We start from the raw sequence: 144,179 nt of genomic DNA, 5'->3' as shown, positions 1-144,179 counted from the left end.
GAGACCCATGCCACGAGAGGAATTCCACCCCTAACACTGCCTGAAGTGAGGGCCAGGACCCAGAGGCTGGATAGGATAGACCCAAACATGACTGGCAAAAAAAAAAAGTTAGTGTAAGTAAGTAGTATACTCATAGATCGGTGTCTAGTCCAATTATCATCAGAGAGGCTTCATCCAGCAACTAATGGAAACAGATGCACCCACAGCCAAACATTAAGCTGAACTAGAGGAATCCTGTGGAAAAGAGGGAGAAAGGATTGTAGGAGCCAGAGGGGACAAGGACACCACAAAAAAACCCACAGAATCAACTAACTTGGGCCCATAGGGGCTCACAGAAGCTGAACTGACAACCAGGGAGCCTGCATGGGACTGACCTAGGCATTCTGCATAGATGTTACAGTTGTGCAGCTTGGTCCTCTTGTGGGAGTCCTATCAGTGGGACCAGGAGCTGACTCTGACTCTTTTGCTGGCTTTTGGGACCCTATTCCTCCTACTGGGTTGCCTTGTCTAGCCTTAATACAAGGGGAGGTGCCTAGTTTTACTACAACTTGATAGGCCATGTTTGGTTGATATCCATGAGATACCTGCTCTTTCTGAATAGAAAGAGAGGAGAAGTGGATGGGAGAAGGCAGAGGAGAGGTGAGAGGAAGGACTGGGAGGAGAGGAGGGAAGGGGAACTGTGACCAGGATGTTAAAATAATAATAATTATTATAAAATAAAGTAGATATGCACATATCTCTTTTGTATGCTAACTATACTTCCCTCACTATTTGTACAGAAGTTGTTATCTAGATCATATGTTAGTTCTATTTTTAGTTTTCTGAGGAATATCTTTTTTGTAGTTTCTGTGCCACATTCCTACCAATGACCTGTAAGCACTCCCTCCCCACATCCTACCAGTGACCCCTAAGCACTCCCTCCCCACATCCTACCAGTGACCCCTAAGCACTCCCTCTCCACATCCTACCAGTGACCTGTAAGCACTCCCTCTCCACATCCTACCAGTGACCTGTAAGCACTCCCTCTCCACATCCTACCAGTGACCTGTCAGCATTCCCTCTCCACATCCCACCAGTGACCTGTCAGCACTCCCTCCCCACAAACTACCAGTGACCTGTAAGCACTCCCTCTCCACATCCTTACCATCACTTGTTCTTAGATAGTTTTTAATAACAGCCATTTTAAATGGGATAAAAACAGAACCTCGGTGTGCCTTGATTCTTATTTCTCTAAGGCTAAGAATATTGAGCATGTGCTATCTATTTATTATAAGCCCTTTGTATTTCTTCTTTGAACATTTGTTCAGAACATTGGCCCATATTTTGGTTGGATTATTTTTTTCTTGTCTTTTTTTTTAATTTTTATTGATTCTTTGTGGATTTCACATCATGCATTCCTATCCCACTTATCTCCCTGTCCCCTCGCATCCACCCTTTGCCCTTGTAATCTCCCCCCCTCCACCCCCACCGCAAAAACAAAACCAAATTTAAAAGTAAAACTAAAAACCAAACAAAACAAGAAGACAAAACAAAACAAAAAGGAGAAGAATCTTGTCCTGGAAGCTGTAGTGTGGCCTGTTGAGACACACAGTTTACCCTTTAGTCCATTCCTCTTTACTTGCAGTGTTTATTACCGGGGGTCATTGGTCTGGCTCAAGGCTTCTAGTTTCTGCTATACCACTGATGATAATGGGCTCTCTCTGGGCCTCCTCTTGGATATCCTGTTGTTATCCTGTGTCATGAAGATCCTGCTGTTTGGGATATGTGGGTCTATCCCCTTCACATGCTCCAACAGTTCACAGATTTGGTGGATGTTGGGGTGGGTCAACTCATAGCCCTGGTCCTGGCTCTGGATGGCAGCTGGGTTGGTCAGTTCGCCAGCTTTCCCTCATCATCACTGCCTGAATAAGCTCTCCAGCACTGCCATGGCTAACTCACCCAATGCAGCCTGCCCCAAGAAGCGGGGCCAGTTCTCCTGATCTTAGGCCCTCAGATCCAGGTTCCCCTTTATTCATATCATGAGGGCCAGCTCTACTGTTTTGCCCAGGCAAGGTGCAGGGCCCTCTTTCTCTATTGCTGTAGGGGGATGGGGGTGGGGTCAGCTCTCCTGCTCTCATGCCCTCAGAGCTGGCTCCTCTGTGATCCCAGCAACAGGGTCAGCTCTAATGTGCTGCCCAGGCAGGATGCAAGTCCTGTGTGCTGTAGCTGGTGTAGGGCAGGGCTAGTTCTCTCACTCTTGTGACCCCAGAGCCAGATCTCTCCCCTGCCACAGGTAGCAAAGGGGGGAGGGCATCTTTCCCTCACCCATGCCACCACATGGCAGATGGGGGGCGGTCAACTCTATTGCTCCCACATCCTTAGGGCTGACTCATCTGTGTCCCTGACAACAGGGTCAGCTCCGGTGTGCTGCCCAGATGGGAAGCAGAGGTTACTTTCTCATGTGCTGCAGCCGGTGAGAGTCAGGGCTAGCTCTCCCACTCTTGTGACTCCAGGGCCAGCTCTACCTGACAGGTGATAATGGATGAAGGGAACAGGGATTCTTTTTCCCTCACCCATGCCACCACATGGTAGATGAGAGAGGTGGGGTCAGCTCTCCTGCTCTCATGCCCTCAGGGTCAGCTCACCTGGGCCCCAACCACAGGGTCAGCTCTAGTGTGCTTCCCAGATGAGGTGCATGCCTGTGGTGAGGGGTGGGGCCGTCTTTCCTCAGTGCTAGGGTGAGCTCTCCCCTGCGAGGTAGGGCCAGCTGGCTTGCTACAATATCCCGTGAGGCGCAGAATCAGCCACCCCAGGGCCAGTGAAGGGTGGGGCCGGCTCAGCACAGAATGGTTTCAATGACCCTGGCCATGGATATCACCTAAGACCCCAACTGCAGCAGGACCACAGACCCCTTGGCAGCAGTTTGTGCCCGGATGCCACCACAACCCTGGTGGCAGAATAGGCAACCTCAAATCAGCACGGCTCTGGCAGCAGCATGGCCCCCAGGCATCAACATGGTCCCAGGTGGCTAACTAGACCCCAGCATCCACAGAGCCCTTGATGGCAACTGGAGCCATGGACACTACCGCAGACCCCAGCCTCTGCAGGACCATGGATCCAGACAGAACCCTAGGTGGCAACCCGTGCCCAGACGTCTCCATGGCTCCAGGTGGCAGCACTGACCACCCAGATCAGCATGGCCCTGGGCACTGACATGGTCCAAAGTGACCACTCAACCCTGGTCATCCACATGGCCCTCAGTGATAACAGGATCCCCGGACATCAACTCAGACCCTGGCTGTTATAGGGCCACAAACCCAGGCACGGCCCTCAGCAGCAGCCCTGGTCTGGATGATGCCATGGCCCCAAGTGACAGCACAGGTCACTCAGCATCAGCACAGTCTTCGATGGTCTCAGAAGCCACAGACATCAACACAGACCCTGGATGCAGCAGGACCACAGACCAAGACATGGCCCTCTTCCACAGCCCTGGTCCACATGATACCATGGCCCCATTGAAATCCCTGGCCACCCAAATCAGCCTGGCACCGGCTGTGGCACAGTCCTTGGACACCAACATGGTCACAGGCTGTGGCCCAGACCCCAGGCATCCATGTGGGCCCTGGCGGCAGCATGGGCATCCAACATGGGCCAGGGGTGTCAACACAGATCCCAGTCATGGCAGGACCACAGACCCAGACATGATCCTCGGCAGCAACCCAGGCCGTGCTATCACCATGGCTCCAGGTGGCTGTGCAGGCCATCCAGATTGGCATGACCTCTGTGGCAACACAGCCCTCAGACACCAGCAAGGCCTGGACACCCAAGGAATCTAGACCACAGGTCCCTGCACGGCCCCCAATGATGCCAGGAGCGACAGACATCAACACAGGCCCCCTCGGCTGTTCCAAGGCCCCGGATCAAGACACGGCCCTTGGTCATAGCCCAGGCCCAGACATCTGGGCCCCCCAAAAGTCTGGGGGGTGCCAGATTATTTGTTTTCTTGTTGTTATGTTTTGGGGCTATTTTTATTACGAATACTAATCCTCTGTTACATAAATAGCTGGAAAACATTTTCTTCCATTCTGCATGATGTCAGTTTGATCTATTGATTAATTGTTTCCTTTGCTGTGCAACAGCTTCTTAATTTGATGTAATCTGAATTTTTGGTTTTTGCGGGTTTTTTTTTTTTTTTCTTGAGCTACCCAGGAAATCAATGTATGTACCAATTCCTATGTTGAGGTATTTTCTCTATATTGTCTTCTGGTGGTTTTGAGATTACAGATCTCACATTAAAGTCTTTGATTTGTGTGAGTTCGTGTTTGTACAGGTAGGAGTCAGTTTTATTAATAAAACTTGATTTCAAAAAATATTACGAAGGCTATTGTGTGTGTGTGTCTGTGTGTGTGTGCGTGTGTGTCTGTGTGTGTGTGTAGTACATATGGGGGCGCATGCATACATGTATATGTCCATGCAGATCTGTGTGTTTAGTGTGTGTGTGTGTGTGTGTGTGTGTGTGTGTGTGTGTGTGTGTGTGTGTAGTACATATAGGGGGTGCATACATGCATGTATGTGACCATGCAGGTTTATGTGTTTAGTGTGTGTGTGTGTGTGTGTGTGTGTGTGTGTGTGTGTGTGTGTGTGGTGTGAAAATACCCTATTTTCCCAGCAGCACTTGTTGAAGAGGCTGGTTTTTTCTCAAATGTATGCTTAGGTGCCTGTTGTTGCTTGAATGTGAAATGTTCCCCCACAGGCTCACTCATGTGTTAGAGCACTTGGTCCCCAGACAGTTAGGAAGGCTGTGGAGCCTTTGGGAAGTAGAGTCTCACTGGAGAAAACTGGTCACTGGCGGAGGGGAGGGATTACAGAAACCTGTTGTTAATACAGTGTGACAAATGCTTCCCACTCTTAGCAGCATGGCGTCCCCACCAAAATGGACTAACTCTAGCTGTAAAGAAAAATAAAGCCTTCATCAGTTAAGTGGCTTATGTGGGGCTATTTTGTCCTAGCAATGAGGAAATCAGTACAATGTCTTTGTCAATAATCAGATAGCTGGAAACACATGACTCTATGTTCTGGATACCCCATTCTGTTCCATGGGTCTGTGTGTCTGTATTTATACCAATGCCATATTGTTTTGTGATTATAGCATTGATAATATGTTGTTTTCCAACCTGTAGAAGAGTTTATTTGGGTTTGTGGTTCTAGAGGATTGGAGTGAAGGTGTGTTATCAGGAAGAGGAAGCTGAGGACTCATGTCTCAAACTGCAAGCACAGAGTAGAAAGCATGAACTAGCAACAGCTTGAGCCTTTAAATTCTCTTGAAGACTACCTCCAGTGGCACACTTATTCAAACAAGGCCATACCTCCTAAACCTCCCCCAAACAGCACCATCAACTGGGGACCAAGTCTTCAAAAGACCAAGACTATGGGGAACACATCATTTAAATTTGAAGTCAAGTATTATAATGTTTCCAACATCACTCTCTTAGTTAAGAATAGCTTTGGAGTCCTTTGTTCTTGCATATGATGTGGGTTGTATGTTTCTTCTAGTGGAAGAAATGGTGGAAATGGCAATATATCTATAGACCCATTTGGATTGTAGACATTTCAACAAATCAATTTCCAATCCATGAACATGGGCTATCTTCCACATCCTGATACCTTCTTTCTTCAGTGATTTGAAACCCTCTTATTGGGATTATTTCTAGCTATTTTACTTTCTTATTGCTCTTACATAAGAGGTTGTTTTCCGGATTTCTTTCTCAGTGAGTTCTTTATTGGCACATAAAAACTTCTTATCTCTGTATGTTGATTTTAAATCCTAACAATTGACTGGATTTCTCAGTTTCTATACACAAAATGAAAATTAAAAAGTTGGACCATCTTTCACAACATAGATAAACCAGAATTTCAAATGCTTATGGGTTTTTTAGTCTTTTGAAAATAGCAGTATTAGAAGACATTTTACAGACTATAGATATGTGGACATAGATTATATGTAAACAGAAGAGAAGTAACTCTGAGTAAATGGGGTTTTCTTTAAAAAACATAAGAACAAGCCCAGAAAAAACTAATAATTCTAATTTTTATATAGTTAAAAAAATAAAGAGGGGCTATAAAGGTGTCTCAGCAGTAAACATGCTTGCTACTCTTCTAGAATACTATAGTTGAGTTCCCAGCACACCTTCATCAAGTGACTCACAACCACATTATGACCACCTCCATAAGCACCTCTCTTATGGCCTCCATAAGCACCTACATACATGGCATGTGCATGCACATACTTACACACACACACACACACACACACACACACACACACACACACACCACACATACCACACACACACACACACACACACACACACACACACACACCACACACACACACATACACACACATGCACACATATATGAAAAGATATCATTGAATCAAGAGCCAATTTATAGACTTGTAAAATTATCTGGCATACATCAAATACAATAGACAAAAATTGGCTTGAAAAAGGATCCCTAGAAACTATTCATAAATAGTTTAACAATGTGGTAGGAAGATGTGTGAAGTGCTTGAAAAAGTTCCTCATACTGTAAATGATTGACATGCTCAGTCCTCTGAAATGGAGAACACACAAATAAAGCAATAATTAGACTTATTTCTATAACCTATACTATTGGGGAAATCTTTAGTTTCAAAATATCAACTGAGAAACACTGAATTTGATAGAATACATACCTGTTTGGTGGAAATGTCAAATTTTTACATTATTTGTGAATGACAAGCAAAAATTAGTAAACTCTAGCAACTCCATGTCAAGTATTTGTCATTAAGAAATATAGATGTGGGGCTAGAGAGATAACTCAGTGGTTAAGAGCACACACTGCTTTTGCAAAGGACTGAGTTCAGTTCCCAACACCCACGTCAGGTGACTCACAACCATCTGTTACTCCAGCTCCAGGGAACCTGATGCCCTCTTTTGGCCTCCACAGGCAATTGCGCTCACATGCACATACCCACACAACCCATACATGCACAAAATTTAAAACAAATTTTTAAGAATGGAAATATAGATAAATATGGCACATGAAGGAGGTAAAGAGACTTGGGAGGATACAAAGAGGAATCTGGGTATCAGGAAGTGAGAGGGGTGAGTAGAAAGGAGAATTAGTAAACACTTTGTTCAAAAGACCACTATAATATCCAATACCTTGTATGCTAATTACAATCATTAAAAAAGAAACAGAGAAATATAAATAAAGACTAGATGAAGTGCTACACATACATAATCTAAGTGCTTGAGAACTGTAAGCAAAATGATTGTGAGTTCTAGCCCAACTTGAGCCACATATTGAGACTCTGTTTCCATAGAAAGAAAGGAAGAAAGAGAAAGAAAGAAAGAAAGAAAGAAAGAAAGAAAGAAAGAAAGAAAGAAAGAAAGAAAGAAAGAAAGAAAGAAAGAAAGCCAATGAGAGAGGGTAGGGAGAGAGGAGAGGAGAGGAGAGGAGAGGAGAGGGGAGGGCCGAGGGGAGGGGAGGGGAGGGGAGGGGAGGGGAGAGGAGAAAAAGGGATAAAAAAATAAATATATATTTGCATATGAAGAGATAGACAAGCAGGAGATGAACCTCAGTTGGTAAAGTGCTTGCCTCTCAAGCACAAAGCACTAGATTTGACCCACAGAACCACATAAACCAGGCACTCCAGAGCCATGAAGGTATAAGCAGGAGTATCAAAAGTTTAAAATCATCTTCAGCTAATTGAAGCCAGTCTAACATGCATAAGACCAGAGAGAGAAAGAAGAGAGAGGGAAGTGGGAGGGAGGGAGATTTAACACTACATTTGGCCTCCAAACCTAAAAGTTTCACATTCATGGATTAAACCAACCAAAGACTGAAATTACTGTTACTCACTTTGGTCAGTGTTTATTTGCTATGAAAAGACACAATAGCCATGGCAACTCTTATAAAGGAAAGCATTTAATTGGGGATGGCTTACAGTTTAGAGGTTGACTCCATTATCATCATGGAGGGAAGCATGACAGCACATGGGCAGACACAGGCACACAGGCTGGAGAAAGGGCTGAGAGTTCTACATCTTAGCATGCATCAGGAAAAGAGAGCAAGCCACTAGGCCTAGCTTGAGCTTCAGAAACCTCAAAGCCCTCCCCCAGTGACCCACTTCCACCAACAAGGCCACACATACTCCAACAAAGTCACACATCCTAATCCTTTCAAATAGTGCCACTCCCTGTGAGTCTATGGGCGCCATTTTTGTTCAAGCCACCATTCTTGTGTCTGTCATTAATCCCTGTACAATGCAGTATATCAGCTCTGTATATACCAATTACGTTTTATTGCATTTCATGACTGATTTAGAGATGTTTTTAAACAAATGGGAAGATGCACATAGGTTGCATGCAAATACACCAATTTGTGTAAAGGATTTGAACATTTGTTGATCTGACTGTCTGTAGGATGGCCCTGGAATTCATTAATCTCCTACATACCCAAAGGAACAACTGCGTGCCACAAGCAATAGTAACACATACATTAACTATATTCAAAGGTACCTGAAAGACCAAGAGTGACAAGTTGGAATAGCTGGAGTGGAAAGTGGGCATGACAGACTGTTTAAGATCCCACAGTATCATTCCCAGTGAATGAACCTTACAAAATCTCTGTTAATAGAAAAATCCTGGTCTGGGAGAGAAGCTTGTAGAAGGTAAATACATGAAAAGGGCAGTCAAAGGGCTCTTGTGAGACAGGCTGGCTGGTGCCCGGAAACACAACGATGACTATGGGAGCAGTAACACGGGTGTGACGGACTTCATAGAAGAAAATAAACCTGGCAAAGGAAATAAATAACCCATAAATTCAGACAAGAGAGCTATGAACCAGGAAAGTGGCTGTGGCCATGAAAAAAGACGGTTGCTTTAGGGAGCAAATCAAGAAAAGGGAGTCTGGAATGAGGAAAACACTAAGAAGCCACAAGAAGGCAGAGGTAAAGATAAATAATGAATGTGACCACCCATCAGTCGGCTGGGGCCACCAGTACAAAGGAATCAGATGAGGGGGCTGGAGTGGAACTTCCTTTCTTCCCTGTCCTGGAGGTTGGAAGTCTGAGATCTTGTCAACAGGGTCCCAGGGTTCTGTCCCTGACCTCTAGAAGGCCCTTTTGTGTGTCTTCCCTCTGCATGGGCATGCTCCTGGAGCTGCTTCCATGGAGTTACATTGCATTAGTGTCCACTCACGTGACTTCATTGACTGTCATTATTTCCTAAAATGTCCTGTTAATGTCATACACTAAGGTGGTTGAGAGTAATATATAAAATGTAAATTTGGGGCATAGAGACCCAATTTAGCCTATGGAAACCTCCTTATGGTTCCAGATCTTCTTCCATCTGCCTCTTCCCACTATACTTCTAATGACACTCTTCTAATCTGACAGGACTCAATTTAGCTCAGATTTCCATAAGGATATCTTTCCTAACCTACATAACCTCCGTCGAAATGGGATTCTCTGTTTTAGTTTTTCATATTACCTGTGGTTTCTAAAACTTGTCTATTATCTCCTTTTAAAGATATTTATATTTTTACTTACTGATTTTGTGTGTATGCACATGTGTTAACACAGTGCACATGTGAATGTGCATAAGTTTATACGTGTCTGCTGTGTGATAGTTTGTATATATTCATGTCTGTGGTAGTTGATGTTTGTGTGTTCTTATGTCTGTGTGTGAGAGAGTGTGTGCATGCACATGAGGTGGAATGTGGATATGTGCATGTTTTATATGTATGTACACACATGTGTGAGAATGTATGTGCACTATACAAGCTTGTAAGTGTGAGCATGTGTAGGAGTGTATTATGTATGTACTTGTATAACTGTATATAGGTGTGTGCCTATATGTGCATAATTGTGTGAATGAGTTTGGGACTATAAATAAATGTCTGTGTGTACATGTATGTACATATGTATGACTTGTGAGTATGTAGGTGTGTATCGGAGTATGTGTGTGTGGATACATAGTGCACATGTGAGTGTTTCTGTGTAAGTATAGAGGTATGTTTATACATATGTGTGAGCATGTGTATGTTTGTGCCTATGGCTGTATGTGTCAGTATGCATGTGCATGTGGTCATTTTGAGTGAGGGTGCATGGCTGTGTATATGTGTGAATATGAGTGTGTGTGTATATAAGTGTGCATGTGCATGAATACACATGTGAGTATGTTCATGTATGAGTGCTCTTTTGTGAGTGTGAGAATATACGCATGAGATAGCATGAATGTGTTTGTATGATTCTGTATGCATGTGAGGATGTGATGGTGGGGGTGTGACTATATGAGTGAGAGTGTATGTATGTGCTTTCATATGTCAGTGTATATGACTGTATATATTTGCAAGTGTGTTAGTGCTCACATTCGTGAGTGCACCTACATGATGTGTAGGCAGGCAAGTGTGCATGTGTGAGTGTGTGAGTATGGATGCCTGTGAGCACCTACATGCATGGGTAAGTATGTATGTGAGTGTGTTTTGTGATTGTGTGCATGTGTGAATGTATGAGTGTGTGACTTTGTATGAGTGTGCATGAGTGTACATATGCAAATGTGAGTGTGTATGTTTGTGTGTAAGGGTGAGTCTGTGGTGATATATTGTGTACCCTAATAAAATTTACCTGAAGAGCCGGGCGGTGGTGGCTCACGCCTTTAATCCCAGCACTCGGGAGGCAGAGCCAGGCAGATCTCTGTGAGTTCGAGGCCAGCCTGGTCTACAGAGTGAGTTCCAGGAAAGGCTCCAAAGCTACACAGAGAAACCGTTTCAAAAAACCAAATAAAAAAAAAAATTACCTGAAGATCAGAGAACAGAACAAGCCACTAGATTAACCATAGAGGCCAAGCAGTGGTGGCACAAACCTTTAGTCCCAGCACTTGGGAGGAAGAAGCAGGAAGATCAGGAGTTCAAGGCCACCCTGGGCAACATGAGATTGATCCAGTTTAAAAGAGAAACAGAGCCAGGTGATTAAAAACTCACACCTTTAATCCCAGGAAGTGATGACTGGGCAAAGAAAGGTATATAAGGCATGAGGAGACAGGAACTAGAAGCCCTTTTCGGCTGAGGCTTTTAGGCTGAGGAGTTGACGAGGTGAGGTTGGCTGTGGCTTGTTCTGCTTCTTTGATCTTTCAGCTTTTACTCCAATATCAGGCTTTTTATTATAAGACCCTTTAGCAATTTGTGTTACATGTGTACATTCATTATGTGATGAGTGTCCATGGATATTTTTTTGTATAGGCATTTGTGAATATTTGTGTTTGCACATGTGTATGTGCACATGTGTGCATGTATATACATGTGTGAGTATGAGCATCTGTGTGTTTGCTATAAATACATTCATATATTAAAATATTTTATAACAAGTCTATATATAAGAGGCTGGAGAGATGACTCGGCTGTTAAAAACACTGACTGCTCTTCCAGAAGACCCAGATTCCATTCCCAGCATCCATATGGCAGCTAATAACCATCTGTTAACTCAAGTTCCAAAGGATCTGATGCCTCTCCTGGCCTCTGCAGCCACTAGGCACACACATGATGAACAGACGTACATGCAGGTAAAACATACATAAACATAAAATAAAAACAAACAAATACATTTCAAAAAATGTAAAGAAGTCTCTGTATGCTTAAATTTTAACTGTTTTAATGGTGGTTAAATTAGTTTACTGTGTTTATAGCAAAAAAAAATTAAATATACTATCAAAACAATTTTCAAGGTGGTAGGTTCTAGTCTCCACCATCATCCTGTGATTTTGCAATAACAAAAAGAGGTGAGAACCACTGAGATGTTTCAAATTTTTATTTAATCCCTATTTTGTAAAAAAAAAAAAAAAAAGCCAATTGCAAGTATGGGCTGGAGCGGTGGCTCCATCAGGTAAGTGGCGGCCTCACAGCAAGAGAGCTTTACCTCAGACCCCAGCAGCCACATGAAAAGTCGGGCGTACATAAAAGACAAACACAAAGCTCAGGACACAATAGCACTTGTCCACAAGGAAATGATGATATTAGTAGGAGTGACTGGGGTTTAATGAAAGGCTATGGCATGCTCGAGCAGCACAGTTTCACATTTCACTCATTAAAAGAGATACTGGAAACGTAAACCTCGGTGATTGGTATGCAACATTACAAAACACACAGGCTGAACAATAACTTAGACACAGTCACAAAATCAAGCAGTGAGCTCTAATATCAGCCTTGAAAATTTACTCAGAAAAGAAAAGCTGGAAGCGCAGAAGTAAAGGTGGGAATAATGGTGTAGAAGTTTGACATCCATCCACAACGCCCATGACAAAGAAGAAAGCAGTGTCACCCAAAGAGCTTAGACTCCAGGAAAAACTGGCAGATGGTATTATAGTCTTCAATTGCAGTAAAAAGATAAAATGAGGTTGTCTCTAACAAGTGGGTCCCATGGTGACACCAGTACCATCAAACCCTGCCACCTGACCACAGATGACTATATTGGAGGGGACACAAGCCCCAAGTTGCAATGTTAAAAATTTTTCTTCCCAAGGATCTACAACTGTCCTACTGATCTGGATCCCGGAGAATGAGATTTCTGCCACCCTGGGAGTCCCAGAAAGCAAATACACAGACTATAAGAACAGTCACATTGCCACCTGTCTTAGTTACTGTTTTATTATGGTGAAGACACTATAATTTGTAGTAGAAACTTATAAAAGAAATCATTTAATTGGAGACTGCCATACAGTTTCAGAGGGTTGTCCATGACCATCATGGTGGGGAGCATGGCAGTGGGCGGGCATGGCACTGGAGAAGTAGCTGAGAGCTTACATCTGATCCACAAGCAGGGTGCAAATAGAGAGAGAGGGATAGAGAGGAGAGAGGGGGAGGGCAAGAGAGGGGGAGACAGAGAGACTCTACTACGTGCTTTTGAAACTTCAAAGTCCATCCCCCAATGACACACCTTCTCCAGCAAGGCCATACCTCTTAATCCTTCCTAAACAGTCCACCAACTGGGACACAAACATGAAATATATGAGCCTATGGGAGCCATTCTGATTCAAACCACACCACCCTTCCTCACTTTAATCAGTCACTTAATCTTCATTCTCTGAGATACTACTCCAGTATCAAAAATTCCTTTGTAGTTAAGACCATTTGCATTTTAGATGGATTCCCTTAGTGAGACTTCTGAGTTTTGTTTTTTACTGTTATAACACCAACTGGTACAATGGCAAAAATCCAACCAAACCCTCAAGTGAACATAACAATTCTAAATTGACCTGGAAACCAAAATGCCCAAGAATTCCTGAAAAAAAAATGTGAGAAAGAGGAAATGGTACAAAATTGAAAAGTCCAGCTTCAAAACATAAAATAACAACACTGTGATCATGTCATGGGTACAAGAGCATGCCAAGGAAAGTAAAAGGCCAAATGCACTGGTACATGAATTTGGTGTGTGTTTGTTTGGGAATGTCTTTCTTTCATCTTCACACTTAAAAGATAGTTTTGATGCACATACATGTTTAGTTTGGCAGGTGTTATTTTTTTCTTTCTTTCACTGTCTTCTGTCCTCTAGGATACTTTGTTAAGAAGCTAGCTGTCAATTAATTATATCATTTCCACTTTTCTCTTCCAGTTTTCAGCCTTTTCACCTTCTTTTCGCTTTTTAACAAATTCACTAGAGTGAATCCGCGTGTCGATTTCCTTGTAGCTTTCCTACCTGGAGTCTGTTGGCCTTCTTGGGTCACTGGATTAATTTTTTTCATAAGGACATTTTTCAGACATTTTTTTCTTGAAAGTGGTTGCTGCCTAATTCTTCCAATAATTTCTGTTCATCTCGCTTCCTCTGTGTGTTGCCAAGCCTGCTATGGTCACATAGATATCAGACTAGCATTCCTTTCAACATTATTCCCTGCTACACAGATTTCTCTAACTTAAAATTCATTCATTCATTCCTTCTTCTTCTTCTTCTTCTTCTTCTTCTTCTTCTTCTTCTTCTTCTTCCTCCTCCTCCTCCTCCTCCTCCTCCTCCTCCTCCTCCTCCTCCTCCTCCTCCTCTTCCTCTTCTTCCTCCTCCTCCTCCTCCTCCTCCTCTTCCTCTTCTTCCTCTTCTTCCTCCTCCTCCTCTTCCTCCTCCCCTTCCTCCTCCCCCTCTTCCTCCTCCTCTTCTTCCTTCTCCTCCTGCTCTTTCTCCTCCTCCTCCTTCTTTTTTGCCATTACAAATCTACTATGGAGACATGAAGAAAAACATGTTTTTGTTCATAAACCTTTTCAAACCCGTTAATACAACTTTTGTTCATTACTAAGTCATCTGTATCTCTTTTCTGAAATTCTTTATTCTCTGTGTCATCTATTTTATTTGCTATGCATATGTGTGTATGTTACTTAGCTTGTGTGCACTATATGGGTGCAGATGCCCTTGGAGGCTAGAAGAGGCTTTGAGAGCCCCTGGACCTGGAGCTATGCTGCCCAATGTGAGCACTGGGAACCAAATGTAGACACGCTGAAGGAGCACCAAGAACTCTTAACCTCTAAAGTATCTTTACAGCCCCTCGTTTTGTTATCTTATTATACTTTTTTAGTTCTTTAAAGATGTTTTCTTTTATACTTGATCATTTTTATAGTGTTGCTATAAAAATGTTCCTTATAGTAGTGTGTGTGTATAAATTATGCATGCGAAGTGTGTGCGGAATGTGTATGTGTGTGTGCATAAAATATGCATGTGAAGCATGTGTGTGTGTGTGTGTGTGTGTGTGTGTGTGTGTGTGTGTGTAATGTGTATGCATGTGTGGAGTGTGTGTGTATGTTATGTTTAAGTACATATGGTGTGTATGGAGTGCGTTCATTTGTGGGTATGTGTGTATGTATGTGATGTATGTGTGTATGGTGTGTTGTATATGCGTGGTGTATGTGTGCGTGTGTGTATACACATGTGGGGTGTGTGTGTGTGTGTGTGTGTGTGTGTGTGTGTGTGTGTGTCCAGTGGGTTCCCCAAGTGGGACTTTGGAGTGGCCCCAGGGCCTTGTACAAGCTAGGTAAGTATTCTACCACGGAGCTACATTCTCAGCCCTGAGAGTAACTATTTTGACCTATTTTGCTACTGAATCCAATTTCTAGTAAAAGTTAGAATCTATTAAATACCTTTTTCCCTGAATATGAGCCACACTTTTATGGGTTTTGTGTAATATCTTGTTGAATACTTGACATTTTAACTAATATATTGAAGCAATTCTGGATTCTGACTCTTTTCCCCTAAGGGCTGCTACTGTTTGGTAGCTTGTCTGAGATAAGTCTGTGCAGTTTGCCTACCCAGGAATGTGTACTTGTTTCTATAGTTGCATACACTTTCATCCTTTTTCTTATGTCTACCCCTGGACTCCTAGGATTCAGGCAAATATTGTCCAAGGGGTAGTTTTAAATATTTTGACTAAAGCTTGCTGATGGAAATGTGTGTGGGCTTCAGAGTACATATAAACAGTAAACTGTTTTCAAGGTTCACTGACTTTTATTTTCTACCAGGCTCTTTCACATCTCCTGAGTATGACTGCCCACCCTACAGGCCAAAGATATCTGGGATATCTAGGCCTATACCACTGACACCTGCATGAGCACACAAACTTCATCTAACCCAAGATGAATGAAGAATTCTTCAAATCTTTTATGGTAGTCTCATTTCCCAGAATTCTTCTTCAGATTCCTGTATGGTCTCCTGATCCGTAGGTTGCTTCAAATAGGAAAATAGCTTCAGGCTGGTAGGGGCATTGGCCCTCCCTGTTAGCTTACCACTGGGATCAACCATTTAAAAGGACAATGTTCCTAATCTAATGAGAATCTTCTGGCTTCTGCAGAGAAGTCTTTGGCTTTGTGTCTTGCCCACAGAATGTCAAGAGACATTCTTGCCCTCTAAGCATTCCTCACTTGCCTTGCCTGTAGTTCTTTGTGCAGAGCTGAAGCCTTGTGGGCTTTTCTCCACCTACCTAGGCATGTCTGTTGGTGTCACCCTTGTTTAGTTCATGGTTGGTCAGTCATGTTAGTGAGATTTTATGGGTGGAGCTTCTGACATCAGTAGGAGACACAATCTCACAGCAAACTCCCTGATCTTCTGGTTCTTCTAATCTTTCTGCCCCCCTCTTCTGCAATATTCCCTGAGCCTCAAGTGTGGCAGTGTTTTGTACATGTATCCATTGGGACTGGGCTCCACAGCTCTGCATTTTGATTGGTTGTAATGTCCTACAGTGGGCTCCATTTGTTGCAAAAAGAAGCATCTTTGGTGAGGGGCAAGGACTACACTCATCAGGGGTATAAGGACAAATATTTAAAGTGTAGTTAGGGATTATGCTGTTTAGTGAAGTGGTGGTTGCAGGTTCTCCTCCACCATCCATGACGTCACTGGCCCTGAGTGGTTGCCTAGGTTTCTAGTACCAGGCTTGGTTTCCCTCTTTGAGGTATGTTTTTTTTTTTTTTTACTAAATTTTCAGGGCTGTAGCTAATGTTTTTGAGAGTTTTACCAAGCTCCATGGTTGCTCTTTAGGAAAAGGAGCTCTTAGCTGCCTGCCTCCATTATGATGAAGAAAGTATTGTCTGAAATTTATTTTAAACCAAATGTTTTCATCTTAAGTATTATTAAATATTAATATAACACTCGGGATCAAAACACCAGTATAGTTATAGTGTATGGAATTCATAAAGAGTGAAAAACACTAGCTAATTTGCTTAATTATTTCAGGCCTTATTAAATAAGTATTTGTTAAAATATATGTTAATATATGAGTAGTCATCTGATGAATAGACTAAGATACTTAACTCCTATGTCATTAAAAGGTATTTACAAAAATGTCAATCAAAAAATGAGAGAAGAGAAGGAAATTATACAGATTTCTGAATAGAAAACCTAGGAACAGGTCCAAATCCATCAATCATCACATTAAATGTGATTAAGTAAATACATCTATTAGAAATTGGCAGTGTTCTGATTGGGTTAATTAAATGAAACTATCAACAATGTTTATAAGAAACACTAAAAATGGCACAATCAAAGAAATAATAACAAAATAGGAAAAAGAAGTGTCAGATGAATAAAATAGAACAATGTTGAAATAGGAAAAAATGGATTCCAATGCCAAATGCTTTTTAAGAAATGGGAATACTTGATATTAACAATGGAAGCAATATTAATGAGGGAACATATGTATTTATACTGAGAATAACAATGTTTCAAATAATAAGTATCAATGACAAAGAATATAACAAACAGCCTGGCTTAGTGACAAGAAGCCACAATAAGAAATTGCCAAATATTTACTCCCATTACTAAGATAAAGTTCTCTACAAGCAGATCAAGGAGGCGTGGTGGTTCATACCTTTAATCCTTATACTGGGGAGGCAGAGAGAGACAGAGCTCTGTGAGTTACCAGCCAGCTGGGGATACATAGTGAGATCTTTCTCAAAAAATAAAAATGAGAAAAGATTAAATGTATTTGTAGCAGTTTGAATGTATTTGCCCCCCCCTAAGCTCATAGGGAGTGGCACTATTAGGAAGTGTGGCCTTGTTGGAGGAGGTGTGGTCTTGTTCAAGAAGGTTGGATGACACTGGCCTTTAATCCAGACCTTGAGATTGGAGGGCACACCTTTAATCTGGGCCACACCTTCTGTTGGAAGTGTGTCACTATGGGGTGGGCTTTGAGGTCTTTCTCTCAAGCTTCACTCAGTGTAACAGTCAGTCAACTTCCTGTTGCCTGCAAGATGTAGGACACTCTGTAGATGTAATTCAGTGTAGATGTAGCCAACGGTTTTATCAAACAAGAAACACAGAGCCGATTCAGAGAAGAAAGCCAAGAGGTCAGAGCCAAGAGCCTCACCCTTCCTGATTCAGGGATCCTCCTCAGCCAAGAGAGCTCTCCGAAAGAGAGCCCTACTTCCTGTGTGTCTGTCTCTATAGTCTCCTTGTTCTGGCTTCTCATTGGTTGTAAACCCAATCATGTGACTGCCTCGTCACTGCCTGTATGTACCGCCCTCCAGGTCCTTAAAGGCGTATGCCACCACTGCCACGCACTTGCTATGGCTCTAATAGCTCTGACCCCAGGCAACTTTATTTATACCACCACAACACTCGGCTATTTCTCCAGCACCATGCCTACCTGCATGCCACCACACTCCCTGCCTTAATGGACTGAACCTCTGAACTGTAACTGAGCCACCACAGTTAAATGTTCCTTTTATAAGAGTTGCCGTGGTCATGGTGTCTCTTCAGAGCAATAGTAACCCAAACTAAGACAGTGCTTTAAGATACTCTTTTAAAAAATAATAAAACATAGAAGAGTATAAACAATAATGCTAATCTCATGCATAGGACATATGCATGTTCATATGTTGTATAGACACTGTAAACATATGACTATTCATAGGAAACAGATATATTTGATCACATATTGGCTTCAAAGCCAATTTCAACATGGTCCAGGAAGCAGGTGTCCCAAGTGGTATAATCAGTAACTAAAATACAGGTAAACTCGGAATAAAATCTGACAAACAACACCCCCACCCACCCACTGGAAACTAAAATTCCTCTAGCTTTCAAGTACACAATGTATTGTTGCTAACTATAGTGACCATTGTTGAGCTTATCCCTATGCCATTGTAACTCTTTTACTTGAATATTGTTAACAGAATAAACTTTAAGTGTCCTAACTACACAAACACTTAAATATACAGAGTAGTGCATGTGTTAATTAGCTAGATTTAACCATTCCAAAACTTTCCAAACAAGCATACTCCAAAACACACTATACGCCATAAATATATTCAATTTTTTTATTTTACAATTTGATTTAATTTTACATATCAGTCATGGATTCCCCTGTCCTCCCTCCTCCTGGCCCCCCCACCCTCCCCCCAGGCCACCCCCCATTCCCATCTCCTGCAGGGCAAGGACTCCCAATTTTAATTATCAATCAAAAATAGATTTAAAGCAAACTTGAAGGTGAAAATGGTTATTTAAACACTTAAAATGAGTTAAAGTGGCATGTGAATATAAACATTTAAGAATATCATTTAAAATTATTAAAATCTAAAACAAGGGATGGAGCTGGAGAGATGGCTTAATGGTTAACAGAGCTTGCTGCTCTTTCAGAGGACCCAAGTTCCCAGCACACACATCAGGAGGCTCCCAACCACCTCTATCTCCAGTTTTAAGGATCCAATGCCCTCTTCTGGCCATGGGTGACACCATCAAATGCATGGTCTCACACACACACACACACACACACACACACACACACACACACACACACACACACTTTAAAAATAAAATAAAGGGCTAGAGAAATAGCTCATTCTATAAACTATTTGCCATGTAAGCATGAGACCTGAGTTCGGGTCCCCAGCACCACATGCAAAGTTGAGCATAGCAGCATTGGACTGTAATCCCAACACTAGGGAGGCAGAGATACAGAGATTCCTGGAACCCACTGGCCAGCCATTCTAGCCAAATTGGTGAGCGTGAGGCTCAGTGTAAGACCCTGTCTCAAAAAATTAAGGTGGAGAGTGTTTGAAGAAGGCATCTGACATCAACCTCTGGCCTCCACATACATACACCCTGAACACACATGCATATGCCCTTAGAAACACATGCCTATACCACACACACAAAAGAGATTCAAAATACAATGTACTTTTAATTCAAAGAACTAAAAATAATTTGAAATAAATGTCATAAAAATAAAGATAAAGCAAATATTATTAAAATATAAATGACAAATATTAACAGACTCAAACATTAAAAGACGAAGCCAGTTACTAGAAAAGACTGATAAAATAGATGGTATTTTTGATCAGTGAAGGAAAGTATAAGGAATAACAAAAATTATCAAGACAAAATTACAGAGAGAATGCTGTGTACGTTCTATAGAACAAGGTGAAACCTAAATGAATTGGACAGTGTTTGCTAAGAGTAGAATTTGCAAAATTTGAGAAAAATAGGCACAAATGTTTACAAACCTGAACCACAGGAGAAATTGTTTGGAAAGAATCATTCCTTATTCAGACATAGGTCTACCAGGTAGATCATAGTAAGTCCTGACGTACTAGGGAACTACATGTTCCCAGCATATACCAACTGTTTCAAAATACAAAATAGAGACAAAAAGCCAAAACAGCTACCTTTTTATCGCTAATCTAAAAGTCACAAGTTCTAGACCAGAGAAGCAGAAGGAAACTATACATCATTCTTACTTACATAAAAGTTATAACAATAGAAACAAATCAAACCACTCAGAGTATCTGATGAAGGTAGATATCCATAGTAACCAGGCAGCATCCATCCTGGGAATGCAGCAGTGTCATAGAAGACCACAATTGAGATACTCTATCTCATTAACTGAGCAAAACCGAAAACCATCAAGTAGGTACAGAAATAGAAGGTAAGAAAATTTGAATCCATTTTTAAATTAGTAAATTTAAAATAGAGGGGAAAAAATCTCAATTTAACGTGGTTAAAATGCTGAAATATCGCAAGCATCGCAAGTCAGGAAACAAAGCAGATGCCTTCTGTCACGCCCACCATTCGAATCAGCCAGAAGTCTTAGCAGTAGGCAACAATGCTATTCTTAAAAGCATAAATATTGGGAAGGAAGATTTACAACTACCAGGCTTGGAAACAATGCCATCACTTATCTAGAAAACCCAACACAACCAACTGAAAATTAGAAGTAATGAGAAAGCCACCACGTGTTTGATCAGTGTCTCAGTTCGCTTTTAGTTGCTCCGATAAAATACTGACCAAAAGCAACCGGGGGGGGGGGGGGGGGGAGTTTATTTGGCTTACAGCTTATACTCTGTCGTCAAGGGAAATCCACACAGGAACTGAAGCCAACACCATAAAGGGACACTACTTCTTGGCCTGCTCCTCATGGCTTGCTCAGCTTACTTTCTTGTACAGTGCAGGCCCACCTGCCCAGGGATGGTACCTTCCACAATGGGATGTGCCCTCACAGATCAATTAGCAATCAAAAAAAAGTCCCATAGACATGCCTATAGACCAATCAAATGAAGGCAATAGCTCAGTTGGGTTTTTTTCTTCCTAGATATGTCTAGGAATGAGCCGAGTTGACAGAAATTATAGTAATCATTAAATAAAAAACAAAAGCATTCTGCACAAAAGCAATAAATCATTAAGGTATTATAATAAAACCAATTTTAGTAGCAAAAAGAAACAAACAAAAGCAATTAAATACAACAAAATCAAAATTGGAAAGGTGGAAAATCATTCTTGAAGGCATCAAATCACATTATAAAGTGTGTCATCTGAAATAGCCTATTACCGGGGCTATAATGGAACACAATGGAGAGTCAAGGGCAATCCAATATAAGATGAACAATGCAGTGACATTTTAGAGAAGGAGAACATCATCCTGTTCAATAAGAAGTATTGGCCGAATCAGCTGTCGATTTAGAAGCAAAATAAAAAGTTACTGCTCAACCTTAAAGGCTTTCTCAATTATTCATATAAAAAACAGAAGAAATACACATAACATAATTTTTGAATTGGACATAAAAGACTAAGGCCTTTTAAACAAAAATATAAATGACAAAAAAAAGTTATTGATATGTTTGATTACATCAAAATCTTAACTTCTACAAGGCCAAAGGTATTAAAACCTTGCAAGATGAGAAGCAGATGACGAAGAGCTTTGCAAGGTGTAAAACTGACAGTACATTAGTATCTAAATTAAATGCACTTCTTAAAATCCAGAACCAAAATGCAAATAGGTCAAAAGAAAAAAGTGAAGAAAAATTTTTCATGTGTACATCAAAAACCAGGTAAAGAGACATGCAGAAATTCTGTGAAACTGGAATCCAGAAAAGTGTTGGAAGGGAAGAAAACTGTTTAGAAAGCAAATTTCTAAGTAAATTAACATTTCTGTTACAGAATATAATTTTAATGAGATCTCAATATTTATGAGAGGTCTGCAAAATTGTTGAGTTTTTTAAAGTTGCTAAGAAATACCTGTATTTTTATGTTTATCAAGAGGAAGATGAATAAAGAGTTTTTTTATCTTGTTTGATTTTATCTTCATCTAAACTAGAGTCTAAATTTGTGTGTGTGTGTGTGTGTGTGTGTGTGTGTGTGTGTGTGTGTGTGTGTTGGGACCTATGCACTGAGCTACATTCACCAGTCTTTATTATTTTTGTTGGATTTATTCATTTTATTTATGTGTTATATGTGCACCACATGCACACTGGTACCCACACAGGTCATAAGAGGGCATCAGATCTCCTGGAACTGGAGTTTTAGATGGTTGTGAATGACCACATGGTTGCTGGGAATAAAATCCAGGTTCCCTGAAAAAGCAGCATATGTTGGTAAGGACTGAGTCATCTCTCCAGCCCCACCACGTCCACCACTATTAAGTCTGAATTATTCACCCTAAGAACTAAATATCCAAAGAAGTCTTGCTCTGGAGGCATGTGTTTATAATCCCAGAAATCAACAGCTGAGGTTGGGAGATAGTGAGTTCTAGGCCAGAAGCCCCACATCCTCATATGCCCCAACCCCATAGCAAGCAACAGAGCTAAGACACAGCAGAGGCACCCCACTTGTCCTTGCCCTACATGTCCTTCTCGTTCTTGTTCTTGCAGGTTAGTACAAGAAGTCTATGCTTGTGGGCTAAAACTGCAACAAGCCCAAAGAGACACTCTAGGGAGGCAACCCCTGTGTTCTGTACCTTGGTAAACTGAAGATAAGAAACTGGGACCTGCCAGGAGACCCATAATCCCTTCAAAGAGTTTCCAGAAGCAATTGAGGCTTCAGAAAGGCCACCATTTATGCTAGGGCAAAAATCACTTGAAGGTCCTTTTAATTTTCTGATGTCTTTTAAGCTAGTCCATTGAACTTGGAAAGGATTGAAATATAAAAGGTTTCAGCTGAGCAGGTTGCATTCTGTTAAGTGATATAAATTGCATGTGCCATTTAACATATCTTTATCTCTGCAGATTGTATTCTAATAGGTAAATTTATCTTCTCTGTATGAGACTTCCTTGCTGATTCCTGGAAGGTCGGTGTGTTATTATTCAAGCCTTTGCTCGCCAAAAGAGACTGAAGAGATTCTATAAAAGATGTTTGGGCCCAGTATTTCATCACCGGGGAGGAGACAGACTGTTACCCTGATAGACTATTGCTGCCCCATATGTGATGCTGTTTAAGGCAAAACAGTACAAATGATGTGAGAGTTACTTAAGTCCCTCGGCCACATTCTGCTGCCCTCTGAAAGCTGTGGGTAAGACCTCTGTTCCTTGAACAGACATTAGTATCCCATAGGAAATGAGCAGTCATGCTGCAATCCTAGGAAACGAGCAGACCTACACAAAGAGCAAAATGTAGGCTTCATGGAAGCAGAATGGAAAATTGTCCCACATCCCTGTGTCTCTAAAAGCCAGAGTCTGGCATTTAAAAGACTGACCAGGTGATGGGATGGCCAAACACCCTAATTGTCATGCTAGAAACCCCATCCAACTGCTGAGGGATCTGGATGCAGAGATCCATGGCTAGGCCCCAGGTGGATCTCTGGGAGTCCAATTAGCGAGAATGAGGAGGGTTTATATGAGCGAGAATTGTTGAGACCAAGGTTGGATAAAGCACAGGGACAAATAGCCAAACGAATGGAAACACATGAACTATGAACCAATGGCTAAGGGGTCACCAACTGGATCAGGCCCTCTGAATGGGTGAGACAGTTGATTGGCTTGATCTGTTTGGGAGGCATCCAGGCAGTGGGACCAGGTCCTGTGCTTATTGCATGAGTTGGCTGTTTGAAACCTGGGGCCTATGCAGGATCGCTTGGCTCAGCCTGGGAGGAGGGGACTGGACCTACCTGGACTGAGTCTACCAGGTTGATCTCAGTCCGCAGGGGAGGCTTTGCCCTAGAGGAGGTGGGAATGGGGGGTGGGCTGGGGGGAAGGTGAGGGGAGACGGAGCGGGGAGAACAAGGGAATCCGTGGCTGATATGTAGAACTGAATTGTATTGCAAAATAGAAATAAAAAATTAAAAAAAAAAAAAGACTGACCAGGTTCCAAGGGACTCTTGTGGAGGTGGAGAATAAGGGGGATCTTTTCATGTGAATGTGGGGAAGGCCGCTATAAAGATGGGAGCAAAGACGGGGTAGCAGGGTACCCACATCCAGCAGTATGTGCCCAGACTCCAAAACTGCATTTATCTGGATGGATTTGCCTTCCCTACGCATTCGTTAGTTAATTATCTTAGTCTCAAAGGTTTAGAAGTCAAAAGTAGCTGTTTACGAACAATAAAACTTAGGCAGTGGCCATGCCTTGTTTCCTTCTTGGCTTTGTCTCTGTTTATTGTCTAAAGCCTGGAAGAACTGAGAAAATGTATGTATGTGCCTTTCTCATCCACTTTTAATTCCGTCAATTAAAATGTCTCATCACAGCATAAGTAATTATATAGTTTTTGACACACAATAAGTTTTGACATCTTAAAAAATATATTACATCGTATATGCCAAAGAATATTAAGATTTCATATATTTCATTCGTTTGAAAATGCACAAGCAAACTTCCCAGTCAAAAGTTTACATTATTCCTTTTTTTTCTTGAACCATATTTCCAGTCCATTTCCCCCACAGAACTTTATCATAATGTAAATTGTAATGCTTCAAACTATGTTATTGACCACTATATTATAATGCCCTGAAACAACAATAAATAAATGAATGAATTAAAATGCCTTTTTCCTTAATCTCCAGTAGCCAAAAAAATCTAAACTGTAAAAAACCTTCTCTGGATAAAGTAGTCCTTTCCGTTTTTATTTGTATGTAGTTTTGATAGATAATTTTAAACATAAAAACATGTTTAGGCAGGAAATATGCTTCTTAATAAGATAAATGAGCCTTTTTTAGAAAGTTAATTTATATATACATGGATGAACATTCTTCATTACTATGGTAAGACAGGATTTGTCATCAATTTCATTCTCTTTTTAATGTAAACATGAAAACACCTGCTCCTATAGACAACTAGATGCCAGTGCAGGAAGCTTTATTATAGCAATGTCCTTCATTAGCTTTTAATTCTTTTCAAATTATGTGCAAAACAAAAGTCACCTCTCCACTGACAACCTGGTGAAGTCTTCCTTCAAAGTTACTGAAAGCAAAGAGGTGAAACACCTAAGCTGCAAACGGGGTTGTTGCTAATAACTACAGTCATTTTTTTCAGCACCAGCACAGGCACTTTGAGTGGTCCCCTTTCCTGGCCTCTGGATACTTTTTCTATTTCTCCTTGAAACGCTTTCATGCACCTCCAGGGAAGTGCTCACCCAGGACGCAAGCAGTTGAGAGCCATGAGAGCAGCTGCACAGGAAGGGATGCTGGTCTTTACAGAGACAAACACAGTCTACAAAATGCATGGGAAGTTAGCTTGGTAGCGGGTGACTGCCTGAGATGACGAACGTTTATGCAAGCTTATGCTATTCCATGGAAATGTCAAGAAATTTTCAGAGACAAAAACTAGATTTCATGGGGCGAGGGTGAAAGCTCAGTTGTAGGTAAAGTACTCGCCTTTCACGTATGAGGGGCTGACTCTGTCCTCCAGAACCCCTTCTCTGTGACCCCAGTGTTTGAGAACAGTCAGGAAGCTCCCTGGGCTTAACAGCCAGTGGCATAGTCAAATCTGCAAGTTCAAAGTTGAATCAGAGACCCTGATTCAAAGAGAAAGGTAGACAGCACCTGAGAAGCAACACTCACGATGTCTTCGGGCCTCTGTGTGCACAGGCACAACACACACATTCGCACGCATGCACGCACATACACATACTCACACACACACACACACACACACACACACACACACACACACACACGCACACCAAAATGGATTTCCTGTACTCAATTGATAGGACCTTTTGCTGTGGATATCGCTCTGCATAAATAAAATGCTGATTGGCCAGTAGCCAGGCAGGAAGTATAGGTGGGGCAAACAGAAGGTGAATTCTGGGAAGTGGAAGGCTGAGGCAGAGAGATGCTGCCAGCCGCCATGAGGAGAAGCATGATGTAAGATACTGGTAAGCCACGAGCCACGATTATAGAAATGGGTTAATTTAAGATATAAGAACTAGATAACAATAAGCCTGCTGCAGCCATACAGTTTGTAAACAATATAAGTCTCTGTGTGTTTACTCGGTTGGGTCTGAGCGGCTGCAGGACTGGCGGGTGAGAGAGATTTGTCCTTGTCGTGGGCCAGGCAGGACTGGAGAAAACTTCAGCTACAACCTCTAGTGTTTTTAATGTGAGAAAAAAAAGGAAGAAGAGAGCATTTGACTTTTAAATGTCAAAGAAAATACAGCTGTTCTCCCTTATTCTCTTGAATCAACCAAAACAACAGAAGAACCTAAAGGCAAGTTCATTTTCAATAAAGCTAAGGGATGTTACCATTCTGAATCTCACATATAAAGAGGGGTAGTAGTACATTTAGGGACAGAGAACATACCAAGTCAAGATGTGGCTGCTGATGGGGGGGAAAAACGACAGAGCACATACTCATAAGAAAGTTGTTGCGAAGTAAACAAAAGAATTTAAAAATATATTGGAAGACAGAGTATATTCTCAAATAGAAAAACTCAATGAGGTAATAATGTCATCTCTCCTGAAGTTAACCTATATTGTCATGAGATCTTATAAGCAAACGGCTCAAGATAAGATTCTAAAAAATGGGGTATAAGAAGGACTTCAAGCCGGGCGGTGGTGGCGCACGCCTTTAATCCCAGCACTCGGGAGGCAGAGCCAGGCGGATCTCTGTGAGTTCGAGGCCAACCTGGGCTACCAAGTGAGTTCCAGGAAAAGGCGCAAAGCTACACAGAGAAAAAAAAAAAAAAGAAGGACTTCAAATACATTCTAGCCAGAGTAATTAAAATAATGTGCTAATACATGAATAGACATGTCAATGAATAAGAAGCTCCAAAATAGACCTAAAAGTGCAACAATTACAATGAAAATTAATTTTAAAATCATAGGTGGGAATGTGGATTGTTTAATGAAAGTGTTGGGATGGATGGATAACAAGGCAAGAAAAAAAAACAGATTTAGATTAATAACACGCCAGAAAAATTCCAAGTTTATCATGTATCTAGATCTTAAAATCAGACCAATAACAGTAAAGGAAAAAATAGAACAAATGTTTAGGATCTCGAAATTGGAATTTTTTTATATATATCCTGAAGTCACAAAAGAAAATACTGATAAATTCGACTCTGCTAAAATGCAAACTATACATAACAAATTCACCATGATACAGAAAGTAGATTACAAACCGGGGCGTGGGGGGGGGGAGTTGTGCTGGCCGTATTATTACATATTTAAATAATTCTTTTACTGGTGAGAAACAAAAGCAGTAACTCGAAGGAAAGTGAGTGGAACAGAGGACATCCAGAGATGGCTTACAGAAAGGATCCTCAAACTATCCCAGATTAAGTTGTGTTCCACCTCAGCCTTACTAAGAAAATTAGTAAGCAATGCTACAAAAAAAAAAAGCAAGCTCAGAGCATGCTCAGGGTTTACCTGAGCCCAGGAGTTCAGGGCCAACCAAAACAATGTAGGAAGATCCCATATAAAAATAAAATTAAATAAGCACATAAATAAATAAAAATTGTAAACCTCTGACAGGCTGTGGCTTTCCATCTATTACATTATCAAAAAGCAATTCATTGAGATGTCTTATAGTTTTTTGTTTGTTTGTTTGTTTGTTTTGGCTGTTGTTGTTTTGGTTTTTTTGTTTGCTTGTTGTTTTTTGGTTTTAGTGACTATGTCCTGATTCCAGCCCTACCTTTCTAAATAAACTAACAGAGGTACCAGTGTAGGGATCCCACCACACCTTGGTTCTGCCCCACAGGAGTTACAGAGTGGAAAGCTGCCAGAGAAAGAATAAATTCTCTCCCCTGTCTGTTTTCTGTTCCTGCCAACAACACACCAGTCCGGTTTTCACCCACGGGCTCATTGTCCAGTTACTGCAGCCTCAGAGTCCAGTTTACAAGGCTTCCATACTTGATCTTTCATCCTTCAGGGTCCCCATCTCCAACCTAGTTGACCCTCCAGGGAGTTTGGTCTCAGCCCTAGAGGGTCCCTCCTCCAGCTTCACAGTACCAGATAAACCATTCCCGATCCACAGAGGTCTGAGTCTCGGTGTTACAAGGCTCTTCATCGAGCTTCTGAATTAATCATTTCAACATCTTTGCTTGTTCCTGAGCTCTAGAGATGGAAACTGTTTCCTGTAATCAATCACTAACCACACACACACACACACACACACACACACACACACATACATTCCCAGTGTCTTCTTGTCTTAGTTCTCTTCTTTACAACCTTTGGACCTCTTGAGAAGTCTGTGTATGAAACTAAGCTGAAACAATGAGAATGACTTCTGACTGGATCTTTTTTTTTTTTTTTTTTTTTTTTTTTTTTTTTTTTTTTTGGTTTTATCGAGACAGGGTTTCTCTGTGTAGCTTTGTGCCTTTTCCTGGAACTCACTTGGTAGCCCAGGCTGGCCTCGAACTCACAAAGATCCGCCTGGCTCTGCTCTGCCTCCCGAGTGCTGGGATTAAAGGCGTGCGCCACCACCGCCCGGCCTGGATCTTAACCATACGCTGCAAAAGGTATAGAGACACATTCTCTGACGTTGTTGGAGGGAGGATTGATACTCCCCGTGATGGTTTAGGTGTGAAATGCCCCCATGTTTGTTTGAACACTTGGTCCACCACCTTCATGGCATTGTATTGAAAGAGAACCTTTGGGAGATGGGGCCTGGGTGGAGAGGATCATGCTGGGACATGAGTCTTGAGGCTCTAATTAGATTTGGTTTCCTGACTGCCAAGGCTAAGAACCCAGGAGCCCCCGTTCCCACCTTCATGGAGCCATCCACCCTTTGCCTTCCTTGAAGTGAGAGACTGTATCTATTGAATCATGAGTTTTCTGTTCTTGTTAGCTATGATGTCCCAGCCACAAGAAAGGTAACACTCCAAGAAAGCTAGCAACTAACTGTGATTTCATTTCTAGGAATTTGTCTGACAGATATACCCATACATACGTGAAATACTATGCAAAAAAAAATGAAAACTGTTGTGTTTTTACAAAAGTAAATGATTAGAGGGGAAATTAAGAGATCACCAATAAAGAAGTGCTTCTCTTTAATTTTTTTTAGAACATCGTCCTGCCTAATCTTATGGCAACTTGACACAAGCTATAGTCATCAGAGAGGAGGGAGCCTCCATTGAGAAAATGCCTCCATGAGATCCACCAAGCCTGTGGGGCATTTTCTTGAGTAATGATTGATGCGGGAGGGCTCAGGCCATTGTGGGTGATACAATCCCTGGCTGGTGGCCCTAGGTTCTATAAGATAGCAGACTGAGCAAGCCATGAAGAGCAAGCCAGAAAGTACTTCCCCTCCATGGTCTCTGAATCAGCTCCTGCCTCCAGGTTCCTGCCCTGTTTGATTTCCTGTCCTGACTTCTTCCAATGATGAACAATGATATGGAAATGTAAGCAAAATAAACCCTTTCCTTCCCAAATTGCTTTGGTCATAGTGTTCTATTGCAGCAATAGAGACACTAACTAAGATGCTCATATACAATGAAATGCGATCGTATCCACCATGCCCGAACCCCAAATCCCCTGGGAGGGGACAATGCTTTTTTTAAGTATTCATTCATGAAACATTATGAAGAAATAAAAATAATCCTTAAAAAGCAGTATAAAGCCTGAGATAATGGTGAGTATGAAGGGAAAATCCAATTGAGTGTGTTTGTAGCCTCTGCTTGAATTTTTTAATTACAAAAATATTGTATGTTTGCATTGAATATGTCTGGGAGGATGTGTAAGAAACTGGGTACCTAGAGAACAAGAGAGAGAAAAAGATTTAAATTTTACTGTCAACCCTTTTGGACTTCATGAATTTTACAGGATGTACATATATTACATCTACAAAAGAAATTTAATTCAAAAAATTTAAAATATCCAGTGGGAGGGAATGAAGGATTCTCTAACTCAAATCTGCAAAGTGTGCAAAAATGTTTATCTGTTCTCTCTCCCAAGGCAACATTAACAAGATGTTAAAAGAATAAAAATGATATAAACTCGCCGCAATGAAAAGAATAGGAGAGGAGCTATTAGCAAGTGAAATATCTCTAAACATTTCTGCAAGAGGAAAAGTGGATAAAACATTCCGAAGCTGGGCGAGGGAAACTGTAGTCTAGAATATATGACCACAATGGGAGGGCTGCAGGCAAGCAGGGAGAAAATCTCCCCAGGAGAGCCTAGAAATCGCCATCCTGCCCCCAAGACCCAGAGCCGCAGACAGTAGATGTTAGACCCTGAAGGTTATTAACGGTGCCGATTCCACCGTCCTCCCTTAATCCTTGAATCACACTGGCTGGAAAAATAAGTGTTTTACTTCCATGCCAAAAACAAATGCTTAAACAAAGGGTACTTTTCTAAGGAAAATTAGCAAAATAAAGCAAAGAAATGGAGATAGTGATGTTTGGGGGCTCTCAAAGGGTTAGGGAGCCCTTTAAATTGCATAATTAAAGAATGTCCAACCTGAAAGCAGCCTCACCACACACTCATCCAGAAAACATACACGCATTGGATTTTTTCCCTGAGTCTTAAATATGATGGATGACCAAAGTCCATTACGCGCTTGTACTTGAGGTGAATGCGACTTAGAAGGAAAATACTGAGATAAGGTAGGAGAAAATTAACTCTGGAGGTGGTGCGGGCTACTCGGGGGACAGGAGAAAATTTTGAAATAAAACTCTATGCCAGGTGTGATGGATGGCACAGACTTGCAATCCCAGCACCCAAGAGGCTACGGCAGGAGAATCCTGAGTGCCAAGCTGGCATTACATAGAACAATACCAGAGAAGATGAGTGGGGAGAATCTAAAAATTCACAGGTTATAACTTCACATACAAGCTCCCATTAATAGGTAAGAAACTATTATTTTAAAAATCAACAAAATAATAAATTAGACACTCAAAAGTGAAAACATGTGATTGACAAATTAAACATTATGAACAAAGAATTAATTTACACAATGAGAAAAAATCTGAAAATTGAACCAAGAAATTCCAATATCCAAGTAGCATAAATTCCAGAAAGAGAAAAACTTCAATTGGATAATAATAAAAGAAAAAAGAATGCCCCAAATTTGACAACCAATTTCCAAACAAACATTGTCTACCAAGTACCCAAAACAACCAAAATATTCACACCTGGTCCCAAGTTCTGGAAATGTCAGGGTATCAAAGGGCTGGAGAGATGGCTCAGCAGTTCAGAGCACTGGATGTACTTCCAGGATGCCAAGATTCAGTTCCCAGCACCCACATCAGGTGGCTCACAACCACCTGTAAACTCCAGCTCCAGGGAATCTGAGATTCTTGGAGCCTCTGCAGATACTTGCTCACACCTCTGCACATATAAATAAATATAAATGTTTAAAAAAAAGAATATAGGGAAAATCCTAAAATTTTATTCAGCAGAAAAAGAATCCATTAAATTATGAGAAACAGCCGGGCGGTGGTGGCGCACGCCTTTAATCCCAGCACTCAGGAGGCAGAGCCAGGTGGATCTCTGTGAGTTCGAGGCCAGCCTGGGCTACCAAGCGAGTCCCAGGAAAGGCGCAAAGCTACACAGAGAAACCCTGTCTCGAAAAACGAAAAAAAAAAAAAATTATGAGAAACAAGTTGGTATCAAATTTGGAAAATGAATATAAATTTTAATGGAGAAGATTCCTCACAATCATATGCAAGGGGAGAAAAAGGTTTGGGGGCCTGGAACAATAGCTCAGTGGGTAAAAGCACTTGCTGAACAAGCATGGAGACCAGAGTACAAATGCACAACACCCATGCCGAAGACTGGGTGTAACCATTTGCACCTAAATACCACTGTTGTTGAAAGTGGAGAGGGCAGGATGGCTGGAGCTTGCTGGCCAGGAGCCTCATTCCAGGCTTAGCAAGGGACCCTGTCTCAAATGATTAAGCAAACAGGTGATAGAACAGGACACTCAAAGTCCTCCTATGGCCTCTACACTTACACAGGAGCACATACTACACACACACACACACACACACACACACACACACACACACACACACACATGGAGAGAGTATTTTCAACTTAGAATTTGACGGCCATTTTGATATTAATCTGAAAGAGCAGAAGAAAGGCATTGCCAGGTATGTAAGAACCTTCCCAACCTTCTGTGGAAAATTACTTCAAGACACGTTCTAGAAAAGCTAAGAGGTGAGCCAAAAAGAGAAAGAGATGAGATCAAAGAAACTGGAACCACAGCACAGAGAGTAATGAAAAGAAGACTTGAAATGACATCTCTTAGGCCAACCTAAGTAACAATCAGCCCAGGCTAGGAAGAACGAGCAGCTTAGTCCAAAAATAAGGCATTGATAGGTAAGGGGATGGTAGGAAAAACTAATGCCTTTGATTTGGTCATATCCTTACTGCTGCAAAGACAGGATATACAAGAGAAAAAAAAAAGATTGGAAACTCTAAAGAACAGCAAAACAAAGGGAAGAAAAAGATAATTATATCACTTGGCTCTGCAGTAGACAATATTCACAAAATCATAATCACATAAACACTCCCAAGCTTCGGTTTTTAAAATCCATCTGTAGACAAAGCACATAATTCTTACTCTGTTAAGAACAGACTGCACACTCCACAGGTGATCTGAAAATATAAGCTGTATGAGGAGAGAAGGGCAAAGGGGTGGAGAGAAATCACAGAAAGTACTACATTAGACTTCCGTCCTCGAAAATGCAAGATGAGAAGACAGACATATTAGCATGTGCCTCTGCTGTCTGGAATCAAACTAAGATTACAAAGCGGCTGATGCAATATACTGAGGTGACAGACGTGGTCAATCAGAGAAGCGGTCAAGATGCATCACTATTTTCTGTGCTGATAAAAGGTCTGTCGATACTGTTAAAACACATGACCAGACGTAGTGCTTCAGACCAGTTGTCGTTGCTTTGGAAACGTGGTGGCTAGCTCCATAGAAACATGCATTTTAGAAGTTCAAAGTGGAGTAGAACTTGGGATATTAATGAGGCAAGAGGCCATCACTTTTGTAAAAAAAACAGTTCTACATTATTCTTCATCTTTTGGGGGTTTATTTTTTGATTTGTGGGTGTTTTATTCCATTGTAGTTCTCTGTTTGTGACACAGAGGATCAAACAAAGCCAGAACCTTGAACATACTAAGCAAACAATCTACCACTGAGCTCCATCCCCAGCCCTCATCTCTTTATAATGGGCATCTATGTGTTGGGTAAAATATAAATACATGCATAAAATGTTAAAGATATTTTGTAGTATGAAACATCAAAGTTCCAAATGTGAGAAATGTGAACAAGGCCAATAAATATCTTATGAGATCTTGTCAACTTGCCCTCAGTTCAATCCCCAGTGCAAAAAAAAGATATAGTATATGAGATTATATAAACTTAATTATCCTCCAAATATCCATTTTCTTTGAGGTACTCAATGAAAATAATGGAAAATTTTAAAACTATATGAAATTTCCTAGAAACTTAAAATAAAGCCATTCCCTCAAATCCCAAAGTGTTAGAGAGTTAAGAAAGGGTAAAAATGGGACTAGCAAGATGACTCAGTGGATAAGGATGCCTGAAGTCAAACTTAATGACCTGAGTTCAATCACGAAGACCATATGGTGGAAGAAGACAAGTGACTCCCACACATGTGCTCTGTCCTCCAGATACTTGCTATGGCACTCACATGCATGTGCATACACAATCAATAAATATATAAATAATAGATAGATAGATTAGATAGATAGATAGATAGATAGATAGATAGATAGATAGATAGATAGATAGTAGATAGATAGTAGATAGACAGACAGACAGATGTAAATTTTTAAGAAAAAGATAAAACACACACACACACACACACACACACACACACACACACACACACACACACACAAATCACTCTGTTTAGGAGATGAGGAGACCTGAGTCAAATGTCCCACATCTGAATCCAACCCACCCTATGACTTTTAGAGAAGTAGTCTTCCTCCCTAAAGCTCAGTGATTGTTCATGGAAAGTGAGAGGGTTGTCCTATGGCAGTAGGTACACTGCCCACTAACTCTTGGGCAGTAACACCACCCTCCCACAGCCCATGGTGAACATTTGTGGGGTGCTTTGGATTGTCATAAAGAAAAGGGTAAACTCCTAAAGTTCAGGAAGTACCTCCAATGGTCTGAATGTTGGGGTTTTTTTTCTATTCATCCTGTACAGAGGTCAGAGAGAGGGGACATAAATGTCCTAGGTTCCTAGTGGCACCTCCTCAGCATTAGCTGTACCAAGTGAGATAAATATCCTCAGTCACTATGGCCACTGAAGCATAACACTAAGTAGCTGTTATTAAGCACCCAACCCATGCCTTATCTGGTTTCAGAACTTCTACATAAAAGTTAATTCTAAAGGTCCTTTGCTGGGAAAAATTCGACTTCATTTTTAAAGTCTAAAATCCCACTGCTCCTGCAAAGACTTCCTTGACAGTTCATCTCTTGCTGTCCTTCCTATTTTCCAGAGAGAATAAATGGCCCTTTCCATTATCCGTTCACACATTTGCATCATGGAAGCATAACTGTGCATCTATGGGGTTCCTCTCCTAGTCTGAGAACTCCCTTGAGACAAGGACTGTCTCAGTCATGTCTTTCTCGTGGGGTTAGACCAAGAAAAAGGGTTTGGGATAGTACACATTTGCTCAGTGGGGAGCCAGCTGTTAAGAATTAAAAGATGTCTTAGAAAGAGAAGCATCCTGGCTTTCCTTGCTCTCACTCTTCATATTTCCTCATGGACACATATGTCCTTTACTATCTGTAACTTGCAAAGGCCATTTTGTACAAGCTGTAGGACTACAGAACTAGGTCTCAGGACACATTGCAGTAGGGACTCTCATCGCTGTAATCTCTTCTAAGCAGCTGCTTATCTCCCCTGCACTACAAGTGTCGGAGAAAGCCATCCATTGTTGGTATCCTCTCCCGTCTTGTTTGGAACTTGTCAGGAACTGCTCTCCTTTCTTTTGTCCTCCTTTGAGTGTCTCGGTGCCTTTAATAATAGATGGAGCATAAAGGGCACTAAACATCATCCACTGTGGTATTTATCCTCATCACTTTGACTTTCTGTCTCTTGTGTTCTTTTTCTGTCCCTTCTCTCACTCTCCTGTTGCTTCCTACAGATAGACCCTAGTTTAGGTACTGACGTTCTCAGAGGCTTCCCTGCTCTGCTTTCACCCACCGCTAGGGGGAAAAAAAGCATAGAAAGGGGATGCTCCCACTACCTTTCCATCTCCTCCAGGAACTCCTCTTGCTGCTTCAGCCTGGATCATTCTTATTAACCTCAGAACCTCCTCTTGAGCTTGATCTCACCTATGCTCTCAAGACATCCCCCAGTCTTGGTCACCACACACCCCTCCCTTCTGAGTGAAGGCCATGTTCACCAATCTGTGAGAGAAACCACATGCTTCTTAAAGATATTGAACCTTAGCCTTGCATTGAATATGAAGCATCCTCCCAATGCTGGGCTTTCTCCTGGATCAGGCATCAATTCTCTATCTATCTCAGATCCTTAAAATAAAACCCACCCTGGGCATAATTTTGAACTGGCAATACATCAAATGCCACAGTCAACATGGTGCTTCTGACTGCCTTCAGGACTCGGGCCTCACAATCTAGACAGGAAGGGCCCTGCTGTACACTTCTATTTCCTGCACAGCAACATGAGCAAAAAGCACATGCTGGGCTTGCTGGGTTGTTTTTTTTTTTTTAACTAAACAGCAAGTATGGATGAGCTCACTGTTATTCAAGAGACAGAATGAACAATGCAGGGGGAAAATGAGAAAAAATACTATTTTTAGTATACCACTCCTGCATATAAACTCAAAGAACTCTAAGTCAACGTGCCACAGAGGTACCTCCACATCCATGCTTATTGTTGTTCTGTCCATAATAGCAAGAAGTGGAGCTGGTCTAGATGTCCATCAACAGATGAATGGATAAAGAATATGTGGTACAAATACACCATGGAGTTTTATTCAGCCATAAGGGGAAAATGAAATGACATTTTCAGGGAAACGGATGGAACTGGAGTTCATTATGTTATTTGAAATCAGACAAACTTAAACACCTTATAAGTGGAGCCAGGATATGTGTGTGTGTGTGTGTGTGTGTGTGTGTGTGTGTGTGTGTGTGTGTGAGAGAGAGAGAGAGAGAGAGAGAGAGAGAGAGAGAGAGAGAGAGAGAAAATGAAACAAGAAAAGAGAAAGAACTGACAATAGGTAGGGATACATGTGACATAAATGTAGAAGGGAATCTGTTAGTGGAGTGAAAGGGAGCAGCAAGAGGGGAACAGGGGTCAGGAGAGGTCAGTGGGAGGCCAACATAGTATGAAGATGCCATAATGAAAAACATCACTCTGTAAGCTAACTTAAAATGGTAACAAGAAATATTGCCCAGTCAAACGAATAAAAACATAATCCACAGATCTCCAGAATGCCTTAAACAATTTGTTAACAACTCATTTGCCATCTGGTAGAAAAAGGAAAACTGGGCCAGGCAGCTTGGTGGAATTTTTAGACCTTCCTAGATTTGTTCTTCTTTTATCCCAGTGATAGCCTTCCCTCATTATATGGTTCTATTGAGAAGCTCCTCTCCTGTAACCTGCTCTCATCTTCCATTAACTAAAAGGAAACAAGTGAAATTGCTAAGGAACAGTACCCACCTGTGCATAGTGGTAACCACATAGGACAGAGCAGATACAGAATGATTCCACCTTCACCAGAAATCCCGCTGCTCAGGGATAGCTAGGAGGAAGTCCCATTCCAATCTGGGCTGACAAAAAGTCACTCTGTAATGGTGGTGTAGAAAGGTAACGTTGCCACAGAGGATTTATAAAATGCAGAGGCAAAATGTCTTGCCCTTTTAAATGTGGCGGGAACTCGTCAAGTTACAGAGCAAAATGCAAGCTTCCCAGACATAAAACAGAGGAGCTCTGACTGAGGTAAAGATGTTTATGGACAATGACAAGGTGGAAAAGGTAGCATTATAGATAAAATAATTGAACGAAAATTACGACCCATGAGGTGAACAGGGGGAATCCTTAGGGCAGAGTCCACAGGTAACACAATCTGGTTATATTATGGGTGTCATGAGTATCCATCCTAAATTTCCTGAGCCAGCTTCTTTGAGATAATCCCTGGAGTCAGCTACAAAAGGGTAGTGAGCAGGGATGAGGGGCTAGAGTGCCTGGAGTAGAAGTTTAGCTATGAGAATGGTAGGGCTACTAACATGCCCACATCCACAAACTCTGACATAGAGTCACTCTTTCCACTCCTGCATCAACAAGCTAACCCTGCAAGTTTTCAGAATTTTTGTTCTTAAGGTCTCAACTATATCTTCTTGTAAAACAGATTTATAAACTAAATAGTGGTCTCGTCCTAACACCTGAAACCTGTGTTTATTCTACCTTATATACAAAAGGGATTTTCCAGGTATAATCAGGACCCAGAGATAACAAGACGATCTGGGAATGTACAGATGAGTTTAATGTAATTACAAGGATCTTTACAAAAATATAAGCAAGAGATCAGAGGAAAGGGGAAAATGTTACGCTCTTACTCTGGTGGTGGAAGAACAGGGCCACAAGCCACAAAACGTGAGCATGCTCTAGCTGCTACATAAAGGAATAAAACAGATTCTCCTCTCCCCCCAGATCTTCCAGTAGGAATGGAACCCCGTGACCTTATTCAGAGCCTACCAACTGATAAGCATTTATGTTATAGCTTTAAGGTATTTCCAGAGCTCCAAATCCCTACAGTTGGGTTGGAAACCCTGGGAAAACTCATTCCATCCAACATTTTAAAGAAATCATTCCAAATATTGAAAAGGTGGTATTTTAGCCCAGTATTGTTTAAATGGATAAAAAATTAAAATATATTAAATATTCTTTCTATCTGATGATTTAAACCAAAAACTTCTCAGCAGCTTCATCTCCCTTACTTCCAATTAACTCCACCCACCCCTACCATCTTATAGACACTTCTCAAATCTAACACTACTACTGCTTTGGACCTATTTACCTCCATTCTGGACTTCTAACACACCTCTGATTGGTGTCCTCACAGTCATTCTGTCCCCTTCCATACTAGTTTTCACAAGGCAGCAGGAGCAATCATTCTAAAAGAAAACTATCAGCCCTCACACTTGAAACACTCCAATGGTTCCCATGTCATCACTGGCTTCCACCCTCATGAAACCCACTCAAAGTGACTTAAGCCAAACACATGTTGATTCACCCCATTCCATCAGCGGTCCGCGTAGAGGGAGCTCAACCTGGGTCCAATGACTTCAGTAAGCCATCCCTGAACAAGATGGCTGTCTTTCATCTCTGCTGTCCCTGATGATGACTTCCCATCATTGGAACCAGCAGGCAGTGGACAGAGGAAAGAAGCAGCAGCAACCACAGAAGTCTCCTCACCTCACTATTCAGAGCCCAGAACTCTTCCTCAAGATTCCTTCCAACTACAGTGGAGGACAGAAAACTAAGTATTTTAACTTTCCAGTTACTGCAGGGCGAACAAGTAAGGCAGGAATAAAGAGGCGATCAGATGAGAAGTGGAGAGGTCAACCCTGTTAACTCTAAGGACCTTGGGATGCGTTACAAGCTCCTAGGCAACCAGCGCCTTGTTTACTCCTTTGCTTCATTTCTCCACCTTGAACCTGAGTTTCATCATCTGTTCATTTTTCAGTTCCTAAAGCATGGCAGGATTTAGCTAACTCCAAATGCTTGTGCATGCTACTCACTGTGGCTCAGGCAACTTGGTTTTTTTTTTTTTTTCTAATTTCAATTTGTGTGAAAGAGTCTCTGGGACTGTTTCCTTCATCCCTCCACTCTAGGTTAAATGCTCCCAAAAAAATTATCTACTATGTTGTCATTGCCAATTGTATATACATATTGTCCACTATGACAAAGTCCTTGAGGGTGGTGATCGGATCCTACCATGTTTGTTATTTTGTTTTCAGTGCCTGGCATAAATTACATATCACATAGTGAGTAGTCATCACCACCTGTTGAGTAAGTGTGACTCCTAAGTAAAAGTGGGGTGATGATTACCAGCTAAATTAGCATATATAGTTCTGTTTCTCTAAAATATGTTGGAGTACACCCTATTCCAGGCACACAGGTTCAATTTCTTCATCTTGAGTGTGCAACGGCAGACACTGAAGCTTTAGGGATAATTCTCTATTAATTATTTGTCCTCCAAACTTCTGAGCTCTTGCAGAAATTGTGCTAGAAGCTGATAAGGGCCAGAAACACAGAGGCATTCAGAAGGAATGAAAAGAACACCAAGCAGGGAGAAGAACAGGGTCTGGCAGAACTAGTGGGTGTTAGGAATCCTGGTTCTGCTCTCTGCCAGCCCTGGGAGATACAAGCAGAGTCCCTGAGAGAATGGTCCTAAGGTGTATGTAATCCGTACACCTTAGGTCTCACAACCTGGACCCAAACACCTGTGACCCACTTGGTTGAAGTAACACAGATACAGTTTCCCATATAGGCTTAGACAGTGGTCACATCAGGACCTCCCTGCCATTAGAGTATCAATGTAAGACTCCAGGACTTTTTTCCATGATGGAGACACTGGGTGGGAAACCCCAGTGGTGACTAAATTTGAATTTTCAGCAACCCTGTAGGACAAAAGCCCAGAGAGTTATTTAATTTGATTTAAAGCAAATAGAGATGTGACATTTCTTGCTCACCTGAGTTTATTGAATAAGATTTATATTCACTACATAACTGGATGGCTTAGTGATTTATGCTATATCCATGTGATGGATGAAATAATAAGCAGTCATTCAAACTAACAGTGACATACCCAGAGAGAAATAAGCCTCACAATGACAAAGCTCCATAAATAGTGCTTATTACCTGCATTTATTCTCTCTGGACACTCTCATTTTAACCTAAAAACCTGGGTCTATTCAGTCAGGGTCTCTCAATACAAAAATGCCTCAAAGATCTTTATAAAAAATTGTTCAGAAAAATAGCAAATGGATCCATTGAGAGTAAAAATACTCACATTCTATGATGAGAACAATGTGTTTACTATATGGTGCAGCCATAATTATTTGGCCTCTATGGGTAGGGACTACATGTGATGATTTGCCTCTTCTGTTCCAACCTATGGAGGAAGAATTTTCCATGCATGCAAAATAAATGAACCAGTGTCCCTTCTGATCTAGATGCTGCTTCCTGGGCCCCCAGTATTGCACAATCTGACACAGTTTGATCAATGTTGCTTCGATGACTTGATGGTCAAGTCATAGCACATGCTTGTTCATCTACTCAGAACAAAGCTTTGGAGTCCTCAGTCTGTCTTAGCCCTACTTAAATGCAGCTATGATAGATTACCACAAAGTGAGTAATTTGTTTTTTAGAAAAAGAAAGTTCCTCACATTTCAGGAGGTTAGAAAGTCATAGGTCAAGAGGCCTGAATCTAACAAGAAAACAAACGCACTCTTAAATTGACAGCATTCATCCATTTGGGGGTAGGAACCCTCATGACTGAATATATGGAAGACCCCACCTCTCAACAATGCTACAGTGGGAGTTGAGTTTTTAAAATATGAACTTTGAAGGACACATTCCAATCATACATAACCTTTGAATCGTAGGCATCCTAATTGGCTTGTGGACAGTATCTGACTTTTTCCAGACCTCATCAATCTGGAAAAAAAAAGGTTTTACATTAAGAGAAAATCATGATCCTTCTCCTAGCTTCAGAGTTATTTCAGCTATTTCTGAGAATCCCTACACATGATTATGTAAGTTCTGTCTCCTCTTGGACTTCCGTTATCATCCACTTTTCTGTAGTTCATGAAACCTCACTCAGGTGGTATCTCACTCTATCACACTGGCCTCTGAGAAAAGTTCATCCCCCCACCAATGTTATTCCTGGAACTTTCAAAGCTGCCTTCACCTGTGGGTGCCAAAGTGGGTGCTGTCCCTCAATCAAGGCAGTGAAGATGACTCATACTACCTTTCCCCAAGAGGAAAAACCCATCTCTTCCCTATCCAATGGGACAAAAGAATCTGAATTGTTTGTTCCTCCTAGATGGTTGAGTCCTTCAAAAGGTCAGTTTATTTGGCTTGTGGAGCCCCAACCCTCTAAATGTTCAACTAAAAATGGACAAGGCCAACCTAAGATACACGCTTAGCTGTCATCCCATCTCAGATTTTTCCCAAAGAGCCCAGACAACTGGCATCTCTTTTCTTTAGGCCAAAAAATCCTGGGGCAAACCCCACATGGTTCTGGCTCTATTTTGTCCCTTGCCTTTGTCATATTCTGTGGTGTCTACTGCACACACAAAGCTATAATTGAGCTTATTTTATAGTAGAATGTTTGTTTTTAATTTCCCTGGCCTCACCTATCTGTCTCTGTCTATTTCTAAACCACAGACAAAAGAGTAAGACATCTTCTCTGACAGCTGGAATCCTTTGAGATTTACACAGAATTTAAGATTTGCAGAATGTCTGTGACTTTCTCTCCTCTGTCCTTCCTACAGAAAGTTCTGACTCTATAGCTGATTACCTGAGTGTTTTGCCTGGGTCATCCTCTATGCATAATTGAACCCTGTGGGATGATCTAAACATTACATCTTCAATGCCAAGATTCTCAGCATAAGCTGATCACACAATATTGAGTCATTTAAGAAGTCATGTCCAGCTAATCATAATTTTTTCTCAAATATTCTCCAACCAGAAAAAAATGTATTCTCCTACTACATTCAACTCTGAATAATTTGTTAACCCTTCCCTCATGTCAAAGGTAAAATAACATTATTATGGAGTGGTGGTTTAATATTCATTGGCCCGTAATAACACGTATCTCATTGGAATGCGTTTGTGCATGTTTTCCCCACCTGTGAGCTACAAGAACTGAGGCTGCACTACCTTCATTGATTCATTAATTCATTTATTCAATAGGCATCTTCATTTTACTATGTGCCAGACACTATCCTAATCCCCATTTATCAACTCTGTCTCAAGAGACATTAAATTACTGAGTTTTGTCTGAGCAAAGGAGAATAAAAAGAATTAAGAAATAAGTAATTACCCTGATCCCTTCCCCTAAAAAAGCAAGCTTTCATTCTTCATCTACTTCTTCCCAGGACTTCTTCCATGGTGCACAGGGTGTCCTGCCAGACATATTGCTTCTTATCTCTCCAAACCCATCCAAGTAAAGGGTTTCTTAAAACATCTCTTCACAAAGAAGGAGAAAGTGAATTTGGTATCCCTAGCCCTGGTTCCCCGAGGCGGATAGTCCATCTGCACTACCTGATGGCCTTGGGGATTCTTCTCTCCTCTTTTTGATTGAGCACCCAAAATGGATATAAACTTTTCTCTCAAGTCTCCATATTTCTTCATACTATTAAATGTAGGAAAAAGTTACTACCAATAAAAAAAAATCCAAAGAGGGAGCTAGATCTGGTTTACGATTAAGCATGCTCTTGAAGCTCACAGGTCCTGGCTTAACCTCCTTAAATCATCCCAACCTATCCCTCTTCTAACATGTCCATTATGTTAGAGTCTCAAAAGCCAGGCTCCTCTAAGCAAAGACCTAAGGTGGTGATGAGCTCCCTTCCTCCTGCTCAGTTCCTCACATCTGTCAGACCATCTTCTTTCCAGAAGCTTTAGAATTCTCTAAATCTTTTGTGTGAAAATCAAAGTCCCACCTTTGCATGCAGCCATACTCATTTTTTTTGTTTGTGCACCCAAACTCAAAGTATAATAACTCAGCCTCAGAACCAGAGATCTGCATACAGTTATATGGGTATATTTTCCTTTCCAGTCAACTCCTGTGCCCCACTTCTCCTTCCCAGGAACATCAGTTATATGATTTCCCATGAACTTCACTTCCCATTAGGTACCTTACCCTTGACTATCAACTTGCCTGATACATGCTTTCAGCTTTGACTTTGGAACACCCAACTCAGAGCATATACACACACATACATGACACACACACACACACACACACACACACACACACACACACACACACACAAACACATACACACACTTGAAAATAAATGAGTGGGAGTACATCCCTCTGTAGAGCATGAATTACACCATTGGGCAAACTTGTCACAAATATGAAAAGTCTTCACAGTTTTATGTTTTATTATAAAAGGAATGCATATTTTATGTCTTAATTTTAATATATTGATATTTTATAAATTATTTAGGTTTAAAATTACTCAAAATCATTTTCCATATTTCTCAACACCTGCAGGCAAGTCCCTGAGGGTGGTGTAGAAAGCATGTCACTTAGCAAACCTGGACTGAACTGGGCTCAGCTGACAGTTGACAAATCAGATTCAACATCTAAGCAATTGCTCTTATCTCTCTTGGTATCATAATGTTTCAAGAGTCTAGGCTTATTCGTGCAGATAGAAATAGAATTTTGGGGTAATAGTCTTATGTTTTAGACACAGAGGCTGTTTGCTTACTTGCTTGCTTTTATATTTTATTTTCACATCAGAGTGACCACCTAGATGAGGAGCCTACCTGCCAGTGACTGACAGTGAGAGTTTAATGACTGCCTGGTGGAACTATGATCAGCATATTTTCATATTGGAAAGTCAAGACACTTCTGTCATTTGTAGGCTAAAATGTTTCTGATCCACTGGTCAGTTTATTATACTGTTAGGAGGAAATACCACTGAAAGAATTTTCAGCAAAGATAGTAATGATGTTGTTCTCCACACCACCAAAGTTATCATTTTCATCACATCCACATGATTAAAGAATTTCAAATGACTCATGGTCTCCGCAATCAACTTTCTTTAATCAATTCTGAAACACCATCTTCATTCCAGTATGTTTGTTGTGAGCCATGAAAACTTTAATAGCTTTGCCTTACAGCTATTTATTGAGAATACTGAGGCTCTTACAGGTTCCTAAGTAAGTCAAATGTGTGTGTGTGTGTGTGTGTCCCCCCTCAATTATTAAGATAAGAATTTAATCAATTCATCTCATGTGGATATTGATGTTTTCTGAAGGCTTTTTTCCTCATCAGTTAAAGAATAAATCAATCTTTAATTTGTAAACTTTGACTAACACCTCCACCCAATTCAGTATAAATGTATTTGATGGTAGGAAGAAAAAACAATTTTCAAAACCACTTCACTGTTCAAAATAAGTTTCTCTTAGGAAATAACTTGTTTAAAAACTGAAGACATTTTTTAAGTTGGTTTAATTACTTTGGGAGAAAGTTTCACTCTTTTGAAAATTTCCCAAGTATGAAAAGTGATTATAGGGGCTAGAATGATAGCTTGGTGGTTAGGAGCACTGGTTGCTTCCAAGAGGACCCAGGGTCAATTCCCAGCACCTACATGGCAGCTCACAGCATCTATGACTCCAGTTCCCAGGGATCTGTCACCCTCTTCTGGTCCCCACAGGCACTAGACATGGACATACACGCAGACAAAACACCCATGCACGTAATATAGAAATAAAATTTTTAAAAGAATGCTGTTAAAAGTGGTTGTGTAAAAAATTACAGCCATGCTAGTCTAAATTAAATAAGTTACTTGAGTTAAGGAAGTTTTTAAAAAAAAAAAAAACAAACTCTAAGAACTGCTTAAAATTTTGGCAGGAAAAAAATTTTTTTTCCATGTGAGTATTTTCATAGATTTAGGATGTAGCTTCCAACAGTGAGAGTGTAGTTAAATGTGTGGCTTTCTTCAAGCAGGAGAAACACGTTTTACACCCATTCACATTTAAACATAATAAATCCTATATTTAGATAGGCTTCTGAAAACATCCTAAACCTTTTAATTTGAATGTTACTGTTTACTGCCAATTACAAATGACAAGGGGTAGTTTTGTCGTCTTCTCTCTAATTCAACAGGGACAATATTAATGTCAACTCTACTGTACACTAAAGATTGCTTTTCTGTATTTCCCGGGCAATCCTGCTTGTTTTGGGTGATTTCAGGCTTGCACTGCAAGCTGTCTTCATTAAGCAAGATCCATTCTCACTTGGAAATGCAATTTGTTTCCTTGCAGGGCTAGGGACTGAACACAGGGCCTTGCACATGCTAAGCAAGTACTCTACCCCAAACTACATCCACACTGTTTCAGGTTTTTAAATGTTCATAATTTTTAAAAAGAAATCAATAATGACAGTAAAATTGCAAAATTCAAAAATGTAATTTTGTGCTATTCAAACTAAGCAAAAATAAACATTGTTGTGATAAATATTTTACTTGATGTAATTTTGGCAGGAATTCAAAGTAAATTGTGAAAATTGAATATGAGAGAAAAGTCAAGAGGAAAAGAAATCAAAAGCTGCCCAGGAATCTAGCTGTGGATGCCTAGATCTGAAAAATTCTGTGTCTTCTCCCTGCTTCTTCCCATGCCCAGCCCAGGGAAGGTGAGAAACTGGGCTCAGTTGTTGGCCCCGGATGGGCAGCCAGCCCTATCTGAACCAGACTGACTAGGTCATTGTCCTCAAAGAAAAATGTGAGCATTGAAACTGTGAGTTACCGGTCTGCAAGCACCGAAGAACCAGGACTGAGAGAATGAAGAGAGAAACAGAACAAAGCAAAGATGGCCGCATCCCCACCAGGCTCCAGGCATCGCGGTGCTGGTGCTGTGCCCTTGCTAGCCCCCCTTCATTTTGGCCATCTAGAGCTGAGAGCCGCTGGAGTCCCAGCTTTGTCATGCGCTGATTTAGTTGAGTTTCTTCCCAACAAAACAACACAGCACAAAAGAGCTCTAATGTTCGCTGCCTCTACTTCAGCAAACACTCACGGAACACATAGTATAACTGAGTTCTACATTTTGAAAAAATAAAATAAAATACTGATTAGTGTCATTAGCTTCAGATCTCACTGCTCTCAAAGCATTTGTAATCTAAGAAGTACTCTGACAGCATGGACATGTAAGCTGGCTTTCAAGACAGTGGGGATTTTCCAATTGTGAAATGACTTGCTTTTGACTAACAAGAAATACTAAGGCAACGGCAAAGTCAGGAGGTCAATGGCCTATGTGGGATTAGAAAGTCACCCAGTGTTTTTGAGGTTTGCAATAGAAGAGGGAAGTGGGGGAGAACTGAGAAACTGTGTGCAGACACACACTCACGGAAAAGGCTGTGAAGGACATGCCACGGCAGTTGAACTGACCGATCTAGTTGGAGATCTTCCAAAAGGAGTAAGCATAACTTAAAGGATGACAAGGTGATAAGTTCAAGCAGAAAGAGCCACACAATTAGTAAGGCTCAGTACACAATGAAAACTCAAAGCTGCTTGTGCCAGATATTTAAGAATGGCTGTACCAGAGCACTAAACCATGAATGGCGCTCTTCTATAGCTACACCCAGCACACCCACAAAGTCAGCAAGAAAATATTGGAACTCTCTTGTATTCATTTTTATCTTTTCTTTTTTTCATTTCTATAACTATTCTATGTAAAATGAATTTTAGGACTTATATGTAATTTACCGATGTTTATATAAATACTGATAAGGTACATTTAAAATTCATGGTGAATAACAAGCGCAATTTCACGGGTTCTGGCTCATATTCCAAATCTTAAAAAGCTAGCATAAAGCAAAAGGGGGCCATCATGGAATAGACAGTGTTAAATGTAGATAATTAAGGGAGTATATTCTATCAAAGTATTTTATATACATGTAAATGCCATGAAAAAACACATTATTTTGCTTAATTAATTAACTTTAACACAAAATAAAATAAAGGTAAGGACTTTAAGTGTACATCAAACTCTGATTCAAATCCCCTGACGCAGCACTTTTGGATACATGTGCCTGACAGGGTGGTTTTTCAACCTGGGGGTTGCAATCCCTTTGGGGGTCAAATTTCACAAGGGTCACATACCAGATATCCTGCATATCAGATATTTTTACATTATGATCCATAACAGTAGCAAAATTACAGTTATAAAGTAGCAACAAATTAATTTTATGGTTGGCAATCACCACAACATGAGGTGCTGTATTCAAGGGTCGCAGGTTAGGAAGGTTGCAAACTACTTGCCTAGTATATGAGAGAGACGGAGAAGAACGTGAAATAAATAGAAGAGAGATAGAGAAAGGGAGAGGGGCAGAAAGAGCACAAGATTCTGACTCTCCTACACTCCAGTGTTGTGAGAGAAGGAAGGAGATGGCAATCTTTAACTCAGCACACCAGAAGCTATCAATCTTCAGTTCTGACCAATCAATAGAGACCTCCCTTTGGAATTAGGAACAGAGCAGATAATGGGAGTAAGAATCTCGGCTATTTCTTCACTGCCCTGCTTAAAGTACCTGCCCTAGACCATCGGGCTGAACATAGTAAAGAGTGAGCAAGGGCCAACGCTGTACCGGAGTTCCTTGCTCATCCTCTTATTTTCATTCTTCAAGGCATCAGTCTGAATCTAGGTGACAATTGTTCTCACTGAACCATCCAAAAAACCTCTTGTGCATATCTGACTCTGAGGCCACATGATGTAGAATTGCCTTTGATCCACACCATTTCATCTCTTAGCAAGGCCTTCACGCTGCTTCCTGGCCTTGACTCCTAGAGCTCAGACGATTCTCTTACCTTGGCCTCCAAAAATCACTGGGACTGCAGCCATGTGCCACCGCACCTGACTTTATCTTTTTGAATGTTTGGTTATTCATTCTACTTTTATAAAGTGCATTACATTTCTTATTGCTGTGACAAAGTCAATTTAAGGAAGGAAGAGTTTATAGTCCATCATCCTAGGGAAAGCATGGTGGTGAGAACACGAGGCAACTGGCCACATAGCATCCTCAGTCAGGAAAAAAAAATAGGTGAATGCTGGTGCTCATCAGGCTTTCTCCTCTCCTCTCCTCTCCTCTCATCCTTTCTGGGATTCCCACCCGGGAGAACCTGGTACCAACCAGAAAGAAATGTTCCAGGTCTTCCCCTCTGGGCTGAACTTCTCCTGAAGCACTCTCACAGGCACACCCAGAGGTAAGTCTCCTAGGTGACTCTAAATCTTGTCAAGTTGACAGGAAAGATGAAGTATCACAACCAGATACAATTTAAATGCAAATCGTAAGTTACAGAAGCCAATTTGACAAGGCTGTGTGCTGTGTAATTCCAATCATATGGTATTCTGGAAAGTCTCGAAAAGATAACACTATGAAGATTGTAAAAAGATCAGTGGTTGCCCAATGGAAGGTGAGGATCTGAATAAAAAGAACATGAGATTGTTTTTTAGGGTAAAGAAGCTACTTTCTATGATACCCTAGTAGTGGATGTATGTCATCGTGCAAACACATGGGATGTACAAGACCAAGAGTGGACCTTAGTACAATTATGCACTCATGAAGTACAGTGAATGTACCACTCTGGTGGCAGATGTGGACAATAGGGAGGAACTTTATATGACAGTAACAAGGATGTAGGAGAACTCTGTACTCTCTGTTTTGCTGTAAACTTAAAACTATTTAAAAATACATTTCTTAAACCAAGATATATTTATTACAGAAAACTATCTGTAATTCCTTCCTCTCTCAAAAAAAAAAAAAACACTTTAAATATTTTAACTAATCCTAAGCCCTCACACATATATGTGTGTGTTCCCTATTTTTAAATTGGGAAATGTGCATATTAATATGCTATTTTCACTAAAATATGACATAGTGATAAATTCATATAAAAACATTAACCACAGCCAGGCAGTGGTGGCACACACCTTTAATCCCAGCACTTGGGAGGCAGAGTCAGGCGGATCTTTGCGAATTTGAGGCCAGCCTGGTCAGCAGAGTGAGATCCAGGACAGGCACCAAAACTACACAGAGAAACCCTGTCTCGAAAACCAAACCAAACCAAACAAACAAGCAAAAAAACATTAACCACGATGAAATAAACCATATAGTAGCCCATGTAATTGCTCCCCTCACTCTTCTAACATCTCTGCCAGAATAATGCTAACCCAGCTCCATTTCCCAGGCTTCTTTGCAGCTCAATGTATAGGTCTACATGGAGTTCTGGGAGTTTGGTGTGCTTCCATGAAACTCAGATTCAAGCAGAGACCCCTTTCCTCTCATTTGTAAGGTGGTTTGGGTTGACTAACAAGATCATAAGAACAAATATTTCTCTGCTACCATGATCCAGTGCCCACTCTCCAGTACCCTAGGGATTGAGAAATAGATGACATTGTCCAGAGAATCTAACCCTGCCCTGGTATGGTAACTATGGAATTGTATTCTTGCACTTCAAAGTCCTGTGCATGGTCTCAAAAAGATTGCAAAGGGCTGGTAACATGGTTCAGTGGACAAAACACTTATTGATTTCCAGAACCTTGTAAAAGTCCAGGAAAGCTTGGTGGTGTCTTTCAATTCCAGCACTTAGAAGAAAGAAATAGGGCATTCCGGGAGCACACTAGCTAGCTAGACTAGTTAGAATCAGTCAACTCCAAGATCAGCAAGAGACCCTGCCTCAAAAACTAAAGTGAAGAAGTGTTGAGGAAGACAACTCTGATAGTTAGTGTTAGTTATCAACGTGAAAGGCTCTAGAATCACCTGGAAGGTGGAAGTCCAGGCATGCCTATGCAGGATTGTCTTGGCTGGACTAATTGAGATGGGAAGACCCACCCACCATGGGTAGCATCATTTCCCTGGGCTGGGATTCTGAACTGTATAAGTGGAGGAAGCAAGCTGAACACAAGCATCCATTATTTTCTGTTCCTTGCCTGTAGATGCAGTGTAACCCATTGTCTTAAGCTCTGCTACCTTGACTTCACCATCCTGCTTAACTAGATCTTGAGGTATGAGCCAAAATAAATGTTTTTGCCTTGAGGTTGCTTTATAACAGAGCAGATGAAGAAACTAAGACAACACTTGACCTCAACTTTGCAGCTCCAAATGTGTGTGTACATACATGCCATGCATCTACCCATGTAAAGCCACACACTCGCACACAAATACATGCACATACACACACACACACACACACACACACACACACACACACACACACACACACACACCACCACCCATATACACATGTAGAAGTAAAAAAGGAAGAGGGAGGAAGAGGGGGGAGGAGAAGGAAGAAGAGGAGGAAGTCAACCCCAGAATGTTACTTCTCAGTTATTCTAGAGACCAGCCAAGAGCCTACTTTTGCAGCTCACCCCCTAAACTTTTCCCTTAAATATTTTAACTAATCTATCATCTCTACATGCAACAATGACTTGTGGCATGTCCCAGTCAATTTTAAAAGTTTACAGTAAAATAATAATACAGTCCTCACCGCTAGCTATTTATTCCAACATAGAATCTTCCCCAAGTGTTCTTACTGGTGCACAAATCTACATTTTAAATATTTGTCTGCTTTTCTGCCTACTGGCTGTCTACACACAGAGAGAAACATGTTCTTCTACTGCAAAACAGAACCATCCCACCCGTACTGATCTATGACTTCCTTTTATGCTGTCTTTTCTTGAATGGTACTTGTAGATCTAGCCCATTATTTTTAATAGCTGCACAATATTGCATAGTATGATTGTGGCATAACTTAGCCATATTTAAGAATTCCTTGTTGGCCTCACTGCACAGGTGGGTGAGTGCCACTATAATGAGCAAGTATGTGTTGGAGAAATGGGAGAAAAAGAGAAGTGGAGTAGTTTGTGTTCTATGACGTGAATCAGGACACAATGGTGGTGAGGAATGGGCCTGTGTTACTGCCTGAAGCCATGGTAATATCCTGCCTGTGCTGTCACCAAGGGCCATGTCTAGGTCTCTGCCGTACTGCAGCTGGGGTCTGTTTTGATATCTGTGGCCTGTGTTACAACCAAAATCTATGCAGACAGATGTCAGTGGTCTGGGCTACAGCCTAAAGTCATGTTGCTATCAAAGGGCTATGCTGAGCTGGCCCCACCCCTAGTTGGCCCTGGGAGACCTGGCAACACCCCTCAGAGGAAAGCTAGCCTGAAGGCATGGAGAGCTGGCAGGCTGACCAACTCAGCTTCCACTGAAGCCCAGACCCAGGGCTTTGAGTTGGTTGACCCACCTCAACATCTATGAGCTACTAGAACTCGTGAAGGAGCCAGTCCTGCAGAACCACAGCTACAGGATCTCCATGACTCATAACAACAGCAGGATATCCATGAGGAGTCTCAGTGAGGGTCCAGTATTGATGGTGTAGGAGAGGCCGGAGGCCTTGAACCAGACCAACAACTCATTGCAATGAACATTTGCAAGCAAAGCTGTTTAGGCAAAAGGGTATACTACATGACACACTACAGCTCCCAATGCCGCTACAACAAATGAATATGCAATGGAGAGGCAGGAATGACAGAGGGGTGGAGTGGTACATGCACAGCAGATCTGGAGACATGATAGCTGTGATGGGTATGAACAAAGGCTGCAGTTGATAAAGGAGCAGGTCATTGCCCAGAGGGGTCTGCAAGATTTTAATTTTAATTTTTAATTTTTTTTTAATTTTCTTTTGGGGGAGATTACAAGGATGGAAGGCCTATGTGGAAGGACTGGAAAATGAAGGGAATCAGGGTGCATGCTGTACAGTTCCCAAAGAATCAATAAAAACTATGTTAAAAAGAATTCCTTGGTGATGAACACATGGAGGTTTTTTTTTTCCTCAAACATTTGCTGCTAGAATGTTATTCTATCTTTGTACATATCTTCTAATAGACTTTGATTTTATTGTTGTAGAATGGATTTCTATAAGCAGAATTAGGGGAAAGAACATGAACATATCAAAATTTTAATAAATACTGTCAAATTAAATTCCAGCACACCTCTCAAAATTTACATCCCCAGCACAAATGTATGAAGGTGCTTTTTCCCCATAACCTGGGGAAAAGCTGGATATTAAGAGCTTTTCTTTATATCTTTTCCATATAATAGTGCAGAAAGTCAGGTACCATCATTGTCTCTAAATGACATTTCTTCTCTTAAAAGCTAAATTGGGTGTCATTCAGATATCTGTTGGCCATCTGACATCTGTTTGCTGTGACTGTTCTATTGCCTATAATTTAGCCATTTCTCTATTTTATGTTTTATAAGAATTTTTAGCATTTTAAGGTATTAGGTCTTTGGGTAATTCACATCTGCATTCATGTACACACCACAAAGAAAGAAAGAGAGGAGGAGAAGCACTCTCCTACTTTGCCATTAAGTATTTTTCACTGTCTATATTGACTTTTCTCTAAAGCAAACTTTTTGTGTATCCTTGGTTTCCTGTGTGGCCTGGAAAAGGCTCTATGACATTGAGCTATTACAGATTCGTTCCTAAATTTTAAACTTTGGGCTATTTTCCTGTCTTATATATAAAGAATTAATGATCAAATTTTAGCTTGGTATTCTTTGGAAAATGGACTTTGTTTTTTATTTCAAGTGGACAACATTCTCAGTACCAGTTATTAGATGAATCTTCATTTCCTTTATCAAAATGAATTTCCCCATTCCATAAATACTTGGATCTATTTCTGATTTCTTGTGTGTGTGTGTGTGTGTGTGTGTGTGTGTGTGTGTGTGTGTGTGTGTGTGTGTGAGTGTGTGTGTGTGTGTGTCTGTGTGTGTCTGTATGTGTGTGTGTGTGTGTGTGTGTGTTGCTGGCAGTCTATTGTCAGTATCTATCCAGATGCTACATCCATTTGATTCAAATGGCTTTAGATATAGTAAGTTCTATTAAAAATAAATTCTTACTATTTTTCATTTTGGCATTTATCATATATCTATTCTTCATGACTAACTTCATATTTTTATTATGATAAGCTGGACATTTTATTCTGATTATATTAAATTTATGTATTAATTTACTGATGGCTGACATCCCTGGTTAGATTGGGGTTTTATAATATGAAGTTTCCCTTCAGAGATATGACACATCGCTCCAATGTGTTTCTCCTGTGGCCCTCACAGCTTTCCATCTTTTCCCTCGCATGGATCTTGTGGCTCCTCTTTTAAATGTCTTCCTTAAAAGTTTGCCAGTTTTGTAGAATATGAGAAACTAACAGGAGCTCCTGGGTCCCTTCCTAGAACCAAGTTCTAGAAAAGCCACAACAGTGAAAGAGATGTTGTTGGATCTCCGTAGAGAAGAGGGAAAGTAGTTAGAACAGGAGGTATCAGATTCCACCCTCAGAAAGGCCTACTTGGAAGTCTGGACCTTTTACAGTAAAAGACATGAAGGCAGTTTCAGAAAACAGAGCCCTGGTGGAAGGGAGGTAGAAGGGGCAGCAAGAGGAACAGGTTGGAAAACTACATTCTACCTGAGACCCTTTCTGGCTTCCTCATATTTCTCTGAGAAGATTATTGCCATCCATTGCAGTGACTTGATGAGGACAGCATACCATCCCAGCATGAGAACCAACATGGCCTTTCAGGCAATTGTTAACTAGGGTGAAATGCTGATCGCAAAGAGCATGTAGTCTTGCCAGCCACTGAGCATTCTCTTCACTCTCCTTCCTTTATCTCAGTCTATGGACAAGAAGACATTCTCTGGGAATCAAAAATGCTTGGTTCAGAGGTATTACCTGGGTAGAGGGTCCTGATGGGACAAGACTACTTGTTTGGGGAGTGAAGGCCCTAGAAAATGCACAAGCCTTTATTCTAACACCAGAACCTCTCCACTCTGGGATATATTCTATTTTGGTGCCAAATTTTGGTGCCAGAGAAGCAAAAGTCAGAAGAGGAGATCGTGTCTCTCCACCAAGGCACATATGACTTGTTGAGGTTGTTGGTGATCCCCAAAGAATGTGTGCTTACACAGGAAAGAGTTAATCAAGCTACCTGAGACTACCATCCTCAGGAATGCCTGTTTGCAAGTCTGAATGTAAGAATACTTTCAGAAACTAGCAGATATCTCTCTTAACCACAAAAATTTTTAACAAGAAATTGATACGCACAATTATTCAAGTGAAAATGCTACAGAATAGAAGAAACCAAAAATAATCTATCAGTTTATCCCAAATAAATCAATGGATGAATAAATTAGCAGGAGAGACAGCTTTTCTTTTACAGTAAAATGTCATTTTTAGAGTAGAAGGAATGGTAGAATTAGAAAATCACCATTTGATAAACCATCATAGTCATAATTAATACAGTCAAGAAACATTGATGGATGCTAAATCTAGTGAGTGAAATTTGACGGTCTTGAAGTATCTCCTAACAACATATTTGCTACTTGCAAAGAAAAGAATAACTTTAAATGGAGCAAAATTGATGGAATTACTATAGTCAAATCATCAAATAATGAGACAAATCAAAATTGTGTCTCTCTTGGTAAAATGCAGTAAGAATACAGAATCAGTTCTGTGATATTTCTGCCAAAAATTCATAACCTGAGTCTAATCATTAGAAGACATTAGATAAACCCAAATGAGGAGTGTTCTGACATCCGGCTGTAACTGGTATAGTTGTATGGTTAAAGGAAATGCTCATGACTGGATTTCTTCGTGTGTGTCTGTTATTATAATGCACATGTTGACTTTTTTTTTTAAGTTCATTTAAGAACCAAAATAAAAAGATGGAAATAATAGAAAGAATAAGGAAATGTCCCAGATACCAAAGGATATTCAAACATGACAACTGCCTGTGGCAGACAAGATTAAGACATTTGATGAAATTTGAGTGGATTACATAATAGTCATGTATCGGTAGATTACATAATAGTCATGTATCGGTATTAATTTTCTGGTCTTCATGGTTCTTTGTTTTAAAGAGGGTGGTTTGTTTGTTTGTTTGTTTGTTTGTTTTGCATGAATGACATACTGAAGTGTTGGATGTGATAGGACACCAGGCCAACAACTTACTCCTAAGTGGTTCATAAAAACTCACAACTAGCAAAGTGCTAGAGAGGCCCACAGAAATCCACAAAGATACCCACACAACAGACTGCCGGCAATGGTCGAGAGACAGCCCGAACTGACCTACTCTGGTGATGGGATGGCCAAACACCCTAATTGTTGTGCTAGAAACCTCATCCAACTACTGAGGGATCTGGATGCAGAGATCCATGACTAGGCCCTGGGTGGATCTCTGGGAGTCCAATTAACGAGAATGAGGAGGGTTTATATGAGCGAGAATTGTTGAGACCAAGGTTGGATAAAGCACAGGGACAAATAGCCAAATGAATGGAAACACATGAACTATGAACCAATGGCTGAGGGGTCCCCACTGGATCAGGCCCTCCGAATGGGTGAGACAGTTGATTGGCTTGATCTGTTTGGGAGGCATCCAGGCAGTGGGACCAGATCTTGTGCTCATTGCATGAGTTGGCTGTTTGAAACCTGGGGCCTATGCAGGATTGTTTGGCTCGGCCTGGGAGGAGGGGACTAGACCTACCTGGACTGAGTCTACCAGGTTGACCTCAGTCTGTGGGGAAGGCTTTGCCCTGGAGGAGATGGGAATGGGGGGGGGGCGTTGGGGGGAAGGTGAGGGGGACGGGAGGGGGGAGAACAAGGGAATCCGTGACCGATATGTAGAACTGAATTGTATTGCAAAATAAATTAAAAAAAAAAAAAAGAAAAAAAAATTATCCAAAAGTTAAAAAAAAAAAAACTCACAACTACAGGGAGGCTACCTAGAAAACAGGACCCTAAGAAAGACACAGGGATCGCCCAACAACAGAGAAATGGATGAGATCTAATATGCAAACTAGACATGAAGGGGAGTAATGAAGGGCAAGGGTCGAGGGAAAGAGAGCTTAGGGGAGCGGGAGATCCCAGCTGGATCAAGTACAGAGGAAGAACAAGGAAAAGAGACCATGATAAATGAAGACCCCATGGGAATAGGAAGAAGCAAAGTGCTGGAGAGTTCCCCAGAAATCCACAAAGATACCTCCACAATAGACTACTGGCGCCGGGCGGTGGTGGCGCACGCCTTTAATCCCAGCACTCGGGAGGCAGAGCCAGGCGGATCTCTGTGAGTTCGAGGCCAGCCTGGACTACCAAGTGAGTTCCAGGAAAGGCGCAAAGCTACACAGAGAAACCCTGTCTCGAAAAACCAAAAAAAAAAAAATAGACTACTGGCAATGGTCAAGAGAAAGCCCGAGCTGATATACATCCAAGCTGATATCAGATGGCCAAACACCCTAACTGTCATGCTAGAACTCTCATCCAATGACTGATGGAAGCGGATGCAGAGATCCATGGCCGAGCCCCAGGTGGAGCTCCGGGAGTCCAATCAGCGAGAAAGAGGAGGGATTGTATGAGCGAGAATTGTTGAGACCATGACTGGAAAAAGCACAGGGACAAATAGCCAAACTAGTGGAAACGCATGAACTATGAACCAATAGCTAAGGAGCCCCCAACTGGATCAGGCCCTCTGGATAAGTGAGATAGTTAATTAATGGAACCTGGGGCCTATGCAGGGACACTTTGCTCAGCCTGGGCACAGGGAGGAGGGGACTGGACCTGCCTCGATTGAATCTACCAGGCTGAGCTGAATTCCCAGGGGAGACCTTGCCCTGGAGGAGATGGGAATGGGGGGGGTGGGCTGGGCAGAGGCCGGGGTGGGGGGCTGGAGGAGGGAGGACAGGGGAATCCATGGCTGATATGTAAAATTAAATTAAATTATAAAATAAATTTAAAAAATTTTTTTAAATATTTTAGGAGCTGGAGAGAAGGCTTGTTTACTGCTCCTATAGAGGGCCTGTCTTTGGTCCTCAGCACTCATATCAGGTTCCCAACTGCCTATTACCCTAGTTCCAGGGGCTCTAACACCCTCCTCTGGCCTCTGATGGCACCTGCACATACTTAGTACACAAAAACTCATATAGACACACATGTATACACACTAATAAAAATAAACAGATCTTTAGAAAATATTTTATATAAAGTTTTAAAGCTAATCTTCCAAGTTAGAAATTAATGTAATGGCCCTTTTGGCTGAAGAAACTGTGTCTAAGATGGAAGTTTTAGGGAAATCCTGAAATAGCTGCAACTGAGTCGGGGTTTTACAAGTGAGTTTGTTTGGAAAACAACATGGAGCTACATACTCACGATTCATGTGTTTATCAATATGTGTGTGTGTTTACACTCTGATTTAAAATCAAAAGAAATCCTAGCAAAAGCTAAACACCAGTCCATCTTTTATACACACACAAGAGTTGGGAGAAGTCTCTCCACTATGGGGAAATTCACTGTGGGAGCTAGGTTGAGAGCTCAGTCAGTAAAGCGCTCATCTTACCAGCATGAGGCCCGAGTTCAAGTCTCCAGAACCCATGTTAAAAGGGGAGGGGGAGAACAGTGGTACCCACTTGTGTTCCCAGCACTGAAAAGGCAGACACTGTCAGATCCCAGGGGTTCACTGCCCTACTTGGCAAACACCAGGTTAATATATGACCCTGTCTCAAATTTAAAAAAAAAAAAAACTGAATGACATTTAAAAAGGAGAGCAGAGATAATCTGCACAAAAGAAGTTCACTTTCCATAGTCTTGAGGAATATTTATTGAGATGCATAGAGCTATTTGTTTGGTTTTGGAGACAGAGTTTCTTTGTGTAGCCTGTCCTAAAACTAGCTCTGTAGACCAGGCTGGCCTTGAACTCAGAGATCTGCCTGCCTCTGCCTCCCAGGTGCTGGGATTAAAGGCAGGTGCCACCACTGCCCAGCACATACAGCTTTTTATTACGGAGACTAGCATTTGAATACTTCTGTCTCTTAAAAAAAATGTAAATATTATATAGTGTCCTACAGTTGTCTAACCATTCCTGGAACTACTCAGTCCCCTGTACTGTCTATCTATGTGTTCTTAATAATCTTTTCATTTCCTATTCCTTTCCTGCTGTCTTTTCAGAAGGATTAAGCACAGCCTCTGTCTGCCCTTTCCTTCCTTCTCTGAAGAGCAAACTCTCACACATTCATACAAGCCATTGTGTGAGCAGAGTTATGACCTAACAATGCCCTGCTCTTAAGTATTCCCCCATCCTCAGCAAGGCCCAAAGCATTCTTTGCTGCTTCCCTGGAATTAATTAATTCATCAAATATTTATCGAGAACATACTATGAGCCCATGCCATTCTAGAAACGGGGACTGCAGCTGGGAATAATGTCTCTGCTCTCATGGAATTTACAGTCTGGTAGAATAAGCAAACCACAAAGAAACAACAATAAAAATTTTTCAGATAATGATATTTGCTTAGAAAACAATAACAGGTAATGAAAATGACTGGGAAAGGTCCTTTCTAAGCAGAGGAGTCAGAGCTGAGACAGAATGATGGCGAGGCAGCCGGAATCCAAAGAAAGAATGTTTGCGGTGTGGAGCAGAATAAATGCCAAGGACCGCGGTGACAACAAATCAAGCCAATTTAAAGTAACTTTAATATAAGTTCCTGGTGACGACGAGCAGGAAGCTGGTGCTGTTTCCATGGTTTTACTGCTTACTCCAAACCCCTAAGCCTAGTTCTTATCCCATATCAGGCATTCAGTGTACATTTGTGGAGACAAAATAATCATCTGCAATAGCAGAAGGGCTAGACTTTAAAGACGGGTGGGTAAACCAGTGATGGAGGGAGGGAGGGAGGGAGGGTAGAAGACACGGGGTCTCAGCAGCTGGTGTTTGGGGATTTATAGTTGGAGGATGGAATACCTTTGCAGGGTTCTCACTAGGAGACCAGTCTTATTTACTTTGGGCACAGACGTTATTGATGAGTACAAAGAGCAGAGCCTGGGTGGACATGCTCGGTGTTTGAACCTGACTTCCCAGCAAAGGGTCAATCAGCCAGCAACCTGGGCTTCCTAGTCAGAGCTTCCAAAGTTTTTGCTCTTGGAGATGGGACAGTGATGACTGTATCCCCGGCTGGTTCCTCCTACCCTCCACGTTTTCTCAAATGATATCAAGCCTGTCCTACCCCACCCCACCCCCACCACATAACAATATGGAACCCTTTTTTTCACCTTCTTTTCCTCAGAAGTATAATATGCCCTGCTTTCTTTCTCTCTGTTCTTTCTTTCTTGAAGGGGGCACCATTGTTGAGTCCCCAAAAGCTTCAGCTACCTACCCATTGCTAGCCTGCTCCTCTCCTTCCCTGTGTGGCCAGCCTGGGCAGGACAGAACACTGTACGGCACTCTTCCTTTTCCATTTCCTGTCTTTTTCCTGTAAAACAAAGCTTGTCTTTTAACTAGACTCCACCCTCCCTGAGTTTCTGGTGTTCCCCTAAAAACCTGAAAGAATGGTTTTCGTGGATGAAATATGGGTCATTTGCCTTTCTAGGTCTGTGTTGCCTCACAAGTATCTTTTCTAGTTCCATCCATTTACCTGTAAATTTCACAATTTCATCTTTCTTTGAAGCTCTAAATAAACCATAATATATATTACCACATTTTCATTATCTATTCATCAGTTAAAGGACATTTAGATTGTTTCCATTTCCTAGCTATTGTGAATAGAGCAGGATTGTTGCAGAGGAGGGGGGCAGAAAGATTACAAGAGCCAGAGGAACAGGAAGTGTGGTATGAGATTGTGTCTCCTAGAAACATTAGGCAGTCATGTTGTTGAGGTTCCATGGCTGGACCCATGGAACCTCAACAACATGACTGCCTAAACAAGACCTGAACAAAGACGGCACTAATAAATACATTAACATGGAAGGGGGAAATCTCACAGCTCCTCAACCTTAGACAAAGAACTATAGCAGCTAAGGAATGCTGAATTAGAGGGGTCTTCCCCAATAATCTATTACCAAGTGCTCAGCCTTCAAATCATAGACATACAAGCATCATTTTGTATATTTAAGTGTGGTGTGTGTGTGTGAACAACAAAGAAAAAGAAGCTATGAATCTGAAAGAGAGTCAGTGGGGGTCCATAGGAGGGGTTGGAGGGAGAAAAAGGAATAGAGAAAATGATGTAATTATATTTTTATTTCAAAAAATTAAAATTATTAAAATGTAACAAAAAAGTTTTCATATGTTGATTTCTGAATCTTTCTTCCTCTTGCTGGAGTCTTTTGCCTTCCTGCTACCCTGGTGCTTCAAGTACAAGCCTATCCAATTTCTGCTTCATGCCTTAAGTTTGTGAGAACTTGTATGAAATTTTCTCCATCACCACCTTATAGAGTAAGGTGTCTTCTCTATACATATTCATTGATGGATTACTTTACACTGCTGACCCTGACCTAGGCCTTTGAAATTCACGATCATGAGCTACCTAACAGCAATGTTACTAAAATTTAACTAAGTCTAAAGATACGTAGCACTTTGGTCCATTGTTACAAACTTGCAACCCAACTGACCTCATAAACTTAATGAAGCCCAACAATGAGTTTGTAACAAATAGGTAAGCCTCAGCCAATCAGACAAGCCCTACCTTCAGTCAGTCATGGGTGGCCAATTGTTCAGTCAAGCCCAAGGAAGGTAAACGCTGGGCTGTACCTCTTTGAGATGTTTTTATACCTCACTTCTGTTTTCTGTCTCCGTGCTGTCTGCCATCTTACAGACTGCCGTTTCCCAGAAAGCTGAGAACTGCCCAACTTGCAAATTATTCTTTGCTCAATTAAACATTGTTAAATTTAATTGCTCTTGAGTTTTTCTCTTAGCAATAGTAAATCAGAGATAATACGCTTTGAGGACTCGCTAGTGTCAATGAAGTGGGCCCTGTACCACCTCCCTTCAAACGGTGAGGAGACCTGGAGAACATGGCAGCTGTGTAACTGGCCAAAGGGGTCACCGACCTTAAGAGACAGAACCAGAGAAGCTGCTGAGGTGCCTCGAGCGCCTTTTTTTCCCCTTCAAGGACTGCTTTAAGAAATTGAAAATGGGCGGGCCTTTAATGGTTCTTATTTGACCCTGAACATAAGAGAAACATCCAGAAAGGATTGGAGCTAATGCTACCTACCTTTCAGTTCCTGAAACGAACAAGCCAAGGGTCAAAGACTTGCAAGCATCGGGGCTGTTTGTTTCGAGGCGAGCCTGCTCCACCTCCTGGATAATTTTGTACCATTTAGAGTTAGAAGTTCAGGAGAAGGCTGCTCTGACTCCAAAAGAAAACCCTCTTCCCGGCATAGCTGTGAACTTTGCGCCGCCTGCAGGAGGCGCTGTTCTTACAAGTCTGAAGTCCCTGGCTTTTTGGAAGCGGAGAATTTCTCAATAGGGGAGGGTCCAGGACCAGGCAAACACTCTCTCAAACTCTGAGAGATAATCTCTTTTGCAAGCTCGTGTTTTGTTTCAGATACCCACCCAACCACACAGATATCAGGGACCCCAGTTGCCTCTGTGACACCAGATGCGGGATGGAACTTGACAAAAACTAATTTGAGCTATTAAGGATGTCAGGTTAGACCCAGAAGAAGTCATTAGTTATCTTCCCAGTTATTACTTCAAATGCTCCCCTCCCTCCTCTTCCTTTTAATGGAATGGTCCTCATCCTTTGTTTGGATGGGAAGTTGGTCTGTGAGGCATTCCTCCTGATTTCCCCTTATTCACTAGCCAAAGAACAAACTTCCCCTCACTCTATAGGCAGCTCTTGGTTTTATTATTAGTCCATCATTGCCTGAGGAAGAAAGACTCCATTCTGGGACTGGAGAAATGGCCAGAGGTTAAGAGCAAGTACTGCTCTTACAGAGGATCCAATTTCATTTCCAGGATCCACATTGAATGGATCACAATAGCCTGTAAGTCCAGATTCAGGGGATCCAATGCCTTCTTCTGGCTCCAGGGATACTGCACTCATATGCAAATACCCACACATATACATACACACACATACACATAATTTAAAATTTTAAAATTAATCTTTTTTTAATATAGAAACAAGTTTGAGACAGAAATCATTAGCGGTACTGTTAGAGTTCCTAGGGGACGGCTTCACCTCTTACCTGTTTGGTATATGCTAAAAGCTAGATTCTCAAACCAGGATCACAACAACATCAACCCTAGGCTGCTTAAGGATCCCAGGTTATACCTAAAGTAAACATAACTTTCCTGAAGGTTTCCTCCTCCACATCTGAGTTTCAAAAAAGAAACACAATAAAAAAACCTCTGTTGTTTCTACCCTTTTTAGAAAGTAGAGAATCTCAGAGTCCTACAGGAAGAGGTCACATGCATGTGACCAAGGCTGAGGGACAATGAGTGTCAGACTTGGGGCACTGTACTAGTCCAAAGGGAGAGGATCCAAGCCTATGGGTGAGGGAAGCGTGTTTTTCTCTCTCCTTCCCTCCTTCCCTCTCTTCTTCCCTCCCTCCCCGCCTCTTTAAAAGGACTCAAAGCCTGGTCTTTTCTGGTCTTTTTGCCTGTGTTCTCTTCAATCTCTGAGACACCCCATCAAGATAGATGTGAAGACTCAGACATCTGAAAAGGTGTGCCTAGGTAACTCAAGAACAATTGGTAGAAATTGTTGGAGATGGAGGGCTCAATAAAGGAGATTCTCTTGGTTGGTCCTGAAGCTGAATGACTAACATCTCTTGGTGTAACCTATGTCTATTAGCCAGCTAGCCAAGGTCCATGGAGAGCCTAATCACGGTCAGGTAGACAGAAAGTAGACTCAAGGAGAATTCAACTTTCATACTATATTTTAACAATAATAGTACTGGATACAAAAACTCATAAGTCAAAAATTAGAAATATTTTCTTCAAAAAGAATTAATCACAAGAAAATTTAGAAAACTTTAGACAGTAACTGTGTGTATTAAATTGTCCATCAAATTAAAGGGAAAAAAGACTTGATGGAAAATGGAAGCAGAAAAAAAAACATACTCAATCTAAAAAAGGAATTTAAGACAACTCAAAAAAGCCTTGCAGAATTTTAAACAGCATTGGCAATAGTAAGGGTTTCAATATGCATAAAAAAAAATCTATAATATGGAGGAGAACTTGAGGGAAAGTGTATCAAAATATGAGAAGGACAGAGATAAAAGCAATCTGTGTGATGATAAATGAGATGGAAAAACAAGAGATACTTCACACAATAAAAATTGGCCATCCAAAGATGGAACAAACTAAACAGAAGCAGCAAAGAAACAAAAACTTCTTAGAGTTTTGAATCTTCAAACTGAAAAGGATGAAAGAGAAGAAAGCTGGTCCTAATTTATAATCATCACATCCTGATGGTGGGGCCAAAGGCTAGAAAAATTATATTCCTGTATTTGTTAGTTAACACAATAAAGCACAATAAAATGTGCCAGGTATGTCTATAAAGATAAATGAGAAAATTGGCAGCATGATAGTCAGATGCGTGCATGTCTTTTGAAAAAAAAAAAAACTGATTCATTTGCTCTGAGAACCTAAATGCAATGGCTCTCAATTTGTTTGAACACCTCAATCACTTGCAGAACTTTTTAAAACCCTGGATGTTTTGGTCTTAATTCCAGAAATATTGTATTTAATTTATCTGGTGTATGATCCAATGATTCTAAGGTGCAGCCATATATGAGACTCTCTTTCTTGCATGGCTGTGTTAGTGGAAATAGAGAAAGGAGTACAGAACCCAGACTTGTAAGAGGTATGTGTATGCTGAACCTGCTAGAAGAGAAAGTGGGAAGTAACCTTGAACACATAAGCACAGGAGACCACCTCCTAAATATAACACTGATAACACAGACACTAAGAGCAACAATTAATAAACGGGACCTCCTGAAACTGAGAAACTTCTGCAAGGCAAAGGACACAGTAAATAAGACAAAACGACGCTTACAGAATGGGAAAAGATCTTCACCAACCCCACAATCTGACAGAGGGCTGATCTCCAAAATGTATAAAGAACTCAAGAAACTAGGCATCAAAATGCCAAACAATCCAATTTAAAAAATGGGCTACAGAGCTAAACAGAGAATTCTCAACAGAAGAATCTCAAATGGCCAAAAGACGTTTAAGAAATTGCTGAACATTCTTAGTCATCAAATGCAAATCAAAACAACTCTGAGATACCATCTTACACCTGCCAGAATGTCTATGATCAAAAACACTGAAGACAGCTTACGTTGGAGAGGATGCGGAACAAAGGGAACATTCCTCCACTGTTGGTGGGAGTACAAACTTGTACAGCCACTTTGGAAATCAGTATGACAGTTTCTCAGAAAATTGGAAATCAATCTACCTCGAGACCCAACTATACCACTCTTAGGCATATACCCAAGGAATGCTCAATCATACCACAAGGGCACTTGCTCAACTATGTTCATAACAGCATTATTTGTAATAGCCAGAACCTGGAAACAACCTAGACGCCCCTCAATGGAAGAATGGATAAAGAAAATGTGGTACATATACACAATGGAGTACTACTCAGAAGTTAAAAAAAATGACATGAAATTTGCAGGCAAATGGATGAAACTAGAAAATATCCTGAGTGAGGTAACCCAGACTCAAAAGGACAAACATGCTATGTAACTCACTTATAGGTAGACACTAAATGTAAAGCAAAGGATAATCAGACTACAACCCACAGCTCCAGGGAAGCTAGCTAACAAGGAGGACCCTAAGAGGGATGCATGGGCTGCCCTGGGAAGGGGAAATAGATGAGATCTCCTGAGTAAACTGGGGGTGAGGAGGGCAATAGAGGATAGGGGGATGAGAACATAAGGGAACGGGATGGTCGAGCTGGAACAGGGATGGAATGGGAGAGCAATAAAGAGGTATCTTGATAGAGTGAGACCTCATGGGGATAGGGAGAAACCTGGTGCTAGGGAAGTTCCCATGAATCCACAAGGATGGCCCCAGCTTAGATTACTAGCAATAGTGGAAAGGGTGCCTGAGCTGGCTTACCTCGGTAACCAGATTGGTGACTACCCCAACTGTTATCATAGAGCCTTTATCCAATAACTGATGGAAGCAGATGCAGAGATCCATAGCCAAGCACCAGGCTGAGCTCTGGGAATCCAGTAGAAGAGAAAGAGGAGGGATAATATGAGCAAACAGGTCAAGATCATGATGGGGAAATCTACAGAGATGATTAAACCAAGTTCATGAGAACTCACAGACTTTAGACCAACAGCTGTGGAGCCTGCATGGGACCAGACTAGGCCCTCTGCATGTGGGAGACAGTTGTATAGCTTGGTCTGTTTGAGGGGTCCCTGACAGTGGGATCAGGATCTATCCCTGGTGCATGAGCTGGCTTTTCAGAGCCCATTACCTACGGTGGGACACTTTGCACAGCCTTGATTTGGGGGAGGGGGGAGCTTGGACCTGTCTCAACTGAAATGTACCAGGCTTTGCTGACTCCCCATGGGAGCCTTTACCTTTTCAGAGGAGGGAATGAGGGGTGAGTTGAGGGGGGAAGGCTGGGGAGAGTGGGAGGAGGGAAGAGAAGGGGTTCTGTAGTTGGTTGTAAAATAAATAAAAAATTCTTTAATAAAGAAAAAAAAGAGGTATGTGTATGGACCAAAATGACAATGTTAAAGATGGATTTTGAGGGGCTGGAGAGATGGCTCAGCGGTTAAGAGCACCAACTGCTCTTCCAGAGGTCCTGAGTTCAATTCCCAGCAACCACATGGTGGCTCACAACCACTTGTAATGAAATCTGGTGCCCTCTTCTGGCCTGCAGGGACACATGCAGGCAGAATACTGTATACATAATAAATAAATAAATCTTTAAAAAAAAAAAAAAAAAAAAAGATGGATTTTGATCCCCAGCAGGCACCCAGATCCATGGTAACTGGTTAGGAAGACAACTAATTTTTTTGTTTGTTTGTTTGTTTTGTTTTGTTTTTTGTTTTGTTTTTGTTTTTTTTAAACACTACATTGTACTTCCACTCAGGACTTCAGGACTGAATACCCTATAAACACACTCCTGGTTGGTCTCATCTAGCAATAGCACTAAGTTCCACGCAATGATTAGCTTTAATTGTCACCTTGACACAACCTAGAATCACAGGGAAGAAAGCCTCAATGAGGGGTTGTCTACAATAGGTTAACCTATGACCATGTCTGTGGGGGATTGTTTCACTTCATTTATGTGGGAAGATCCAGCCCACTGTGGGAGGCACCATTCCCTAGGCAAAGGGTCCTAAACTGTATAAGAGAAGAGAAATGCAGCCGCGCATAAGCAAGCATGCAAGCTTACATGTGTACATTCATTTCTCTGCTCTTGACTGTGGATGTGGACTGTCTGGCTTCACTTCCTGCTTGACTTCTCCACAGTGAAGGACTGTAACCTGCAATTATGAGGTGAAATGAACCCCTCTGTCTCTTAAGTTGATTTTTGCCAGGATACTTTATCTCGGCAGCAGAAATGAAACTAGAAGACCCCATATAATCACATCTCCAGTGTCTACCACCAAAATCTGATTTTCATTAAAGACCCTACCAGGACTGCTATGACCACAATCTCTGCCCCAGGATGGTACCTATCTCTGTCTCCATGAGTATCCCTTCTCCAGCTCCCCTTTATCACAGAATTTCTGCCCACCCAGAACTCAGCAACTCCTGAGCTAGACATTTAGTTAGCACAGAGGGACAACAGCTCAGGAGAATTCTCAGCAGGTTCCACCCGCAGACAAGGTGCATGGTAGGAGGGGTATCTCTCCATGTCCCCAGAAATGAACAAAGAAGCTGTAGTCCTTGTCTGGATTCATTTGTCTGTAGGGCTCACTGTGAAAGCCTCATGTAGATGTAACCAACCGTCTTTTTATATAAGAAACACAGAACCAATGCAAAGAAGAAAGCCAAGAGGTCAGAACTAAGAGCTAAAACCTTACCCTTCCTCCTGCGGTGGTCCTACCTCTCCGAACCAGAGCTACTTTCTGTGTTAAAGTCCTTATATAGAATTTCTGTTCTGCCTTCTCATTGGTTGTAAACCCAACCACATGACTGCCTCATCACGGCCTGTCTGTATAGGCCTCCAGGTTTTCCATGCTCAGTATTGAGATTAAAGGCATGTGTATCCAATAATGGCTGTATCCCTGAACACACAGAGACTTACCCTGCTCTGCCTACCAAGTGCTGGGATTACAAGCGTACGCCACCACTGCCCTGCTTTCCTATGGCTTGCTAATAGCTCTGACCCCCGGGCAACTTTATTTATTAACATACAAATAACATTTTAATACAAACAAAATATCACCATAGCCTCACATGGGTTTCAGCCCATCTCCAAGGTCACAATGGAACCCTCGAACTCAGAGCAGCTCAAAGGCCTCTTTGCTCACAACAGCCTGGAAAACAGAAAGAGAAATGCCCGTCAGTTAAACCTGTTAGGCTGCAGCGCTCTGTCTTCTCAACTTGTCCAGCGATACTGGATTTAGAAACCATAGACTGGTATGTTCCCCAGACCACAACTCCTCCTCCAGGCTGACCTCTTATTCCCAACTCAGAGTGGCACAGTCGTAAGCCTAGAACGGGGGCTCCGGTACCTGAGGCAGGGGCTCGCTCCCTGACAGAGGAAAACCAAAAACATAGAAAAACATGGGCGTTCCATGTTCCTTCTGCTGCCCTGATCTTAGTGTGCACATAATTTGGGTTATCCTCCTGAGAAAAAAAATGTATAGGAGATGTATATTCTGGATTTGAACATCTGTAATCCTTCTGTCTCAGGGGCCTCTACCTTGACCTTAAATGTGCCACTGTCAGGATGTTTCAGCTGGCAAATGATTTTCCAAAATTGCCCCCTTGGAGCCATGAATCAAAGCTCTAAGAGCAAAGAGAGTAAGATAAATCACAAAATGAGAGATCGATATGGGTTATTTATTAGCGACTCCACGGTACCGGCTGGTTCTCCAGAAGCTGTATGTGGCATTGCCTGGTAAATTAGGACAGTCACATCCTGGGAAATGACATAAAATATGGCAGGGAGGAGTCTTTGTTCACAAAGGAAACCATTTAACATTGCTTAGTGTAATGAAAAATTAGAAAATTGGGCGCATTTAAGAAAACTGTATACATCGGCACCCACTAAACAGAATGGATAGCCATTTAAAATGTTAGTTGTGAACTTTATGGTACAACATGGCAAACGTTTATAATTAGAAAAGAGAACGAAATAGAAGATTAGTCTACATACTGCATTTAAAAGAAGTTACTATAGGGAAAAGGCTGTAATGCCAGCAGATAATGTGCTCTTATGGTGGTAGTAGAATTAGGTATGATTGTTTTCCTCCAACATTTCCATAATGTGCTTTAGTGCTTCTAAAATGTGTGTGTGTGTGTGTGTGTGTGTGTGTGTGTGTGTGTGTGTGTGTGTGTGTGTGTAGTTAAGAAGTGAGGAAAGAGGGAAATTAGACTAGCGGTCCTTGAAGCTCCAGAAACTACTGTTTCATTCTATGAATAAGATATCCAGTCTGGATGGCTATTTGGCTTTACTCCAGATCAAGTAAACCAGAGTATAACATCACTGAGACAGTATCCTTAAGATACAGTCATAAATACAAAGTATTTCAAAATATGTAAATTTCATTGTGAAGCACTGTAAGTTTATGTAAAAAGGAATTGAGCTTATTTATCATGGTCTCATCCTGAGGTTTTTTTTTCACTGATATTCAATAAGGAATTGATAATACAGTTTATTTCTCCATTGACTGGAAAGAAAATTCAGATGTTGATTAACATATTCTAACTACACCCGAAAAAGGACTTTATGCTTTATACCACATACTATCAGTAGGATGCTTACAGAATGGTTTGCTTTTTAGTGATGTATAGTTAAATTTTCTGTTAAACTGTCCTTTCCCAAGGACTTCTTGCACCAGATTTTCAAAAGATGTGTGACTAGCTTGATGTAATTGCTTCAAAACTTTAGTCTTTCCATTCTAGTCATTTGCCCAATAAAAGAGATAACATTGTCTAAACAGAAAAATAATTTTATGGTGAAAATACTTGGACAAAAAAAACAAGATGTTTTCCCAGAGTGGAAATTGCCTTTTTATTAACATCTGGGCTCTGCAGATGAGTCCATAGAATACAATCTCCAACACTGTGAGTGGGTGCTGGAAATATTATTGATTTTATGGCGTCCACTACAATGTTAGAACTACCTCCAAAATGAATATGCTGAACAGATCTTTAAATGAAGGAGATTGAAAGAGTCCCTGTGAACCAGTTTACAATCCCTGCTGGTTCCAGCAGCTGCTGACACAGCTCTGTAACTGTTCACATCATTTCACCGAACACTGGCTGCAATAAATCAGGCTCCAATGTGACCTGACCCTTCCCTCGGGCAGGTTTCTGGGAACCTCCTCTCTTCTCTGTGGAGTCTGTGATGATTCATAAAACTATGTAAGGATCTGAGCTTTTCTAGACATCTTGGCATGTTGGATTCTCCCTGATTTAGAGGCCCTGTATATCAGAGAAACACCCCAAACTGCAGCAATCCGAGTAACAGTCTTCAGGGAAAGAAAAACACCATGAGCCAAGGCAGAATTTTTGTCAACACAATGCAGCTTTATTGAATAAATAACATGAGAAATACAAGGGTCACTTTATCATGTCCTACAACAGCCATGACCCAGGAATCTTTTCAAAGCTACCATTCAGCCTAGTACATGGGTACCCCATCCTCCATGGTAGAAGACTTGCCTACACACTGTAATCATTTAAGCACTTTTATAAACACTCATCCCTGAGTCTCATCACCAGAGACTCCAAGGATCTGGGGTGAAGCCTTGCCTGCTAAATTTTTAAAAGTTCTCTGGGTAACTCTAATTAGTATCTAGAGTTGAGATCTACTGGTATGAAGGAGTCTTCTCATGATTCCATGCCTGTGGAGAATGCTTCCTAGATAAGAGATTGTCTAAGGCATTCACACATGCATATGAGGTGGGGGTTCCTGGTTGGAGAAGAATTTGACACTGTACCACAAGCATATTCAGTCTTACATTCTCTTAATATTGAGGCTGAATACATAAGAACAATATATATGGTGGGGGCATAGCTCAGTTGGTGGAGTGCTTGCCTCACACAACATCTTAAGTTTGATCTTCAACATCATATAAGTCATGGTACCACACATCTGTAATCCCAGAAGTCAGGAGAAAAAAGCAAGAGAACCAGAAGGTAAAAGTCATCCTTGACTACACTGTGAGACTGAGGCCCAGGATGCAAAATACCCTGTCTCAAGAAAAAACTTAAAGTATGAGCACTCCCTAAAGGAAGACATACATATCCCTATTTACTGGAGTATAGTACAGTGATAAGGTGTACATCCATTAGAGGTATAAGTGCAGTGATAAGGCATAAGTGGTTAGAGGCTACATGGTCTCTATTCAAATACTACCTCTAAGAAAGTTAATTAACCTCTTCAAACCTTGGTTTCCCTGCAGCATATAAAACAAAAAGCACCTGTGCATGGTGACATATGCCTTTAACCCAGAACTCCAGGAGACAAAGGCAGGAAGATCTCTATGAGTTTGAGGCCAGCCTAAACTACATAGTGAGTTCCAAGTCTAATAAGTAAGACTTTCTCAAAAAAACAAAGTAAGTACTCTGGCTCCTACAACCCACCATGAGAACATAACCCACAGAATCAACTAAGCAAGGCTCACAGGGACTCACAGAGACTGAACCAACCATCAGGGAGCCTGCATCGGTCTGACCTAGGCCTCCTGCATATATGTTATGGTTGTGTAGCTTGGTGTTCCTGTGGGACTCCTAAAAGTGGGAGTGAGGGGTGTCTGTGACTCGTTTACCTGCTCTTAGGACCTTTTCCTCCTACTGGGTTACCTCACCCAGCCTTGATATGAGGGCTTGTGCCTAGTCTTATTGTAGCTTGTTATGCTGTATTCAGTTGACACCCCTGAGAGGCCTGCCCTTTTCTGAGGGGAAATGGAGGAGTGGTGGATCTAGGGAAGAAGGAAGAAGAGGGGTGGGAAGAATGGAGGGAGGGGAAACTAAGGTCAGGATGTGATACAGGAAAGAGGAATAAATATAAAAACAACAAAAAGTAAGTATTCTAAAGTGAATCTTTATAGAACTGTCAAATAAGTGTGTTTAAAGGTGTCTGGTATGTGATAAAAGCTCAGGTCAGAACAAGGTACATTTAGCTTGATGAAGTCTCATCAACATGGCTTCCTAAACAAGAGCTGAACAAGGACAACATCAATAGACATGCCATCATGGAAGGGGAAACCTCATGGGGCCTCAGCCCTAGACAAGGAACTACAGGCAGCTAAGGAATACTGAGAGCAGGGTTGTGGGGTGGGAAGAAATGGTGTTCCCCAGGAAAGAGCACACCAATTGGTTATCCAATGCTTAGTGGTCAGCCCTTAAATCATACATACAAGAAATTTTATACAGATTGAGCAGATTGAATTTATATATTTAAGAATACATTGTGTGTGTGTGTGTGTGAGAGAGAGAGAGAGAGAGAGAGAGAGAGAGAGAGAGAGTCTAACAACAATTAAAGAAATGGAGTCTACACATTATTTCAGGACAAACAAAGGGAGATGCATAGGAAGGGCTGGATGGAGGAAGGGGGGAATGGTGTAATTATATTTAATTTCAAAAGTAAAAAATAATCTGGAGATAAATAGGGTAATTTTAAATATTATGAGGGAGATCATCATGATCCTTATGATTAGACAGATCCTTATGATCAGAACCTTGATGAGGCATTATGAATTCACTTATTTGTGTTCACAGAACATGCAGAACACACCAAAGCTGGGCCAGGGGTATTCCCTGGGTCTATCTCTTCTAGATCCTTCTTTAAAGATAGCCACACCTGCCTTGAAGCTTATTGGGAGCTAAGAATGCCCACCGGATAAGACTAGTTCTGAGGCACACTGGGCATAGGATGTTTTACATTCTCAGGCTCTAACTCCAGAGAGTCTTGCCTAGCAGTTCTGAAGTCAATGAGTCTGCACTCATGATCAGCAACCCAAAGGTAATGATTTCTGTATTAGTAGACTACAGTGTATCACTGGGCCAGGCCTCCAGGGAAACTGAACTAGGAGTCTCCATTTTCTGTAGGAAAAAACAAATAATCCCACTTAACTTACTTTCTGGTCCAGGTGAAATGAACAGTTACCCACAGATGAGACAGAGGCAGAACACTGAAGGGAAGCAATCTCGGCAGGTTACCAGGACAGCCCATCAGAGGCCAGAGGATGGCTAACTTGGGATGGAGACAGGTAGACAGCACAGTGTTACTTCCTTCATTTCAGAGGACTCTAGCAACCAAAGCTCTATTTGGAAAACTTGATTTTTGGTGTGGTTTTGTTGTTTTCTGATTAATAATCTGGAGTCATTTGCCTTCTTTGTTAAGCTTTGCTTCACTGGAATACCTCAAAATTAGTGATAGTAAAAAACAGGCAAAAATTCACAGATTTAATATTCTACTTACTTTGTCAGCTTGCATTACAAATCTATGTCTGTTGGACCTTATTTCCATTTTTTGAGAAGATCTGTAGTCTCTCTTCCAGGCCCTAGACAGAACAGATCTCACCAAAGAGATGGGTCCCCATCCACTCATCTGCACCTACAAAAATCCCAGTCTTAGCCGTGACATCTTCATGATTCCTCTTACTGGAGAACATGTAACACAGAGAAATATGCCAGGCTTCTGAACTGTATAGCATCATGTGGCATCTTGCTAACCTTTATACCAAAAGGCAATTTTCAATTACAAAAGAAAGGTGTTTGCATAGACAGCCACCTCAGGAGCCAGTCTGACCTGTGTTGCTGCTCAATCTTCTGAATTTAACCTGTAAATGAATTACAATCTCTCTTCAAACCTGGCCTGAAGATTTGAACTAGGCATCTCCATTTTCTGTAGGAAAAGCAAATAAGTTCACTTAACTTACTTTCTGGTAAACAAGGCATATCATTTCCCCTTGTTTTTATATGTGAATGTGTGTATGTGCATATTTACCTGCATGCAGGTGTGTGTAGTTGTGTGTGCATGTGTTTACACTTGCATGTAGAAGGCAGAAAACACTCTTGGGGTCATCCTTGGGAACATCATCTACCTAATTTGAAACAGTGTCTCCCATTACTCTGGAGCTTACCAATTAAATCAGACTGGATGGCCAGTGACCCTTGGGAGCCCTCTTGTCTCTACCTCCCAGTGTTGGAGTTACAAGCATGGACCACCATGCCTGGCAACTTTGTGTAGGCTCTGGGGACTGAACTCAGGTCCTCAGACTTGTAAGACAAGTGCTTTACCAACTGAGCCATCTTCCTAGCTATTGCCTAGTCTTAATATCAGGATGTAAGTACAGCAGGGCTCTCTGTCTTTTTAACTTGCTCTTTAATGCTGATGGATAAGCTGGATGTATGAACCCTGGGAAGGCCAGTGTAATGACACAGCATTACCAATATCACCCAGAAGCTACCACCATGGAAGATTGATATTATCCACTTACAAAACTATAAAACGATGGCACCAACATTCCAAACCAAAATCATCCTCAGCAGATAGTATTTTATTAGATTACATCTAACAGCTTCATACAGGATGACAATTCACCAGGTCCATAGGAATACATTTTCTAAAAAGATCACATCAAAGTATCCACCAGTAAGGTAAATTGCTTGAATTTAAACGCTACAGAAAAAATTTATTAAGATTTTTTAATCCACACTGAATGCAAATGCTACCTGTTAAAATTTCCCTGGATAAAACCATCAGGGCCAGAGGCTCTCCACTAGACTGTGTGTAGCAAGCTACCCATAATTGAATTCTGAAGAACATATTAGCTCATCCCACATCCCTGGGGAGTTGGGATGGACTTCTATAATTAAGACATATCTCCTGGTTAGGTTCGTTAACTAGAAAAGAGCCTCAACCCTCTCTCCCACTTAGCTGAGTGTCAGGGTGTATGGATTTGCCCTAATTGGACAATGGAGAATTATCTGCACTCACATTTTTGCCTAAGAATGTATTTCCTTAACTCTTGTGCTTCTAAATGGTTATCAAAGGTCAATTAAGGAAATCGATATTCATAAATAATTTCTTCAAAGACACTCTGTTCGTCCTCCTAATGGTCTGAACTGAATTCTTAGCAAATCAGAAACTCACTTGCTGTCAAGCTAGACAAATCCCAGCAGCAGTATTTTCAGGGTGTATAATGTTTATGCATATAGTACACAGCCTACTAATAATAATAGAGGATGACTTTTATAAGAGGTTACTATTTGTGTAATCGTATCTGGCTCTTAAAATAACCCTTTAAGTGGATTAAATTATTTCTCCCAGTTTGTAGGTAAGAAAACCGAGTCATAGAGGCCACATCATTGATAAGTTACAAAACCAGGACATGGACTTGACCCTATAACCTCTTTATTTAGCCAGTCCACCATATGCCTTCCTTAAAATAATGACTTAATGAGCCCCTTCTCCAACCCTGGATAAGGAAGGCCTTATGGAATAACTTTATCATTCATTCACCCAGTTCTAAAAGACTATGGTAAAGGATGCCTCAGGGGTCTGTTTCTTTAAGTAGCCAAACAGACGGAAACAAACGTATTCCATCATTGAACTTGACTACAAACTCATGAATCTCAATGATCTTTAGATTTTTGTTCTCAAACTGCAATTCTAAAAGGGAAAGTAACAGACCCCCACGTGAGAACCCCATGAATGACCAGCTATTTCCAAAGCAGGGCTGTTCATCTCAAAGGGACTCATCCCAAGAGATTTCAGCAGCAGAAGGTGGAAAGGCACAGATATGATCCTCCAAGGCAGTGACAGTCAGCCTGAACTCACACTCTTGATTTCATGGTTGATAATGAAGTTAGTCATGAGACAGCTCCAAATCATTCAAACCAAAGGTGGCTTTATTGACTTATGGATCCAGGAAGTTCAGTTACAGATTTTATTCCAGAAAAGAACGGACTCTAAGCACAATAGAGTCAGTGCTCCATCACTCTGGGTTGCCTAAACAAGACCCACATAAAATGACGACACTAGTTAACATGGATGGAAGAAATTTCACAAGGCCCAACCCCTATATGAAGAGCTATAGGTGATCAATGGCTGCTGAGAAAAGGAGAATCTGTTTTCTTCAGGGGTGTGCCACCTGATAGGTTATCCAGTCCCAAGTGGTCAACTCTCAACAACATACATGCAACACCAAACAGAATCAGTAGGATGATAGATAGATAGATAGATAGATAGATAGATAGATAGATAGATAGATAGATAGGTGATAGATATTGTATGTATGTATGTATGTATGTGTATGCATATAAAACTAATAAATAAGGGGTCAAGACACAGGAGGATTTGGAGAGGAAGGGATAGAAATGAAGTAAATACAGCATTCATGTTTGAAATTCTAAAAACAAAAAATTCAAATAAAAAATTTCACTCTCCTTTCTGTGTGTCTGTTTTCTTGTCTATGTGAGGGTGAGGGATTATCTAAAATGCTCTCAATTAAAAATATATATAAACAAGTGAGGTGGTGGTGGCACAGACCTTTAATCTCAGCACTCAGGAGGCAGAGGCAGGTGGATCTCAGTGAGTTTAAGGCCAGACTGGTCTACAGCGCAAGTTCCAGGACATCAGGACTGTTGCACAAAGAAACTCAGTCTCAGAAAAATCAATACATATAAACATGTGTAATTCAGATTCTCTTTGGTAGGGATTCCTAGCACGATGCACATGCTGCCCAGCCATACACTTAAATTCCATGCTCTGGTGCTGAGGAAGGCAGAGCAGGGAAGTGAAAGGCCATATTCACAGAGTAGAACTACAGCATCTGTTGGGGTTAAAAGGTCTATAACTGGAGACAAGGGAGAGAATGTAATCCCGGGAGGTATCTCAGGGCTCACAATAGTAGGTCAGGACCACAGCTGGGGCTTCATAACCACATCACCCTGTACTTTATACTTCAGTGCCTGCCAGTTCAAAACATTGGGGCTGAATGTCCCGCCAACATACATGGTGTTGATCTGTTCTGGAGATAGCACAGTGTCCCACATGTTCACATCTCCAATGTCTCCCACAAAAGATTGCTTTGCATCAAAGTTACCACCGTACGAGTCCTGCTCTTGCCCCAAGATGATGCTTGCATCTGTCGCCACGGTGTAGCCCTTTTGCAGACTCTTCCGCACCTTGGGTTTCCCATCAACCCAGAGCTCTACAATCCCTGTAGCAGACTCCCAGCTGGCACAGAGGTGTGTTGGAGCTTCAGGAATTTCAGAAGCCTTGTATAGTACTTCAGGCCCACCCACTCCAAAAATATACCCTTTATCCTTAGTCCAGTATATGAGAATATCATTAGGGTTATTCTTGGTAGCATAAGAGAAAATACTGAAGCTGCGGGTTGTGCTCATATCCGTGTAGAGATGGAGACACACAGTGAAGGCTTTCAGTGGCTTCTTTGACAGCGCATCCAGGGTTACATAGGAATTGTCTGACTCTTTGGGAAATACAATGGCCGTTCTAGACATGTCTGTGGGACAGAAAACCAAGAAAGTGAGTAGTTTCCCAGATAACAAAAATTTAACCTTCACTTACAAGCAGAGTTTAGGATGAGGAGACATCTGGCCTTTTCCCAGGTGACACAAATACACATCTGTACCTGAGGCTGCCCCCTGAATTCCATTTGTAAAATACTAGGCTCTCACCCTTCTCCCCCCAGGTCAAATCTTTATAATAGCTCCTACCTTTCTGGACAAAAGCCTGAGAGAAGCTGATCATGATCAGTGAGCACCACAGCAGCTTCTCCATGGCTGTTGATGCTGCTGGGATCTGGATGTCCCCACTAGGAGGACATCAACGATCAACAATGAGAAGTCCTGGATCCCTTTCCTCAGTCCCAGCCCATACTTGGATTTATAACTATAGCAGAAGGAGAGGCTGTACCACTTTGTAAATGATTTCCTAACACTGCCTCTTGGGGTAAACATCAGACTACTGGGAGGAAGGGAAGCCAAAATCATTCTGGAACAGAGAAATCAATGTGGGTTATTTATTACAAACTCCTGTGACCACTGAATCACCAGTTTCTTTGTGACAGGAAAAATGAGGAAGCTTCCCAAGGCTCCACTTTGCCTATCTGGGCTAAGAAAATAATGAGAAAGCTTAGCTTAATAGATGAGCTCTCGTGTGTGTGCATATGATGGTCGCATCTCCAGCATCTGCTAACCACTTCTGGAAGCCGTTCTCTTACACTTAGGAAGTGAAGAAAGCAAACATCCCATTCCCAGAACCAAGAACAAACTTTTCTTGGCCAACTGCATAGCTTATCAGAGACCTTTGACTGAAGGGAACACGTGTCCTATCCCAAGTGTACCACTGTGCTCCATCTCGTGAAACACTTTTTTTTTTTAATGTGGAAGCTTCAGAGAGGAGTCAGAATGATAGGCCATTTGCTTCTTTTGACCACAAAATGAAGTGGTCCCTCCACACAGCCTGCAGTTAAGTAGTTAAGTAGTTCTCTACTTAGCTCAGTCTTCTAGGCGAACACTGTGTTCCCTCGCCTTACTCCTGAACCCCTTACAATCTCATCCATTCTTTCATTCCATTCATGAGTCACCCTCTCATTGAGAAATTAGAGAAGAAATACTGTATCCCCTGAAGCAGAGAACCATTCATTCATTCAGTAAGAATACGAGTTTTCGTTAGGCATTCTCATCCTACCAAACACTGGATTTCTCAGCCTCAGCTACAGGCCAGAATGAGATTTGGACAGACTAGGGACAATCTCTGCATTCACTTTAAAGTGAAGACACGTGGCTTCTCTTTCACTTTTTCCTTCCTCTGTGGCTAGCATTCTTACAAGCTGATGGGGGATCGAGCAATCACCTTTGTCTGACAAAGGGCAAGCTGCATGCTGAGGTTGGCACAGCAACAAGACAGACTGAATCTGTAAATTTCATTATGAAGCCATTGTATCAGCCTTTGACTATCTACATGAATATTTGCTTAAAGGATATGCAGTCTTACATTTTGTTGAATCACTATGAATTTGGTCTTTTTCATATTGAAGCTTGGCTGATTCCACTTTCTATCTTTCCACTGTAAAATCTACCAGCCTTTCCGACTCCCCATAAGGAATAAACAATTGCTCTATGTATCTAAGGTCAACCTTGCACGTTTGCAACAGGTCCAGATGGTCCATCACCTAGTGAATTTTGCCCCCATGTGCTTCTTTCTACAATACAAATCATTAATTTCATCTTTACTCTATCACTTCCCCAAACACCAACACTATAATAATGTAACATTTTAGAGAAAGAAGGTAAAGACAGAGGAAAAAAGAAGGGAAATAGGAAAGGTTATAACTACAACCTCCATTGTCCCATCTCCTCCTCCTTAACCCCAAGATTTTAGGTTCTGACCTCTATCACTTGAAAGGAAAACAATATAAGCATCTCTCTATTATTAAATTTAATAACATTTTCTGGGTTTTTTCTTATCTTATGCAACAGCTGACAACATTCAACACAGTTCTTAACTCTTCCGTGAATACATGCACATTGTTTTTAAAGTGAACAAATTTTAAGGCCTTAAGAAGTGAGTTTTGGTCCCACCACTCCAAGTTTGACTCCCAGTTATAGCTGAGAGACAGGCAGAGCCTCAACCACATTGAGAATTTGAATTCATCTATTGCCAATGCTCTTACTGGACTCTGGTCTTCAAAGGTGGGTTATCCACAAATCCCCTTTTTGTAATTTACACATTTCAGTTGATTTATGATATTTACATCTCAAAGAGCTTAGGAAAATAGAAATACCTTTGTAGCAATACCCTGGACCAAGACCTTGGTTTCAAATTGGTCATCATTTCCCATGAAACATCCTGGTATCCTTACATAGGAAACCTGTCAGAAAAGCACAGGATTTTACATAGAAACAGCACTTAAATTGAGCTGCAAAAACAGAAGTGAGAGACTCAAGACTGTCTTAATTTCCTTTCCTGATGAATGATTTTAAAAAAATATCCTGACAAAAGCAACTTAGGGGAGAAAGGATTTATTTTAGTTCACAATGCCAAGTTACAGTCTCTCAGAACAGGGAAGGAACAGAGGTGGGAGCCTGAGGGAGCTGGTCATATCACATCCATAATCAGGAGCAGAACACTGGATGAACCCATGCTTGTTCTCATCTCACTTTCTCCACTCTCATACAGTGCAGAATTAGTTTAGTGAATTTAGTCTTTATGGTCCAAAATTGTATTGATCTGCAGGTCAAAATTCTATGGTTTGTACAATTCATTCTTTTACTCACCCCATCTAACCAAATTAAGTCATTAATATAGCATTTACTTCATATTCCTTAATTCCTAGTCACTATTAGAATGATGATTCTATTTTACCAGCAAAATTATTGCATTCACGCCCATGATTATGATTATACTATCCACTACTTACATAAAGAGCTTAATAAAATAATCTATAAAAATATTGCTCCTAAGGTCATCTTACTTTAAGCAAATAAGAGACTTTGAAGGTTTATAAATAAGGAAATGGTAAGTGTTTTTCAATTTTTAATGGAAGAAATGTAAGGGTTGTAAAGTAAGAGAGATTATAAATTCATAGTCTTAATGGACCTCAGGTCATCAGTTTCGCCATGACAAATGTTAGGAGCTGCTGCTAAAGATCAGGGACTGAGTCATTAGCCAGACTAGTCATGGTACACGTGACAGGAGTCAGAACTAGGCAGAGGCAACAAGAACTCGGAGGAGACAGATGTGAGAGACATGCCCGCACCACTGATGAGAATGGAAATCTGACCAAATACGGAGTCTTCAGAGAGCAGCGTCTGAAAACACCTAACTAGCACTTTGACATCGTTATGTGAGTGAGGCCAGAACATCGTGTTGACTCACACCTAGATCAGGGAGTTCTGCTTTTTTGGTGATGAGTCTCTAACCCAAGCTAAGCCTCCAAGGTTTAAAAAAAAAAAAATGTGCACTTAGACTGATATAAATAAGAAGGAGAAGGTTTATTATGAAAAATAAGAAAAAAATCACACCCTTTTATTTATGGGTAATAGCACTACCTTCTTGAAAAACAACTGATACCAAGCTTGGCCCAGAGTTGGTACTCTGTGGCATTGTAGAGTGAAATAAATGAAGGCATAGCTAAAAGAAGAAATCACAGAAAAGTCAGAGAAGACAAATTTAAGCAGTAATGGACTCAGCACAGATGCCAATATCATCTTCTTACTTCAATTCCTACAAATGATGGAAATATATTTCTAAAAAGTAGATCAATATGGTACCAGGACTGTAGAGGAAGAGTTTCGTTGGCAGGAAGGAAAACAAATTCCCTGAGATCCAAAAAGCAGGAAACACCCATCACTAGAATATATCATAACCGAAAACATATGCAGGGAATGGCCAATGTGAAAATACATTGATGCACCCTAACGTAAAGAATGATGGAAGTGAGTGGTGGGCCACTGGGCCACAGTGTTAATTAGGGCTCTCAGACCATACCTCACTCCCTTTCCCAAAGTCTTTTGTTCATAGCCTGAGGCAGAAAGAATCCTTTAGGCCAAAAAACAAGATATTGCCCAAGAGTTTGTAGATACTCAGAAGGTTCCCAACCCTGATGATAAATTACTGATATGCCCTGCCAGTATTTTCTGCTCATTTCTCATTGTTCCTAGATGCTCATTTCTCATAGCTCCTAGAAACAGGTCACAGAAACAGTAAGGGCCTCCACAGGCAAACAGATAGGCTTAATGTTATAGAGAGCACCTTACTCAACAATAATAGATATGCCTATCTTAGGAATTTGAGAGCAAATGGGAAAAGCTGGCAACGGTAATGCAGTGCCAGTAATCCCAGCACTTAGGAAACAGAGGCAGGAGAATCAAGAGTTCAAAGTCATCCTCCACTACATTGCAAGTTCAAAGCTAGACTGAGCTATATGAGACATGTCTCCAAAAAAAGAGTAAAGAAGAAATGTCTAACTAAGATACTCTGGTTATAAAAAGCATGAACAAGCAAATAACAAACAACTTTTTAATTTTACATTTTTATTGTATGTGAGTGAGCATTTTGCCTATGTACCACATACATGCTTTGTACCTGTGGAGGTCAGAGGAGGGCATCTCTGAAGCTGGAGTACAGACAGTTATGAACTGCCATGTAGATGTTGGAAATTGGACATGGGTCTTCTGAAAGAGCAACCAGTGCTCTTAACTGCCAAGCCATCTCTCCAGTTCCCAAGAAACTATTTATTTTGAAGAAAAATATTTAGAGGTAAAGAAATAATCAAAGAAGTAATAAAAAATGTATGAATGACAAAAGCAGACAGATCAAAAGAACCTAGGAAAGATGTGTAGACAAGATCCATGTCTAATCCATGTCAAGAAGCTTGCTAATCAGGACAAGAAGGAAAGTTAGAAAGCTTTTCAATTTGTATGTGTGTATCCTAGAAATAAAAAGAATCAATATGGCTGCCACAAGGAAGTGATGGATCTGTGATTATCCTGGCTTGGTCATTTTATAACTGTATATCTAGAAATATCCTTGAACCCTAAAACATATGCAACTATTCTCTGTCAATTAAAAATAAGATAAAATGTGGCTCATCAGTGGATGTTAGAAAATTGTCAAGAAAACTTAAAATGAGAAGTAAGGTTTTCTGATTTATTTTAAGGATATCATAAGTTAATTCAGAATCCAAATAAAAAGAACACCAGAGAATGAGAAATCTATCTCACCTATGAATCTTATATATGCAAAAAAAAACTCAAATAAAATATAGCCAAACTACATAGAAAAAAAGTTAAACATCACAGCTAAATGGGATTGGCAAGAAACAAAAGCAAACAGCCCTGCAAAATTAACACATCTGGTTTGGCCAGTAATGCTGGGAACACTCACAGGAGGAACAGCATGCAGGATCTAGGACTGAACATCAAGCTTGGAGAGAGGAATTCCTTCTCTACAGCTATGAGCCTGTGTTTAAGTTAGGGTTTCTATTGTTATGAAGATACACCATGGCAATTCTTATAAAGGAAAACATTGCATTGAGGTGGCAGCTAACAGTTTCAGAGGTTCAGTCCATTGTCATCACGACAGGGAGCACAGCAGCCTGAAGGCTAACATGGTACTGACTACATCTTGAACAGAAGGCAACAGGGAATAGACTGCGACACTGAGTGAAGCTTAAGCATAGGAAACCTCAAAGCCCACCCCCAGTGACACACTTCCTCCAACAAAGCCACACCTCCTAATAGTGCCATTCCTTATGAGCTTATGGGGGTCAATGACATTCAAACTACTGCAGTTGGCAAAGTTGGAGAAGTAATGTCTTTTCCCCCTGTATGGCCAGGGTCCATGACACAATAGCAGTATGGCATAACAACTTAGCATTCATGGCAGCAATTCCCTGGTAGAGTAAGAAACTGAAGTTCAGGCTTTGCAGCTAGAGCTAAACAGCACAGCAAGCCTGGGCAGGATAAGGCCCATAAGCATTCACAGAGGAGTGAAACCAGCCAGCCACCGACATGGCTGAGGGGTAGATAGCCATGCCATGCAATTAGACAAGGACTGATTGCCTGAATAGTTCCCATGGGTTTCTGCAGTGGGTCAGAATCTTTTCTGGGTAGCCAGCTACACAGAGTTATGTTGGACAAGGTAAAAATAATTAGCATTTGCCTGTCAAAGGTTTTGCTCAGAAAATTAGAGCAACCTATCAATGTAATTTATACCATCCTGATCCACTTAAATAGCAACATCAAAACATCATTCAAAGGGATCATTTTAAAATCATCTGTTTAAAAATGAGCCTCGATCCATCCTTATTAAATTAAAAATAGAAGTTTCAACTAAAACTCTACAAAAAAAAATATTATTCTTAAAACTTGGAGCTGGAGAAATGGTTCAGTGAGTTAGAACAGTTGCCAGACAAGCAGAGGACCTAAGTTTGATTCCCTATCACCCACATAAGAACACAGGGCATGGCCCTGCACATATGTGACTTCATCACTAGGGGCAAACACATATGAATTCTTGGAGCTCTCTGGCCAGCACCTAATGAAAAAACAGCCAGCCTCAGGTCCCCAAGAGAATGAAGCAGAGACAGAGACAGGAGAACACCCAACATCTTCCTCTGGCCTTGGCATGTGCGTGGGCGCTTATGCTCTCCCCCCTTTCTCTCTCTCTCTCTCTCTCTCTCTCTCTCTCTCTCTCTCTCTCTCTCTCTCTCTCTCTCACACACACACACACACACACACACACACACACACACACACCACATACACAATGAAATTTTAGATCTCTTTGGAGTGACAACATGCTTGCTATGTAAATTGTACAATTCAGTAGAGTAAGACAAAGAACAAAATGATCCAATGATCAGGAAAGAATAGAAATGCACAAGCTGTCCATATGACTTGCCTATATTAAAAATCCTATGACAGGCCTGCCTGGTACCACTTGGCCCAGGCAGATGAAGGACACCCACAGGCCATCCTGGGTCTTCACAGTCTGGGTTGGCTGAAAACATCCACAGGCCTTACAGCACCAGGAGGGTAGGTGCTGTTACAATGAGGTGGAGAAACAGGAAAGAAAGAAGCAGAATGGTCCATGTGCTGTGGAAAGAGGCAGAACTGAAGAATCAAAAACAGTGAGGAACAGGCTGATATGGGTGGCCTGCTTGCCACCTGGGAACAGGGTGATATCCAGGCCTGGGGTACTGCCAAGGGCCATATCTGGGTCCATGGTCCTACTGTAGCCAGGGTCTGTGTTGATATCCATGGCTTCATTAACCACTGAAGGCCATTCAGATGCCAGGAGTCTGGTCAACCACTTGAGTCTATGTTGGTGTCCAAGAGCCATGCTGCCAATGAGGCCATGCCGATCTGAGTGGCCTGTACTGACACCGTCACCTGGGGCCATGGTGAGAACTGGACCCAGGCTGCTGCTGAGGACCTTGTCTGGGTCTGTGGCCCTACAGCAAACAGGGTCCCTGTTGATGTCCGTGGCTTGTGTTGCCACCATAGGCCACACAGACGTCCGGGGTCTAGGTTACAACCTATGGCCATGTTGTTGTCCAAGGGCCATGCAACCACTGGAGCCATGCTGATCTGAGTGGTGTGCACTGCCACTCAGAGCCATGGTGTCATCCAGGCATGGGCTGCAGCTAAGGGTCATGTCTGTGTCCATGGCCCTACTACAGACACAGTCTGTGTTGATGTCCGTGGCTTCTGTTACCACCAAAGGCCATATAAATATGCAGGGTCTGGGCTACCACCTCAGGCCATGTTGGTGTCTGAGTGCTATGCTATAGCTGGGCCATACACATCTGAGTAGCCTGCACTACCACAAGGTGTCATGATGATACTCAGCCCCAGGCTGCAGTTGAGGGCTATGTCTGGGTTCATGGCCCAACAGCAGCCGAGGCCTAAGTTGATGTCCATGGCTCCTGTCACCATTGAGGACTGTGCAGATGCCCAGGATCTACTCAGCCACCTGAGATCATGTTAGTGCCCGAGGGCCATGCTGCCACCAAAGTCATAATGACCTAGGTGGCCTGAGCTGCCACTGGGCCATGGTGATGTCTAAGTCCGAGTTCCTGCCTAAGGCCATGTCTGAGTCCATGGTCCTGCTGCAGCTGGGGTCTGTGTTGATGCCCATGGTCCATGTCACCACAGGGGGCCATGCATGTTGAAATTTGAGGGCTGTGCTGAGCCAGTCCTGCCCTTCACTGGCTCTGGGATAGCTGACCCTGCCCCTTGCTGGACACTGCAACAGGAGAGCTGGCCCTACCTCTCATAGGAGAGCAGCCCCCCCACACACATACTTGAAAGAGATGGTGCCACCCCTCACTACAGGCATGGGAGAGTTGGCTCTGACTCTTGCCTGAGGGGGTAGTCCCAGCAGCCCAGATTGACCAGCTCAGCTACAACCCAGGCCCACTTCCCGGGCCTTGGGTTGGCCCACCCTAACATCCACCCCATCTATGACCTGCTGGAGTGCATGAAAGGACTAGTTCTGCAGAACCACAGCTGCAGGGTCTTCAAGACTTGGGGCAACAGCAGGACATCTGAGAGGAGTTCCGGTGAGGGTCCAGTGATGATGATGTGCCAGAGACCAGGGACCTTGAACCAGACCAATGACCCCCTGCAATGAACAATCGTGGGTGGGACTGGACAAAAGGGTGTACTGTGTGGCACTCCCGATGCCACCAGGATGAATAAAGAGGTGCTGGACAACCAGGAAAGATGGAGGAGCGAGGTGGGGGTATTTTTGTTGTTTTTAATTAATTTTTGTGGGGGTTTTCTCTAGGGAGCCTGCTGCAGGGGTGGGGGTAGATATGGAGAAACAGAGAGGTGAGTGGGATTGGTGTGCATGATATGAAATTCCCAAAGAATCAATAAAGAATTACGTTATAAAAAAAAATCCTAAGACATGTACACACACAGCTTTTAGAATTAGTTAGAGTTTAATATTTGTGTTGATCTAAAATAACTATGAAACATTTTAAAATGTTCTTTTCCTCTAAAAGTAATCAGTTAAGACATATAACATAAAATGCCAGCCATGGTATTACTAAAACCTAAAGCGCACCTAGAAGGAGGTCAAACAGAAAACAGGCACCATTTTTACTTAAGTCAGAAAACAAAAAAAAAAAATTAATAAATGGACCTGTAACCACATCCACTGAATGGCCTAGCATCATGATGGCATTACTACTCCCCAAATGGATGCATATGTTTCATTAAAGATGCCCATATCATACAATCCAACAGTCTTACCTCTATTAACATCACCTCTGGAAAACTCCCTCAACAACATGTACAAGAAAATTCTTTGCAGCATTATTTGTTTCTCTGGGGGGAAAAAAATTGAAGGAATCTAAGTTTCCATCTGAGAAATGCTTTTTTTTTAATGACAGAATTGTTTACCACAGTTAAAAGGCATGAGGAAGATATGTACACATCCTGTTCAGCCACAAATCAAGTGTCTGGATGCAAATTAGGTCATCCCTCATTTCAATATGTAAATTGAAGCTTTACATAAATTAAGAATAGTGTCAATATAACATAGAGGTTATATCCATTCATATGTCATCTTCCCCAGCAGGTTAATGGTGAAGCAATAAAGACTACATTTTCTCACAAGCAAAGAAAAATTCCTTGTGAAGTGTGAAGATCTTAATGACGATGCTGAGAATTCTGCCTCAGCACTGTTAGTACATGCAGGAGATGGTTTATAGTGGCTTCAAACGTTGCTATGCATTCCACAGTATTAAACTAGATGGTGATTCTGCAAGCGTTGATGAAGACACTGCCGAGAATTTCTATGTAACACAAAATTTTATTGATGGCAGGAGAAGCTACCGTCAAAATGGGGTTTTAAGTTTCCATGAGTCCAGCCCCTGTTGCAAATGATAGACCTCAAAGAAATGTATCTCAGAGGTCATGGGGCCTCTGAACCGAAGGCTATAAAAGTGGGACTAATTGTGAGGCTGGTGGAAGTGTCTGAGAAGCCTTCGGTGTACGAAGAATGTCTTTGGATTGTTACTGTTCACGTTAGTCCTCTTGGTACGTTACTGCATAGGTTTTGAATGGTCTGCCTCTAATTATCTATGGGCCTAATTATCTCACAATCCTTGTTATTTTTAGCACACAAATCATGCAGAACATGAAGATTTTTTTCAGGAATGCATATGTTACACTATAACAACAGAAGTGTGTTTTTAAAAAGGCAGAGCTCAAAAAACAATTTCCAAGATAAAAAGCAAATTCTCAAAAGCTGCTAAAATGGTATCTCACACTTCTAAAATTCAAAATAATATTACATAGGATATGTAAATATATTTATCTGTTGTGTTTTTAAGTATTAAAAACAATGAATAATTCATCTCAAGCACCCACAGCATCAGTCTACAAAGGAGAAAAATATCAGACAAATCCAAATTGAGAGACTTGCTACAAAATGTCCAACCAGGGCTTCTCAATACTGTCAAGGTCATGAAAAACAAGAAAAAAATGAGATGCTGTCCCAGGCCAAAGGAGACTGAAAAGACACAATGACTAAATGTGCTGTAGCGTCCTGGGTTGAATGCTTAAACAGGAAATGAACATTTATATAAAACCTGCAGAGATCCACGAAGAGCCTGGAGTTTAGTAACTAGCAACCCACCAGTGCTGCTTTGTTATTTTGACAAAATGTACCATGACCACATGAGATGCTAATATTGGATGAAGGGCATAGGGGAACTCTTTGTATTGCGTTTTCAACATATCTATAAATCCATAAAAGTATTCCAAAAATATTAAGAAAAGATGGTATACCCACCAACCCCCAAAAAAACTCTTATAATAAGAAAGGCAGTGAAATTTCATTATCATGCTTGTTTCTGGGACAGGAGATAGAACTTCATTTGAATTATGTGAGCATTGTTTTAAAATATGCCTATGTATATGTGCTATAAATTTCTAATTCTCGATAAGACTATTTTTCAAAATAAAAAATACAATTTTAAAAAGTAGTAATATGTTTAAAATAGTGTTAGAATACTGTAAGTTCATACAACTTCCCAGATACTCAAAAGGGGAAGGAAATGTGAATGCTGGGGCTTGTACGGCTTTCCAGAGTACTTTCTCCTTGTCCTTTGAGTTTTGAACCACTAAGAAAAGTCAAAACCATGGAGTTCAAAATATTGATTTTAAAGCTGAAAGAGACTGGGTTGGTAAAAAAAGAAAAAAAATGGCTTAGCATTGGTCCCCAGATAGAGACAAACTTAGTCACCCACCCCAGGTCATGCAAAACTAGACAGGTGCCCTGTCGCGGGTACAGAATGCTCACTGCCAAGGTTGTCATGTGGCCAAGAGCAGATCCAAACATATGCTATCAGCAGGCTAGAACAAGATCCTCAGCAGAGAGAGAGAGAGAGAGAGAGAGAGAGAGAGAGAGAGAGAGAGAGAGAGAGAGAGACTGAGTGTTTTAACATAAAGTCATCAATAGGATGTCACTCTTTCCAGTGGCCTGCTGACCACTCTCCAGCACAAAAGCCGTGATGTTTTTGTGTTTGCTGTTTTCTATGCTGTAAATATTCCCACTGAAGCAGATTTTAAGCTACCAGTGTTGTACCAGAGTTAAGAAGAAGTGGCCACCCTGGAAGGAGGAATTCGTGTAGAGGGTCATGGCCAGGAACCTCTCTTTCACTCAGACTTGTCGCATAAAGGAATAGGGTGTAAATATTTCACCTGAAACAGCTCTGCTCTTTGTTCTTTTTATCCATCATTTCTGATCAATAATCCTAGAATCATCAAAGATATGGCTATCAGCAGTATACCCTGATAAATAAATTCTCCAGCAACAGATAGGACAATGATCTGGTTACACCTGTCACCCCGCCCATCACTCAGGCTGATCCTGCTGACTAAGCCAACAACATCTTCCTCCCTCTTTGTTCCTTGTATATTCTTCCTGAAGCTGAGCTGTTCTCTATCAAAAGAGATGGACTTCTCCAGCAGAGAGGACCATTCAAGGGTCTACAAACAGCTGAACTCTTCTGTAAGATCCTCCAAACAAGCTCTCCAGGTCCATAAATCATCTATGTATGTTGAAAGTCAATGCAGAGATTGTCCCAATAGATCAATTCACTATAAGACTATGCCACAACTAAATCTAAAATTCACTCCCTATTCTATTCTCAATCCAAATTCACCTGAGTCATATTCCCCAATGTTGCCTCATCAAAGTTCTGCATTGAAATCAAACAACATCAATAACCAATGTGGACAACATAGAGATGCCCAAAGTCTAACTTTTCATTATCATATTCCTAAAATCAGATTAAAGTCCAAATATTAAACTCCCTTGTAAGTAAAATGCAAATGAATTAAAGTTTAAAGTCAGATGTCCTTGCCCTTGTGAGTTAAAAAAAAAATTTTTTTTTTAGACTAAGAATTCATCCCCTTCACTCCTGCTTGTCTCAACCAGGGAGTTCTATTTCATTGCCATGATAAAGCCAGATCACTTCATCATCCACAACTTGGGCTTTTTCACAAATGGAGGCGTGGCTTCTTCTAGTCTGATGGGGTTGAATAAGCTCTGCCTTTAAACAGTCCCAAGAATTTAATGGAGCACATAAGATTGTCACAGCGTTCATTCTGCACCTACGAGAACGCAGAGAGCAAGCTAGAACCACAACTACTTAAATGAAATCTTTCTGACAAAATCATCTCTCCAAAACCCAGGACTCCACGTTGCTACGGGCAATAATACAAGCCCCATAGTGTCTGAGAGAATGAGGTTGAAGAAAATCATGGGTTTGCCTTTGCAAGATGCCAGAGAACTGATATTAGCCATCCTGGGTTTATAATCTCATCTGGGAGACATCTCTTGAGAGATTAATGTAATCTCTTAAGGCATTAAGCATACGCATTTATCCTGTGTGAGGAGAATCTGCCTAGGCATCCTCTGAGAACATGAGGGATATTGTCACCTGTCAAATGGCTTAGAAACCTGCCGGGTTGACACTTGTCATCATCTCTGTTTCTTACCTGATGTGCCTTTCTTCTCCTTTCTGCATAATCAAAGCTCTTGATTCCCTTCTGTTCCTTTGAGCCTTTGTTTCTGACACCCCTGAGGTCTCTCATCGAGTGTCACAGTCTCAGTGGCAGGTTTACAGCAGGGATGATTGGTTCTGGACCCAGAGGCTGTTGCTGCAGCCCTCTCCTGAAAAACTGTTCAGGCCAGAGAAACATGCCTAGGAAAGGTCTCTCCCAGCCTCTTGCAATTGTTTCATCTTGATAATCTCCCTAAGCAGATTTCTGAATTGAATCTGCTGTTGATCCATCTCCAGCTTAGCCCTGTGTGGCCAGATATATCCGTAAGAAATCATCTCATCAGCTTCTGAATGATTCAGGTCACCTTTGAGCAACATCTCCTTCTGCCATATCATTGTCTTAATGGAACTGATAAAGCCAGAACCTGCTTCAGAAGGGATGATTCAATTTAAATCAAAAATAAACAAATAAAATGTCTTCCCTATTCAAACGTGGCATCAATAATCAGACTCCCAGCAGAACACGCACTTGACACAGAAATTCTAGCACCACCATTGTTCATTAGTGGAGTCAGTTCGGATACAGCACTTGCTTTCTGAAACATGAGCTACTTCAATTGTGATTGGTAAAGAACACCATACCAAGGTGATACAGAAACAGCATTCTTGTTTCTCTTGACCACTTATTTAGTATATACTCTGCCACCACGTAACAGCAGTTATCACAGAGTACGTTGTAGGAATTAATACCTGATATTTCTTCCCCTCAGCTCATCTGGCCACATGCTTCATCTTAGAAGGATCTACTGTACTACCCTCGGTCATCTTCGTGTGTCTTTGGTTTGTTTTGCTTTGGTGGTACTCAGGACCTGGGGTCTTGCCCATGTTAGGTTCAAGCACTCTGCCACAGGGTTACATCCCAAGCCCCTTTCATGTTGACTTACTTGTCCAATCTCCATCATTCAATCTTTCTCTAAACGACTTTCTACTAATGAGGGTTTTTTTTTTTTTTAGGTTAAGCTTTCTTTTAAAGATAAAATTCAGTATTTGGTGTGCTGTAACTTAATTTATTCCTAATTTTTATAATACCTAGAGATTTTGAAACTGAATAAACCTGAGTGGTATGCCCTAAATCATACTTTTCCCATAACGCCTTTTATGTTTTTGCATGCTTTTGAAGAACGGGAGGAGATTACCTCATGACAAGTGATGTTATGCAGAAAATTTGGCGTTGAAAATTTTTCACAGAGAGATTTCCAACCCAGCAAGATCATTTATATGAGATTTTTCTGTCTTTTCTGGCACTTTTTACTTTTCACATGTATACAATGTATTTTGATCATATCCACTCCACCTCTCCCCTTGAACTCTCCATTAATTTTCCCCCTCAAAATGTCCCTCTCTTAACTTCATGTCCTCTTTACACACACGTATACATATACATATACATATACATATACATATACATATACATATACATATACATATACATATACATATACACACTGAGTCCAACTGGTACTGCCAATATTCACATGTATACGTATAGGTATGATGTGTGGGGCCATTCACTGGAGCATGGTTAACCTACCAGTGGCCACACAAACCCCAAAAATGATTCTGCCTCCACCAGAAGCTATCAACTGCCAATAGCTCCTCAGATAAGAATGGGGTCTCCTAAGACCCTACCCAACCCATACTGGAAATTTGACTGGATCAATCTTGGTCTTATGCAGGTAACCACAACGGCTGTTGGTTCATAAACGCAATGTCCGTGTCGTGTCCAAAAGACAATATTTCACAGCTCTTTCCCCCATCCTCTGGCTTCTACATTCTTTCTGACTCTCTCTTCTGCAATGTTTCATGAGCCTTGTGGGGGTGACATAACTGTCCTGTTTGGTACCAAACTCAAAGACATTTACGCTTAATATCTGCACTAACCACTGACCACTGTAAAAAAAAAAAAAAAGAAAGAAAAAAAAGAAGCTTCTCTAACCAAAGCTGAGAGCAGCACAGAACTAGGTATATAAAAATATTTAGATGGAAGTCTGACAACACGACCATGTAGCAAAACAACAACAGCATGCCCCACCCAGGGTCCACGACCTCCCCAGCCATAGGCCTTGGACCAGGTGTTCCATCCTATGAGCCAGGCCTCAAATTGAATCAGCAAGTAGTTGGTTCTCCCCTGACAGGCACGCCACTCCTGCACCGGTGGGTACATCTTACCCTAGATGTCAATATTGTAGCATGCAGAATCCACCACTACGGAAAACCCCTCTCCTGATGTCATTTCTCCCCCCACAGCCTGAACGGTACCCTGTACCAAAAACTTAAGCTAGATTCTGACAGAGAAACTATGTTTTTTAAAAGGCTCCTAAAATTCAACAACACACAGCCGTTTGCCTAAAACCTGCTGGTTTAAGCACTGGAATGGCAGAATGCCTTGAAAGAAGAAACTCTATATAGGGATCCTCGGTTAAATTTTTTTTCAGTATAGTATAGCACAAATCTGAAAGGATGCTGCTTATGAAGAACTTGAACCAGGAATCAAGAGTTCTCTTTCCCCACCTTTCAGTCCTTCTCAGACTGAAGGACCTTCAATCCTAATTCAAAATTAGAAGTAGGAGAATAATCCACATAATTCAGAGTAGACCAGATCATCATTTCTGTACTTAACCATGGTCGTGGATGTAAGAGTGTGGAATAATAACCTAGCTTCCAGAATTCATTGTAGGATATAGCACAGACTTGCTAATAGAAGAAAGGGGCTAGTGAGTCTTACAAAACACACACACACACACACACACACACACACACACACACACACTAGAATCAGGATGAGGAGATCTCACAGGGATAATGGTATTAGGGGGAGAATCTTCTCAAAAATACTCACTAATAAATAGACCTGAAAGCACCCTCACTCTATAGCCATAAGGCTGTTTTATAACAGAAGCTCCTACATTCCTCTTAGAATCTCCGTTCAGGCTTTCTCTTCTTCAAAGACCTATTCAGTCCCTTGGATTCCTCACTTCATTAACCACTGGATCAAAGTATTTTATCAGCTTCACTCCACTTATTTGCTCTCCTTCTTCCAAGTGAATTCATAGACTTCTTCACATCAGGTTTAATTTTTATTTCTGTGTTGTACTAAAGAAAAACTTTAATGAACTAGACCTAAGAAAACAAAAATAGCTACCATAACACATTAGGTGAAGTTTGAGAATGCCCTCCAAGAAAGGGTTGTCCTTGTGTCCTTCCCTAAATGTCTGTGTGTTAGTCCTGTACTCCCCAACAAGGTCACATCATCATCTCTGTTTAGAGGCGCATCTTACTGTCTTCTCTATGGGCTACATATTGATGGGCCAGCTGTTCTAATTTCCAGGCGATTTATGAAACATAATGATAAATATCAGATACCATCATACACACAAACATGCATGTGCACACACACACACACACACACACACACACACACACACACACACACGTTGATGCTGAGTCTGTTCAGTGTGAAGCGCAGGGCAACTCTGCTGCTCATTTCTGTGGAAGTCCTCAGTGAAGTTAAGATTCGAATTCCCTTCTGCTTTGACTTCCTAGTCCATCATCATATCAGAGAAGCTAGAAATTGCATTACTCAGATCTTTGGATCCTAATGAGAAAGATAAGGACCCACTTCTCCCTTGGGCCCTGTGCCAGTACTGAGCACTGTTAAAACCTGCAAATTTACTATTTAGTGTTAATGATTCATTCTTTAAGTTCTTGCTATGAGCGCTCCTTCTAATGTCTCTTTTTCCTAAAAACAAGCACAGACATTGAGGGATGGACAACTGGACTCGCTATTTAGCATCTGTTGGACAATTCTCTCACTGCCTTGGCTGCCTTGAGCAAAAGGACCATTAGTCAGCCAGCCAGACTCCCCTTATGGCAGCATCAGCCATTTTGAACACTCTGTGGATGCCTTGAGAAAATGAGGCAAAGATTACAGCTGTTTTTTCCCTGGCTCCTGAAAGCACCGTCAGCTAGGGTTGTTTGAAATCGTTTGCTCCAGGCTTTTTGCTATTACATCTTCTAAATGACCTTGCAGTTGTCTCTATGTGGGCCAGAAAGATGCATTTCCCTTGGTGGCTCTAAGAGAGATTGCTATGACTTGTTTAACTAAGGAAGTAAGGCTGTGATTGGCATGCAACACAAACTGAAGTGGCTAAGATTCATCCTGAGAAGCTTTAAATGGCAGTGATTGGTCGAAAACAAAGGCCTTGACTAGTCCAAGCATTCCTCCTCAAAGTCTGCTTAGGCTTACTTGTTCAGTTGGCTGAATGTAGGCAGATTTTTCTGTTCCTCCTCCCAGTTCCCAAATCACAACACGGAGACTTATTATAAATTATGAAAGCTCAGTTGATAGCTTAGGCTTATTTCTAACTAGCTCTTATAACTTAATCCATTTCTATTAATTTACTTTCTGCCTCATGGCTTTCTTGCCTTTACTCTGTACTGCCCATGCTGCTTCCTCTGTGCCCTGGTGTCTCTCCATGTCTCTGCCCTTCTTCTTCCCAGCGTCCTCTCTGCCCTGAAAGTCCTGCCTAGCTATTGGCCATTCAGCTTTTTATTAAACCAGTCTGAGTGACAAATCTTCACAGTGTTCAAAAAGATTATTCCACACCTGCTGGGAATTTCTCCTGCGCTGCCTCCCTCATTTCACAACACTGGATCCAATAACAGGCTCCTATCTAGTGGTCTTGCCTTGCATACCTTTAGAAGTGTGGATTGAATTGGCAACTTGAAAAAAAAAAAAAAAAAAAAGAAACAACAGAGAACACAGATCGGTGGTGATGTCAATGGAGCAAAGCAGCCAGAGGCCCTGTGAATGCAGCAAGACAGCTGGCGGCTGTGTGATGCCTGAAAAGGGAACACCTCAACAGCCGGAGGACAGCCGAAGTAGAACGAGGAAGGTTAGTAAACCCAGGAGACCCAATGAGAAAAAAGAAGAGCCAAAGCTGAAGAAGGGTCAAAGGCTGTACGGAGCCAAAGAAGAGAAACTGTGGGCCCTGGTCACCAGAAGAGGAGTTATTGAGGACTGTCCAGTCTTTAGGACCAAGGGAGTCAGAACCTAGGCTAAGAACCGTGACATTGGCTGATGTCAGGGGCTGAGGGAGTCCCTACCTAAGCCAGATTAGCAGCTACAACACCAGCTGTACTAAGGGCTGGGAAATGCTCTCCGCCAAAGCTCCCAGCTGCCTACTGCCACCACTGGCTACTGTGAATCACCAAAGGAAGGAAAAGTTGCCAGAGAGAGAGCTGCCCTCGAAGAGCTTTTCCTCGCCTCCCCACTATTTCTACCCAGGTGTCTCCCAGCCATCTATCTCACGCAAGCCTGAGCAGACTGCCCATAGAGCAAAAGGACCCTCACAGGCCGCTGACTGGTAACACTAAGCTTAGACAGTGATTTGGGCTTCGTCAACCAGAAACACTCACAGGTTTCCAAGGTGATCTCTAGGTCCCCGTGTCCCACGGAACTGAGCCACCTAAGCACGCATCTGCTCCTGAGCCATCTCAGGGGCTGATGTTCCCCCTCACCTCCTGTTTCACAATAACCCTCTCTCCACTCCGCCCGAGAAAAGCAGACTCTATGTCGCTTTCAGACTTAAGCTGTTAGAGAAAACAGCTTTCTCTTCAAATGCATAAAATGTAATCGCAATGTCTAGTGAGTTGCTAGAACGGCTCCTTATAGCAATACATGATTATTTCTATTTTTAAGATAGGATGATAGCCTTGAATTTGTGGTCCTCCTGCTTTGGCACCCCAATGCTGGGATTGCAGGTATAAACCACCTCATCCAGTGGTTAGTACATGCTTCTGAGTTATGCACCCAGACATTTTCAAAAGAAATATTATGCTTTTTATGGTGCTTCTTGTTTCATAAATCAAGAACATGATTTATATGTTATCTGATTTTTATAATTTGCTCTAAAAATCAATAATTATATTCATCTACATCATTTTAATTTAGACATTGTTTATTTTAGTAATCTATATCACAAGATTCTTTACATAATTTGTTTTTTAGCAGTTTTTATAATTCTCTTTGGAAGTACAAATTTAAGTAGTAAGATGTGTTCCTAGAATATATAAAATTTAATTATTCATCAACAAAATTCTTATGTTTACTTAGCTATAATGAAAAATTTGTGGTACAAATGTTTCCAATATCTGAATAATTTAGTATTATTAAATATAGATAGTAAAATTTTACTTTTGAAATACAATTTTTTAACTTGAATGTTTTGATGAGATGAATTATGCTCACATATTTAATATATCTGAGCATATATACATAATACACATATATACATACATATGTGTGTATGTATATATATTGCCAGTTCCTCAGAATCTGAGCTTATTTGGAAACCAAGTTTGTGCAGATGTATTTATGATGCAGCCATACTATGGCAGGGTGGCTCCAATTCAATGTCCTTTTTAGAAGACAGACATGTTTAAAACCTATGTGGTAACACCTGGGACCACGAGGGCACTGATCAGAGTGACGTCACTGCAAGTTATCGAACGCCAAAGATTGCCAGCAAGCTACCAAAGGCTAGGGTGAGGCAAGGGAAAATTCCCCCACAAGTCTGAAGGGGAGCACAACACTACAGAAACCTTGATTTCAGAATCCAGTGCCCAGACTGACCATGTCCATTGTCACAAGCACCCGATTTGTGACACACTGTTTCTCAACTCCACCAAATAATCCAGATGTATTTGGGTACAAATTTGATTTCAGCTTCAAAATGAAAGTGTTACTTTCAAGTGAAAGGAAGCAAACATGTGTGGCATTTGCACTGTTTTTACGTTTGCCAGCCTATGTTGAAGTAAGCAGACACAAGGATTCCTTTGGACAAAATTAGGCTGCAGTCTTGGGGGAGGGGGAGCTTACATCGAGCCAAGCACTGATAAAAACATAATGGAAGTTTTTAATCAAAGTTCCAAGGTCTACCTAAGTAGAACTGAAAAAAACTGATTCCAAACGCAATGAGTCTTGGAGAGAGCATGCTTCTCTTTCCACCAGCAACCAGTCTATTCTGCTTTGTGCTCTTCACAAAACACAGCCAAACAATAATATGGGAAGACTCTTTCATGCAGTGTGTAGTGATTTATTTACAGAACATTTAGACTCTAAAATTCAATAAATTAATTCCTTTTGAGGAAAACTAAGAGCACTAGTAAAATTATCAGTACGCTTAGCATTTAAACTCAGTTATTAGGATTGACTGGACAGCCTCCTAAGAATTAGTATTACTAGTTGCAGATTTTTCTGGTGAAAATAGAAATGGTTATACAAATATCAAAAAATGTTTTACCTGGTACACTGTTGATAGGCAAACAAAAGACTTTACATGCCAAGTCTGCATGGCAATTAAGTACACTCCCTAGTCTAACATTATTTTAACTTATGTGGTGAATAAAATGACCAAAATAATAATGATGATAATAATAGCAAATAGTTCAGTATTATTTACTAAGTGCTAATTCTAGGTGCATTCTCATAGTAACCCAATTAATTGGGGGGACAAATAACATTATCCACATTTTACAAATGAGGAAACAGAGGCACGAAGAAACTGTTGACCAGGTTATAGAAAAATCTATCTCAGATAAAGAATGCATTACTGTGGTGATACTTTATTTATGTTCTAACAAATAAAACTTGGGACTCAGAGAACAGAATAGTCACTAAATTAAACATAGACATCAGGCAATGATAGCACATGCCTTTAATCCTAGCATTTGGGAGGCAGAGATCCATCCAGATCTCTGTGAGTTCGAGGCCACACTGGGGAACAGAGCCAGGCATGGTGACACATGCCTTTAATCCCAGGATTTGAGATCTCATGTCTTGCTTGGGAAAGACACAAGCCTTTAATACCAGGAAACGATGGCAGGAAGCAGAAAGGTATATAAGTCGTGAGGACCAGAAACTAGAGGGTTTTAAGCTTTTAGGGTTTTAGCAGCAGTTCAGCTGAGATCCCTTCCAGGTGAGGACTCAGAAGAATTCAGTCTAAGGATTCATGGAAACAGAATCAGCTGAGGAGTTGGCAAGGTGAGGTTGGCTGTGGCTTGTTCTGTCTCTCTGATCTTTCAGAATTTACACCAATATCTGACTGCAGGTTTTTTATTAATACCATTTAGAAATTCATCTTACACATTACAGGTAGAAAAATTCACAGATATTGGTCATCATTTCCAGTTAATAATAATAAGTTATATCCACATGGGTAAAAAAGAAAATACATGCAAAGAAGATATTTATGGTGTTATTTCTTTAGTTTGGAAGGGGTTTTATTATTATTGATTTATCTTATATTAGGTATGAGATACAGGTCTCTACAATTAAAATTGTTCCCAGACCAACTTCATGGACGAGCAGCCAAAACAGTCACATATAGGACCCTGTTCTTAGAAAACTATCATTTTTTAGGAGAGGCCCCATGTTCACTTAGGTCTTAATTTCACAAATGATGTAATCAATCCTGATTATTACAATGACTGTGCCCAAATGAAGCTTTACTTCCCTTATCTGTACTTTCAAACTTGACATTGGAGGATACAAATTTTTGTTGAAAAAAAATGTAGTATTCTGCCTTGCAGGGAGTATTGGATGCTGTCATTTAAACTGTAACTATTATAAAATCAGGGGCTTAAACTGGCATCTCTTTACACCAACATGTGAGGAAATGGAATCATTTCATCCCCAGCTAGCTGCTTGGATTCAGGAATGCAACGGTTGTCATGGGAATGCATAATAGCATGTTTATTTGGATTGAATATGAAGTCAGAGTCAGATTTTTTTCTGACAAAAAAAAGAAGTTGATTTGGCTGATTGGGTTGACAATGAATAGTGGCTTTGCTCATTAGACAAGATAAACATATGCCTCCACTTGCCCAGGGCGGTTGTCCTGGCATAATTAGTAGCCCATCATCACTAAGTTATGCAGTGGATGATTTCCATACATTGATTTTAAATGGCTAGAGGACTTTAACTGCCCCTTAAGTGTACCTAATAAAGGTGTGTTATCAAAAATCGTATTATTAACAAAGGTGATTTGAAGGTTCCTAAGCATACCAGGCCAAGCAGGCGCCTCTTAAAAGACAATCACAAAACACAGGGTCTTTGATGCTTTCAATAAAGTATTTCTGTATAACTCAGAGAAACTTAAAACTAGAAAACAAATCTATTGGCATATCACATTTTTTATTTGTTTTCACCAAATAAAAGGAGAGTCTAATCAGCTTAAAGAATGTTATTTATAACTTCTGTGATGGAGAAATTGTGATTGGAGGCATATAACTTGAAAAGAATTAAACAAATGTGTTTGCATAAAACTTCCTCTTGTCTGGGAATATAACTCAGTAGTAAGATGCTTGAAAGAAGAAAAATAATTTTGTCTGACCCTTTCTACTTATGTATGTGAATACAGTTTTCTCAGAATCTACATTTTAAGAGGGAGGCAACAGAAACAGAACTGATTCTGGACCCAACTTATTCTCGCTCTGAGGAATATTCATTTACAGACATATAAACTAACAGGAAAAGAGCGAAACAATGAAAACATGAGGGGAAGGACACCTGCATGATCGTAAAGTATTCATTCCCAAGAGAAAAAGTAGGATACTGGAGTGGAGAAATCTGACGGCCATTCCATCAATTAAGTGATGGACGTCAGTGTCACAAATACCATATGTTTGGAGGTGGGAAGATCAGAAGTGAATAGGTCATGAGGAGTTCACCCTCATGAACGGACTGATGCTGCTCCCAAAGGAGTGGTTCCTTACCCTGAGAGTGGTCTTATTATAAGAGTGAGTTCTGGGCCAGGTGGCAGCAGCACTCAGGAGGCAGAGCCAGGAGGATCTCTGTGAGTTCAAGGCCAGCCTGGTCTACAGAGTGAGATCCAGGACAGGCTCCAAAGCTACACAGAGAAACCCTGTCTCAAAAAAAAACAAATAATAATAATAATAATAATAATAATAATAATAATGAGCTCTGTCCATTTGTTTCGTTTCTACCCTCTCTTGTATGTCCTATCCCCATGTGATACCCTCCCCCATGTGACACCCTCCCCCATGTTACCATGCAAGACAAAGGCATCCACCAAATGTAGCCCTTTCGGTGCTGGGCTTCTCAGCTTTCAGAACTGTGTGCCAAAAACTTTTTCACACTATAAATTACACAGTCTGTGGTATTCTGTTAAAGCCTGTTAATAAACAGCTACTTTATTTTAAAAGAAAAAAGTCACTCTTCTTCCCTTAATATTGTTTTATTTTGCTCCATTTTGTTTGGTTTCTTTTCTTTGAAACAAGGCCTCTCTATGTAGCCCCGAATAACCTGGAACTTGCTATGTAGACCAGACCAGCCTTGAACTCACAGAGATCCTCCTGCCTCTGCCCCCTGAATGCTGGAATTAAAATGTGCACCACCACCCTGGGCTTCTTCCCTCAGTCTTGACTCCTAAATGCTGCTCTTGTTTTTTTGTTATGTTTTTTGTTATGTTATGTATGTTCTATATACAACACGATATAATTGCATCTTGTGTTCATCTCTCACTGCCTGTCTGTCCCATTAGAGTGGGAGCTTCGTGGAAAAGCAGGGTTTTTGTTGTTGTTGTTGTTGTTGTTGTTGTTATTTTCTTCACTGATTTGTCTCAGGTCTTTAGAACGGTATATGGGTGTGTAAATATTCATTGAATAAATTAAAAATACCCAATTCTGGGCAGAAGGTAGGATATATTTGAAATAATGTTTTGCAGGGATTTTTAATTTCTCCAAATAAAACAGTGGATTACAAAAGTGAAGAGCAGCACTTTTATTTTTGGCAATGTGAGACTAAAAACTCTAAAATATAAAATATTTAGAAATTCCAGGGGTGGGGGAAAGATGTGAAAACATGCTTTTAACTGCATGGCTAAAGAACAAAACGGAGAAAGCAAAGCCCTGAGAGACCAGATGAAAGGGAGTTGGGAAGCAGGAGAGAAAGGTAATAAGCCCATGTGGCTATCTCACCTGGCGACATCTAGGCAGCAAGGCCTTGTACAGATAGCAAATAAGATCCAGGTCCTATACACACACACACACACACACACACACACACACACACACGCGCGCGCGCGCACAAAGGCACACACGCACCAAGACATTACAGGGCCACATCCTCACTGAAAAACAGTTATAGAAACAGAAAAATGTGTCATACATTTTCTTAAATTGATTCCCCAGTTGGGAAATTTAAACAAAACTAAATACTAGAGGCCTCCACTAACAATAGTTAAGGGGAAGCTCTGTGAAGGGAGAAAGCAAGCAATGCAGCCCATCACAGAATAGTGGGTGTTTATATGCCTCCTTCATAAAATGTGATCCTCCCCTACCAATTACTGGAGGTAGACGGAATAAATCTCTATCCCTAAGGATCAATGAATGCCAGAAATTAAGGAACTTCTCATAAAAATTTAAAAAAAAATGCCTGCAACTTGGTAGAGAATATATACCTGGTCAACTGAAAATGTTCCCACTACCCAAAGCTAAGAAGCAAAAATAATATTGAATTTATACTATCAATGTAGTAAAAATATCCCTGGTTCATATCAGTGTAAATACAAGGCTGAGTAAATAAATAAATACAGAATTCCAAATGAATCCCATACACAGTAAACCCTCAAAAGGAGAGTCTTGTAAGGACAGGGAATATAACCCTCCACTCCTGGTGTGTGGGCTGCCATAGTGACGTCTGTGCAAAGAGTGTGGGAGGATGGAGACCTGGGGAGGGCAGAGTATCTTGAGGAGAGAAGCCTGAGAAACACCCCCTCAGCCAGTGACTGAGGTCGAAATCAGCAGTCACAAATCACACCGATAATCTGTACCTTTGAGACACTCTGATGAAACAGTGCTTTAACTCTGAGATCTTCCCATGAAAACCCAAGAGGAAATCATCAGACAGACTCTAATAGACGAGCATCTGGTGATGTACCTAACCCATGCTCCAAACTGTCAAGGTCAACAGAAGCAAGGAAGGCCAGAGAAACAGCCAACAGGAGCCTAAGGAGACTCACAGACTAAATGCAATATAGTATCTTATTATGATCCTACCACAGCGAAAAGGTATTAGGGAAAACGAAGGAAATCTGATAAACTAAGATTTTGACAGTGTATCAATTCAGTGTCAGTCCATTAATTATGACAGATTTACCATACTATAATAAAATTTTTATAGTAGGAGAAACTATCAGTAGGAGAGATGGAGCTGGCATGTAAAAGTATCTGTAATATCTACTCAGTATTTCTTTAAATTAAATTGAAATGTACAGAGAGGGAAAGACTTTGAAACAATCAGTCCTAAATAGGATGTCTTCATCAAACTCCCTCTCCTCAGGGCTCAGAGAACTATGAAGAAGGGGAGGTGGAAAGATTGTAAGAGCCAGATGTAAAGGCCAACACCTAGGGAACAGTGTCTTCCAGACACAACAGGACTGATGGACATGTGAACTCACAGAGACTGTGAGAGCAAACACATAGGCCACACAGGTTCAAGCCAGACAGGGTCCCAGCACTGAGCGGGGAGAGCGGATGCAGGCTCCTACCCCTACCCACGAAGCTATTTTCAATTAATATCCACTGGCAAAGAAAAAATCTATTTTCTCCAGTGGATTCTCACTGGGTGTATCAACCACACTCCAGGACAGGCCCCAGAAGTTGACAAACATAAAATGAACACAGTGGTATTTTGTAGACTTTTTTTGTCTCATTTCCCTTTGCTTGGGCATTTTTGCCTTATTTTATTTTTGTTTGTTTATTTTTATTTCCACTTTTGCATTTTGGTGGGGAGATTGTATGTATGTGTGTTGAGGGTTTTGGTTTGGTTTGGGTTTGGTTTGTTTGTTCATTTGTTTTAAAGAAAAAGAAGGCCGGGCGGTGGTGGCGCACGCCTTTAATCCCAGCACTCGGGAGGCAGAGCCAGGCGGATCTCTGTGAGTTCCAGGCCAGCCTGGGCTACCAAGTGAGTTCCAGGAGAGGCGCAAAGCTACACAGAGAAACCCTGTCTCGAAAAACCAAAAAAAAAAGAACATGGGTGGATGGGGAAGTGGAGAGGATCTGGGAAGAATTAGGGGAGAGGGGAAACATGATCAAAACATATTCTATGAAAAAAAATAGAATAGAAATTTTATCGTAAAATGATAATATAACAATAAATCAAGCTTAATAATAAATATCTATCAGTATTTACTATTGTTAAACTGGAAAAAATTCTACTTCTGAATTTATGAATAATTTACATGAATCATAATAGTTCCCCTTGCCCACAGACTGATACATTCAAAGTGGAGGCCTGAAACCTCCAAGCCCTATATTGTGTTTCTTTGTCCTGCTCATACACATCTTGTTAAATCAAGCACTTTCTGCTCTTCACCTAAAGCATTTTATGACTTTATTTGGTATGTCTCAATCGCCAACATCATTTTGGGACAATTATTAAATAAAACAAGGGTTGGTTGAGCGTAAACACTGTGATACCCTGACAGTGTGTCTGATAACTCAGGTAGTTACTGACAAGCAAGCAGCATATACAGGGTGGATACACTGTACAAAGGGATGATGCAGATTCGGGCAAGAGTGGACTAGGGTGCTATGGGAGTCCGTCAAGTTTCTAAGAACGGCATCCAATTTCAAACTTCCGAACTGTTTATTTCTTGCATTTTCCATTTGATGCTTCAGAGCACAGTTGCCAACGGTAACAAAACACGGAAAGTGAAGCCACAGATAAGAGACTTCTGTACAACATGCTGCATTGACAAAGAGCACGTGAAACAATATGGTGGGGAGTCCCGGGAGGTAAGGAAAATGACCCGGTTTCCTCAGGAAAACTGCAAGAAAGGGGTGACGAACAGAAGCAGACTAAAAGACTGAGGAGGTGTCTCAGCTCACCAAATGTGAATTCTTTGTCTGGGTCCTGGCTGAAATGAGCAAGTTTGGCTCAATTTGTTCACTGTCTGACTTGTGCTTTCTGGGTTCACTCACTTTTTTAAAGCACTGTCTGCACTCAAAGCCATGCCTCCAAGTCTTTTTCTGGAGAAATTCAAGCAAGGATACCCCTCATTTAGTTATCAATTATATAAAACTGTGGTGCAGTCACATAGCAGCACTCTGTATAATAATTAAAACAATGAGTGCTACATATCTGCACGGACATGGAAAGATCTCAAGAAACTTCATAAAGTATAATTCTCCAAAGACACTACTGTGCTGGCAAGCTGGCTATCAGGAGAAAAGAAAGCTTTAACCTGGAGCATGACCTAACTTCCACACTGTGCATGCTCCACACCACTATGTCTTATTGCTGGCTACCCATGACAATAGAATCCTAACTTCTAGGAACCATTCATTCTTGGAAGCCAATTGTTGGTCACCTCCAGTACACCACAAGGTAGAAATGTGCATTGAGTTTTCTCACTGTCCAAACTGGTTGGATTTAAGAGAAGAGCTGAGGGTGTACCTTGGCTATCAGGCACAAAGCCCCTGAGTTCCAGCATGACGCCAGCCAGGCATGGTGGCATAATTCTAGCACTCTGTAAGTTTGAGGCAATCCTCAGCTACACAGCCAGCCAAGGCTAGCTTGGGGTATAAGAGGCTGCAGGAGAGAGTTAGCGGGCGGATGTTGGGGGGGGCAAAAGAAAACTGTTGAACATTTGCTAAGTTTTCCATTTCCAGTTCTTGGTTACACATAGTCTTGGAAGTGAGCCCAGGCCCACATTCCTGGCCACACAGGAAATCAGTCAGCAGAGATCAAGATAAAGGAAATGTGCCCTTGCTATTATCTTCCTTTCTAGGTTGTCATAATAACTCCCATTGGTGAACAAAAGAAAAAACTACCAAGGTCAACGTGTACGTGCAATGGAGTCTCCGACAGTTTATGAGACCAAATACCCCAGAAGGTGGGATCATAAACGGGAAACGGAATGAAGAGCGCTGGGGAAAAGAAGACAGAGACATTACAATTTGCAGGTCCATCCTTGCGACCCTGGTCTCTTTGAAAACTATTGCAGAGCCATTTTCTTTTAAAGTGGCTACTACTGCCAGAAAATAAATCAGGTAATTCGCGAATCTGTTCCGCTCTCCTACCATTATTCATCAAATATCCTGACTTCTTGATTGCAAAAAGATTTCATGGAAAGAACATTTAATTAGGAAATTTTTTAAGAACCCACATTACCATCCTAACACAGTATTTTACCGCAAAAGTTTGAACCGATCACTTAACCTCTCCGGACCTCAGTTGCTCACCTCCATCAAATAAGAACTCTGAGAGCTTCTCCAGTTTAAAAAAAAAAACAAAAAACCTACAATTCTATTATTTCTGGAGGCCAAATCCTCTTAAAGAAGCCAGTTCCTCTCAAGAACTCAGATCCTCTGCAAAATCCTTAGGTCAAACAGAAAGACAAAGGCAAGAGTCGGCGCCTCCTTGTGGACAGTAGCGGCATAGCTCCAGGGCGTGAGACCGGCAAGAGCTCCATCTAGTAAGCTGCACAGCCCCAGTGCCACCGCAGCTCCTTGGGAGATATTTCATCAGTGTCCTCCAGTTCACAACATGAAGAATGATGGGGACTCAAACCTGGGGCTTTTGGAAGAGGACTCCCGCAGACAGCGACCATCCCCCTGAGGGACCACAATGCCTCTCCGGTTTCTAACTCCTTTATTTCCTTCCCAAAACTGGCTCTTGACCAAGTCCCCACTGACCCGAATCCTGATCCTACTTCCAGAAGCTTTGGGGCTTACCTCTTCAAGAACATCCTCATTGGGGTGCTTTCAACAGTCAGAAAGTAGTTGTGTGTGGGTTGTGGGTTGTGGGTACAGCTCAAGTCCATGCAAGCATGAGGCCCTGGATTCAATCCCCTGCACTTCACATAAAAAATAAAATTAAATTTAAAAAAGCAGGCATAGCAGTGCATGATTGTAGTCCCATGACTGTGGGGGTGAAGAGAGCAAACTCCCTGGGACTTGGTGGCCAGCCTAGTCTAGCCTAAGGAGAGGCTGTTGGGGGGAAGCTGAGGTATCAGTGAGAGACCTGGTTTCAAAATATAAGTGGGAACTGATGACTAAGTGGTTAAGGGCTCATGCTGGTCTTACAGAGGATCCAAGAAGTTCAGTTCTCAGTACCCACACTGGAAACTCACAACCACCTGTAACTCCAATTCCAGGGGTCTAAAATCATCTCTGGACTCCAAGGGCACACACACACACACACACACACACACACACACACACACACACACCTTTTAGAAACTTAATTATAAATTTTATTTATTTACTTAGTTATTTGCTACATACAGGTGTTGTGTCTGCATGTGTCCCACCTGCATGCCTGGTGTCCATGGAGGCCAGAAAAGGCCACTGGATCCCCTGGGACTAGAGTTACAGACGGTTGTAAACCACCATGTGGGTGCTGGGACTCAAACCTGGGTCTTTTGGAAGAGGACTCAGTACTCTGAACCTCAAAGCCCCAACAAATTTTTTTTTGGAAAGTGGACAGCTCCTGAGGAATGACACTTAAGGCTTAGCTCTAGCCTCCATATATCTGCACACACACAGAGAGAGAGAGAGAGAGAGAGAGAGAGAGAGAGAGAGAGAGAGAGAGAGAAATGAACTGTTTCTGAGCTGGCTTTGAAGCCACCTGAGCATAAAAGAGAAGCAAAGAATCCTGAAAGGGAGGAAGGAAGGAAGGAAGGGAGAGAGAGAGGGAGGGAGGGAGGGAGGGAGGGAGGGAGAGAGAGAGAAAGAGAGAGAAGCCCTAAGGGGGATGATGTTATTACTGTGATTACTGTGGTCCCTGGTGGCAAAGGAAAGCCAACCCCAGCTCACCGTGAGACCGGGGAAGATTCAGACACAAGAAAGGCCAACAGAAGCTTCCTCCGTTTAGTGTAAAACCTCCTAAGTATCAGTTGACTCTTTACAAAGCCTAAGAGCCACTCCCCTGAGGTTTGTGGGGAAAATGAAACAGTGAAGGCAAGTAATTTTCTCTAAGAGCTGAGGCCTCACTCTGTCACTTGGATTGTTAGGAAGCATAAATCCCAGCAATGATCACAAAGATCTTCATGCCACTTTCCAGAACATAAAAATGCCTCTTAGTGCATGACCTTATCTGGTTCTCACAACGAGCTGGGAGGTATAGGTATGATGGGGGGAGCTGAGCAGGAGCTTTCAGGTTCAGGCCTGGTCACTACCACTCTCCAACTTGGAATTGAAGTGAGTTGCCTCCCTTGGGGTGGGGTGTCCCCTTTATTTTACAGACAAAAAAACTGAGGCCCGAGTGAGCTAAGTGATGCGTCTCTAGCAACTGGGGACTGCATGGGGCAGACTGGAAAGAACAGAGACACGACAACAGCTTCTTTACTACACTATATTAACATAAAAACGGACGGATATCATGCCTGGACTGCAACAGGTCGCGTAGACCAAAGGAGGACCACAGAGGTGAAGAAAGTATGAAATCCATCGCAGAGACACTGACATTGGCCAGGCATGGTGGAGCTTGCCTGCAATCCTAGCCCTTGGTGGGGGGGTGGAGTAAGGCCGGAGGATCATGAGTTGGATGTCAACATGAGCAACATACTAAAACCCTTGTTTTTTTTTAAAGAAAAGAAAGCTAACATGGGTTGATTATTAGGGACATAACTGTGGGCAGGCCAATCTAAGGGCAATCCATAAGGAATGAAGCAAAGATGACCTTGAGTTAATCAAGGTCTCACAAAGGGAGCCATTTAAACATATCCTGTGGAGGTCCAGAGAGAGAGAAATTGAAGCTCCACCTAATTACAAAAGACCCAGACCCCATCTAATTCATGAACCGGCCATTCCCATTAGGTGATTTCTAGTCTCAAAGTCCGACTAAATGATACGATCTGGCTGTCTTGTGTGTTCTCAACCTGTGGGAAGCAGGAGTGAGATTAAGCCAAAGGATTGGGCCTCAGAACTCAGTTCCCACTCCAGGAGATTTCCCAGAAGTCTTAGCCAACATCTTCTGCTTAAATCTTATTGGCCAGAACTTTATCACATAATCAAACCCAACTGCAAAGGACATTAGGAATAGCACCCTCTTAGCTCTATATATCATATTATTAGATAAAAATCAGAGTTTGTTTCTGAGGGAAAAAGTGAAAATAATAGGTGTTGAGTGAGCAAAGATCAGGTGCTATCACAGCAATACATTATCCATGAGCTGGGCCAGGTGGTCTCAGCTGAGTTCAGTGTAGAATAGGTAAAAAATCCCTGCAATGCTTGAAGGTACTATTGGTGTGATCCTAGCAAGAAAAGAGACGCATAAGTCATGTGTGAGGTTAGCAGTGTGGTGGGACTGTCATCCCATGCAGCCTCGGGATCAGAGAAAAGTGCACAAAGCTAGGATGTTGTCTGTGACATGAGGGCTGTGTAGCTCTCATGGGTTTAGAAGGTCAGTGGATGTCTTTTGGCCTGTAGAGGTGAGGAGTCTATATACCCATTTTGCAGCTTTTAAAGAACATCAGTTCATGTGAACTCATCATGAAGATCAGGGGAAAGCATGAAATAGTCTTTTGTGCTCAGTAAGGCTTGATGTAGGAGGCTTGTAGTCAACCACTCCCTTCATCAGAGAAGATGTCACATTTACAGGTGCAGATGACTCCCCTGTCGGCACCAAGCAGGCTCCACTTTGCTGTTGTCCTTCTATGGCCAACTTTCCTAGAGTTAGCGGGCTTCATACATCACATCAGGCAGGTTTATACACCTCGACCCGAAGCCAAGACAGCTAACAAATTACCGTGACACGTTGATTGCTTGCCTTATCTCACCCTGGAGGCCTCCAGAGTCCTCTTTCCCATCACCACAAACACTTCCAATTACCGCATTGGTTTATCGGGGACTATTTTCTTGGTGTTCCATTCTGCTCACCGTGACCTTGGCTGTCTGATTGATACACCCTTGAGTTGTTGCTCTATCCCTCTTAGATTTGCTTATCTCTGCCTCTGTTCCTATAGGATGTGTTTTATTACCGCGTAGACTTAGCCGGTGGCCCCTATGGCATCATCCAGCACTGTCACTCAAGCAAACCCAGAACATCTATAGGTGGCCTTTGTGAAAGAGATCTCCAAACACAAAATACCAAATGTGTTGCTTCATCAGACTTCTTGCGTTGTACAATGGGAGGAAATCATTACTTGGGATTTCAAAGGACAGCAGAGAATTTCAACACACACTTGGAATGAAGTTCTGCTGATTACCCCCACCCATGCCAAGCTAATAACAGGAAATGATGATGGGTCATGTGATTGCCAGGCACTTTCTCAATTCCTTTCTGAGGTCAGGATCCCCAGCCCCATCAAACCCTGAAGGTCAGAGAGCAACCTACAGATGCACTATGGAGCATGGCATTGTGGTGTCAAGTGGGCACTGTGGAAAACAACTGCTTTAGCAGGCCCATCTGAAACCGCTTGATGATGGTTAGAAATGGTGTTGACAACATGCCATCGGGCTCATCAATGATCTGTCATAACCAGTTATAGCTCCACAAATAAATTGAATGTGAATTTTGATTTTCAAAACAGGGTCTTACTATGTAGCCCTGGCCGGCCCGGAAATCACTAAATAGGTAGACTAGGCTATCCTTAGGCTCACAGAGAATCACCTTCCTCTGCCTCCACCTCCTGCATGCTCAGTGCAAATTCTTAGGAACAATGGTCTGAAAGAACTACTACTTTAGAGCCCACCATATCTTACCTTGGAGATACAACATTTTGGAGGAACAATAAGAAATTAATCTTGAGCTTGTTGGCCAAGAGTTCTCCAGAACTGAATGCTCTCAACATACATGCAGGACATACTGCCAATTTTGCTGGAACCAGAGACTGAGTTTGCCTTTCCAACTGAGGATCTTGATTTGGATAAATTAGCCTGGATGTGGGAGAAAAAAAAAAAACTTCATTTCATAATATCCTATTGAGATAAGTTATGAGTTCATATTGCTGAAATTACTACTAAAATGTAGACTCCACAGGGAAACTGACTTTTGTTCACTGTTAGTATAAAGAAGCAGCATAAGAAATTGTCACCCATGAATACTGTATCAAATATTCTTCATCACAGGAATAGGGCTGGTGTTCTTTGGAGAGATGGAATGACCCCAATTTCGGGACACTGTAGGAACTCCATACAATTTTGTAATACTATATTATAATTTATAAAGGCATAACTAACTCAACAACAGGAAAGAATTATCATTCCTTGATTATAAAATACTTCTGTTGAAGCTTCTTTGAATTATTACTTATAAAATTAACTTCATGATGGGAAATATCATGAGAATTATGCCAGATGCTAGATGAAGATGTGAGGACTCCTCCAACACCCGACTGCTCAATAAAATTGGACCTCCTTGTTGGATCAGAGCTGATTGCTGATGAGGCAACCCAGAGCAACACAGGAAGCCAGGCAGAAAAACACAACAAACCTAAGAATTACAGGTGTGGACTGAAAACGGGTAAAGTCCATATGGCTTAGCAGCTTCCTGAGTGGTCAGGAATGAGGATTAAGTTTGTGCGTTAAGAACCAAGTCAGTAGTTAGGAAGCAGAAAACCCACAAGGATAAGAGAGCACCAAGAGTCAACGTGTAAGAAAATAAGTAAAAAGCCTAAAACTTGAGGGACAAGGTGCCATCATGATTACCTTAGAGCTGAATCACTTGCTACTTTGGGAGAGAAGACTCTTATTCCACGTCTATGAGAACAGATTATACATAACCACTCCAGGTTGTCCAGGAAGAAGCAGGCATCTGTGCCAAGGGACTTCCATACGGCACTAACAGAGGGCCAGAACTGGAAGGTACCCATATCACATCAGGGCGGGGCACACCAGCCAGAAAGAGAGACTATGAGTCAGGGGAAGAGATGTGTGTGAAAACTGACCAACTTTGTAACAACACCCACCTCCTAGTCAGTGCTATTTCCCATGTCCTGGCACCCTCTCCCTGCTGTTTCTCGGGCCCCAGGAATTCCACACTCCCCATCTGAGGTTCAGCTCCTTCCTGGAAGGCACAGCACTTCATGCCTGTCTTTCTTACTCCGTTGCTGGTTGTGTAGCTGGGTGGCTGGCCCCTAATGACCTTCTCCTTCTCTCGATCCTTCTTCCCCAAGCCTTAACACTTCCCAAGTGAAAAAGTGTGTGTATGCATGTGTATGTTTGTGTGTGTGTGTGTGTGTGTGTGTGTGTGTGTGTGTGTGTGTGTGTGTGTTTTCTTAACTATCTCACAGATGCTAAGGGGAAAGGATTGTATTAGAGCAACTCTGATGTAAAGATGATGGATACACCTGGCGCTCCCACAGGTATTATCTAAAGAGAAGAACTAATTACGGTGAGAACATCACCAGAGCTCCACCCCTGACACTTCAGAGGAACAGAGGTTGAAAAAACTAATTGTTTTTTTCTAATTACTTAAACATATGACTTTAATCTGTAGCTCTTTTTAAAAAAAAAACTGTTGGTTTTTCTTCACAATAAAAAAAAATACATATTAATCAAGACTTCTAAGGTCTCTGTTTAAAGGCGATAACTGAATCATCTCCCTTATCTCCCTTTTTAATCAGATATAGTTCTAGGAATAAACATGGATGATTTGAATTTTAATGATTTCCAAAAATTGATACGTGACTGTGTTAAAAAAAAAAATCAGACATTTCAGTTTTCTAGGACAAGGGAAGAAATTATTGCAGAGACCACACTGCACATTGGAAAAATCATGAACTCAATATCACCTTGGCTAGTCCCTCTTCATCTCTGTCCCCCGTCTCTTCACATGAAAATAATACAGATTTTGCAAAGTTCCCATGAAAATTACAGACATTTATTTTATCCAGAATGTTACATAGACATACATGCCTATGGAGTATCTGGTGCAGCACAACACAGGTGTTTGATGAATCGTAGCAAATGTTATTATTAGCTCGCTTATCTAAGACGTGCCCCACCACCTTCCACTGTAAACACACCGCTTCCTTATCAAAAGAACAGAGTGCATGTCTGGAAAAGCACCCAGGTAGAGTGACCGTAATTCCCTTTTAAGGGCAGAAAACTGGGCGAAAATCCCAGTCCTATCACTGGGCAGCTGTGGGAGTCTTTGAAAAACAACAAACCTCACTACCTTTGCTTCCTCATCAGAAAATCAAAGGTGTTGAACATAATTCTAGACACGGAGGTCTCTGGTGCTGTCTGATTACCTTGCTGGGCAAAGAGAGGGTTAGAGAAAGTCTGTCCCTATCTGAGGACAGCTCATTCCTAGATGACCAGCTTTTGCCTAGTGTAACACTTCACCTCTTTACCTTTCACCCCAATCCTGACTCTGATCTCTGGACCCCGCCCAAATAGACTTGGATCAGTAAGACCAGACGTAAACAGACATTCACACACACACACACACACACACACACACACACACACACACATCCCAAGATCTGGGATAATGTGCTTGAGTTATCTTAAGCCCTGGCTTTTCTCCTCTGTAAAAGTTCAAGAGTAATAATCACCTCGTTGAGTTTTTATGAGGATTAAATGATATGTATAGGGAAGATGATTTATGAGCTACACAGCACTGTGCAATGTTAATATAGCAACTGTGATTATTGGTGACTGATGCCACTGAAACTCTACGGACAGCGGCCCGAGAACTTGGATTCTGAGTCAGACACTTGAGAGTCATCAGTCTCAGCTCCTGCCCCTTTGTGGATTTTGTGAGGTTGGTGGAATCCGGCAGAATGGCATTGAACTTTGCTGTAATCAGATATTGATTCTGGTTTTCCTAACAGCGAACAGAGGTTTGTTTAAACTTTTACTTAGAGGCAAGTGACAGGAACTGGTTTTAATGGTCCGGAAAAGTTTTCACCCCATTAGCAACACCCTACCCATGTGACCTGAGGTTTTCCTATTTCAAGAGGCAATTGCAGAGTTTCTGGAGAGCCACCTTGTGCTAATGGTAACAAATCCATCAGCTGCTGGAAGGAACCATAGATCGACTGCTGCACAGCTCTACTCTAAGGCTTTGTTGGGCTTACCATTCCACAGAACAGCAGCCTTCTGTGGTTGTAAAGAAGCCTAAGGAAAAAAAGTCTGCCTGACAAGAGGCTGAGTGTACCAATGGCTCTCTTAGATGTGTCCTGAGATGCCCAGCTGCAGTGCTGAGCACTGTTGTGGAACCTCTTCCAGAATTTTCTCCTCCGTATCAAAGTCGAAAAGCTACTTTATTAATACAAGGTTTTGAGCAGTTGCTTGAGAATATACTTCCAGGTGTTAAGTTTCCTGAGCAGTCAGCCCTGTGAAGGCTTTAATCTCTCTCTCTCTCTCTCTCTCTCTCTCTCTCTCTCTCTCTCTCTCTCTCTCTCTCTCTCTCCCTTTCTCCGTCTTACTCCCTCCCCGCCTTTCTCTGACCTCCCTATCAACACCTGCAGATCACATGCCCCAAGACAGACAGGACTGGACCATAAACCGAAGAGTAAGCAACTACTCATATGGTGTAACTGGAGACGTCTCACAATCCCCACTGCCCAAAATATCTTCCCCACCAAATGTCATGGTGCCGGAAATCCCCAGCATTAAACTCACTGCTGCTAATATCTCCTTCCTTCACCTCATCTGTCCGAGTGTCCGCACCATGTAAGCTTACTTACCCTGTGAGCTTAGCTGTGTGTCATTCATGCCCTGAGCCTTCACAATTCCCCTAGCTGTAAGTGATCTCTCATTCCCAGGAAAAACCACAAAGCTTAATCTGCACCTGTTTTATAACATACATTGCCCTGTGTTTAAACACAGATACTGTCATACAGTCTATCATCTGAAACTCCCATCCCCCAGATAGGCCTTATTAGTCTTTCTGCTCTATCCCATCCCCAGGTGACTAGGCTCTGAGCTGGCCCCTACTGAAGGATCACAATGAGAACCTTGGGCATGAACTTCACCAGGACTGACGTCTTGCTACTCACTGTCTCCATTCACCTGGAGAGTCACTTCGAAGATCTCATCTTATGGAAACGGCCACTGGAGAGTTCCAAAATACCAGAGCTCTGCCAGCACCATAGCTAGCCACTAGGATACCTCATAGCACATATTGGCTTAATAAAGACCCCACATGACTCGCCTTCATCCTCTGAAATGGTTTAACACTGATCCACTGCAGTGAGGCTTCTGTCTTGAATAATGCCAAAGGAAGAGTAAGTAAGATAAGGAAAAGGTGAAAATTTTCTTTCTTCTTTTTTTTCTTACAAAACTGGGTAATTGATTCAGCTTTGAGCTTGCAAACAGCTACACCGAAAAGGTATTAACACAAAAGTACACTGTGAGTGGTAGCTTACAGCTGTAATATCAGCACCAAGGAGGCTAAGCTGGGAGGGGCACTAGATGCAGGACTTCCACACTAACCTAGGAAATATGGCAAGACCATCACCAAATAAAATTTTCATTAAATTAAAAAAAAAAAAAACAACATGAAGTGATCAGCATCTCCAGATGTCCAAGATAAATTGATGTGATACACTTGACCCTCAAAGCTACCCAGCAAAAGTCAGAGGTGGTAGCATAGGCCTATAAAGCCAGAACTCAGGAGACTGAAGTAGAATTGCTTCAAGTTCAAGGCCAGTCAGGACTGTATAGTGAGTACTAGGAAAGCTAAGAATACACAGCAAGACTTTTCTCAAAAAGTAAGAACCACAGAACAGTGATGAGCATGCTGGGGGAGTCACACACCTGTGTCCTGCACAACCCTTTCACACACGAAGAACAGTGATAATCATGCCAGAGGATTCACAGACCTGTGTCCTGCACAATCCTTTCACACATAAGCATTCTAACTGTTTTCTCACAACAGCCTCAAAATGGTAGCATGAAATACCAAGTATTTTCTATCACTTCACTGGGGATTAACAGGGCTCAGCTAAGCAGTTCTCACTTGGGGTCTGTTGGAGAGCTACAGTCAGATAATGTCCACGCCAAGAGTAACTTGAAGCCTGGGCTGAGAGGGCTCAAACAGCTTGTCTGCCTCCCCCAATGTCTATGAGTGATCTTTCCAGGTAACTGTTTAACTTTGGTAGCATCAGAAAAGCCAGAATTCTTAGAAGGATGCTTAGGAGAGAAGGGAAGCACGAGGGAAGCTTTATCAGATTTTCTGAGCCAGCCTCCCAAGTCATGCCATCACCTCTGTCAGATTCTACTGGCTAGAAACATGACAACTAAGACCAACTTGTATTCAAAGGAAGTATAACTACTCTCTGGCTTTTGATGGAGGAGTGTCTAGGAGTGTGAGAACATGTTTTCAAGCCATCATTAAAGGCAAAGTAAGCATTTGAAAATCAATAAATGCTATTCTTGACAGCCACGGCAGCACCTGCCTGCGATCCTAGTACAATGAAGGCTGGGATAGGAGAACAGAGAGCCAGCCTGGGTTACAATGGGACCCTGTGTCAATAAAACTGAAACCTAAGAATTTAAATTTTAAAACATTCGATTCTTTTGAAAACCAAATTTAGGGCTAGTCTAACCTAATGTAGGGGTAAAACATAGAATATCTAGAGTTATGCTGTCAAATATGGCATCTACTGGCATAATTGGATATCTAAACTTAAATTAGACTTAATTAATTGTAATTTAGCTTTAAGTTAATTAAAGTTAACTAGTTAGAATTAATTAACTGTAATTTTAAATTAATTTAAATTATCTTAAATAAAAAATCTAAATACCTTTCTGTTTTAACAGCCAATTTCAAATGCTTCATAGATACACACACTCAGTAGCATCATGTTGGGTCCCACAAATAAGAAACATTTCCATCATCAAAAACAGTTCTCCTGGACAACACAGATTTAGAATGATGAAATAATATATCCTTCAGCTGTCAATCAGAATTGCTTTCCCCTCTAATTAAGCTTCAGTAGGCACTGGGCCAGGAGAGACATCTAACTTTTAATACTGGGCAAGAGTAACCCACGTTGTTGATGAGGGATCGTCCACACTTATTAAATCAACCAAGCAGGTGATAGGCTCACCTCCCTTAAGAATGGAATCTCCTAGATGAGCCCCCAAACAGCTGGCCAGCCCTCTTCCCTGTGAAGGTTTTCCATCTAGGGTTTGCCTTCAGTCGGCTTCCTAAAAACTATCTGCTTTAAGGAGTGGGGTGAAGAAAACTAAAATCAAAGCTGCGCCGTTCACTCTCTCACTCCTTTGTGAGAGTGAGCATCGACCAGTTATAAATGTTGTGTGGTTCGTGCCTGAATAGAATACGAAGTAGATTTCACTGATTCCTCAGGCCCCCCCAAAGTAGACAGACAAATGTCAACAGTACATCCCCCCAAAAAATATCTCCTTTTAAGTAGCATCCTTTAGTACTGAAAAGACTAGAGAAAACAATGGTTGCAGACTGTATCCTGACATAGCTGAAAGAATTAGTCCACCAAATAGGATCACTAGATATTAGCCAATTAAATTGTAAATGCTATCTGCCAAAAATGATGGTTTTAAATTTAGAAAATTTTGAATTCAAGCAATTCTATTTTCCAGTAAGATAAAGGGTCCATTTCTGGTTAGTGACAATAAAATTATATCACCAGCATAGAGAACAGTTATTTTTATACTTCTTATAATTGGGGTGAGTGCAGCTAGATCATGTCCAAGTTGTTTCAACTCATTTAGATACAAATTTTAAAAGAAGTGGAAGAAGCAGAGTCAGAACACAGTTCAATTTTTTCAAAGACTAGACATATAACTGGAATTGTTATCTGATCTATTACCAGACCACTCCCAGAAGCTCTTGTGGCCTGAGCTCAGATGGTATATAAGAACTGTAATCTTGCATCCCAGCTGTAATGAATGTTGTACTTCATCACCACCCCCATCCCTGCTCCACCGTTCTTCCACCGTTCTGTGCCTCTGGAGGCTGACTTGTATGAGATGCATCCACAGGTTCCTTTGCCCTCTTCCCTTCTAAAGGAGTTCTGCCAAGGGGAGGCACCAGCAGGAGATTAGAGGATGGGAAAAGAGGAGGTTAGAGTATCTATCCCCCCAGCTCCCTTCCTGCCAGGCCGCCATGGGTTGGCTGCATTCCTTAACTAAAGGCTATAGCTCATGTCGGGCAGTGTTCTTAATATAGTTACACTCTCTGAATTCCACTAATCCCTCACTCCCTTTGATCATTCAGGCCTGCGAGGTACAGTGTCTCTCTGCTAGTATAAGCCCTTGAAGGTTTTCCTCCAACCTCTCTGTACATTTGTACATTGTTCTTCTAAACCATTCAGTTTCCGTCAGAAACCGATTTCTGACAAACCCTGATGATACCCAATTCATTACTAGTTTTATGCATGAAGTTCAAAAATAACCAATTAAATTTATACACAACCTTAGAGCTCCTAAAACACTTCTTAACACATCATGAAGAACAATGGTCACTGGTGTAATATTGTACTTAAATCCAATGTGTTTCTCCTAAAATTTATTAAGCAGAGAAAAATCTGGGCTATTGTTTATGAAAAGCATTTCAATGCAATGTCCACCAAAATGACGATACTGCGGTTGGATAGAGGAACAGTATCACTTTTTAAAAAGCAAGAATTCAGGGTCATCGTGGACTATACAACAACCACCAAAAAAAAATGAAAGCAAGAGGAAAGAGGGTTTTGCAGATACAATTAATAATATTCTTTAAGAAAACTACAGCCCAAATTGAAACTGCAGAAATAAGCAGTTCTAGTAGTAGGAGCCTTGAAGGTGCTTTGTAACCAACTATGAAGAAGTACCATCGGCACTTAACCAGCGGAGAGACTACCAAGCGAGCCCAAAGATCACTTCTGTTACTCTTGAACTAAAGGCTCTCAGGCTGCCCTGCTTCTGACCATTGTATTGCTGTAATGAATGGAATCCTTGAAGTCAGACAGACTTACTTCCAGATCTCTGAGTCAAAATCACTTATAAAGTAAGAGAAATAGTATTTCCAGTGTAGAGTAGTTGTGGAGATTGGGTATAAAAATACATGTTCATTAAAATCACTAACTAACTGAAATTCAAAAACAAAACTAAAAGGGATGGAGAGAAGGTTCAGCAGCCAAGGGCACTTGCTGCTCTAGCAGAGGAATGGAATTCAGTTCCCAGTACCCATGTCAGGTGGCTCACAACCACCTGTAACTCCAGCTTCAAGAGATTGAACATCCTTTTATGGCAGCCTCAGGCACCCACAAACATACACACACACACACACACACACACACACACACACACACACACACACACACACACAAGCACACCCCACAGAGGAGGAAGAGACAGACAGAAATTAACATAAAAAATAAATGCATAAATAAGTAAATATTCAAATCCCGTTTAAAAGACTAATGCAAAAAGCTGGTAAACAAAGACTTCCATCTCAAGATGATCCAGAAAACCAGCAAGTGCATTGGATGGGATGGAGAACAGGCTGGTAAAGTAACCCAACTCCCATGGGCCACCTACATTTTCAGAACCCAAATAATGGATGAATTCCCTTCTTAGCTCTCTTCTCCAAGGAATAGCCACCTAAGAGAATCATCTTATTCTGTCTGAGAAGAGCTCTGACTTTTCTTCTTCTGGCATTGTATGTTTCAAGGTTAATTAACACTTCCCAATTCTCCATAGTGATTGTTTCTTGCTATTACAAAATATCTGGGAAGCCAGAGCTAGTATGGATTGGTGTAGGCAGCTCATTAGCAACCAGAGTGTTCTTCCAACTGGCCATGGTTCCTCTGACACCTGGTTCCAGAAATACCCAGGGTGGGGAGCCCTAGGGGACCTCTGGCTTGCTCTTTTGGGATCATTCCATTTGAGTGGCAATGGTCTGGTTGGTCACCTCCAAAGCCAAGAGTTTATGATTATTTCCTCACAAAAGAGACACCTTCCCATCTGTGTCTTGGAGTACACCAGACAATGTCATTGACTCTACCTCTGCATAGAATCCATATTTATGAGTCACTTAAAGAACAAGGAGAATTTTTAGCAAGACCACTAAGAAGTGGGACCATGACAAGTTATTTTGACAAAGGAGAGAGGGGACCATTACAGGGATGGAGTTGGTGCGCACCGTGCTGAAAACACACCTGACGAAGAGGAGTCAACTCAGAGCCTCTGCTCTGTCCAGGAGCTGGCTGGCAGATCTCTAAGGTCATGGTCCCTGTTACACTGAGCCCAGCGTTGCTGCCCCACTGGCCCATCGGTGAAGCATTATGTGAACAAAGCAAACGCAAACATAAGAAGTCAACATGTAGGAAACAGCTACCACGTGCCAGGCTTTGCACAGCATATCTTTGTGTATTATCTCAGTTAATCCTGTGAGCAGCCCATCTTTACAGGACTCTGAGATGTTAGGTAACTTGCCCAAAATTAACCTGCAGGATTAGAAATCAATCCAGGTCTGCTTGTTTCCGATCCTATTCTCATCCTTCTCTGTCACACATTGATCAAGGACTGGTCCGTTATTCAGCATCTTTACACAGAGCTCTGAAAGCCTACAATGCACTGTCTTACTACCCTGGTCCATTATTCAGCATCTTTACGCAGAGCTCTGAAAGCCTACAATGCACTGTCTTACTACCCTGTCAGGCCTTCATCTTTTACACAAAGCTGTCAAGAGAAAGTATCAATGGATTTCAGTTAACTCGAGTTAAGTGGACTGCATTATCCTGCATCCAGTTTATTATTATACCTTGATTCTTAACAATGAACTCCTGTATCCATGGCAGGTCACTGCATAATAAATCATCTGGAGTTAGTAGCTTAAGGCCAAAAACTTTTATTATCACATTATTATAGTTCATGATTCTGCAAGTTATTTGAGTCATTCTTCCATTGGCCTTGCAATGGACCCACTTTCAAGGATGCATCTCATTTCAAAGGTACTTGGGAATAAAGTCAAACTGGGACAGACTGAGGTCAGCATCTCTATCTCTTTCTGTCTCTTTCTAACTCTGTCTGTCTCTGTCTCTCTCTGTCTTCCTCTGTCTATGTCTCTCTGTGTCTCTGCCTTTCTCTCTGTATCTCTGCCTCTGTCCCCCCTCTCTCTTTCTGTCTCTGTATTTCTCTCTCTGTCTCTGTCTCTCTCTGTGTCTCTATGTCTCTCTTTCTCCCCTCCTCTCTCTCTCTGACCTATGACCTAAAACAATAGGGTATCTGTTTCATATACAGTCATCACAGAACTGTGAAGGAGCAACAGGGAGCCACATAACCATCACTGGTCCACAGTAATTCTGAAATCCAATCACACCCAAGCAAGGCCTTCTAGTGTGGAAATTGGAGTAGTTTTACTCTCTGGAAGTGGTTGGGTCTGCTATCTAAAAAGGCTTTTCCACAAATGGAAACATCCTATATTGGTAGCTTGATGATTTTCCCAAGTTCTTATGTCTTTTAATTTAATCTCCTGTGCACTATTTAGTCTCAATGGATCCAATTCTCTTAAAAATCTTATGGCTTCCTACATCTCATGTTATAGTTGAAAATGTGAAACAAAAGTTAGCCCATGCTGGACAGTGGTGGCACATGCCTTTAATCCCAGCACTCAGGAGGCAGAGGCAGGTGGATCTCTGTGAGTTCAAGGCCAGCCTGGTCTCCAAAACGAGTTCCAGGAAAGGCTCCAAAGCTACACAGAGAAACCCTGTCTCGAAAAAAAAAAAAAAAAAGTTAGCCCCACAACTATTTTTGAGACATTCCTCCACCTTGTCAACATGTCAAGGTGCTATGGGGAAATGCCCTTTAAGCTCTTAGAGGCCCTTCTATGTACCTGAGTCTCTTAGGTAGCATCTTAAATAATTCTAGGGACTTAAATCTTGTTGTCATACCTGTGGTTTCGACTGTGTTCCAAGGCCATTTCTTACTTAAAGAATTTGGTGCTAGCTGAAAAAACTAACATATGAAAGTCTCATTTCCCAATGTAGCATTTCCTGGACTGGCTACATCTGCTTTAAGTTCTTCCTATAAACTCTTTCCTTCCTTCATCTCTGTCTTCCTATACCCGATTATATGCAACCTTCTAAAGGCAATTTGATCCCTACAGTATTCCAGGTAGAAATCTCCTTAAAGGCAAATCCGCAAGTTGATTGAATACATTTTCTGCCTTCCACATTCTTAGTTGTGACAGTGTGAACCAGCTTTTCCTCTACAGTATAATGTAATTTACCTTTACCAACCTATACTAGCACTTCCCTGTCATGTCATCAGGCTCCACGAACCCCACCAGCTACCCCACAGCCTCTGCCACCCACTCAGTCCTAAAGCCAAAGTTATGTGGCTTTGATTTTTTGTTACAGCAAAACACTACTTCAAGGCATTGGTTTTTATGATTTATATTTCTCTGTAAGAAAAAAAAAAAAAAACACCCAACATGGGATGGAGAGATGGGTCACTAGTTAAGAAGAGTACTTGCTGTTCTTACCAAGGACCTATGTGGGTTTCCAACACAAGTGTCTTAAAATCTCCTGTGACTTTATATTTATAGACACCAACTTGCACATGGTACAGATACAAACACAGGCACATGAACACACAAAAATAAGTAACTAATTTTAAAAATACCCCCCAACAACTCAGTGAATTAAGAACCATTCATTTCTCATGATTCTATAAGCCAAGTTACCCTCCCGCTGGTCATGCCTGGCTGGGATCTCTCACACAACTGCTTCCATCTAGGAAATCCTTGGAGACTAAACTTACCTGGCCTCTCATATAGCGTGGTTTTTAGTTCTGGGCTGATACATGGCACAGTGGTCTCATGAGATGCTGAGTCTTGATGTGCACGTTTACCCAACCTCTGCTTCCATCTCATCTGTTTATGTCACATTACCAAAAAAGGTCACATGAATGAACCCAGTACGAATGTGGCAGAGATGTATAAAAGGATATGAATAACAAAAGGTATGTTCTATTGGAGTTACTGCAGTAACAATCCACTACAGTACCAAAATGTAAGTGTCATGCTTTTTCCTGTATTCCCACTCAAGCATACAGGCCAACAACTTGTTCATCCATGCATATTTGCTATATTTGTTTAACAGAGTTGAAGACACATAGATCTTAAAAACACAAGAACCAGAAAGGCTAAGGCTGCTCCCGTGTACAGTCTTAGAAAAACAAAAGACTTAGAACAACGCTAAGCTTTAACTACCATCTTCCCATGTTCTTATGAATCAAATGTCTTTTATGACTGAGGATCTTCACAGTATCAAGAATTTCAAATAAAAGTCTGACTCATTAAGTGTGCATTTGCTAGAGTCATACCAACTCAAGAAATGAATTCTGTATGAATTTGAAAATTCCTCATTCTAAATCACTGTTTAAACATCTGAATGATCATATAATGACAATTCCTCAGTATTTGAGCAGGAGAGAAAGAACTAAATAGAATCATTGGAATTTCAAAATCAGTATTTGAGTTTGGTTAAGATCAGATGTTAGACTTGATTTCTCTTCCCATGTGAAGATATAGATAAACTCAGTTTTCATTAAAACAAAGAGAATCGGGAATGTGTTTCATTGGATGGTCTCAAAAGTTCTCTTCTTATCAATCATTTTGTCCAGAACAAATTGGGATTTTTTTATCAGTAATAATGGATAATGATGAATACATTTGATTAATGGTATCTTGCTTTCAATGATGGATAAGTCATAAAAATCCTGTACCCAAAGACACAATCTATTCTTGCTACAAAGTATGATTTTAGTAACTCGTGTATATGTGCATTTTCCCCCATGCAGCAGAATATTCCATCCAAGCATAACAAGGGGATTCACTGAGAACTCAATTTGTACATAGTGGCTTTCTGTTCTGTTTGTTTGCATGCTTGTTATGCAATTAACCTTCTGCCTAGGTTTCCCGTTCCAGCAAATGATGTTCTTACTCCAATCTAGGAAACAACAGGAGAAGTTCCTAAATATATTCTCTGGGACTAGAGGGAGCACTAATATACTCTATATTTTTAACCTATTAGTTCTTCCAATGTAAAGTTTACTGTGGTAGTGAGGAGGAGGAGGAGGAGGAAGGGAGGGGAAGGATGACCAGCATTTATTGAGCTCTCTTGGCACCAAGGATTGTTCAAAGCTTTGTGTAGATTAATTTACTACTTTATGTAGATTAATTTATTTAACCCTCACAACTTTTGAAGTGGGGTGTTATGATTATTTCCCCTTTACACAGAGGCATAAAGCCATTTTTCAGATAACACAGTTTTAAATGGTGCATCAGGATTTAAACCCACTACCAGTTCTATTAATTCAAAGATACTAGTCCCATGCAGAACTCAGCCTTCTTGTGTCTACAAACTTCCTGTGACTATTCTCAGTAGCAAGTCACTAACGCTCATACACTTTGACAGTAAATTACCTTACTTTTTGATGATTTGCACAAATTGTTAATAGGCAATTACTGATAACCTCTGGCCAGTCACCTAACCAAGAGCATCTCAGCCAGCCCATTCTCTCCTTAGTTGTCTAGGACTCCGACAGGATTGCTACTCTATCCACAATCTACAGCTATCTGTATTTCCTTCTTTATGTGGTGCTGGTGACCTTCAACCTGTCCAGTTCCCTGTAACTCATCATTGCCTTCCAGAGAACCCCTTGTACACTTGCTGAGTGACACATAAGCCCTGTGGGATGAGGTTCATGTTTTTCTCTTCAGCTTCGTCTTACAGCATGCCTTTGCAACAGTGAGTGTCCCCATCATCCATGACATTGTAGATATCTGCCATTCCCTCAGAGCTGGGTCTCTCATGTGTTTGGCATCTTCTTCACCCACCACACTATATTCCAACTCAACACAGAGTCCATCAAAATGTGCTTCCTGGGGGCCCACTGTATGTCAGGGCCAATGGCAAGCACAGAAAATAGACCTGGGTCCTGGGAGTTTTCACCCTTACCATCCCTGACTTCCAAATTAGAAACATGATTAATTTGGGCCAACCTCGAAATAAGAAGGAAGGGATGTTTTATAAAGAACTCAGACTAAACCACCTTTATACTCTCTTACAACCCCACCCCCATCCTCTTGATTTCTCTCTAAGGCAAGCATTTATTAGTTTGATTTCAACACACACACTTGTACCTGTAATTACTATATAATGTCTGTTTACTTTTTTAAACGAAAATGAATTTAAATTAATCTTGTTTTGTGAATTTCAAGGCACCCCCTGAGATAAATGAAGACACTCCAGGGTGTCATCAAACCAGTGCTTGGAATCCTAGCTCTAGAAAGTGGAGAAGCAAGCTCATTAAACCTTCAAGGAGCCAGAGGGAGAAATGTATGCAGATACGCGAGCAGCGCGAACAGGAAAGAAGGAGTTTTATATGTGCATCATATACAGAGAGCAGGGGAAAAGGTGGCTACCAAACTGTGGTTCTTTAGGAAAGTCTCTTAGAAATGTAGCCATCAACGTCATTTATTCCTAAGGCCTCTCTATCATAGAGTTGACACTAAGGACATTTCCAAAGTCCCCTTCCTTCCCTGGTCTGAATGTCAATGAGAGATAGATGCTCACGTGAGATGTAAAAGAAAAGAAAGGTGAATATTATTTTCCAGTGGTCAGCAACTAGAAAGAAGACAGGTTCACAGCATCCAAGTCAATTTCTTAAGACTCCTTACATCAGTACTGCAGACGGAGATAACTGGTGGGAATTTCCCAGAGGTCTTTGAAATTTACAACGGAATTGTTGGCCAGCAATGATTTTGAGAGCATCTCGCTTGGGTCTCCCAGGCCAAGCTCATCTGTGACCTTTGCTGAGCAGCCCATCCAACAGGTATATAAACCTCAAACTCCTTACACTGCCTCCCTCCATACCTGGGCAGCACAGAGTGGCTTCTCTTTGCCTGCTCTCTCTCTCTCTCTCTCTCTCTCTCTCTCTCTCTCTCTCTCTCTCTCTCCCTTTTTTCAAAGTATGTTCTTTAATTCTTTTACAATACTTGTTTGTATAGTGTGTTATCAAAAGTCTTAAACATTTTAAATGTACAATAAACATTCCTTGTAGTGCTGGATTGAACCCAGAACCTTGCATGTGCTAGGCAAGCTCTACACTAAGTCACACCCACGGATCTATAGGGACACTATAGAAGCACAAAAGAGGCACGGAAGCCCTGTGTGGTAAGAAGCCTTCCTAGGACATTTGGTTTGCTTCCAGACTAAACACTGGTAGAGGTGCAATTTTGCAACAAGCTAAGGGACAAGAGAGCAGGTGAAGGACACAGCTGGGCAAGGCAGGAAAGAGCACATTGCTTCTCTGAGGCCGCATGCATCGAGGGTGATGGGGACATACCTTGTTACAATGGCATGCTGTAAGATGAAGCTGAAGAGAAAAATAAAAACTTCATCCCACAGGGCTGGTGTGTCACTCAACAAGTGTACAAGGGGCTCTCTGGAAGGCAAGTACAGAGTACTGGATGGGCTAAGACCTGTGTTCTATGGGGTCATCAGGGCTACCAGTGTAGAGGGGGTCAGTCCAGAGGCCCATAGACATGATGAGTTAAAGAGGTTCTGGAAAGATGGAATCTGAGTGAGAAGATCTGCCCCGAAACAGGAAAGAGGGTGTGGCATGTTAAGTTGCCCACGGCTCCCTCTCTTTCCTTCATATTGTGGGGAAGTGGGAAGCTCATAAATTGGATTGCAACTAGAGTAGTTTCTGCCGTGCCTGGGATGTAGTTAAAAAGTGAAGAGGGCAGGGAGTGATGTTTCAAGAATTCCCCCAGAAAGGAAATCTAGGAACCAAGCCCTTCCTTGGAACAAAAACAGGAAAAGCACATGTACATTTAAGCATATTTTTCTTGGATTTCTTTCTCACTTGTACCTACAGCCAATAGATTGTTCTAAGTCAGGCTGTGAGGTGTTTCTAATTGGCCCTGGGCTTCCATCCAGGCCAGTTAGACTCCTCTAAGACCCCTCTCCCTCCCTCCCTCTTCCTCTCCCACTCCTTTGCTGCTGCTGCGACTCACCTCCTCTGCCCAAAGACCTGTCTGTGCTCTCAGGTTTCTCAAGCTCTAGAGAGATGTCCCCTCATGACCACTGCACTACTGCTTGTGTGCCCAGGTCCTGTTTTCTGGGCTACCACTGATTATCAAGCAGAAAGGGAAACAGCTAAAGGGTAAAGCGCTGAAAAACACGATTCAAGGGCAGAGGTGGGAAGCTCAAGGGACGCCCACCCATGGGTCCCGAGCGTCTGAATTTCTCACAAATACCATGTAACATCAGTTGTGGGTCAGAGCTGGAGAAGCACTAATGGGAAGGAGAAGCACTAATGGGAAGGAGAAGCACTAACAGAAGGAGCCTACTGAGGAGCAGAGCTTTGGGCAGCACCAGGAGAATCGGGCGTTGCCTATGTGAGCTCCATACATCAACTGTATTTGTTGTATTTTTTCAATGGAAAATGAACCAGTGTGGTCAACAGCTTTGGAAATTAGAAGGCTTAAAATAAAGTGAAGAGACAAGGAACAATATAGCCATTGAGGATCTACTCACGCTACCGTAGTCAACATATTAAAGATCAGAAAATAAGTAAGAGTGTCTGGAAGTTTTCTATGGCTGCAGAACAAAGTGCCACAAACGTGGTGGCTAAAGAATTCTTTATTATGTCACAGTTCTGTAGATTTGAAGTCCAGTTACAAGCTAGCTGTATCCTTCACTTGGGATCTCAACAGGCTGACATCAAAGTAGCCACTGGGCTGTTATCCATCTGAGTCCCAAGCCCCGTGAAGGTAGAAATAGGAGAACCCACCAAGATGGCTTTTGTAGCAGAAGTGACTGTTGCCTGAATGGTCCCCCTTGGTTCCACCCTCACCTGCCTTTGTTGAGCAGTTTTACAGACAGTAAAGCCTGCCCCTTCCATCTACTTCCCTAGCTCCAACCCCTACAATAACATCTGACATAAGGCAGTATCCTCCCAACACCCCAACTTACAAACATCTTAAATGCAAAAGCACAAGAAATCAACTAGCAAAATGTGAGGTTTCAGCTAGGGAACGTTCTTCGCCCGTACACAAATCACACATTTTTCAACAAGACAAAAAGAGAGAGAGAAAAAAAACAAGGAAAAGCTATCAGTGCCATCTGGTGGAAAGACCTATATTAAAATGTCCAAGGTGATCTGGCCACACCCGACCATTTCAGACCTTTACATTCTCCTCCGACACACAGCCAGTAGATTCTAGGGCAGTGTCAGCATTAGTTTATAGGGAATGTGTCTGGTTAGAAGCAAGTGTATTGTGACTGTTCACATCCTGTACATGGCCAGTGGAAAAGTAATTTATATGTCATCCTTAGCTGTCTAAATACTGTGTAAACCTTTACCTCCTATACCACACACACACACACACACACACACACACACACACACATCTTTACCCAAACAACTCTAGTTAGTTACCCAGATGTGGAAGTTTTGCATGAACCTCTCACAAAACCCACTCATAACACAATTGTTCTTAGTGTTATCTTTCTCTTCTGTTCTTATTTTCATTCTTGTATTTATTGGAAATTCATTTTCTTCTTTCCTTCAAACAATATTTTCATCTATAGTAGTTATCTGTTGCTACATAACAAATTCCCCCATTTCTTGATTAGTTAAACAATAAGTATGAGTTAACTCAGTTTCTCTATAAGGAATTCAGGATAGGCTTGGCTAGATGGTTCTGAGCCAGGTAGTCCACGAGATTACAATCAAGATGTTGTACAAGCCACCTAAGGTCCTGACTGGGGCTGAGGAGGGTCCACTTCTTGGACAGTTTACTCACCGGCTTGAGGACCAGTCAGAGGCTTCTGGTCCTCCTCACAGAGATCTCCCCACATCCTTACAACGTGGCGGCTCACCTCTCCGCAAGATTTCCCATGACAAATCTCCTTCCCCAGGAAGAATAAGGAAAAAAGACAAGGTTTTTTTTTGTGTGTGTGGGCAAAACCTAGGAAGTTATATACTACCATTTCAACAATAGCCTCCAGGCTACAAAAACCAGCCCTAGCACTGTAGAAAAGAACTACCCAAGACATGAAATTCCTGTTGGGGACATTGTGGAGGTTGTCTTCCACACAGCCTCTTCTTCATGGGTCCGATTCCAGATCTTTGGGTCCTGGTATGAAGTTTGTTAACACAAAGGAAACTCCAAACATTTCAGACACAGACTGTTTGTAGTTCAAGTGATCCTCTGCTCTGATTGGACACGGGGACCTGGCTGGAGGAAACAAGTGTCTGAGCCTACCTTCACCCTCTGCCAGTCAGGAAACTAGAGCATTGTGGGGGTTTCAACGAGAATGGTTCCACAGGCTCCTATATTTGAACACTTGGTCCCCAGTTGGTGGAACTGTTTGGGAAGGATTTAGGATGTGCAGCTTTATTGGAGGAGGTGTGTCACTGAGGGAAGGCTTTGAGGTTTCAAAAGCCCACGCCATTCCCAGTCTCTCCCAGTTTCTCCCTCCCCCCTCTCCTTCTCTCTCTCTCTCTCTCTCTCTCTCTCTCTCTCTCTCTCTCTCTCTCTCTCTCTCTCCACCTCATGCTTGTGGATTGAGATGTGAGCTCTACTACCCCAGCTACTACCCCAGTGCTATGCCTGCATGTCCCCCTGCCTGTTGCCACGCTTCCCACCATAATAGTCATGAACTCTGTCCCTCTGGAACCACTGTAAGCCCCAAATTAAACATTTTATTTCATGTTATCTTTGTCATGATGTTTTAGCATAGCAATAGAAAAGTAGCTAAGACAGACAGACAGACAGACAGACACACACACACACACACACACACACGAATTAAGTCAAAACATCATCATCGACTAGAGGAGGGGTAGTTAGGATATGCTATAAAGCATTCCATTGAGCTTATGAAAGGACAGAGAACAAAATGGAAAAGGAACAGCCTGTCTTTAGAAAGTTCTAGTGGTTCCAATCCAGGCTTCTCCCTGCCCCTCCCCTGACTTCTTTCATGCTTGTTATTTTCATTGCACAATTAGCTTTTGACTATATATTATCTGATTGTCAGATAATGACAATTGCTTTGATGAGCAGTTTAGTACTTTATTACATATTCTGGGAATAATTATATCTGTGTCTAAATCCCCCCAAGTATGTCATAAATTCCTTGAAGTAGGAGAAATTACTAAAGCTTATTGCTCCCCAAAAACATGTCCCTCAGCACACACATACCCACATACTACCAATACACCAGCATATAATAGGGACCACGCCCATAAAGACCAAGAAACATGGCCCTTGTACAAAAATAGGAATTAAACAGAGAATCGCTTTCTTAAAGGGACAGACAGGAAAAGGGGGGTCTGCAAGACGGAGACCCATCTTACAAAAGAGAAAGATGCGAGGGTGACAGAGGGTGGACATGATCTCAGTGCTCTGTATGAAATTGTCAAAAAGAGACGTTCTAAAAAAAAAAATTAAGCCTCTCAGGAAAATAAAAGCATAAGCTCAACAAATCACCAAATTAATATGGAAAAATGCTCGTATCTACTTTAATTGGTGGTCTGTGAGTATATACACGCGTAAAAGCTCACTGAAGTGCGTATACATGGCATGCTTTAGTGTGTGAATTATATTGCAATAAAAAAATGAAGTTTTAAAAGAAGTTGCACATAATATCCAACACAGTCCTCACAAAATTAGAGAATCTACAACACTCTGGAGACTCGGTCGGTGTCTTGGTGTAGGTCTTGCCGATGAATTCTGCTTATTTTTTCCATCCATTTACTTAACATTTTGAACACCATGTTCAGGCGCCAATTAAAATGAAAAGATTCAACAAATCGGTCTTGGTTCCAATGAAAACAGGAAACCCAGGTTCAACAAACTCCCCCACAGTGGGAGATGAAGGGTACACAGAGCCTAAACCCTCCTGAGGCCCAGATAACCCTAAACAGAGTGAAGGATTCTGTAAAGGGCTGACATGGTTAGTCAGTGTCAGGAGGCCTATCCAGAACCTCAGGGGAGGCTTTTCTTACAGAAACACTCAGCCAAAACAGAAAATGAAATGAGACCCCTGGCTGGGACACAGCTGAGACAGGGACCTTAGCCCTTCCCTCCCTGGAAGGAGAAACAGATGAGCAGACAAGAGAGAGGAAGTCCTTAGTGTCTTTCCATAGGGAAACCTGGGTAGGAATGGCGAATATGCTTTTAGCCTCACAGAGACCCACAAGAGAGAGCACACAGCTAGCCGTTCAGGGGCTCCAGAGATGGAGAATCTGTCTCCCCAAAAACCTCTTTTCCCGCTGGAGAAGACAGACTTGGAGCTCGATAGTAAGCAGATAAAGGATGGGCACAGAGGGGCAAGGAGACCTGTGGGAAGTTCTTCCCTGACAAGAGGAGGGAACAGAGGGAGAGAGAAGGCAAAGGACCCGAGAAGCGAGGAGCTCACCACGACAGTGACTGGAAATGCTACTTCCAGAGGCAGCACAGCCCCGTACCCTGAAGAACCTCAGCTGAGAGAAGCTGAGTGGGGTGGCCCGTGGCTCACAGGCCACACAACTCAGGAGTAAAAGTGGGAAGCTACAAAGACAGGGAACTCTGGGAGCAGTGGTGCCACGAGGCAGGAAGTCTTTCATCAGGACTTCAGTGGAAGGGGAGATCCGGCGGCTCCTGAACCATGGGAGAGCAGGTGGCTGCATAGGCTGTCCACCTCGGGGAGGGAGAAATCCTTACACTTTGCTGAAGCCATGGGATAACTCTGTGTGTTAGGGGTAGGGGAACAGAGGTGTCATAGGCAGGAATAAAGATGTATGTCCCTCCCTCAGGCTGTCCAATTGCTAAAACAATGGACTCCAAGATACTGGAATTTCCCCAGGAGTCTCAAGCTGGGGAAGGGAAAGGCTGGGAGCCTGATGTCTGCTAGATGGGGAACTTGTCTCCCAGAAAGATTTCACAAGTTCTGAAAACCTGTCTCCTTGTATGAGAGACTGAAGCAGAGGCTATGATGATGGGCAGGACCACACCTTGACCAGGAATGCTCAGTTATGCATAACTCGAACTCTGTACTTAAACCTAAACCTCATGCCAGGACCCCAAAGGTAGACTTGGGGGGAAGGTAGGGACCAGACCTCTTTTTTCCTCTTACTAATGTAGCGCACTGAATAAGTCTCCCCGCTGCTTTCCCTGTCACTGTTTATGTAATTGGCCCATTGAGGACAAGTAGCCAAGCCTGACTTGTTAGGGCTGCCCAGGCCCAGATGCTCACCCTAATGACTCTAGTAACGAAGCAGGAAGTCCATCTTCATGGCCAGGTGCTGTGGCCTTAGCTCCACGTGTCCTTGGCCAAGTTAACCAACCTCTCTAGGCCTCTGGTTACTGGTGTACCAAAAGGATACAAAAATACCGTCCACATTTGGTTATTTGAGAAAGGATACAACACAAGACAGGGGCTGGAACAGGGTTAACATTTCCCACAACTACTGGTAGTCAGATTCAAAGGACAATACCCACTGCTCTGAGCCTGGGTGAGATACTACTGTTCAAGATAGAGGTCTACTCACGCACCCCAAGAATAACATTGATAAACTCTTGTCTGACCCAGGCTAGAGAGACTAGCGGAGCGGGACCTTGAATAAGTAGCTGTCTGAACTGTGAATAAGATTAAGAAAACACCCAGGGCTTTAAGCAAGGCGGTGTTTGGAAAGGTGTGAGGGCGGTTGTCTGACGAGAACGGCAGTTCCCGTGTGACTGTAGGAAAGTGTTGCGCTAGTGAAGAGTCTAGAGAACCTTCCCCTCCTGGAGGCCTCAGCTTTCTCACAGCTAAAATGGGGTTGCTTCGATCTATCTTGTGACCATTCATTAACATATTAAAAGTGCTTGCACAGGTACAAATCACAAAGCAAGTGCTCAATTATTGTTAGCTCTTCGGTGGTTGACTGTAATTACTATATTACCCTGAGTGCCATTTCAAGGTGCCACAGGTCGTCCCCCACCCCCCACCCCGCCACGCCCTTTTTGTTAACAGTCCCAGCAATAGAAAAATGAAAACAATTGCCTGGGACATAGTCATTCCCTCCTACTAGAAGAACTCAAGAAGACACCAGCAATGACTGCTTGGTCATTAGAGAGATTACCCACCCACACCTGCGAGCCCAGGCGGGACTGGTTTTTTTTTTTTTTCACCTATTTAAACCCTTGCGCATAAACGGTGAAGGGAAGAATAGGCAGGCCCTTAAGAGAGGCAGGGGCAGCTGGCCCGCGGTGCAGTAACTACAACACACCACCAGGGAGCAGCAGAGCCCAGCCCTAGGCTGTTTTATCCGCAGGAGCAATTAATTTGTCCCAGGTTTCCTTAGTGTATTCGCTCCCAGCTGCAACAATCGCGCTTGTTGTTGATTATCCAACCTATCAACGAGGGTCCTGCTCAGGATCGGCGGGACCGCAGAGCTTCTCGGCTCGGCTAGGAGCCGTCTTAGCCCCGCCCCTGCTGTTCCAGCCAACCCTGGCTGGAGAGGAGCGTCACAGGGGCGGGACCGAAAGACCACGTGGCCGGCTAGGGCAAGTACTGAGCAGGGACAGAAGCTAGCCCCAGGGGGTGACAGGTTGCCCGGCGGGATAGGAAAGGCCAGCCTCACCCTGAGTGCCCTCCCTCCGCGATGGGCGTGCAGCCTCCCAACTTCTCCTGGGTGCTCCCGGGCCGGCTGGCCGGGTTGGCGCTGCCGCGGCTCCCCGCGCACTACCAGTTCCTGCTGGACCTGGGCGTGCGACACCTGGTGTCCCTGACGGAGCGCGGACCCCCTCACAGCGACAGCTGTCCGGGCCTCACGCTGCACCGACTGCGCATCCCTGACTTTTGCCCGCCGGCCCCGGAACAGATCGACCAATTTGTGAAGATCGTGGACGACGCCAACGCCCGGGGAGAGGTCAGCGAGTGGGAGCCAAAGCGAGAGGGCGGGGCCTGGGAGGAAATGAGTGGGCGGGGCCGGGCGGGAGGGTGGAGTCGGAAAGGAGCGGGAGAGGCCGTGGGGAGGGGCGGTGCGGGGAGGGGCGGGGCCGGGTGGGACCGGGCGGGGCTGGAGCTAGATGAACCCACTCAGGGACCCGGAGTCAACTGTGCTGCCAGAAGAGAGGGAAGGTGGTACCAAGAAGGCTGGAGAGAGTACTGTCACGCAAAATACTTCCAGGAGTCCGGGCAGCGCCAAAGCCGGATGGAAGTGGTTCAAAACCCATTTTCCAGAGGTCCATATGTCATGGAGACAGACTTGTAATTTTAAATTTTACTAGCAGCTACGTTTTTTAAAAAGATAAAAAGAAGCAGGTAGAGTTGATTTTGCTACTAATCCGGCAAGTCAAAAATATTATTTCAACATAGAATCAATAGGAAATAAATTATTAATGAGGCATTTCCAGTCTTTTTCGGGCCACATCTTCAGAGCCTGGTAAATTTTTTATGCCCAATCTCAGTTTGGATTGACACATTTCAGGTAAAATACCACCACGGGCGGCGGGGTGTTCTGTACTGGATGGATAGCAAAGGTAGAGAGGGCAGGCTGAGAGCCCAGCTTGGGAACGGGCCACTTTAGAGGCCTCCTAGTCACCAGAAGCAAGGACAGTCCTCAACAGCACTGATGTCGCTTTGCCCTCTGGGGTCCTGTGATCTGTGGGAAGACAGCGCCTTTCCGTGGGGACAGGAGGCTGTCGGAGAGGGCATTGGACTCCACTTCATCAGTTTCCTCTTCACAGGCTGTTGGAGTGCACTGTGCCCTGGGCTTTGGCCGCACCGGCACCATGCTGGCCTGCTACCTGGTGAAGGAGCAGGGCTTGGCAGCAGGAGATGCCATTGCTGAGATTCGGCGCCTACGGCCAGGATCCATTGAGACCTATGAACAAGAGAAAGCTGTCTTCCAGTTCTACCAGAGAACGAAATAAGGGACCTGACAGCTCCCCAACTCCCCTGCTGCATGTGGAAAATGTGGCCAGGGAGGACGGGAAGTACTACATCCCTCAGCCCCCTTTGGCTCCTATCGGACAGAAGTAATCTTTCCCCAAAGCCACAACCTGATTGACAGAAGGGCGGAGACCCCATGAATATGAGTTAATAACTAATAAGAACTCATTTGCACTGCATAGCATTTACACAGCACTCCCAATACATCAACTCCACATAGCCCTGGGTCATAGAAAAGATACAAAATGATGTCTGTTCTTTGGATGAGGTGGCTAGAGCTCAGAAAGGCCTGTGGTCACAATTCTGGAAAATAGAAGGATGGGCCAGGACTATAACATACTCTTTTGTCTCCTTGAAGATGCTGAAATTCTAGGCACCGTTCCCTGATCATATGTGATGCCGTTTCTGGAGGCCTGGTCAATGGAAGAGATCCATGTCTCTGGCCACCCAGCTTCCAAGCAGCCTCAGGGCTCTACACTCCCACGTGAGGAGTGCCCTTTTGATTGTCACTCCGTATGTGGGTTCATCTGCTCCGCTTGAGTCACCTTTGTCCCTCTCAGGGTCAGAAGACTTGGATGACCCAGATATACCCCCCCACCCCCCCCGCTTTCTCTCCCTTTCTCCCCCTCCCCCCCTCCACCACCCTCTCTCCCTCCGACTCTTTCCCCTTCTCTTCTTCCCTCCCCTCTCCACCACCCTCTCTCCCTCTCCCCCTCTGTTCCTCTCTCCCTCCAGCCCTAGCCACTTCTTACCAGCCTCAGATGCACTCAGCTCATCTGTTACCTCCAGCCCCTGTGGCATCCCCAGCCTCAGGCCAAGGAATGCGGGAACTGAGTCTTGGTGCTTATACAGAGTGAATATTAAGTAATCAAATAAATAACTATGAGGCTGTGACTCTTGGCCATGTTTCTCGGGTGTTGCCATCTTCACCTTCCCCCTGTTGGACTCCATCCTGCCATTAACACCAACCACACTTAGGACTTTCTGAGAGAGGAGATGACCGTCATACATGAGCCCGATGGACTCTTTTAAAATGTCAGTCTGAATTTTGCCTTGTCTTCTGCCATAATAGGCTGAGCTGAACTAAGGGAGAATTCATCCTGAGACGTACATGGAGTGCCTGTGTGAACTGGGTGCTGTTAGAGGTAGAAGTGACTCAGCAAAATAAGGCATGATTCCTGTTCTCAGGAGCCCAGGGAGATGGGTAATGACAGTCCATTCACACATGATGGATACTAAAAGCCATCTCTACTATTCCAGGCACAGGACGGAATAGCCAAGAAGTCCCCTAGAGCCTCCATCTCTTGTGTTGAAGACCAGAGCTGCAGCGTCTGTACCATCTCTTCCCAGTACTTCTTTCCTCATCCTCTGCTGCCCCTAAGTAAACATTATCTGGCTCCCTCTTACACAAAAGACTTAGTTAAGCAAGAAATGTAAGATGCCTTCACCCAGAATCCTTTCTGTGTCTAATGTGAGGGATCCATTCCTTAACTATTTTCCTTGGATCCTATCTAGCCCTCCCAGGGGACTATATCAGCCAAAGAGAAGAAACTCAAAAATTCCAGGCATTCGGGCTGTGACAGACAAAAGAGGAAGTTTACACTGCATGAAACCCTGGCTTTCCTCTGACTGAAAGCTCCATCCACCCTGCCACTCCCACGCCTGCCCATGATGCAGGCCAGACCATCTCCCAAGGAAGGGTGCATGTCTGTGGAATGTTTTCCTGAGGAGGGCATGGCCCAGGAAGAGAGTGCGAGGTGCATTCCCTCAGGTCACTGTCAGAGCTCACCCATATGGAGAGGAAGTGGCAGGCTGAAGCTGTGCCCCGGGGTGGTGTCTCCTCGCCAGCACTGATCAGCTGGGCTGTGTGGCCCGTCCCCACCCTTTCTGTGGTCTGTTCCTCCCCATATCCTCAGCACTGCCAGAGCAGAATCTGCTCTTACCTTCCTCCCAAGGCTCCTCGGAAGGAGACAGAAAATTTTTCTAACCCCATTAAGGCCCCGTGTGCAGTTCCCTCCCCATAATTTAAGCAAGTCTCCTCTGCCTCAAGAGTTCCTTAGGGAAATAAACATATAATTATGTGCTTAAGGAAATCACTTTTAAATAAGTAAGGGTTGCCTTCAAATGAAAAACTCTGCCCTTCTCCTTCTATCTACCTTGAGAGGTTAGCCTGCAACTCCATTCCTGCTCACTCATGGCCCCAGAATCTTTACCTTCCCACCACCCTTTCTCCGGTATTTGTCATCAATGAAAGGGCACACATTAGCCGTGGCCCATCCCCAGTACATCCTACACTGGTGCCAGGAACACACCTCCTCCATCTGAGAAGCAGATGTACGTTTGCACCAGACCAGGGTTTCCCATGCTTAGCATTCCTGACATTTTTTCACTGGGGCTGGATAACTGGGGGGGGGGGGGGGGGGGGGGGGGACCTCTATCCCACAGGATGATTAGCAATGTTCCTGGTTTGCACTCAACTAGATGACGGGCACACACCCCTCTAGTTATGACAACCAAAGATGCCTCTAGACATTGCCACATATTCCCTGTGGGAACAAAATCTGCCCCAGCGAGAGCCACTATAACAACCAACATGCAGGTTTCATTCTCTCTGGAAGTAGAGGAACAGATTTGGGGTGTTAGGAATATGTGCATGTCATACTAGGGGGACAAAGACCAACTCATATACTGCCACCTTTCCCACCAAAGTCTGGAAGTCAAGTTATTCCCAGGTTCTCAGCTCCCCACAGGCTTGTTTTCCAGCAAGGTCATAAGCACCACTGACTCTCTACATTCAGAAGGATTATATTCCCAGTGCTGATGCACATGGCTGAAACAGCTCCCACCTTGGTTTCTGTTGCTGGGATAAACATGACTGTCTTAGGGTTTCTAGTGCCACAAAGACACCATGACCAAAGCAACTCTTATAAAGGAAAACATTTAATTGGGGCTGGCTTACGGTTCAGAAGTTTAGTCCATTGTTGTCACGGTGGGAAGCATGGCAGCATGCAGGCAGACATGGTGCTGGAGAGGTACCTGAGCGTTCTACATCTGGATCTGAAGGCAGCAGGAAGAGAGAGCAGACACTAGGCCTGGCTTGAGCTTCTGAATCCTCAGAGCTCACCCTCAGTAGCACACCTACTCCAACAAGGCCATACCTTCTAATTCTGCCGCTCCCTATGGGTGGGCCTATGGGAGCTATTTTCATTCAAAACATCACAATAACCAAACACAACTTGGGGAGAAAAGTATTTGCTTCATCCTATACTTCCAAGTGACAGTCCATCATTGTCTTAATCAGGGTTTCTATTGCTGCAATGAAACACCATGACCAAAAAGCAAGTTAGGGACTTCATTATTGAAGAAAGTCAGGACAGGAATTCAAACAGGGCAGGATCCTGGAGACAGGAGCTGATGCAGAGGAGTACAGCTTACTGGCTTGCTTCCCCAGGCTTGCTCAGCCTGCTTTCTTATAGAACCCAGGACCACCAGCCCAGAGATGGTACCACCCACCATGAGCTGGGCCCTCCCCCATTGATTACTAAATGAGAAAATGCCTTACAGCTAGATTTCATGGAGGCATTTCCTCAACTGAAGCTCCTTCCTCTCTGATGACTCGCTTATGTCAAATTGACACACAAATCAGCCAGTACAATCAAGGAGGGAAGCCAAGACAGGAACTAGAGGCAGGAACTGAAGCAGAGACCATGAAGGACCACTGCTTATGGACTTGCCCTCTATGGCTTTCTCAGCCTGCTTGCTTGCTTGCTTTCTCTTTTAAACTTTTTATTGATTCTTTGTGGATTTTACATCGTGTATCCTGACCCCATTTATCTCCCCATCCCTTCCTATCTGCCCTCTGCCCTTGCAACCTCCCCCAAAAAATAAAATAAATTTTTAAAGAAAAATGAAAAGCCAAAGCAAAAAGCAGAAGAAGGAGGAGGAGGAGGAGAAGTAGTAGCAGTCGTCTCGATGTGGAAGCTGTAGTGTGACACAGTGAGTCTTTAGTCCACACGTCTTCACTTGCAAGTGTTCATTGCAATGAGTCATTGGTCTGGTTCGAGGCCTCTGGCTTCTGCTACACTATCAATACTGGACCCTCCCTGGGACTCCTCCTGGATATCCTGTTGTTGTCCTGTGTCATGGAGATCCAGCAGCTTTGGATCTGCAGGTCCAGCTCCTTCACACATTCCAGCAGTTCACAGATAAGCTGGATGTTGGGGTGAGCTAACTCATAGCCCTGGTTCTGGGTCTGAGTGGTAGCTCCATTGGTCAGCCCACCACCTTTCCCTCATCGCCACCACCAGGGTGAGCTCTCCAGCACTGCCCTGGCTAGCTCACCCAATGCAGCAGGCAGCGAGGAGCAGGGCCAGGTCTCCAGCTCTCTCGCCCTCAGGGCCAGCTCACATGCACCCACACCACCGGGGCCAGCTCTACTGTTTTGCAAGGCCCACTCTCCCAAGTACTACAGTTGGTGAGGGGTAGAGTGAGCTCTTCCGCTCTCATGCACACTCCTCGGGCCAGCTCTCCTGCCTGCTACAGGTGGCAAAGGGAGGGGTGGGGGAGGGCATCTTTCCCTCATCCATGCCACCACATGGCAGAAGACGGGGAAAAGAGTCTCCTGCTCCCATGCCCTCAGGGCTGCTCACCTGAGTCCCCACCAATAGGGTCAGATCTAATGTGCTGCCCTGGCACGGGGCAAGGCCCACTCTCCTGAGTGCTGCAGCCAGTGAGGAGCAAGGGCAGCTCTCCCAGTCTCATGACCCCAGGGCCAGCTCTCCTGCCTGCTGCAGGTGGCAAGGGACGAGGAGGTGTCAGCCTGCTTTCTTAGACAACCCAGGACCACCTGCCCAGGATGATGCTGGCCACGTTGGGCTGGGCTCGCCCACATCAATCGGCAATCAAGAAAATGCCCCCACAGACATGCCCGCGGGCCAATCCAATAGAGGCAGTTCTTCAATTGAGGTTCACGCTTCCCAAGTTGACAAAAAGAAACCAGCATAGCTGCGGTGCTTGTAAAGTTCACTCATGTTTATTCCCCAGCACGTAACAGGATTCTGCCGAACAGAGGATTGTCTGCTTGGAAACCTTTGTGCCATGCTATCTTGGCACTGCACTGACCACTTGGGCCCTTCCCTGGGAAAATTGTTCAAGTGCAGGAACAGCTTGCTTCAAGACAGAAGGAAATGGCTGCAGCTTATTTGAGAAGATTCCTCCCTAGCCTGGTCCTCCCAGCATTGCCCTGGTAGGATGCCCAAGACAGTGCACAGGACCAACCTACACCTGCCCCTTCCCCCGCCACACACACACACACACATCATCATCATCATCATCATCATCATCATCATCATCATCCAACCCTAGATCAAAATGTCAGGAGTGCTAAGGATGGGAAACCCTGGTACTGGTGCACACATACCCCTTGTGCTTTCTGAGTTCTGAGTCCCCAGACTGCCTGAAAGGCCATGTATCTCAGTTTCATGCTGCAGAAGGAACTACAGTGAGGTCATAAGCCCACATCTGCATGCCCATGAGCCTGTCCACACTTCCTGTGGAGTTAAACTCAGTCCATTCCCACCCAATCTGTCCCTTTCAGCCTCCCCTAATATGTAGCGATACCTTACAAAGGGCAGTTCACTGTTGATCTCCCCAGCCTGAGGAGGTCTGCTCCTGGGCACACTGTCCTACCTGCCCAGCATTATCCCCAAAATCAGTTTTTCTCAGGGAAATGATGGGCATATTCCCTGGGACAGAGGGTTGATCTAAACCATTTATCCTTTCTCAGCATGAACTGTACCCGTTTACCAACCTCCAAGTCAAAGCTCCTGCTATCTGTGACTTATCATTCTTTCTGAGAGGGAAACTAATTTGGTCTCACAGGAAATTTTTTGTCACAAAACAATGACAGTTACGACTAATGCTTTCACAATTTGTCATACCCATACTTTGCTTGCTTATATGTAAGCATAATTGCCGTCATTTACGAAGCACTTACCATGTGGCTGGTGGTTTACATACCTTGCTTTATGTAATTTTATCATTACAACTCTGCAAGGCAAGTGATTTCTCCTTTCTATAGAAGGAATCGAGATATAGAAAGGTGAATAGTGTACCAAAAATCACACTTTTCCCGTTATTGAGACTGTTGCCCTGACCGGAAGCAACTTAAAAGAGGGAGGGTTTGCTTTGGCTTACAGTTCAAAGGGATACAGTCCATCAATCATGGTGAAAGCAAGCATGATCGCAAGAGTGTAGAGTGGCTGGGGACTGAGGGAGGACATGAAGTGGGGCTCTGGCTGTTAAACCTCAAGCTCCACACCTGTGGACTCACCTCTTCCAGTTAGGCTCCACTTCCTAGAGGTTTTACAACCTTCCAAAACAGCTCTCCCAACTGGGGACCAAGTGTTCAAACACATGAACTTATGGGGTGGGTACGGGATGGAAGAGGGCATCTCACATTCAAACCATTTATACCAAAGAGGCTGGGGCACGAATCCAAGTCATCTTTGTCACCTCCAAAGTTCAAAGCTCATGTTCCTTTCACCAAATACCCCTCCCGACAAGACTTACCATGATTCTAGGGACACAACAGAGTCTGTCTGCATTTCAGAGCTCAACCTTACTGATTGTCTTACCCACGGGTCCCCAGGGACCCATTTCTTCCTCCTAGGCAACCAGAGAATAATCCTGCACCTAAACCTGCAGTCAATGGCACACAAATTATGAGTTATGCTTCACAATGTGGCCTGGGGGCAGCGGGATTTCTCAGTGGGTGTAGGCACCTGCTGTCAAGGCCGACAACCTGAGTTCGAGTCCCTGGGCCCACGTAATGAAAGGCGAGAACCTGCTCCCACATAATGTCCTCTGACACACACACACACACACACACACACACACACACACACACACACACACACACACGCACACACGCACACACGCACACACACACTAAAAATTTAATGGTAATTAAAAACTAAAAGTCAAATGCAGCCTGAGCATTGGACTGAGTACCAGAAAAGTGGTTCTGTCACATCCATTATTCTCTAACTCAGAGCATAAAGATGTCCTCACCCAGAACGGCAGTCCTGAGGCTTGTGTGGCTGGCATGGGACCCTGAAAAATGCCTTTTTTATGTTTGGTGATTTATTGAAAATCCTGCTACTCTTTATGGTTTTGTTGTTTGACCCGTTAATGTATGCCAGGCATTGTGCCGAGTGCTTTTCAGACATTATCTCATTCACTCTTCAAAAAGAAATTGTATAAAATCCCATGTACAAACTACTACCACGGTAACCAATGCACAGTGAACACACCAACACCCAGAGAGTTTAGTACGTTGTGCCCCGAGTCACACCACAGAACAAGATTGAAACCAGGCGTTAGCAATTAACGACCTTCCCTTCCATAGAGCAGAGGAGGGAGACTGTTGTAATTGGGGAAAAGAAGTACCTTGCCCAGAATTGAGGCATTTGGTCTCCCAGGGCCATCCGTGGAGCCCTCTGGTCGCAGGGTTTCGAGGACACTGCTGTCCAACTATTGTCTCCACTGCCCTGCCCCATCGTCTTTCTAACAGGCCTCTGCCTTAAGCCTCCAAACAGCATCAAAACTGGAGTCCCCTGTTGATTGAAAAGTTATTTACATAAGCACATCCCCCATGATATCCTACATTTTTCTAGCTATTAAACATTCAGGGCACACTTTTAAGAAGGCAGCATGCTTGTCCAAGCAAACAGAAATTTGAAAAACACTTTGGTGCACACCCATGCCTGAAACGGAGGCCTTATTTGCCGCCTTGATAACTGAGTTCTTTGTGCCAATAAATTGCTTAAATTGCTGCAACCACCCCCCTCGCCCTATTTCTCCCTTGACTTATTCTGCCACCATGGGTATGTGATCAAGGAACAAATTAGTAATACCACCTCTGAATTTGAAATGTGGGGCACTGCATATGACAAACAGCTCTGGGATCTTTTCCCCTCTCCAGCCTGTATAACGGCCACACTCATCTTCATTACTAATATACACTGTGTACTCACTGTTCTAAATCCAAGGTGGCCCGTGGGAAATGGCAATGGCTGCAGACAGCCCCCAGGTGACACTGCTGTTCTCTTTGGGTACACTGTATATGCCTTTGGTCTCTCTTACCCCCATCCTAAGAAAAGTCATTGATTTGCATGTTTTCTGTAGGTATCATACCGTCATGATTTCTAGATAGGGCTAGGGGTTGGGTAAAACCACACTGGGATCCAACCCACAGACAGAACCCTGCCATTCCTGATTATAATTCATAAAGATCCAAAACATCTGACTGTTTTATGGAAGTTAAAGAATGCAGATTGAAATCTGAAAGTAGGGAAAGGCTCATAGGACAGAGTCCAGGAGAGACCAGACACACGTTTCCAGTTGTCCTCTCCCAGGGGAGTCACATGGACACAATTCTCCTAGCAACAATGAGTAGAAAAACACACAAAACATTGCCAACCACAGATGCTCCCTTGAGCTTTGGTGAGCAGAGTTTTATTGGGGGTCAGTCACGCAGGCATGCAGCATGTACATGACTGACCTTAGACTCTCAGTCTCCAGCCCCAGCAGAGGTCAAATTGAAGCAGCATGGTCCAAAGCAACTTAGATATAAGAAAACAAGTGGTCACCATAAGTCACAGTGTTGGCAGGAACCATCTGGCCAGTCTGAGGTCTCAGGAATGCAGAAATACTCTTATGATGCAGGGTATTCCAAAGGTTCAATGTCCATCTCACAGGAGCTAAGCAAGAGAGAGACTGAAGACCTTTGGGATGTGTGGACCAGGCATCCCCGGCCTGCTGGGTTAACCTTAACTACACCCCACGAGATACTTAGTGTATGAGTTACTTTTCTGTTGCTGTATAAAATACCATGACCAAAAGCAACTTAAGGGAGGGACAGGTTTATCTTGGCTTACAGTTCCAGAAGTATGGAATCCATCATGGGGCAGAAGGCATGGCAGCAGGAAGATGTCTAATCACATCCATCCACACATGGGAAACAGAGAACAGGAAGTGAAGCAAGGCTCCAAACCCTCAGAGCCCAATACCAGCAATGTACTTCCGTCAGCAAGGCTGTACCTTCCAAAGGTTCCATAACCTCTACCAGCTGGAGATTAGGTGTTCAAGTACATAGGCCCATGGGGGATGTTTTTTCAGTCAAACCACCACACTTGGTGTTCTCTCCATTTGATGATCTGGGCAACTGCTACTGTGCTTTGCTTCGCTCTAACTAACCCCCAGCAGTCTCTATTTACCCGTCACTCCTCAGAGAAAGGTTCCCAACACCCATGTCCGTACTCCCAAACATCTGCCCATATCTACCTATGATGAATCATTCAATAGCTTCTCTCTCTCTTTCTGTCTCTAATGGAGACTAAGGACCTCTTTGCCCATACTTCTAACACCTGGCACGATGCCCATCACATGGCATACAATTAGTGTACAGTAACTGATTACACAATTAGCATAGAGTAACTGATTAACCAATATGCTGTCATGCCAATGAAAATAATTAATCTAGGGGATGGATAATCTAGTGAAGGAATGCATGACACAAGTACTCTTAAATATAAACACAAAAACGGAAATATGCAATGCATCAATACTTAAGCAATGCTATTAAAAAGAAGAGTAAGTCTGCCAAAAAAATATATTTTTAATTGAATCTTTCAAAGAGATGTGGTTGGATAACCTAAAGAGACATGTAAGTGTTGGATGTGATTAAACATACTAAGGTTATGTGCTGAGTGCAGAGTCCATTCAGAGAGGCATAGATGAGGGAGAGCAGGATGTTGGATGTCCTCCTGGGAAGGAAAGATAAAAGGCATGGGAGAAGTAAAATCCCCATCCAGTGGGAAGTAGAGGATTCATGGTTAGGTTAAGATAGAAAAAGAACAGCAGAAATTCTTGCCACAGGAAAGGTCCCCATCTGATCCACAGTGTGGACTCACCACAGGATTCTGAGCAAAGGCCATGTCACTGGGCTCCATTTCTCATAAGTTACATTCTGACAGAATGTCCCCATGACTGAGTAGTGGTGCGGTGCTTCACGATTTAACATTGTCAAAAGGAGACGAGGCCGCACCGCTGCTGGTTTCTAAGACTTCTCAGAGGAAAAGAGTTAAGTAAGAACCTGCTTTCTCCTCTTGCTGGAAGTTAATGACTGTAATGCTTTGCAAAAGGAAGTGGAAGGGTTGTTAAGTCAGAGTGCTCACCCTCCGGGCTTGCAGGCTATGATTTTTTAATGCTTTCAAATGGGGAACGATCTCAAGTGAGTGCCATCCCTGTGTGCTGGAAATTCGCCTTTCTTGTGGCGGCTGGCTTAGGCTTCTGTAAACGCACTGCTCTGCCGGATCCTCTGGAGTCACACTTTAAATCAGACCATTGCCATGGTCCAGTTGATGAGTTTCACATGTTCTCAGGGGCAGCAGGCCCCCGGTGCATCACTCTGTCCAGCATTCTGGTATTTCTCTCTGTTGCCCCAAGGAAGGCCAAGAGGAATCCTGAACATTCCAGCCTTCTGCCTCCACACTCTTCAACCCTGCCTGTTGTTACATCTGAGCCTTAATTCAGGCCTGTTTTCTCCTCCAAATAATGGCCAATTTGTCAGTTCAGGGAGTCAGATAGACAGGGTGGTATATTTTTCTGTAGGTGGGTGAGGCATCTTGAAGACTCTGAAGATAGTTTCCCCTCTTGGGAATATGCAGGGTCCCTAGAGAAATCCACGTAGCTGCAAATGCCAGAACACGTGAATCTAGGACCCTCATGCCTGGCGCTCTTCAGCTGGGAACCTAGAAATGGCGCAGAGTGAAAGACCCTAGCCCT

General features: G+C 42.4%; 2 protein-coding genes across 2 annotated transcripts; one reads left to right on the top strand and one right to left on the bottom strand.

Moving 5' to 3' along the window:
• Nucleotides 1-73,359: 73,359 nt before the first annotated feature.
• Nucleotides 73,360-127,867, bottom strand: LOC128109478 (C-reactive protein-like). The gene is made up of 4 exons (XM_052736645.1): nucleotides 127,214-127,867; nucleotides 109,177-109,350; nucleotides 78,637-78,723; nucleotides 73,360-76,350 (listed from the first exon to the last, which is right to left on the bottom strand). Exon 4 carries the CDS (start codon nucleotides 76,346-76,348, stop codon nucleotides 75,737-75,739), a length of 612 nt encoding a protein of 203 aa, XP_052592605.1. The 5' UTR covers nucleotides 76,349-76,350; nucleotides 78,637-78,723; nucleotides 109,177-109,350; nucleotides 127,214-127,867; the 3' UTR covers nucleotides 73,360-75,736.
• A 4,049-nt stretch (nucleotides 127,868-131,916) lies between these two features.
• On the top strand, nucleotides 131,917-134,225 carry Dusp23 (dual specificity phosphatase 23). The gene is made up of 2 exons (XM_052736643.1): nucleotides 131,917-132,306; nucleotides 133,127-134,225. Exons 1-2 carry the CDS (start codon nucleotides 132,040-132,042, stop codon nucleotides 133,310-133,312), a joined length of 453 nt encoding a protein of 150 aa, XP_052592603.1. The 5' UTR covers nucleotides 131,917-132,039; the 3' UTR covers nucleotides 133,313-134,225.
• Nucleotides 134,226-144,179: the final 9,954 nt, after the last annotated feature.

This window comes from Peromyscus californicus, unplaced genomic scaffold, assembly GCF_007827085.1.
Source record: "Peromyscus californicus insignis strain IS unplaced genomic scaffold, ASM782708v3 Scaffold_14__1_contigs__length_90479793_seg_2, whole genome shotgun sequence".
Classification (NCBI taxonomy): domain Eukaryota; kingdom Metazoa; phylum Chordata; class Mammalia; order Rodentia; family Cricetidae; genus Peromyscus; species Peromyscus californicus.
The sequence above is the reverse complement of the archived record's forward strand: the minus strand, read 5'-3'. Positions and strand labels throughout refer to the sequence as shown.

What these genes read in the sequence shown, in the direction of transcription:
- Dusp23 (XM_052736643.1), top strand. Translation starts at nt 132,040, where the DNA reads ATGGGCGTGCAGCCTCCCAACTTCTCCTGGGTGCTCCCGGGCCGGCTG. An exon ending in ACGCCAACGCCCGGGGAGAG is followed by an intron (nt 132,307 to 133,126) that starts GTCAGCGAGTGG and finishes TCCTCTTCACAG; the next exon opens with GCTGTTGGAGTGCACTGTGC.
- LOC128109478 (XM_052736645.1), bottom strand. Translation starts at nt 76,348, where the DNA reads ATGTCTAGAACGGCCATTGTATTTCCCAAAGAGTCAGACAATTCCTAT.